Source organism: Cinclus cinclus, chromosome 6 (assembly GCF_963662255.1).
Source record: "Cinclus cinclus chromosome 6, bCinCin1.1, whole genome shotgun sequence".
NCBI classification, from domain to species: Eukaryota; Metazoa; Chordata; class Aves; order Passeriformes; family Cinclidae; genus Cinclus; species Cinclus cinclus.
The window spans coordinates 52,807,520-52,951,698 of record NC_085051.1 but is presented as its reverse complement, the minus strand read 5'-3'; the positions used below and the strand labels follow the sequence as shown (position 1 = coordinate 52,951,698).

The 144,179-nt window shown below is 42.8% G+C and overlaps 3 protein-coding genes across 16 annotated transcripts; 1 reads left to right on the top strand and 2 right to left on the bottom strand.

Moving 5' to 3' along the window:
• Nucleotides 1–3,439: 3,439 nt before the first annotated feature.
• On the bottom strand, nt 3,440–26,287 carry TRMT61A (tRNA methyltransferase 61A). The gene is made up of 4 exons (XM_062494748.1): nt 26,218–26,287; nt 23,227–23,591; nt 13,113–13,379; nt 3,440–4,804 (listed from the first exon to the last, which is right to left on the bottom strand). The coding sequence occupies exons 2-4, from the start codon at nt 23,555–23,557 to the stop codon at nt 4,476–4,478; spliced, it is 927 nt and encodes a 308-aa protein (XP_062350732.1). The 5' UTR covers nt 23,558–23,591; nt 26,218–26,287; the 3' UTR covers nt 3,440–4,475.
• A 4,498-nt stretch (nt 26,288–30,785) lies between these two features.
• On the top strand, nt 30,786–38,588 carry CKB (creatine kinase B). The gene is made up of 8 exons (XM_062494741.1): nt 30,786–30,835; nt 31,644–31,856; nt 32,973–33,127; nt 34,046–34,178; nt 35,085–35,256; nt 36,631–36,754; nt 37,451–37,640; nt 38,224–38,588. The coding sequence occupies exons 2-8, from the start codon at nt 31,664–31,666 to the stop codon at nt 38,400–38,402; spliced, it is 1,146 nt and encodes a 381-aa protein (XP_062350725.1). The 5' UTR covers nt 30,786–30,835; nt 31,644–31,663; the 3' UTR covers nt 38,403–38,588.
• A 19,953-nt stretch (nt 38,589–58,541) lies between these two features.
• MARK3 (microtubule affinity regulating kinase 3) lies at nt 58,542–120,428 on the bottom strand. 14 transcript variants are annotated; one of them, XM_062495664.1, is made up of 20 exons: nt 120,080–120,428; nt 111,964–112,002; nt 107,455–107,646; nt 101,616–101,669; nt 94,845–94,893; nt 94,072–94,137; nt 91,556–91,626; nt 86,349–86,405; nt 85,207–85,443; nt 84,993–85,112; nt 84,186–84,285; nt 83,817–83,929; nt 82,913–83,066; nt 81,229–81,446; nt 75,874–75,977; nt 71,168–71,332; nt 70,174–70,431; nt 67,785–67,811; nt 63,086–63,130; nt 58,542–60,999 (listed from the first exon to the last, which is right to left on the bottom strand). In XM_062495664.1, the coding sequence occupies exons 1-20, from the start codon at nt 120,128–120,130 to the stop codon at nt 60,654–60,656; spliced, it is 2,466 nt and encodes an 821-aa protein (XP_062351648.1). In that variant the 5' UTR covers nt 120,131–120,428; the 3' UTR covers nt 58,542–60,653. The 14 variants fall into 14 exon arrangements, with proteins under 14 accessions (XP_062351648.1, XP_062351650.1, XP_062351657.1 ...); XM_062495666.1 differs by lacking the exon at nt 67,785–67,811 and having other exon boundaries at nt 120,080–120,427; XM_062495673.1 differs by lacking the exon at nt 71,168–71,332 and having other exon boundaries at nt 70,174–70,347; nt 120,080–120,425.
• Nucleotides 120,429–144,179: the final 23,751 nt, after the last annotated feature.

Sequence of the window (144,179 nt, the reverse complement as noted above, 5' to 3'; positions counted from 1 at the left end):
CTACAGCTCTCCCAAAGCAACGTGGTAAGTGAGGAAAATCCCACTGCAGACTTCCCCTTCCTGCACAGTGCCTAATACAAAGGGAGGTTGCTAAAGCAACAGTTTCTCTGAGCTGGCTAGACCTAGTCATGCACATAGGCTTCATGGTGAATCAGGATCAGCTTTCAGAAAGAGATGGAAAAGGCTCCTTCTTCTCCTTACGTAGCTTTGACTACTCAGCTTGCACCTCTGGGAGCAGGAGCTCTGATCCCACCATCCTGGTCTCTGACATATCCTCCAGCTATCTGGAACCCTGGGGAGAGCTCCACAGCTCCACTGGAACCACTCATGCAAATTGCCCTCTTAACAACTATAAAGGAATACGATATTTAGCATCAACCCACTCAGCCCCCAGCAAAAAAGATAACTTCAGGCTGAGGTCTTCAGCAGCTCTAATATGTTGCTGCTTTCTGCAAGGTGTATGGTCAGGAACACTCAGCTGTACCTGCAGGTCCTGATGAGGTGGCAAAATATAGTCCTTGTCCTGAACTTCAGTAAAGAGGAGAGGAAAATGCTCTGCCCGAAGCCTGGCTGTGCCATCTCAGTGGGCTCAGGGCAGCAGGAAGAGCTGGTGCATGCTGTTGGTATGGATGTGAGCTGTGGGTCTGAGGGCAGGAGCAGGGAGATGATGGGAAGGGACCACTCACAGCAAGGGCAAGTCCAGTTGTGGGCAGTCGACCTTAGCAGCCACAGGGAAACATGAGGTGTTTCCCAGCTGGCTCCCAGCTGGCTTTTGTGGCTGTTCCTATCAGCATATCAGCCAGTTTACCTCAGAGTTGAAAGCTGCTGCCCTGCAGCAGAGGACAACAGCCTGCAAAAGGACACAGATCTCCTGGGTGAGATATGCAGGTAAAGGGTTGGATATCAATGAGGAGAATTATTTTTATTTCTCTATTTAATTCAAGGTTTCTCTGTTCCCTGTGTTGATGCTGATGAAGATTCATTCCAGCTCAGAAGCTGTCATGTAGGGAGAAAGGAAATAACACAGTCTGGCTCCTTTCTTTTGGTATCTAAACAACAGGAGCACTAGAGAGGCCAAGCAGCATGTAAATGCTTTCCCTCATGGTGACACAGACAGCACTTTCTGGTCATACAGCAACCCCCTTCCTCCCTCTGACTGGTCACAGCTGTACGTACCTTTGGTGTAACATCATGGTTATGCAATGCTGACTCTCCCACTCTGCTCTTATCGTGCCCCTCTCCTATTTGTGCAAGCAGAAGCCAAGATGGAGCCCAGCAATGGCCTCCAAGAGCTCAGCCATTTCTCAACCCTCCTTTTCCGAGTCTGCATTGCTCCCACTGCCACAGAGGTGAGCTGGGTCCACCAAACACCCCTAAAGTGCAGCCCAGGAGGGCACAGTTCTCCAGCCTCTGATCAGAATGAACCTGGGAAGGCATGAACACACAGGCTGCCCAGTGCAATCCTGCACTCAAGTGATGCAGACCCTGGGATGAGCACTCATTCCCAAACACATCACTGCATCTCTGGACCCCCCCTCCATTCTAGGTCACCATGACTTCCGCAATCATCCTGCTCACCAGGACTAATGGAGCACAGATGTACTCTCAAGGGATTGAGTGTGAACCAGAACCCTCATCTCTGGAATGCTTCCCAGGAAGAACCATCTCCTCACCATCACGTATCCTAAAGTACCTAAGGAGAAGGCAGAGCAGGAAATAAAGCAGAAGAATGAGTTCCTAGAATTTTTCCCACTTTATCCCTTTGAGGTTCTCAAGCAGATCATCTTCAGAGAAGAGTGTTGTGCTAACAGATAGGCAGGAAACAACCACAGTGAGATAGAGATCTGTGATGCTTTAATTAAAGCACAGGTAAACTGTGAACAGCAGCAGAGGTCTGAGTGTTTCTTAGTCACTCATCTTAGTCACTGCTGTGTGCCTTGTAGGCTGCCAGGTGTCACACACAGCCTGCTCTCCATGCCAGCCTGCAGGGCACGGGCACAGCGGGACCCAGCTGTTGTGCAGAGCTGTGTCCTAGTGCTCATCCATGACTGAGGGATCCTGGTGTGTGGCAGCAGTGAAAAGGTGCACCTGAACATGTGACTGAACTGCACCAGGGCAGGAAGAAGTGTTTTGTTCCATACTGGAGAATAAATGTATTTAAAAGAGAAATGAGTCTCTAAAAGTATGGCCCAGGCAAATCTCCCCAGTGTGGAGGGAAAGACACATCATTCTGATCTACCACTTTTGGCAGGGAGTGCAGCCAGAATGAAGAACACAGGTGACCATAAGCAGCATTAAACAGTGGGGGGTCTGTCCACGCTGGACAGTGTGGGATCCTCCCTGTGACCCTATCAACAAAGCAACAGCAGGAAGTGGTGCAGTGCTGCTGGCCATGGCTGCCATCAGCAACAAAAACACAGAAGCCTTTTTAATACTGGAAATACAGAAATGAAATCCTTCTCTTCTTATGCAATGCTTGCCCTTCCTCAGCACAGATCAAATCAATACGGGACCAAGAAAAGTCAATGGTTTATTTCAAGGGGTTTTGAATTGGGCTTTTGAATTGGGCTTTGTAGGCAAAAAGTCATCAGCCTTGTTTCAAACTCCAAGAAGACACACTGGTATTTCCATTCCACATCTATTTGTAGCACAGAAATGTGACTTCGTTCCTTTTTAGTCCTGTTTAAATGTTACATTACTTTAAAATAAGGTCCTGTCTGGAAAACAACAATCAAATTTGGGGCTGGAATTTTCCGTGGAGTAGCTTGGGGATCCCCCTTGTTAGTGAAGGAAGATTACCTTGAAGAAAGTTAAGAACCTTGTGGCTGTTATAATTACCCATTGTTTCTTCATCAGTAGTTGTGCTGTGCTGCTTGGTGGTGATCCCAGCACACACAAACACATGCACACACAATCTAAAACAGCCACCAAACCCCATACACAGCATCAGCAGCTTACTGCACAGCCTGGAGAACATGAACAGCAGCAGAAAGAGAACTTTCCCATAATTTCTGGGGAAATGCTGCAGTTGTAGGCCAACTTACATAACTGATTTAGCTGAACAGAATTGCTTTCTGCCTTTAATCTGCTCAACAGTTTATCTGTGCAGTCGTGATCAGTTGAGCTCTCCTTAAACCGTTATGGATTAGCATTCTGCTCTAACACATTAAAAGCTCAGCTTTGTTTATTTTTGTCAAGAATGGGGGAGGGATAGCAGGTTAAATGTTCAGGCAGCAGTTTATGAATGGCTGTTCCTCTTGCACAGCAATTGATATGGTCAGGTACCAAATGCAAGGCACAGCTAAATGGTTTGAGTGGAAGCACTAGTGGCTGGAATAGGAATATTTGTGAACTTACTATTAAAATAAAAGAAAAAAAGAAGAAACGTAGTAAATTTGCATGATTATTTTAATCTATAAATACAAAATGTAATCCAGCATTCAAACAGTTCATCACACCCACAAGCTCTGTATGGAAGACCAAAGAATAAATGATCTGAAAACTTAATTAATGAGGCCAGTTGAGGATTTTACTAAGTTTGCATTTTTGATGTAATTTGGAGACAGAAATCCTGCCAAAAGCAATCTTTCTGTCATTCAGCTGCAGGAAAACAATACACCATAATGGAAATAAACCACCAAACAACTGGAACCTCATCCACACCACTTACAAAGAGGTGCTCAGATAATATTAGCCAGCTGTTCAGTTAATTTTCACAGTGGATTCAACAACTATGCAAGTTGTTGTTCCATTAGAAGATGACTGTATGGATCCGGGTTCAAATTTCTACTACAAACTGATGAGCACAATATACCAATTTAAATTAAATCCAACAACCACCACACTTCTTTGACCTCTGTGTAGCCAAAATGATTTGCAGATGCCAGCCTGGAATGGAGTAAGAGGCTGTATTCCTGAGCACTGCCAATAATCCTCTGGAACACTACTCCAAGGAAACACTGATTCTGTGAACAGTTGTGCTGGCAACCCTATAATCTTGGAACTTTCTTATCTAAAATGGTGGAAGTAGGCACTTACACATTCTTCAGAGCAACACAGATACCAGAGAAATTTAAAAAATAGTGTCCAGTGGTGCTAGGAAAACGTAAAAACGTAAACCTGGGAAAGTAATTCAGAGAAAAAGAAGGAAAAAAAATCCAACTTCTTTGTAATTTGTCTGTTGTTTGTTTTGCTTTCTTATGAGAGATCTTAATTCTGCACATTCCAATGAATGGCCATTCACTATTAATTTATCTTCTTTCTGACAGCAAGTGGAACACCATTCCAGAGTTTCAACATTCCCTTGATACTGCTCTGCTTAATGCTTGTGTGCTATTTAAACAAAGCATATTCCAACCAAATCTGACCTTATATGGAACTCCCTGACAAGTAAAACTTTGGATGCCATACAAAAAAGAGCCATGAAAACAGAATGCACACAAACTCCACTCCAGACTGTACAGACTGGGCATGTACTACACCAGGCTCTTGGTGGCAAAGGTCAGGTACCCAGTGTGCCCAACCACCTCCCTCAGTGGCACGCCACTCTTGAACTGCACAGTCCCTTGCTGCAGATTAGCACATGGGCTACCTTGGTCTGATGGGTTGCTGCAGTCAAAACCAGTGCTAGAATTATCCTCAGCTGCTTTTCCAAGGTCAGGGATTTGCAAGCTAATTGTCCTTACATTGTACACTCGGAGCAGAATTTCCAAGGTGTTAATCTCTGTAAAACCATATTCTTCCATTGCTAGGCAGGTTCTTTGAACTTGTTCAATGCAGGGGGAGAAAGAGCAGATGCGGCCACCTGCAAAATAAGGCAGATAGTGGTAAAGAGGGCAAAAGCCAAAATGAAGCACTTTTCATCTTTTTTCAAATTCTCCCAGATGTCCACAGAATTACTATTATACAGACAAAGTGAAAACATTCTTCAAGAAAATCTTCACAAGGCAACTTGGCTGGTTTAAAGCGTCACCACAAAATCAAACACGGACAACTCTGCAGGATGCTTCAGACCCTTTAAAAATGACAACAGCAACTTCATTCATCTTCCACATCCAATGTTGCCCTCGAGATTTGTTCACAGCAAAACTGTTGAAGTTGATCCCTTTAGAGCAGTGACTCTTGGAATCACTCTCCACTGTTCTGGACTGAGGCACCAAACTGCAGCTGGCATGTACACAAAGCCAGAAGTCATTCTCCACACACTGCACAGCGCTGGAGCCCCAGCGCGCGTGCACACGCCCCTGACAAAAGAGGCTGTGTTTAGTTGAGGACGATGGTATGCATGGACAGAATAAAGGGATCTCTCCAGGCCATAGATGGAGTGCTGTTAAGGCTTTTACCCTTTTAGCCAAGCTGACTAGCATGTCTCCTGAGTGTTGAAGTTTACGATATCACATCGTGCAGGCTTACAGTAAATGTAAAGCTCTAGGACAGGACTTTTAAGCAAAAAACTAACACTTGCCTCCTTGTCTGTGCAGTTCTGATTTTTGATTCTTAATACAGAGTATTAATAGGCCCCCTACACCTTTCTAAGTGCTACAATGTCACCTTAACAGCTGAGAATAGAACGATTCAGATTTACTCTGAAAAGCCACAGCCAAATCAGATCAAAGAATTATAAGGACACTGTCTGCCATAAAGCCAGGGCATGTGCTTTCACCCAGGACACAGTGTCCCTCAAGGCAACTGCCCTTCCTGAAAAGCTTTTGTGCAGGAGGAAGGAACACTGGGCAATGCAGCTTCAGCTATTGTTTCATTTACTACAATTTGATGAAAATGCCTGCTGACCTGATTTGCATTCCTTCCCAGTCCTCTCCTGTGCTCCAGACAAACCTTCCAATAGCAGTCATCTAAGCAGTTAAAGAACCCGTGCAAGCCAGAGCAAAGCATCCTGCTAAAAATAGAGGCAATGCTGGGACTACATGAAGCCTGCTTTATCTCAAACTCCCCTTTCTTTTTTTCCTTTTTCGTTTCTAAAGTCAGATCTCTAAAAAAAGAAAGCGTCAGGTCTGAAAGCGTCACTGTAGCTCTCTAGTTACTGTGCAGCAATGATGTGGTACCTCAGGGTACTGCCTGAGGAAGAACACTTTCAACAGCCATTAATCCACCATACGCTAAGTAAGATTTAATTTTAGTCCTCAAATAAAATCTCTGCACCACGGGGTTCTTATCATGAATCTTCAGAACAAAGTACCCTATACAAGCAATTCCCTGGAGTGACAATTAAAACTAATAATCACCTGCAAAATTAATGCTGGTATGTGTCTTTATAAACCAAGTCTGTTGATGCTGATTCAATTGCATGCCCAGTCCATTAACTCCCATGAAATTAGATTTGTATGTTCATCAGGATGGCCAGCACTACCAAAATGTTCCTGAATCTGACAGCTGATCTTTTCTGGCCAAAGAACTTACACACTTCTACCATGCTTGCAGATGTAAAACAGAAAAGCTCAGGAAAAAAAATCTGTTACATAATTAGAAAGCTACTATGATGCACGCGTGTTACAAAGAAAGAATTTATATTCTTATTGTGTAGGGAACTGAACAAATGTCTGATTTTACTAAATGTCAGTTCACAACAACTCTTTGTCTGCAAAGCAAGAATCTGCCGAGAGACCAGAGACTACTACTTCATTCAGGCTTTTTGGTTTTGAGGTTTTATATTGCAATAAAAAAAGCAAAATATATTTACATTTACAGTAAGTCTGTTCTTATTTATTCTGACTCTAAGGGTTTAAAGATGTGTTTAGGCTTTTGAATTCACATGCTCTGGATTTAGAGTCAAAAACTAAAAGCCTGCACACAGCTGTTGCCATACAAGCATCAAAGCCACCTACGGTTCTTGTCAAGCCTTCAATTAAAGGCAGAGCACCCTTCCTCTTGCCTGGGGCTGGTCAGCTGAGCACAGCATGTCAACACCAAACTTGGTGAAGATTTATCAAGCTGCCTCCTCACAACTGCTGGGGGAAGTAGGGTTACAGAAAACAGGCTTTCAAGCTGTTTGGTAAGGAAGAAAGCTCTTGCTTGCAGTAGCAAATTTCCAGAAGGCAAGCACAAAAAAGAATGTTGCCTTACTTCCTGCAGTGCTGGAAGTTTCTCAGGTGTGAAAGATGAGAACTGCTGGTATTCCATCTAACTGAGACCATCCAATGGGTTTTAATAGCTCTGTCAATTTTGTTTTGCCCTTTCATGCCTATTGTTCTCGTTATTTTTATACATCCCTCCCAAATAAATATACCTACAAGGGGCTTAGAAGCAAACCCATCAAGCATCTGTCCTTACAGATACTAACAAGTGGGAGAGGGGTCCCCTCTGCTTTTTCCTGTACCATCAGGCAGGCCAGATCTGACTTGCAGTTACAGGCTGCAATTACTTGATCAAGCAGATATTAGGAGCAAAGTTTGGAAAGCTACAATTAGCAGAAGGCTGGAAGGCAAAAATGAAATTGCAGTTCCAGACTGCGAGAGACTGTCTGAAATAGAAACATTTGGGACGTTTCAATTCCTATGGTGTGTTTAGACCAGCAAAAAAAAGTAGAAAACTAGCACTCAGATGGACAGGCCCCAGGAGCAGTCATCTTTAACAGAGCAGATGCTTCTGAATTCTGCACACTGTGGGCTGTCCTCTGTACAGACTGGACTACCAGCCAGGCAACACCCCTTCTGTCACAATCACCAAAAAGATATAAATCTAGATTTCAGCATTCAGAGTTCTCAGACTCTTTGAGAGCCCTCTTGTCCTTCAGACACCAAGAGGCTGTTAGGGTTTAGAGGACTTGAATATGCATTGCTTTGTCTTGCCATGCCAAAGATTCCTTAGTGAATGAAGAAAAGACATGAGCTCCCTCCCTCTCCTCTCCTCCTGGGGCACACTGCTCTGTCTGTGGATCAAAGGGGTGGACTAGACTAGAGAGCAGTGAAAACATCTGAATGGAAACTTTTTTGTACAAATTGGGTTTGTGTTCTTTCAGAGCTCTCCTTTTAGGAAAGCTATCATTCCTAAAATTTGGTTAATGAGATCTGTGTGTCATCATAAATTGATATAATAATTATGAGAGATTAATCCTGTTCACATTGGGAAGCTGTGTGAGCTTTTTGATCTGAAGAGCTGTCTAAAAATGTGTTTATTCATGTATAATGCATCTGACAAATGCTACAGTTGAGGAGAAGAGAATAATGAGATGGTATGAAAGACTTAAGTTTTTTTTCTACCTTCAGTTTTACAGGCAATGAGTTAGTTTGGAGCACTAATGGAGAGCTTAGATGTCCTGAATCCATAGCCTGGAAAAAGCCCACACAGTCCTGGCACTCATTGTGTGCAGCAACAGGATCCAGAGGACATGAAAATGGAAGTAGAATTCAGACTGGAATGATTAGAAAAGAGAACTTAAGGGAAGGGGGAAATAGAAGATTTTCATCCACATAGCACTGTACATTTCAAGAGACTGTATCTAATTGGTAAGAGACACATCGGTGCATCTCTACAAGAGGCCAGTGCCTCGAAAGTTGCCAGAATGCTCCTGTGCAACACCAACAAACTATTTTGTTTCTGGTTTGTCTGAGCAAGGACTCAAATCTCTACCAGATCTGTTTAGCTAATAAGTGCATTAGGTTTCAAGTGTGGAAAGTCTCAGTGCTACCAATTGACAAGAACTCCAGTGCATGCTTATGACAGAGAAAACATGTCCAAGAAATGTGCTCTTATTTTTGTAGCTTATTGTATGTGTCACAAGTCCTCTGACAGGTTCTTTCATCATCCCTGTATTATTCAGATGATGCACATGCAGTGTAGTACCATTAAGTTTCAGGAAAAAGAGCCAGTAATTTTGTGACATAAAGAATACACCACAGCATTTTTACCTCTGGCAGAAGAACACACCTTGGGTTTTGGGACTTAAATGCATTGTCATACTTGGAAGATTATGTTATAAAGGAAGGAAAAAAACCCGACAGGCATTATCATTGTGCAGGGGTGAGGCAGGAGAGTCACTGAGCAGCATCACTGTGGCATTTACTCTGTGCTAGTAGGACACTAAAAATATAGTATCTGCAAAAGGGGACAGAATGTCCTTTAAGTGCGTGTGCTCGTGGGCGATTTGATGTAGCTTCCCTGACAAGTGAAATTAGAGGATTTGGCTGTTGGAAGAAATTAAAGGATGTTTCTTGATTCAGAAAAGAGAATTTTCTCCAAATCACTTGCCAGCTCATTAATAGGAGCTTGATGTGATTTTCTGCAAATGTGACCTTAACCTCTGCACTTGTAGGTGCATGATTCAAAAGGAATTTATTCCTGCTCATTATTGTGAGCTGGTAAAAGCATGTAACAATGAAATTTAAAAATCAGTTGGCTCCATACTGGGGAAGAAAATCGAACAAATTTCTTTAAGGACCCTTTAATCTCAAACTACTTCCTTCAAAGTAAAAGACAATAGCTTTGGCTGGCCTTCCACAGTGAGGATTTTGATGCAGGAATCTTTCTGCTTGACTCTCTGCACGTGAAAGAATCACTTGTACTTCAGGGCAGGCCCACTGTGTGCCCCTGACCTACCAAGCCCTAAGAGACCCAAGCTGGGGATGAATTAGTAATCCAAGTACTTCACATGGTGAGGGACAGAAGCTGTTCCTCAAAGCCACACCTGGTGGTTTAAAACTGGGACTGTGAATAACCTCTGGAGCTCAAGGAAAATAGCCAGTGGGGCTTCCTACATGAACATGGAAGTGCAGAGGCCCAAAGAGGGAGATGTTCAAAGTGAATTTTACCTGTAGCTTCGGGGGGAGAATTGACAGCACCATATTACCTGATTCAGGTGTTATTTCAAGGACCACAATTTGACAAACTCGTAATTTAGGGGCTTTATGATGCTCAAGAGTGAATGGAAAATCTGAATTTAAGAGTAAATTCTTTAAAGAAAGAAAGGAAATAAAAGAGAGGTGGTTTTAATAATTTTGTGACTCAGACTGTTAAACACCAAAAGGAGTAACTTAAAATGCAAAAGGCTAATCCCACCTAATATATAGCTGTAATTTTCCATCCCCCTACCTGAAAATTTAAAATCTGTATGAAAATTATTGTACCAGTGGGTTTCTCCCTCATCTTCCACAGCCTTGGAAGAAATAGACAGTATTTATGAGAGCAGAGTAGGTGGGTGAAGAATTATATTCAAAGCACTACAGTATTTAGCTGTGAAATGACTGTGAGTCAAAAGTTTCAGGGCATTCAAGAACTGCAGAATATTTGTTGCTTCACAATTTTCTCATTTTCTTAGTTTTTAAAAATGTAGCCTGAAGGGGATAATGTCAACATTGCAAAAACCACCAAGGTCAGATATTGGGAATGCAGCTGTGACTACAGAAAAACATTAATCAGCAGAAGTTGCAGAAGAAAAACAGAGCAGGTCTGGAAATGAAAGGAAGTTCTGCAGTGCAGCAGTGCCTCAGAGATGCCACAAGCAGCATTTCTGCTGGAAGTGTGACTGGTGACATCAGCACAAAAGGATGCAGCTGAGATGCAAACCTGAACGGCAGAGAGCATCATCAGAGAACAAGAACCTTCTAGTCTCAAACGTACTGTGCCATTTTATTCTTTCAGCTCTTCAGAGGTTGGCAGTACTTTAAATGGGAGGCCAAGCTGCTCTAAGTAGTGCATTTACAGCATACTGCAAGGCATAACGAGTGATAACTGTACTCTTTGAAGAGGATCATTAACACTCAGCCTACCAGGAAAACACTCATCTAATAAGGCTTTGTTAAGGTTGACAACTTTCCCATATTGTCTCAGCTGAACTCCCTATGCTGAGTATTGAGATTTTAAGGAGGAGAGTAGGTAATGCTATATACTGAATTTGCTTAGTTCTAATTTAATTCAAAATACCTTCAGACTTTAGGGACTAAATTGCCACTATCTAGCAGTACAGCTGTGATACTTGCACGGCACATCACGACAAAACCCACTGTGTGAATGGTTCAAATGTGGCCCTGTCCAGATTTGAGAGAGAGGGCGTGGACAGAAAAGAGTGGAACTCATTTCCTGCAGTGATGCTTTATCACAACACGAACCCTGGAATGGGGTTGAATAACAGCAGAATGTGCACAAGCTGTACTGCAGAAGAGGTTTAACTCCTTGAAAATAAAACAAAGGAGCACTATTAAATTATCTGCCTGTGGTAGGGAAAGGGAAGCAGTTTCAGATAACCTTCTGCAGTATTTTAGATTTAACAGCAGTAAAAAAACTACAACAAAACTATCCACGTGACTCAGAATAAAACAGAAAAGTGAGTAAGTTTTTACATATTACTACTACAATAAATTGTATTTTATATGAAAACCAGTTTTTGTTTATATGCAAAATAGCAAAATTTTAAAAATGCCCCCAGTCAGTGGGGTATCAAGTGGCCCAAAAGAGGAGCCTTAGACCAGCACCAGATTTCAGACATGGGAGGCTGGTCGCAGCAAAAACTGCAGCAAGGATCAGCAACTTTGCCTTCTGAATGGTTCATAAAGTGAATGATATCACTTCACAAAGACAGAAATGTGGGATTTTGAAGTCTTATTTATATTGCCTAAGCAGATGTAACCTTGTAGCACAGCACAGAAAAGCACAGCCAGATGGTATGGCCGGTTTGGGACTATAATACATTTTCTAGGATTTCAAATGCTGGAGTGAGACAAGGATTCAAAACTTGGATCTGTTCAAGCAGCCCTGCTTAGTATTCTAAGCATGCACCACTTAAATAATTCAAATTGGACTGCGCAATGCAGCGCCTTCTAAGCTGGGAAGTCAGCTGAGTGTTGTGCTCACTAGATTAGATAATTTGAGTATGGGAAGGGCATCGTACAGTGCAGTGATTTTTTTCCCTTCCAGGACACACTGGAAAGCTGCTACAAAATGAGCTGTAATCACTGAAGGTACAGAGTGCTAACCAGGCTCACTCTATTTATTCACTTTTTAAAGAAAGTGTGTTACGTGGGTATCACAAAGCTTTCTAGAAAATTTTCAGTAGTAGCTGAGGTAGCCCAACAGCAGAGCTGGTCCTGACTCAGCAAGGCAGTGCACATTCCGTGACCTATAAGAACAAGCTTAAATCCTGTGATTTCAAGAAGACTTAGCAATTCACTTGAAGTCCAGCCTGTGATTATATATTTTAAAAAAGAACTGGGCCTTGGCACATAATCAAGCTTTTTAACTCATGTCCCAGCATAGACACTGCTCAACACTCCATGCTCTCTTTATTATAGAAGTCACTTTTGTAGATGGAAGCAATTTAGCAAAAGTTAGTTCAGATCCACACTATTATGACATTAATTAGAGGAAAACTTATTCCAGGATAAAAGAACTATTTATTCACCGAAGTTGATTTTTCAATAGGAAAAAGAGGTATAATAAAGTGATGAAATCTGTGCAAAACCTCAGCATCAGTTCTCACTTGCTGTCACAATCCCAGAGTAACTGGCATAAGCTAGAACATCCTTTATGTTCCATTCCCACTGCATCCAATGGCAAGCTTCTCACTAGCTCCAACCCCAAAGATTTAGGACATAAACTGGCAAGCATATTTAAGCGTAACCACATTTTTTTAACATTACCATTGGGGTGCTCTGTTAAATAGGTTCAAATCTGCAATGACTGATGTGAACCGAGGCTGAACATCTTTTATATAAACACCTTTCCACTGAATTGCCAAAAAAATTTCTTTCAGCATTTATTGTTACTTCTGCTTCCATATACCAAGGCTGAACATCTTTTATACAAACACCTTTCCACTGAATTGCCAAAGAAATTTGCTTTCAGCATTTATTGTTACTTCTGCTTCCCATACACCTCAGATCTAGCAAAATGCCCTTGAGAATGGTTCAAAGGAGCTTCTATAAACTGCCCATGCTAATTGTAGCAGCTCTCGCAGGCCTGCAGGAAAAAATTTCTCTTCTCCTTTCAAATTTTGCACAGCAAATTGAAGATACCCTTTGAAGGTTTTATAGCCTTAGATATGCCTGGAGACTGACATTTGAGAACAGTGATCACACAAGGTAAGGCAGCACATCTAATGTATGGCTCACAGGCAGAGATATGTGCATAGCCCTTCCTGAAGAGAAAGAGAAAAATGTAGTTACCTTCAGCTTTTAATGCTGACTTTGCATGCCCTATGGCTTCCCATGGAGATGGAATATCTAGGAACACAGCATCTGCAATGTTTGAGACCCCAAAGCCATTTTTGCAGACATCCTGGTTGGTCACAGTGACCAGGTGCTCCACCCCGTGCTCCCGAAACTCCTCTCGCGCCTTCTCGGCCCTTTGTTGGTGGAACTCCACTGTGTACAGGTGCCCGGTGGGAGCCACTGTCCGGATGAGAGCATGGGAGAGGGACCCACTGCCTGTACCTAGAAAAGACAAACAACTCATGAAATTGAGTTTGTCAGTGCCAAACATCAGAAATGAAGTCTTCTGCATTAGTCTTCCTGCTTGGAACACTTGTTCAAAACTCAAACGAACACAAACCACTGATTCAGCTCCTGCAAGGGAACAGTCCCTCCTTCACAAGGAGGGAGGGACTAGGTGACCTAGGAAACAGTCTTCTGGGTCCTCAAAGCATTCATTAAAAAATCCTGGCAAACACAGGATCTGCCCTATCTCCCTGGAGTAGGAAACTAATGCCAAATGTCAGCTATAGCTCTAACAACTGCCACTAGAGAACATGAGGAAGTAAATTTAACAGGAAAATCCAGGGAAATTAAGTGGAGAGTTTTTGTTCAAAGTGTCAGAGTCTTCTAGGGTGAAAAGAGATTAAGGCAAATTTTAATGGATTTTCAAAACCTTATACTTCACTAAACAAAGAAAATATGTTGGCATGAGTATGTGCTTGAAAATCCTATTAATATCCATGCAAATAAATGGCTGTCAGGATACAGTTTGCTTTGCACAGATCTCTTAAGACACATCCTCAACTCCCACTGGAATTACCCAAAACTAAGGCCTCTTGGCTCCTTGCAGCCACACTGATTGAACACCTGTTTTTCACAGGTCACTTAACACACATAAACACCTACACAAGCTTAACTAGTCTAACAAAATCTATCACAAAATTGTAGGTAACTACAATTACCACAAACAAACAAGGACTGACAAGACAAAGATATTTTTTCTTGTTTTAGTTTGATAATTTGGGAAACGTACTTTAAATGATCCATTGGCATATTAAATAGATGAATGACTAATAACAAAGATTTTCCACTTAAGAAAATACCCAATTCCCATTGCAAAATAGTCACTCAAGCGGCATTGAATGGAATAACCCCCCAAATTTAAACCCCACAGCAACCCCAAATTATCAGTGGTTATTGATTCATGATTCTGTGCTTAGAACACATTTCTCCTGTAGAAATAAAATGTATTTCTAGCTATTTTCAGTGACTGTTCAGCCTCAGGCAAGTTCTTCCAGCTAATATAAATCTTGAAAAAAAAAAAAAACTTATAAAGGACTGAATCTGAAGTACAGCAGCTCAGAAAGCAGAAAGGAAATTAATTAGGGGGCACTGGAGCTGGTACAGTGGCTTAATTGGCGCAGTACCTTCCATAATCATACAGGAAGTCTGAGTTCACTGGCAGATCCCAGGTTCCTGCCCTCTAGTCACATAAGGGGAGGAACACTGCTGTGGCACTGTATTTAATCTGACAGCTCTGAAAGGGGAGACTTTCAGACTGTAAACAGAGCTCAGGGCCCATGTTTGCCACCGGATCAAGCGGCTGCACGGCGGAATCGGCACTGCTCCTCTGCTTCCCTCTGAGAGGGCTCTGACCCCAGCAGGCAGACTGGCACCCCCCCACAGCTTCAGCAGGGCACATTAGAGAGGGAGAGAGGACCTACAGATTTTAGCACTGGCTTCACAGAGGTCCAAGAGAAGAGAAGAACTTTTGCACACATGCATTTAATAAACTGAAAATACAGGCATTCGAGGTAGTATTAAAATAAAACAAAGAAAAAGCAAAACACACCTATATGTGCATACATCATAAATGACCCTGTCACAGCACTTGAAGGATCTAAATGTCAAAATGAACTTTTCCCTGGTCAAAGGACTAATGGTAACACAGCAGCCGTGTGGTTGTGAAAACTCAATGATATATGTGCCATCAAAAAGAAATACTATTCCACTGATATCTTTTTAATGACAAAAACAGGCAACTATTGTTCACAGGATGCTAAAGACTGTAACTCTGCCTTTACATTTAGTGCCAAAAGGGAGGATTACACAACTGAGAACTATTGTAAAATGAGGGAATTAAATTATTTTACCTCTCAAATGTGTAGTGCTGCACACTTTCTGCATTTTCCTCTGCTAATCTAAAGGAGCGAACAGGCCTGGGCTGTAAGCAGAAGAGATAGGCAGCTCACACATGTATCCAGTTTCCTTGTTCATATTCCATTACATTTTTAATCACTTTCCTTTTAAATCTGCTCTTAAAAACACCACATTACCATTTGTCTCCTCCACAGGAAAACCATTAAGATTTTTTGGCTTCTTTTCCAAAACTCTTTTTTTATTCACAAACACTCCAAGCCAAACCCTGAACTAAAACCAAGATGCTGGAAGTCACCACTTTGAGGTGTATTACAGACAGAGCTTTTGTTAAACAAGATTGCCAGGAATTATTTATTGTTGACTGGCTACCACAAACATGAGAACAATGCATATGTATCACATTTTAACATATCAAATTCTATCACATTATTAATGGGAGTATTTCTGAAGATGCTGCCTGCCTTCTCCATCACAACACTTTTAAAACTGCAGGAAACACAGAACAAGATGGTTAAGAATCACCCACTATTGTAAAATCTCTTCTTGAAAATATATTCTGAACCCAGACATGTGACATGATGATGACCCTTAATCTCATGTGTCCAATAGATCAGCACATTTGATGTGATCCATTAATATGAGAGTCTGGCATGAGTCCATACCTGTCACAAGCCCTAAAGCCCAGTCAGCACTGGGTACACAAAGCAGGGGTTCAACCCTACGTTTCTGTGATGTTGTAGAAGGGGAAATTAATGTTTATATTCACCTTCTTCCCTGCAAATCTGCAACATTCAACACTTCTGTCCTTCTCAACTTTCTAGATTTCTCTTTGTTCTTCTTTCAAATCACTACTGATAAAAAGCAAAATATGACTCAAAGAGTCTTAGGCACCAGTTTGGATTAAGTTCTAGTCAGGTACAGGTTTCCTTGGGAAATGAAAGGTATCCTTAGCATGATACAGAATCAGTCAGGACAGCGGCAAAACTGGAGGAGTACTACTGCAGACACACTAGAATGCTACCAAACCAGAAATTGCATACCTGAATTACCTATATACAAATGAACCAAAAAATAGATACTCAAAAATTGCTATTTTGTATCAGAATAGGCAAGATCAGAACTGGAAGAACTTCAGTGGATTTTCTTTCTCACAAAGGAGCAATGAAATGCCTGTTTTCTGGATATGACCTAGAAAGCAGAAGCTAAGACAACCAGAACAACTAATTTATAATTTTTACACCATGCTCCCTTTCTGACAGCCTGCACAATGAACAACCTTAGAAACTGTTTTCTCTCTGCCATAGGATAATGCCCACTTAACTACCATGTTTTAATCATGAATGGACTCTACAGAACAGAGGTAAAACAATTCAAGCTGTACTGAAGACAACCTTAACAGCACAGCTGCTGCTTTAGAGCTCACTTAGGTGAGCACTTATGTCATTGCTAATTTTCACTTGGAAAATGTGATGCTCTTTTACACTGACTGTTCTGTGATCTCAAACATCTTAGTCAAAAAGCAGACATCTGCATTGCAGGCATTTAATGAGACACGGCAGGGGCCCCAATATGCCACACTCAAAGCTCAACATCTGAGGAGGCAGCACTGTGCAGGGGATCAGCACAGTGTAAACCAGGGACGGGCTCCACTTCAGCCCAAAGGCAGGAATTAAGTTCCTGTGTTACACCCACGATTTAGGTAGCTAACAGCCCTGCACACTGAGGCCGTATCCTTTCCTTCTTCTTGGGCTCAAGCACATGACATTCTCCTTCTCTGATACATATAGGCTCCAGGGAAGAGTTTTTGACCCTCTCCCAAGCAGAACATTACAGTTTTAGGATTTCAGTCCTAACAAGTGGACAGCTATATGAAACACTCTAGCTCAGCACCTACTGATACTTCCTTCTGATTTGCAGACAAGCAAGTATTGATCAGATGAGCTTCTCGATTGCCCTGACCTCTAACAGATCTGTTCTTCTCACTCTGCTTGAATAAGTATTAGGTTTTCCACAGAGAAGCTTCCACACACCTCAGCCGTCTTGAAACAATGTCTATGTTAAAATAACTTCTCACCTTCTCAAAAGTTGCTGTGGACAATATCTGAGCTGCTCAGAAATGAAGTATGCTATTTCAGCACAGAATACTGCCAAGACTGAGTGTCGCCATGGCATCAAGCACAGTGCTTAACTGATACAGCATACAAAGTGCATTTTACACTGTTTTCTGTTTAGTCTGGTTTCGTTATTGCAAAGTATATTTGTCTTATCTCCTGGAATCCTACCCATGCCATAAATATAAGTGACCTGATTCTGTGTTCCACTACATTTTCTCTTTGCAGGCTGTCGCTTGGCTTGTCTTCTCTAGAAGTTTCTCATCGGGTACCTCTTTTTGAAAAAGGAGATACAAATTGTCATTTAGGATCTATAGATGTTTATAGCAGTGTGTACACAAAAGCATTTTGGAATAAAGCTGAATAAGCTCTTAAGTGCATAAAAAGGTTCCTATTGCTTGGAAACAGGAAAAGAGAAAAGTATGCAAAGTATTATTTCACACTGGGTCTCTAAAACATCTAGTAACATTTTAATAGAACTTAAGCTTCTGATGCAAAATTTGGCTACCTAAGATATTCTGAACCAGTAAATACAACAAAACAATGACAGTGTTGCTCTATTTGTCTCCTAGCTACGCCACTTAGGTCTAGCAAATAGTAAGATAGGTCATGAATCAGCCATGAGAACGGAAGGAGACTCAAAACCAAGAGAAAATGAATCTTGAGACAGAACTAAAAACTCCACAGCTAAAATCTGTCAAGAAACACTGAACAGATGAAGACTGCTCACTGTACATGACAAGTTTGTGTAATGACTTATAACAAATACATGAAAAGATATTAAGCATTTGACGGAAATTTACCCTAATATCTTACTGGGAAGTTAGTCGAGGGCCTAAATCATGGTAGCAGAGGTAAGACACAGGAAGAACAGGGACAAAGAGAAGGAAGAGGAGAGGGAGGGAGAGAATTTCAAGGAGTTGAACTGATGGCTGAAAGAGAAAACTAATGAAAAAGTTCACTTTACAGTCAAGAAATTCCCTTTACAGAAAATTAGCTTATCTGCCTATGTGTCATGGACACCATGCTGAAGCAGGCATTTTCATTTTAGGCAACAGGCTGGTGGTCACTGCTCACTGACTGGAGGAGCTGAGGGAAGGGTAGTAGGGATGTTTTCAAGGCTGGTACTGCCTACAAAAGAATATGAAGAATTCATTTTTCTTTAAAGACTCAAGTGAAGAGATAAATTTTCCTTATAGACTCAAAAGTCTGATTTTTTAGGAAGGAATATTCTACAGAGTGGGCATAATATGGTTAACAAGAGGGTTAGGTTCAGAGCAGCATGAGAAGTGTGCTTGGTGGTCAGGTGAAATTACAAGATCAAAGTGAGTCCAGAAAGTCTGGAAACAAACCCTTTAGGGTATGAACAGCATTCCTCATCAGCTGCACAACAGCCACAAGTCTGAATATATTACAATGATGCCTCATGTGGTCAGAGGTTTGGTTCATAGAATCATCACAGACTCACAGAATGGTTTGGGTTGAAAGACATCTTAAAGATTCTCTAGTTCTAACCCACCTGGTCTGGGGCAGGGACATCTTTCACTAGACCAGGCTGCTCAAGGCCCCATCCAGCATGGGCTTCAACACCTCCAGGGACGGGGCACCCACAGCTTCTCTGGGCAGCCTGTGCCAGGGCCTCAGCACCCTCACAGTAATGGGCATCATCCTAATATCTAATCTAAATCTACTCTCAGTTTAAAGCTATTACCCCCTGCCCTATCACTCCATGACCTTGTAAAATTCCCTCTCCCCAGCTCTCTTGCAACCCATTTAGGTACTGGAAGGTGCTATAAGATCTCCCTGGAGCCTTTTCTTCTGCAGGCTGACAACCCCAGCTCTCTCAGCCTGTCTCCACAGGGAAGGTGCTCCAGCCCCCTGCTCATCTTCATGACCTCCTCTGGACTTCCTCCAGTAGATGCACATCTTTCTTACTGCCCCTCTGTTGGGGGCATCAGCACCAGTTCAGTGCTTTGGTGTGGCAAGAGACTATTGTGGTTTATGACATTTGTACTGATGAGGCCTTTCTAATATTTCAAGAGGTATGATACAAGGATCAGGTTTTCTAATTCTTCTCTCGCTAGCGTGAACAGCTGCTAAGAGGTAGATAAGGGAGACATTATAAAACACAGACATCATTAGTTTGGGCACATTCCAGAATCAAATTAATACTTCCAAAGTTTGGTCTGCACTTTACACTAAAAAAAAAGTTGCAAACAATTTAGATGTACTTACGACACAAAAATAGTGAAGACATGAGCAGTATTTGTCAAAAAGTCTATAAGCACTTCAGAAGAGTCATAAGCATACAGTTGACTTGCTGGGACTCCACAATAAACTCTTAATCATTTATTAACTATCCATTAATCATTAAGTCCTCATTAATTTTTTATGAGTGTACTCTTTAACAAAATCTATACCCAGGCTGTGAGTTTGAAAATTTCATAATTGGTTTTGAGAAGCTCTAGTGTAAGGCTGGGTGGCAGCTCCTGTTACTCCTTCTTTGAGAAACCATGAGAACCCAGAACAAGGCTCTCAGCCTTCAGAAGTCCAGTCCCTCTGCTCAGAAACCCATTGCTGTGTACCAATGAATAGGGTTTAGCAATTTTTAATTTGGGATTTAGCTGAAGGGAAATAAAAAACCCAATTAACATTTTTGCTCATGTGAGTCTGATTTTGTGAATGCTGAAGGATCACTGGGATGGTGGTTAAAGTACTTTTGACTAAATTACATTTTGTCTAAATACTACGCTCCATTGAAGCCAAAATATTTCTGAGATTTATCAGATTAAATGAGGTTTCACATGCTGTAATATTAGGACAGACACTCTTTTACGTCTCACCCTAGAGAGGACAGTAAAAAAGTCCTGATGTGTGGGGACTGGAAAGAAGGGGATTTTGTTTGGAAAAAGTATTTGAAAGGTTTCATACTGGTTCCAGTATAGTATTAAAAATAAATGTAAACCCCTCAAAATCAGTTGTCAAATGGAATTATTATCCTACAGGGAGACTAGCCTGGGAAGTTGACATCAAGATTAGATTTGGAGAGTGCGGGGAGATAAAAGAGAAAGATTTAGCCTTTTCCTTTATCTAGGCATTGCTGCACATGCAATAAACACAAATGGGATTATTAGAGTTACCTGATAAGAATGAAACTTTCATACTATTGGGCCACTCACAGAAGGTATTTAAGCAGCTATTTTGAGTATCACAGCTTTGGAAAGATAGCAGGGACCAATGTTTTAAAAAGACCTTAGCTCTAGTAACAGTACTAACAGTTTTAAAACTCAACATACCTTTATAAATTAGGAATTAGCAGAAGACAGAAATCTACACTGCTGTCATGAAACATCAGGTAGATGCAGAGTCTCCTTATAGCCTCCTCAACAGAGTATGCCTGGGTCATTTTAATTATGCATGTGCTGCTGACAAGCTTGCTCTTTATGTATTTATTAAAGACGATTAAACATAGGAAAAACTGTACTAATATGTTTGTATCTTTTAGGACAAATCATGACTAATCAATTTGAACTATACAATAAAAGTGACATAAAATTATTCCCTAGGATTATTCTACTCCATTTTTATAATCACATAAGATCACATGAATAAGATCATTTATACTCACAGCATTTCAACATGACACAGAGGGTATTTCATCTTACATTTTCAATCATTTCATCTCACAGTTGTGGAGACAAATTCAAAATTCTGCTAGCTTACAATTTCTAAATACAGGACACACTTCTGCAGTTGAGTTAGTAAGACAAGAGGAAAAGAGCCCACCTTTTTTTTACAGAGTCTGCTTTGCCAGTCCATACAGCAACTGTGTATATAAGTTTAAATAATAAAACAGACAGACCTCTGTGTTAAGTAACACTTAAAATACACCTAAACTTGGCACCAGCAGGAAGAAGACTCCAGTTTTACTAAACCAGATTTCCTGTCTCATTTCTACTCATCACCATTGGGCTGGTTCTGTGTAACCCACACAAGGTTAATCTACAGCTAATGATTTTGGATCACCAAGTACCATCAAATTTAGGATGGTGCCAAAGCAGGCTACATCAACACACTGGAGGCCCCAGTTGTCAATACCTGTCAAGTTTTTAATTCAAAGTAAATCTGCAGTAAGGTCTCTTGCTTCAAGGTTAGCCAGATGGATTTGTTGCAGTATTCCTCCTTCTTTCCTTTCTTTGTGAACAGTGAACCTTGTCAGAAATACAAGTGTAACTACAGCAATACAGTGTAACCTTCCTTTGCCTGGAAAACTGAATTTGCAATACATTGGTAGTACAAGCATTAAAATGGACCTGGGGACAGTTTCCCCTTAGCAAAAAGGATTGATTTGTGGTTATGACATTTGACCCACAACATTTTTGGAAATCATCAAGTGTTTCCATTTCTTAGCTGTTTAGATAAGTAAGAGATTAAACATTTTCATCCTCTCTAGGCACCTTTGACATTATTGAAAATATTTTATGGACAGCTCTGTACATTTGACTAGTCCAAGTGAGACAGAACATGGAGCAATTCAAATCTCTCTCCCCGCCCCCAACCCCCAAATAATTTGTTGTTTATTTTTCCCATCCTGTCTAAACATAGCAGAGAGAGGAAGAGCTGATGAATACAGAAACTTCCCATGACAAAACTAAAAACGTCTGATCATCCTACAATCCAAATTACAAACTCACAGGACCCAACTATTTCCACAGTATCAGAGGCTTCTGCACAGATCTTTGCCTGCTTCAAGTACTGCTGTACCAGCTAAATGCACTGCCTGGTTCTAAACGGGTGAAACTGGGTGCAGAGATAAGTGGTGTTTCAGCTGTGTTAGAAAGTGGTCATTATGCCTGAAAAGCTACCCAAAATTATGCATGAGTGGGAACAGGAAATGGTAAACGCAAGAAAGTACAGTGCATCACAGTCCTGTCATGCTGATCCTTTGCCATATCTATGCTTGAGAGGGAAGGGTATCAAACTGCTTCATAAAAATGCTCAAACAGCCAGAAAAAATAAGGACAAACTACCTCAGTTGCTATTTCTCCAAACTACAGAGATTCACGCAAAGCAAGCAAGCCTCATATTGCTTGTAGTAATAGTTATGAAGACATTTATTATAAACCCTATGTAACCAAGAAAATATTTATGTAAATTTCTACTCCTTACTTCCAAATTAAGCAAAATCATGTAAGCTGTAATAAATTAAACCAAGTTTAGAAATAAAACACAGCCCTGTAATGAACACATCATCCACTGCATTTAATCAGTGATTTTGTATGAGGTTGTGGTGCTACAAGTAGATTACACTTGGGAGGAGAAGAATGAAATTTATGTACTTACATGGTACTATATATAAATACTGCCAATTTGTTTCTTTTATTAGTTCAACCTATCACCAGAGTCTCTTTCACCAGGTTATCTCAACTACGCCCTCTGAAACTGCAAATTCAAAGCCTGAATCTTGATTTAAATTATGCATTTGCAAACATTTTTTGAGTACTTAACAACAGTTTTAGAAAAGGGGAATGATAATGTTTACATATTTGTTCTAAGAAGTTGAATTTACCAAACACATGCTCAGAAGTATACCCACATATATGAGGCTTCACACCGAGGTAGCATCAATTTTTGAAGAAACAGCAGCTGATAATATGTGCATATGATATAGAATTCTTCAACATGTGGGCAGGGAAAATTGTATCACAGTGGAAAAAAAAGTGCAACTTTTTGTGAAATACAAAGGAAACCCTGTTTTTTTCATGAAAGTGTTGGTGTTAGTTCCTAATAAAGGATTTCAACATAATAATTATTACCTGATTCACATACTATGGAGCCTGGCTTCAGTTCCAACATCATGGTGATTATAGAGATGTCTGTGGAATACAGAATCTGTGTCCTGTGTGGGAGATTCATGGTCCACAGTTCTGGAGTAGGATGAAGAATGAATACCCATCCTCCTTTACTGCAGGTGACTTTGGAGCCATACTTCTTGCCTATGAGGTCTGTGGAATGCCTGATGACCCCATACTTCGTCTGTGTTACAGTGCCATGCTGGACCTTCACAGGAAACATGGACTCGTGGCCCAGGAACACAATAGCTGTGTCACCATCCTTTATTGTATCTCCATATTCAACAAAACTCATGGTGACAACCGTGTAGTTGGCTGATGATTGTCACCTAGAGAAGAATAAATATGTCAGAAGAGTTTCACAGGACCATGATGGAGCTGAACCTACAGGCATAAACCAAATAATTTTATTTTCTCCAATACATAACAAAAGCACACTGTGCAAATAAGATGCTAGCAAGCGAGCTCCAGAATGTCCAGGGACCTGCCCTCCACTGTACTCTTGATTCAAGTACAATCAATGGAAGGATCCCACGGATTTCAAAATAACAAATATTTTTTCTTGGCTTATAGTACCTTTTAAAGAAAAATCAGGAAATACATTATCATTTACTCAGCCTGCTCCACAATGCTACTGCAGGTTAGTATCAATTTCAGCACCCTGTTCAATTACAGTTCCTGAGCACTCAGAGCATGTTATTAAGTTGTAACTTCTATTCCCATCTTCTTGCTTATTTCTTGGTGATTTACAAGATAAAGACATTCTGCGACTTGCCTGGACCTCAATCACCAGTTATTAGGACCACTAACAAAAGTATACTTGAAAGTTTTCCAAATGAACATTTAGAGATAGGCTAAGGACATTAATTTATGCATAAACTTGACTAACTACGTGGAAAACAAAGAATATTGTGGCCTTTAATTTGCCTTTGGGGGTGCAAAGTAATTTCTGGGAAGCGATCCCTGCTCCAGCTAAATGTAAACAACCATTTGCAAGCTAATGCCAACAGTGGAATCACTTCAGCCCCATGATCTCAGAGCTGTTTTAGAGAATTACAATTGAATTTTGGTGGCTTTGAGAAGACAATCTAGAAATCAGAAGGCAGCTTACAATGAAACCTGACACTGCCTTTCAGATAAAGCAGCTAAGTGTCTAAGCTGCAGGTTGACCAGTTCATGCAAGAGTTGTTTAATGAATTAATAGGGGTCCCAAAGAGATTGAAGCCTGTGACAGAAGGCTTTGAAAGTCAAATTTCTGGTATACCATCCCTGGCAGAATCAAAAACATTTTCAGAATAATCGCTGAATTCCAGCACTTTCGTGTTGAATGTTTAAGAGCCTGGTCCTGCTTTATCATTTTAATTAAAAACCTTCAGTTCTCAAAGTATAGTCTGGTGTCTGTAGTCTGGTTCCTGCTTGGAACTCCATGTAGCTCAATTTGCTGTTAAGCAGCTAGATTTATAATTTTTCCACTGCACTCACTGAGGTTGATAAACAGATGTGCTTGTAGCTAAAACTTCCAAAGCTTAAGATATGCTTATTGCATAAGGTGCTCAGATGCCAAGGCAGAAGAGGCTTGTCTGGACATCTGGTGAAATAGTAGGAAGGGCATCCCATGAATCCAGAAACGTATACATAAAGGGCTTTGTAAGATAGAACAAATGCTTTCTTTTATAGCTTCTACCTTATGATTATGTCTATGTCTTAATCTTTCATAAATGGCACTTACAGTTCTCATTCCAGATACTTTTAATAAAGTGCAGTTTTCAGCTCTCTCAAGTGTCATTTGGAAGAACCTTGAATGGAATCCATTTCTTTCACAGTACTTACTGCAGTTACACCCATGTGAAAAAGAATCCAGTAGCAAGCCTGTAGAAATACTGAGTGAATTCCTCTTCCTTTGATTACACCAACTGGCTCCCAGCTTCCTTGCCTTCCTTTGAGCCACTACCCTTACCACAGCTCATAGTAACAGCAGTGAATCACAGAACCGCCAAGGCTAGAAGGGACCTTTATGATCACCAGGCCCATCCATGTCAGTGTGTGCTGACATCCCAAGTGACGCATCTCTCAGGCTCAGACCTCCCCTACCACATTATATTCATACACATCTGGGGTAAAATTGGCGTCTGTGAGGAATTTTGGAAGTTTCTTTGCCTTGACCCCTTGTCAAGGAGCACAGTGAGCTACAACCACTTGCAGTATTTTCCATTCCCTGGTAGTGCAGAGGCTCCCGCACATTCACATTTTCCCCCGGGCAGCAGGCAGGGCACTGGTGCAGCACCGCTGCCGACACACGGCAACGGCGCTGGCACCGGGAAACTGAGGCGGTGCCCCCTGACACGGCGTCAGGGCTTTTCTCAGGGCTTGCCATGGCTGCAGCGACCTAAACCCAACGCCCCAGGCGATCCCTCGCACCTCACAAATAAATCCACTAACACGATTCTGTGTTCCCTTCAATCACAACCCAGGCACACGTCTCTTCCCTGACCAGCTCCGACAGTGACCTGGCAGGCTGCCCCTTCACCCTCCCGAAGCCTGGCTGCCTGGCACGGGGGCACAGGAACCTCCCGCAGACGAGGCGGGCTCAGCCCCCTCCCCGCCCAGGCACACGCAGGCTGGGGAGTCGCTCCCTGCCCCCGCTCAGAGTGACCCCGCTGCCAGGGCTCCCCACAGCCCCCTTCCGTATCCCGAGGGCGGTAATGCGGCTCCTGGACCCCAGCACCGCATCGGCCCGTCCCAGCGGAGCCGGGAACCTCAGCTGCCGGCAGGTGAGAAGCACGAACTGGGCAGGGAAGGGGTGAGAGGCGGCATTCGCCCGAGGGAGAGCAGCGTTAACCCGGAACGGCCCCGGGCGGCGGCTCCGCGGGAGAGGAACGCCCTCGCCCCAGCGCCCCGCGTCCCCCCGGCTGCCCGGGGACGGCACCGGTTCTCCCCGTACCCCGAGCCGTTTACCTCCCCAGGCCCGGCCCGGCCTGGCCCGGCCCGGCCCGGCTCTCCTCACACGCGGAGCCCGCCCAGCGCCTCCTTCCGCCTCGGTCGCAGGCTGCTGACGCTCCCGCCGCCTCCGCCCCCGCCAGCCCTGCCTGGAGCCGGGGAGTCGCCGGCGCGGTGCCCGGCGCTGTCAGACCTAGTTCCTGCAGAGTTCCTGAGGCGCCCGTTTCTCTTAACCCGTCATGCTCACAGCTCCCTCGAGCCGCCCGGTCCCCTCAGCCCGTCATGCCCGCAGCTCCATGGAAGCATCCGTCCCCCTCAGACACCCGTCCCCTCAGCCCCATGGAGGCACCTGTCCCCCGGAGTCCCCTGCTGACCGCCCCTCCCCGTCCTCTCAGCGCTCCTTGATGGGTCCTGAGGAGTGGGGACGGTCACTGACCACCTTCAGCAGCCCCCCAGGCACCCCGGCGGGGTGCTCCTGCCTCGGGCAGCTGCCCTGTCACTGAAACTTGAGGGGTTCCAGTGGGTCCCAGTGAAAAGCCGCGATGGGGACTGATAGCCCCAGTGGGAACTTGGCGTTCATCACGAGTTGAACCTGTGGGGTGTCTCGAGGGCCATCGCCAGCAGGGCTGAAGCCCCTTCCCCAGGGAATGACTGCCTTTGCCATTGGCAGACCTGGACCTTTCCTCTGGTGCCCAGGCAGGCAGCTTCCAGAAAGTTCCACATGCCCTTCCCCCAAGGCAGTCTCAAGGAAAGGCAGCTTGAGGCCAACCAAGCTCTTCACAGGGGTTTCATAAGGCTGCAGGAGAAACTACACTGTGGGCTCAGAAGCAGCAGAATTGTTATCTAACCCCCTAACAGCATGGTACTAACTCCTACTTCTGTCTCGTGTTTAGGATTGAAATGATGTGGAGAGCCCTGCCTGCCCTAGTGGTACGGGGGCTGTAGTCAGGAGGCAAGGAGAAGCAAAGGAGGAGAATATTGCTTCATCTTTGGCTCACAACAAGCCCAAGCCACCTGGCATGGGAGCGGTATGGGCATAGCAGGGAGCATGTGAATCACCCTGGACATGCAGGTAGTATTCCCAGCTAAATCAGATAACGTTCTGTACTGTGCTGCATTCACCAGTAACCTGTAATACACAATAATGGAGAAAAAGTCATCCTTTCACAATCACAAAACCAGTAACGGAGAGCTGTTTAGATGATGATCAGTGATTCTTTAAATTAATGTGGTTCCATTAAATATAAGGGATTTTTTCCCATTACCTTCAGTGAGAACATATTTTTTATTATGGTGTCAACCTGCCCATAGCATAATTGCAGTAGTCTTTGTTAGTTATGAAACTCTTCTCCATCTAATCTAAACATAATGTATGCAGTTTCAGAGGTTTCTTAAACTGCAAACTCCTACTCAGCTGTTTTTCTGACTGGCAATCATGACTCTACTGTGCCTTTATATTTGCACCCACTTTGTTTAATTTTCTGTCATTTTTAGTGTCATTGGTCATATTTGTCATTGTTTATGTTCTCATGTCCTTTCTTTCCCATGATGGGCTGCTGTTCAGATCACTATGGGCCTGACTGTGTGCATGACTGCGACACTCAACAGCTCCTCATTTTCACAGGCACTCAGCTCACTGGAAACAATCAGTAATTTTCAACAGACTGCCTAAGCAGTGAGAAAAAATACACCAAGGATTACAACTAAGCAAATACATTTCAAGTGATAAATGGGAAGAGAAGTTTCATTTGACAAGTTAAGGAGAGGGAGCTATGGCCAATTTCTTTAATCTACTGGTACATGAGTGTTTTGTTTAATTTTCAAGTGGTGTTTAGTTGTAGATTAGGAATTGGAAACAATTCAATTGTTCACAGCAAACCACTTTCTCTTGCTGTTTCCTAATTTGGAATATTGCTCTGTGTTTCCAAGATGATGTTTATCCCCTAATTCTTCAGGTACTTATTACTTTCACACAAGTAATTTCAGAAGACGAGTTCAGGAGCTAATACCCATCTCCTCTCGCACTTGTACACCACACATTTATAATTAAGCCTCTTAGGAAGTTAGCTGCATGGCCCATTATTAACTTCCCTTAAATCTTCATTGTTAAAGCTCAGTGCAAAGATCTCTGGAGTAATCAGCCCACCTTTCCAACTGGAAGTATAGCATGTAAATCAGTATTCACTAAGATACCATCCCAGCATGGAAAGTGAGTATTGGTGCCTTTATCACAGTCTAACAGGCCATACAGGCTTATCCAAAGCCAATGTTTCCCAGCAGATGAGGCAGATAAAGCCGGTGATCAGAGGCTGTTGACAAAGGGCACAGCATCTGTAATTAAGTCACTAGGGAAGCTGGCACGGAATGCTGTGACAAAGATAGGATCCAATTTACACATAGCTTTCAGCAATCTTAAAATGCTGTCTGAGTAAAACCCAGCCACTTCTGACTTACTGCATGCTAGAAATTTGTCAGATTTGTGGGAAAAGGGGGAAGAGAGTGCATTGTTTATCAAACATGCAAATCGGATATATTTTAGTGATTTTATGTTCCTTTCTTTCCATGTCCCCCAAGTTTTGTGAAGAAGAGGTGTGTGCCTGTGTTGGAAGTGCTGTAATGTGTGGCACACCGAGACTTCTACGTGCTTATCACAACTGGTATTCCCTGTTCTGCAAGACTGGGAGAAAAAGAGCATATCCAATGAAATGGATCCTTGGATTCTGGATCTTAAGATGACCTGGATTTTGGATCTTGAGATAACCTTGACTCCACAAATCTCCTGAACAATTAAATTACAAAATAGTTGATTGCTTCTTTGTTTGTGTGGCAATAGATTATGGAATAAGATAAAAGGAGCCTTCAGAACCTACCCTGATTGGCTTTTTTTTTCTTTTTTGTGGAGAACACCATCACCACAAAAAAATATGCCATAATGTAAGAAAATGGTTTTAGTATATTTCTGTTTTGAATTAAGAATAAAATATTCGTGTTTTACATTTAAAAAAATCCACAATCAGAATTATGTTTGCAGCTGAGGTAATCCATTAATATTATACTTATATTGTATTTTATTGAGGGCTCTCGGTACAATCTTACACTTACAATAATTTAATACTTGTTTAGCCATGCATTATTTGCAATTTACACTATTTTGAAGCATGAGCATTGTGTGAAACTATTAGTGTGTATGGGAAGATTTTGTGAGGTTAAAAGTGCAGAGGAGACCTAGAGAGAGGATTTGTTCTTTGATCCGGAAGCTAAGAGACCTGACTTGCACAGATGCCGAGCCCTTGGCTTCCCCTGGATATCTGTGTACTCAGCATCTCAGTCTACCAGACCTGGAATAACTCGGAAATCTGGATGGCTGCCAAACACAGCATATTTTTATTTGATGCAGTCTAAGCTTTTTATTTTGCAATTATTTCCTCTATACATATATTACTATTTTTCAGTCCTTAGCAGTTCTGTACAGTGCACATGTTTCTTGTTCTTAGGGTGAGGGTACTGGTCATGGTGCTGAAAGGATTGTGGTGGGGAAAGAGTTTCTGGTGATGTCTCCTGACAGACACAGCTCATGTCAAGGAACTGGGACTCAGATCTGCATGGATAAGTACACTCTGTTTGGACAGGAGGATAAACATGGGTTCTGCTGTGAGAAACACATCAGAGGAAGATAAAGATACTATTATATAAAGGTGAAAATAAAATCAAGATATTCACATTGTTAACAAATTACTATTTCTGCAAACAGCAGGATTCTCAGCTGCATCTTAGCTTTGGGACAAACCTGCTCACTCCTACAAAAAGACCAGTGGAAGTCACTATTTTCATGAATTTCAGGTGAGCTTTAGATGGCTCAGATCCCAGAGTTCCTGTGCCTGTCTTAAACAGGAAGTCACCCTCTGTCCAATAAAAGCTGAAGCCTTTTTTTTTTCTTTTTTTTTGGGCGCATGACAAGAGCAGAGGATTCACTTCCATTTACACAATCACCCTACTTCCTTTCAAATGAAACTGTAAAACGAGCCCACGGTTTCGCAGGTGCTGGAGGCGAGGCGCAGGTCCTCCCCCCGCAGAACCAGGCTGCCACATCCGCAGCCGCCTCAGGGGTTTCTGCCAGCTCGGGGGCATTTGCCACTCACAAGGCTCACAGCGCGGCCAGCGCGCACACTACATAACCGCTATTTTGGGACGATGCGTTATCAGAGCCGTGTTCGAACCCGCGACCGAGGGGTTGGAAAAGGTGCGAAGCCTGCGACGGGCCAGGCTGGTGTGCGCTGGCCCCCCCTTGGCCGGCGGTACACGAGCTGCGATCCGGCCCTCACGCCCGCAGTAACGGACAGCGCCGGGGCCGCCTCCGCGCCGCGCGAGCGCCCCGGGGGGTCCCTCCCCCTCAACCGACCTCCCCGACGCCGAGCAAAATGGCGGCAAACGCGGGCCCGGCCGGCGGCGCAACACCCGCCCCGCCCGCCGCGGCGCGGCCCAATGGAATGAATGGGCTATAAATAACTGCCAATGGGGCGCCGGTTTGCGCTCTATATAAAAGACGCGCGGCGGAGCTGTTGGAGCTTCACTCGGACTGGGGCAGAGAGGTGCGCGGAGCGGCGCGGAGATTGTTGCTGCAGCTGCGAAGCCCGCGGTAAGTCCCGGGGCAACCGAGCCGTTCTTCAGCCTTAAAAATTTTTTATTTTTTATCTTATTTTTCTTTTCTTTTTTTTTTTTTTTTTTTCCTTTTTTTCTTTTTGTTCTCCCCCCGGTGTATGGGGTGGAGCCGGTCAGGCTGAGGAGGGGGGCGCGGTGAGCGGCGCAGGTGCTCGCTGGGCTGGTTGGGCTCTAAAACCAGATTAACCCGGTATTTAGCAGGGTAGTTACATACGCTCGCCCCGTCCAGGTCCCCTGAGGGAGCTGTCTGTTGTGTAAGGGCTTGTTGGATGCTGCCCTCCCCGATCGCGGAGCAGCCGGGGGTCCGCGGACGAGGAGGGAGCCGTCGCTCCTCGGGATCCCCTCGCCCTTCAGCGGCGAGAGGAGGCGCGGCCGCGCAGCGAAGGTGCAGCGGTGCCGCCCCGCTCACCTGCCGGCCGGCCCGGGGTCGCTCGCGGCGGCCCGGCCGCTCCCCCTGCCCCGGAGCCGCGCGCGGGGGCTGCCCGCTGCTGCAGCGGCCGCTCCGCGCGACCTTGGGCGCGTCCCCTCAGCCCGGGCGGTGCCCCGGGAGGCGGGAGAACCTCTGCCCCTGCCGCCGGGATGGTGGGGACGGGGTAAGGCTGGTGGAGGCGAAGAAGTTTTTTTTTCTTCACTCCTTGGCGCTTGTGGAAAGCGGTGTAGCAAAGGTGTGAGAGGCGCGGGTGGAACGTGAGCCAAGGTGACCTTTTGGATGCCTGGCGTTCCCCCGGGCGGTCCGGAGGCTGCCAAACCCCCCCAGTGATAGGCTTCCCATCTTTCTCCCCTAGTGACTGCGGTAGGGTCAGCCATGCCCTTCTCAAACAGCCACAACCTCCTGAAGATGAAGTACAAGCCCGAGGAGGAGTACCCTGACCTGAAAGCTCACAACAATCACATGGCTAAGGTGCTGACCCCGGACCTGTACAAGAAATTGAGGGATAAACAGACTCCCAGTGGATTTACCCTGGATGATTGCATCCAGACTGGGGTTGACAACCCAGGTAATGGGGTCATTAGGTCTGCATAATGATCTGTTCTCCCTCCTGACTGGAAGTGCTTCTTGACAATGGTACCCAAACTTCTCAAGCTGCTGAGGGACAAATCTTCTAAGGCGTTGAGTGACTGTACTAAAAGCATGGCTCTGTTAGGAGGCCATGTTTCCATCAAGATATGTTCTGTATTGTGATCTGACATATCAATTCCCAGACACTTCAATTATGTAACTGCTCTGCTAAATACTTTCAATCTGAAGAGGAAAAAAAAATAGTCAAACCAAATGCATTCTAATTATAACTCATCTGGGGAGGGGGGGACAAAAAGTCGATTTACCTGGCTGTTCTGGTCTATTCGTATTCCATACTGGTTACGCGATGTTCTCTAGCACTTCTATGAAAAAGGGGGAGCAGATGTGTTTACATGTTAACATTACAGTATTTATTTTTACTCTAGCAATATCAAAATGGCCCAACTAAATAATCAGAGACTGCCTCCTGATGAGGAGTACCCGGACCTGAGCACCCACAACAACCACATGGCCAAAGTTCTAACCCTGGATTTATACAAGAAACTGAGAGACAGAGTCACACCCAGTGGCTTCACCCTGGATGATGTCATTCAGACTGGGGTTGATAATCCTGGTAAAATGCATTGAGAATATTCCGTGTGAACCAGCCGAAGTAACTGGTGCTTTTGAATATGGTGACTTAAAACTAATCTTGTGGAGGTGGTATTTATGAACAGACTACAGAAATGTAGCTGTGTAGCAGAAGGAGCAAAAAGCAAAGCATGCTTGCTTGCAGCAAAGCATGATTGTTTAGACATAAAGTTCTATGCAGTGATCTAAATTAGCTAGTGAAATAGATGTGCTGTGCGAATTTGTCCTAAACCAAGCTTGACAAATGAGCATGGTTTAATGACAACAGCTATGGGTTTCCATAGCACTGCATTTGACTAACTGGATGAAGTGTAAAATGTAGGGTCTCTCCAAATGTTTCTATGTAAGAATGAATTTCGAAGTGACTAGACTTGCCACTAAAGAACTTGCCTGGTTAGTGCTGCACTGGAGTACAGCCAAATGTTGCCCAAACTTAGGTCTTTTGACTTTATTACCACTCCAGGCCATCCCTTCATAATGACAGTAGGATGTGTGGCTGGTGATGAAGAATCCTATGAAGTGTTCAAGGAGCTCTTTGATCCAGTCATTGAAGACAGGCATGGTGGCTACAAACCAAGTGATCAGCACAAGACCGACCTGAATGCTGATAACCTGCAGGTATAAAAAGTTTTGATCAATTGCAGATCATTGGTCTGAGGACTGTAAAGTTGATGGCAGCTGCCTGAACTGGTTGCGCAGGCTCTGTCCCCTGGCTTCCACTGAGCATGGACACTTGGGCTTTGGGTCTGGTGCAGTCAGCCTGAAGAGCTTGCTGCTGTGGGATGTCAGTGGCTGGGTACAGCTGGGCAGCTTGTGTGCAGCAGAAACTTTTTTCAGGTGCTGCCGCAGCATGGGTTGTGCCAAACACTTTTAGTGTGCATTTCCATGAGCTGTGGGCTCTTTAACAGTCAAACTAAACAACACTGTCCTGGGTAGGTACTACCATGAAATTTAAACACTTTCTTCTGTCTGATCTTGGATCCTAATTACTAGCTGATGGTGTCATGCTATTGAATAAATATTTTTACAGCTAGGAGTAAGGGTTCTTAAATAATTTTATGGATTTTAAGTGCTACTGTAAACTAGACTCTGGGAGTTCCTAAGTCCATGTTGATTGGCAAACCATAAATCGTATTGAAAATAAGATACTTGTGAGAATAGTAATGAATAATTCTCATTTGCAAGAGTAAACACCTACCTAAAGAAGGTTTTGCCTCGTGTTGGTATCTCTAGATTGCAAATCTGTAAGGGGTAACAGAAGGCCAGACCACGGTCTGAAATGGGCATGAAACTGATGTTCTGGTAATAACCATGTCTTCTAGGACTGCTTAGTAGCTGTAGCCTTGGCAAGAGTTATGTTGCACAGATGCTTGATATAATGCTGAAGAAACTAGCCCTGAAGTGAGGTACTGGCTTACAGGCCAGGTAGTCAATACCTCAGGTGTAAAGTGCTTTCTTAAATGTGTGGGGGCTACATGTGTTTAGGGGAGGGATCTTGGTAGCAGAGTTGTACTTGCTGGTTTCCTAATTTTGTAGGGAGGTGATGACCTGGATCCCAATTACGTGTTAAGTTCCCGTGTCAGAACTGGCAGAAGCATCCGTGGATTCTGCCTTCCCCCACACTGCAGTCGAGGGGAGAGGCGGGCTATCGAGAAGCTCTCTGTTGAAGGTAAAGTGAGAACTGGGTACATCAGGGACACAGATCTGTCCTTTGCATAAGAGGAGTTCTTTGCAGTTTGAAAATGGAGGCACTTGGCAAAAGCCACCTCCCTGGAGACTTGGTCTGAACATGGAGCTTTCCTGGGAAAAGGCTCATTGCATTAGCGCTGCCTCAGCATTGCAGCTTGTAGCTGAGAGCAAGAGCACATGGCAGAGGGAAGTTGGACTGCATTAAGTTCACCTCTGCTGATCTCAAAAGCTTCTGTCTGTGTGTGTGGGGAGAGGTTGGTTCATCAGGGCTCCAACTTGAAATGTAACAAGTATGTAGCAACTAGAGGGCTTGAGTCATGGGGTGCAGTGTTCTGTGGCTGCTTTTAATTGACTTTCATTAATGTTCAGCTTGCTTAAGAGATTTTGTCTTCTTCCAAATCTGCAGCTGACTAGAATAAGCCATGGTTTTGAGTGAAATTATTCAGCTGGTTTTTTGGGGGGTTTTTGGTGTTTTTTGTTTTTTTTTTACCCTGTTTTCTCTTAGTGCTCAAGGTGTAGTTCTGGAGACTGAGAGTGTACTTGTTTCAAAACCTCTCAAGGGCAGGGTAACAGTCCTTGACTAGAATAATACTGCTTGTTATATTCATTACCTTGGTTCTCCTTGGAAGAAAAGCAGTCTCTGTTTGTACAGTTTAGCAGCACTAATGATTTTGTACTGCATGTAAGGGAACAAAGGCTACTTGTATAAGCCTGGAAGGTGCAGACAAATCATCTGATACTACCACGAGGATATTGCCACTGCAGATGAAAGCAAGGGAGGAACCAGATCCAGTAGATCAAACATTGTCATACTTGGTGTGGGGTCTCCAAAGTGCTGGAAAAGTCTAGCACCTTTAGTCTCATTCTAAAAGAGCCTCTCTTTCAGCTCTGGGTAGTCTGGATGGTGATCTCAAGGGGAAGTACTATGCTCTGAGGAACATGACTGATGCAGAGCAGCAGCAGCTGATTGATGACCACTTCTTGTTTGACAAGCCAGTTTCTCCTCTTCTGTTGGCATCTGGAATGGCAAGAGACTGGCCTGATGCCAGGGGTATCTGGTGAGTATGTCTGTGAGGAAGCAGTTATAAAAGTCAAAGAAGTCTTACAGTTTTGGTGGTGACTTGTACTGTTAGGCAAAAGAAGTTGCTCCTCACCTTGTATTACTGTATATGATGAGGAACTCCTATGGGAGAAGTTGCTGTTAACCAGCAAAATTTGAACACGTGTTCTTGCACTGATAAGGACAAGGCAACTTGGCTAGCCCAGAACCAGAGCCTGCATGGGTCAGTGAGCCACCATGCAAAAAACTGAATCAACTTATGGAAGTGGATCACTTGTAAAGGAGCAGATGTGCCACTACAGTTGGCTCTTCCCACACGAGTTGAGAGTGTACAAACCATAGCATTGTCTTAGCTCAGAGTCAATCCTGGATGCATAATTACTCCTTTGTGGTCTCTTCCCTTCTGCTTGCAGAAACTCACTGGTGCTGGACTAGTATGGCTTTATCTAGTGCTAGTGATGAGGTCTCCCCCCTGTCCCCAGAGACTTGGTGACAGTTGACTGATGCAGAGGTGTGGATTCTGCTTGTTTTAAATGTAGGTCACCTACATAAAACTGCATCTCAGGAGCTTCTGCAGCATAATTAACTTGCTCCCTTGTAAGCCAAGGGCTAGGTTTTTATCAACAGGAATGGTCCAATCTTATTACTGCAGCTGTTTCAGTACAACCCAGAGGAAGCACGCTTTGTTTCTGTAGGTCACCTTTAAGATTGCATCATCTACCTGCAGATTGCCAGCACCAGATAGCGCTGTCATCTGAGCATGACTAATCTACAGATTTGAAGTGTCATGTCTTAGTGTTGTTTGCATAAATAACTTTCCTCAGGTACTAGCTAATTTTTTGATCCTAATCAAGTTCAGAAATTACCATCATGATAAACACTGATGATAGTGCTTGCTGTCAGCTGCAGGCTGGGACAGGAGGAGCCCACTGTTCAGAGGATTTTATATAGCATCTCTGAAGAGCCTTGATCTAAAATTAATACCAAAAGTAAGGTACAAAGCGTGGTTTGATAGAATGTGACAAAAGTCTACATTTCTGCAAATTGCTGAGCAGAAGTACCTTAATTTGTAATCTGGAGCTACAAGTGACCCAGGGGGATGAGGGGGTTTTAGGTTTTGATAGTACAAGACTATAAGGTAATGCCATGTTACTAGTCACTCTGTAAAGGCCAATTCAAATTACCTCTTGAAAAGAGCAGGGTAACAACTACCTGCTTAACTCAGGTCCTGTGTGGGCAAAACAAGAAAGATCAATCTTTTTTAAGCAGCTAAGTGAGCCTCCTGACCTAAAATCTGCAGTGGTGAGCAATTTTGGGCTGCCTTCAAAATGTGAGGTGAGAAAGACAGCCAACTGATTGCTTTGTCTCCTAGGCACAATGATAACAAGACTTTCCTTGTTTGGATCAATGAGGAGGATCATCTTAGAGTTATTTCCATGCAGAAAGGTGGCAACATGAAGGAAGTATTTAACCGCTTCTGTGCTGGATTAACAAAGGTAAATCACTATTGTTTGGGCTGTAGGTTCAAATGGCACATGGTTCTCTGGTTAGATCTGAGAACACAGTTTTCAAGCCCTGTCTGGAGTCCTCCATGGCAATGTTTTCGTAGCCTGGATCTCTGGGAACATCCTGATGAGATCTAGAGCTGTGAGGGCTACAGAACAGGTGTTCTGGCAAAAAGTCTTGTGGCTGTGCGATCTAGAATGTTTGCTTGATGTGGTAGGCACCCTTATCCAAATGTCTCAGTTGTATTTTGAAGAAATTCTACATAGTTCCGTAAAGCTTTGAGACACCTTTGTGGGGAGGAGAAATTGCTTGAATGTGCATGAGCAAAGCTGGACTCAAGTTTTTAGGCTGGATGCTGTTCTCTACTTCTAGTCTTGATATGAGCTTGAGCTTTACCAGCCCCTAATCCTAAGAGATGTGCCAGCTTGTCATGTACTAAATGCAGCTTCCTAACAGACTGTGTGGCTTTTGAACAGCCTGTCTCACTGCTAGGAGGAAGATGAAGGCCTTAAAACCCTTCCTTGTTGGTGACCGTTTTTCCATAGAGGGGGCTTATGTGGCTGAAATAGCTGTTCTGAGTGTTGTGGCTGTTGCTGAGTGACTGAAGCTGCCAGTGAGCACTGATGGACGCCTTACAATCTTAAGGCAGAGAACAATCTCGAAACATTCGTTCTTTCTATTTATAGATAGAAAGTCTCTTCAAGGCCAAAAACTATGAGTTCATGTGGAATCCACACTTGGGCTACATCCTGACCTGCCCATCCAACCTTGGAACTGGGCTCCGTGCTGGTGTGCACATCAAGATCCCACACCTTGGGAAACATGAGAAATTTGGAGAGATCCTCAAGAAACTTCGGCTGCAGAAGCGAGGCACAGGTGAGAGTTGATAACACTGATGAGCTGAGTCAATCTGCCCTAAGACACCAGCAAAAGCCTGGTTATGGCCAGAGCCATCTCTTGGTTTGTGATGTCAGTGCCTGTTCCACCATCCAGAAGGTGCCCTTGTAAAGCATGTGGAGAGAAAAAAGTTTTCAAATTGTATATTGGAGGTGTTGAGGATGCCAGTGCTCTACTTGGTGTATACTGTGTCTGTCTAGTTAATGTTGTGTGTGTCATTCTGAACACCAGGTAAGGTGGACCTGGTGGCAGCTGTTCTGTTACAAGCAAGGGTGGGAATCCTGGCTTAACCTCTGGCTAGGAGATGGCTCCAGTGGATACTTGTGACCTCAAGTTGGATTGCTCATGGGTCAGAAGAATGAAGAGCTGGCCTTAGTTGTGTATTCTGTGGTTCATATTGGCAGTCACACATGGCTTTATCCTCCTGCGTGTAGGAGGAGGCACAAGTGGCAGCTTGTGGAGAATGGCCCTGCTGTGTCCCTACCTCAGGCTAGTGAGGGAAGAAAGGCAGACTTGCCTGCTCTAGCTGAGGTCAGTGTTGTAACTGAATCTCTTGCTGCAGGTGGTGTGGACACAGCTGCTGTTGGAGGAGTGTTTGATGTCTCCAATGCTGATCGTCTTGGCTTCTCTGAGGTGGAGCTGGTGCAGATGGTGGTGGATGGAGTGAAGCTTCTCATTGAAATGGAGAAACGCCTTGAAAATGGCCAGTCCATTGATGACCTCATGCCAGCTCAGAAATAAAGCACTTTACTCTCATGCTTCCTAACTTATTGGATGAAAAATAAAATGTCACTCCAATTCAAACCCTTGGGGTCAGAGCCCACTTAGTTACACTGTAGAGAAGTCTTCCATCCATCTGTGTTAGAGTTTTATTTTTTTGATGGTTGAGATGTTGCTGAAAATGAAATAAACTGTTGTTTGGCCTGAGCTGTCTTAGATATGTTAACTGAATGTCTTTGAGACTTAAGTGACTTGGTTTTCATAGTTATGCTAGATGGTCTGGTTTTGTGTGCAAGCCTATATTCCTAGGTGTGCTGCTACAGACCAGCTGAGTTGAAATGTTGTTGAAGCAGTTTGCAAAGTTGAACCTTTTAACTTGATTGTAGTTGCTGTAAATTTGAGAACTAGTGTTAACATGAGTCACTGCAAACATGCCCTACCTCCAAGGCTTTGACTTGTGCATCTGCTCCTGCCAATTGTACACTGTCATTATCCTGAGTACTGCAAGCCAGGCTGGCTCCTGTAAGGGAGGGGAGACAGGGCTGGGTATAGAGGACTGCTGCTTTTTTCAGCTGGGCCCTCGGGGGCTGCAGGGCAAGGTTTAAGGTCAGACTACACCCCCTCCCAGGGTATTACTGGCATCCCTGAGCTGCTTTGTGGGGAGAAAGTTGTCTTCAGTCTAGCTAGTGTAAACACCAGTTGCTCTTTTGGGGGTAAGGGGTGAGGTGAAACCTAGATAGCTCAGCCCTCTGCTTCTTTCTTAAGTGATTTCAGCTCAGCCAAGGCAGAAAGGGGGTTTGGAAGCTGCCACTGACAGGAAAATACAAGCTAATTAGCTTTAGTCGGCTGACACTTGTTTGCCCCTGTGCCAGTTGCCCCATGAACCTGAAACTGAGTAGTATAGTCAATTAAAGCATGCAAACTAATTTTTTTCCAAACTGGGTCTGGCTTGCAAGCTCAGGTACTTCTCTGGGTCTGAGCTCCAGACTGGCTGTACATGTGTGCTTGCTGTGTGGAAGCATCACATTATTAACATATAGGAGCAGCATTTTCCACAAGTAATGCTACCTTGGAGTGTCAGACCCTTAGAACCGTCTTTGCAGCTCATGCAGATGCACCTGCTCAACAGCTCTACCCCACTGCAAAAACACAGCTTTGATGGAGGGAGCGTGACAAGAGGTTGATGTGGAGCTCCTTGGTGTGCAGCTTTGTATAGGTTTGTGTAGATAACTGAATCTTTCTTTTGTAAAGGCTGCAGTATTTCTAAGGCTGTGATTGCAGGCTGTCACTTGGCTGAAGAGATGATTCCAGCTGAGGTAAGCTGATTTAATTTTGGTGAGAAAAGGCTGAGTGAACATTTCAGATGAGATTTTTTTCTTTTAATACAGCTTTCTATGTGTTTCAAAGTTAATTGGGTGGGGGAGAGGAGATCATCTCTAAGAGTTCTGTTCTGTACTGGGTGTTCCTGTATTTGAGTTAATCAGCGCAGAACTTTAATGTACGAATCTTGTGAGAGCAAGGAAGAGAAAGTGGTGCAAGAGACAACCGGTTGGTTCTGCATATTTAGATTCCCCCATGCTGTGCTTCATGTCACTGTTCACAGACGCTTGGCAAATAGCTGGTTTTGCTTCTTGTAATCAGAGAGTGTTCATTTAGTGGTGCCTCTCCTCAACACAGCGTTGTTACTGCGCTCACAGCAATGACCTAATGGAAGGAGTTGCCTGAAAACTTGTCTATTTTTTTCTAGCTATATCAGCTGGACTAATAAAAACATTTCTCTCTCTATGCATCTTGTTTCTCCTATGTCCTTAACCCATCCGAGCTGTTATGTCTCTCTGCTTTCAGCCCCTCAGTCCCTGCAGTCTGACACAGCTCCTGTAGCTGGCTAAACAATTGTGTTCAAAGCAGCAAGCCAGTCTTTAACGCCTGCATCCAACTAGAAAATACTTCTTTTAATTGGTTTTCTTTCCCACCCACTACCTTTGCTGTGTTCCCTCGTGTTGCTGCCATGCGACCGTGCTTTTGTTTCAGCTTGTACAAAGCAATTGCAAATATTTCAGAGAAAGAATGTGTCCTGGCAAAAGCTGGGCACTGAGACCAACCCCAGGTGGGATCTGCTAAAAACCTCTCATCAAGAGAGGAATTAAAGCTCCTCCCTTCTCACCTTAAAAGCTTTGGTTTGATCTTTGGCATTACTCACCCTTGTGCTCTGGGAGCCCATGGATTGTATGGGGCAGCAGGGCACAGCTTACTTGTGTTCTGGGCACCTAACATGGTGCCAGGTGCTGGCAGGCTGCCATGGGAGTGGGGTGCTTGGCCTTAAACCCAGGGGAGGAGATGAAGGTTATTGGTCAGGGCTGTGCTTTATCCATGGAATTAATCATGTGTGTCCTGTAGCTTTTTGGAAAGGAGCCGTGTGCCTCCTGCTCTCATCACACCCCATGGTGATGGCAGTGCCCTCACCAGGCCTGGAGTGGAGACTGCTCTGTTGGGCCCAGCAGTGTTGGGGGTGTAGGCTGGGGGAGGAGAGGGGCCAGGAGCCCTTTGGCCATCTCTGTGTTTTCCTGTGACATTTCGGCTGAGCTTTTCTCCCCCATAGACTGGGGAGCAGGGATGGCTGCTGCAAGGCACCCACTTGTATTGTCCTGTTTCACTGCCCCTGCTCCTACAGGCTGGCATGCTGTGCCTTGGGTCCTGCAAGACATGCACCATTTTTATAATGTTTTAAAGAGATTTCTGTTTGTCATTACATTTTCCTCCTAACTGTTACTGCTTCCCTCAGGGAGCAGCTGCCCAGCCCTGACTGGTGTGGTGCCAAGCCTTGCCTCTGGACACGCGTGGTGCAGGGAGCATGCTGCCTGCTGGCATCCCAGGGTCCTTGCTCAAGAAATGAAGCAGCTTGGGAAACCATTTGCCTCTCATGTTACACTCATTGGCAGAGGAAATGCTCCTTATCCCACTTCTGTGCTATCTACTGGAAAATGATTAATGGTGTCTCACCCTCCTGTGGACTCAGCACCACAGCACCAGTCCTGGGCTCTGGGCCCTGGCATGGGAGGCTCCCAGCCGTCAGTGAAGTAATCAAGCTCCCCATATGCTCCTTCATGCCTCTGGCCAGGTGAGGGGACAGGGTGGCTGCTTCCTCAGCAGCTCCAGCAGCTCCTGGGTGGCTTCTGCTTCCTAGACAAGGTGGCCAAACCATGTGCCTCCTCTCTCACAAAAACAATGGATAGAGCAAGGTGGTTTTACCTGCTGGATGCCTGGTGCGTGCTCTGCCTGGGGCACAGGAGGCTCCAGCCCGAGTCCTGGTCTCCACAGAGGGTTCTTGCTCAGGTCCAACCACAGCCTGGGGCAGGGTAGTGCTTTCTTCCAGCTTTCCATTTTGCCCAGCATCCATTGCTAGGCCAAGAAGGAAAAAGAAGGTGTTATTGCCTAATGTCTCCAGCACTCACCTGGGAGGGTTTAGGCTCCAGCCTGTCCGTGGATGAGCATTACCATATTTTTACGCAACATGGAATAACTTGAGCAGACGGCTTTGAGTGATCTTTGTTCTTTTCTCCACCCACCCACCCACACACAAAAAATGTGGTAGTGTGGTAGGCAAGGCACTCTTCTGAGGATGGAGATGGCATCATAGGCTTTTCATCTCCTGTTTGCTTTGCTTTTCCCCTGGGGAAGCAGCAGGCCAGCAGGCTCCTTTGGCTGCTCCACATTCCTCTGGCTAGTCTGCCTTTCCTCCTCCTAAAAAAACATAGTTACAAAACTGGAAATAGCCTGGATGACATTTTCTCCAGCTCTCCCCCGGTGGGGCAGGGCACTTCCCCACCATCATGGGGCTTTGTTGGGCTTTATCTGTCTGCAGTGGAGGAGGAGCCCAGCCCAGGTATGGAGATCACTCCACAGCCCATGATGAGAAGCTAATCACAACTGGGCCTCTTGCTTTGCTTGACCCTCTTCTCCTGGTCATAACATGTTAGATTTTTTTTTCTTACATAGAAATCACACAAGCCCCTGACCAGCTGTCGTTCAAGGCCCATAGGGCCACTTTCACTGGACTCCCAGTCCTCCAGTACCTCACTGGCCATGAGCCACTAGCCGGAGGTCAGGGGTGCCCGAGGTGTTAGTACTGAACCACTGGGCTCCCCCACCTTTTGAAACACCATCTGGGCTTTTTTTTTTTTTTTGTCCAAATGCTGCACAGAGCCAGGCTGAGTGTGCCAGGTGAGAAGTAGTACTTGCTACACCCACAGTGTGAGTCTAGTGATCAAATTGGCAGCACGAACTCAGCCTGGGATTGACAATTAACAGGGAAATTCTGCAGTATCAGACAGAGTAAAAATAGATGCATCCAAACCTACCAAAGATTTTTGTTTTTCTCCTTCTGACTGTGAGTAAGACTCTGAGAAATCATTTATATATATATGCATATATATATATATATGAATTAACTTTTAAAAGGGCAGAATGCCTCATGCTCAACACCCAGGAAGAAGGGTAGAAAAATGTTAACATTGAAGTTTTTAATGAATGTGAAAAGCTCAGCTAAAAATATACAAGAATGGGCAACCCTGAGCTTTCTTGTATGCAAGTTCAGAATAAAACCAGAACAGAAATGTAATTTACCAAATACATGCAAGCTTCAGATCTTTGCAAAGACCACAGCTTTTCCCTGTGTTTTGTGCAGGTGGGTGTGATGTTTGGCTGACAGCTGCAGTGTGGTTGCTTTTTCCACATCCATTATTGATGACCGGAGAGTGAAACTGAGAACAACCTGGAAGACCTTGGAAGTGTCAGTTTATATATTTGCAGTGACTTATTGTAATGTTGTTTGATGGTAGCACTCAAGCACAGCGAAGTTTTCCTGGATTACATGGGAAAGAGTGAGACTGGAAAATCACTGAATTAACTCACCTGAAACCCCATGCCTGGTCCAGCAGAGCAGTGAGCACGTGCACCAAGGACAGGTTTGCTGGTGTGTGAAAAGTGTCTGTTTGCAGTTCAAATGCTGCTGCACATCCAAACTGCAGCAAAGCTGGAGGGTTCAGCTCTGGTGCCAGCTCTGGCCATGGCAGCTGATGGAGGTTGGGTGCTGTCTTTGGCACAGAGGTGACTTCTCCTGCTGTCGTGTCCCAGCTGGCCAGGGACAGGCTGGAGGCAATGAGATGTAAACGAGGTGGCTTTGGGGCACAGCTGGCGAAGCCATTTCAGGCAGGGAACCAGGTGTTTCGCTGAGGTCTTGTGGTTGGCCCACAGAAACTGGCCAGTCTCCCTGCAGGCTGTGGTGAAATCCCCTGAATCATCACTAATCCCTGCTGGAGCTGACAGCATTCCCAGGCTGCCGGGTGCCTGCAATTCCTGGGAAGCCAGCACAGCCATCCCATGGCTCTGGTGCTGATCCAGAGGCTGTGATGGAGCCAGTGACTGGACAGGAGAAGTCTCCAATGGAAATGGACACAGGAGGGCCATGGAACCACTCTGCTCCGTGAGCCAGTGGGCTGTGTTCAGCAGAGGACATTGAGATAGCATTGTCTTGGATTGTTGCTGTAACAGCCTCCAAGCTGGAACTTGTCTGGGAAGAAAGAGATGGCTCCAGAAATACTTGTGGGAATATGCATGAGAAGAGGATTGTGATGGATGGCCCCAGAGTTTCAGCTCCTCTCCATGGGAGACTCGTGGCTTTTTTTTTTTTTTTAATAAAATAAGCCATTATTTTAAGGGAAAATGTCATTGAGCATCTTGAGGATGCTCTTTCCTTCGTGGTTGGAATGGGTACCTACCTCCTTCCCTCTGACTCTGGCATGTCCCCCCTTTGCCCCTGTCAGTGCCTCTTCCCATCTTCCATCTGGTGAGTGGCACAGGGTGCTCTCTGCTCCTACCAAAGGATGGCTGGTTGTGCCCCAGCAGTGACCCAGACCTTGCCTGAGGGGCAGGAAAGACCATGAGAAATCAAACAGCTCAGCTGTTTCCTTCTGCTGAGAGCTTTGGGGTTTCTTACAGCTGTCCTGGAGACCCAGGAGAGTTGAGGAGGGAATGCGAGCTCAGGTGTGCATGGCCATGAGTTCACGGGCTGCAGTGTGCCCAACTGTCCCTGTGCTCAGCTTCTGTGCCCACTAGGTGCTTGGGCACCTCCCAGATCTGCCCGTGGCTTTCCAGAGGCCGGTCCCCAGCCCACAGTAGTGCTCACAGCATCCCACAGTGTCCATGCTTCCTACCTCCCAACTCTCTTTGAAGCCCTATCCCAGCAGCAGAAGGAAAGTGCTGGGGATGGGTGCACCTCCCCACAGCCCCAAAGGTCCTGGCCAGTGGTGACTGTACAGATTATTTCTCACTGCAAGCCACCTCCTGAGTGCATTAAGTGGAAGAGAGCCAGGTAGACGATCATCAGCAGGGCTGCTCCAGCCAGCCCTGGGCAGGGCTGTGTGAGAGGCACCTAATGCAGCAGCTGCTGAGAATCACACCTTGCACTTGAGCAGCACCACTTTGTGCAGCAGCCCAGCTGCCCACTGCCCATTTACTGCTGCACTTGCTCCAACTCATTCCTGGGGTGCTGTGAAGTGGGGCAGGGCTCACATGGGCACAAGGCTGACCCAGCAAGCAGGGACTTGTCAGCAGGACAGAGACCTTGCAGTTTAGCGTGGGGGGAGCTCTCTGTCTCAGACTGCAGGCAGCAGCCTGGGTCACTGTGAGCTGAAATGAGGTGCTGAGGACAACCTCAGCATGGGATGGAGGCAATCCATCTCTGCCAGACTTGTCCCTTGCTTTGCTGCAGGGCAGCACCCCTGGCACAGGGGCTGGATCATGAATGTGTCAGTAGGGAAGGGTCCCTGTAGCAATACGGGGCCCTGCCCTGGCTCATGTGGCTCTCTTCCTGACAGTAACCTAAATTTTGGACAGAACCAGGCCCCAGTTCCATTGGGAATCATCAGTCAGGCTGCAGCAGACACCCACGGAGCATCCAGCTTCTCTCTCTGCTGGCAGTCACAGATGCTTGGCACCATTTTGTGCTGGTGGTCACTTGTGTCCTCACACAAGCAGCAGGATTGCATGTTTTGGGATGCAGCCCTCAGCTGCTACCCACTGTCACTAAGAGACCCTGCCCTTCTTCTCTCCTGGGGGTACCAGGGGTGGAGTACCCCTCCCTGCAGCCCCCTCCTGCTCCCTGGAAATGCCTTTGGGTTGACTCAGGTGGCCCTGCTGCTTGGGCATTACACCCCAGAGCATGTGTCTGGGAAGACCCTTGCATGGTATAAAATGAAGCTTTAAAAGCAGACTGAAGCTGTATTTTGTTTTTCCTCATAGAGAATACAGGATTGTTCCTGTAACAGTATTTATCAGAAATTACACCAAGCTGTGGGTCAGCTGAAGAAGCAGATGGCCAGTGTATCTTTTCCAAATACTTTTATATAAATCAGTGTCAAAACCAGCAATGGCATGTTTTTGTGGTAAGTGCATGTTTTCCATCAATCTGGACTTTCTGGTGTACCTTTACAACCTTCTTCTCCTTTAAGATAATTTCTACTGCCATTGACATGGCCACATGGAGATTATTTTCATACAACTTCAAGAGTTTTATGTTCAGGAGTGAAGCCTCCACCAAGAGCAACTTCCTTAGAGAGCCATCGTCTTCTATAGGAGTTGTTTAAGTGCTCACCTGTCTTGCTTTTCAGCTCAGTTTATTCATTTCCAGTTAAAACCAGCCCTGAGCAGAGACCACCAAAACCAGAGATGAGATTACCTAAAAGGGATTTGGAATATATGCATCAAAAAGATACAGAGAAACAATGAAATACATTTAAAAACCCAAGAGCTATTTGAGGCTGAATGGACATGGAAATACTTATTTAAAAGACTCAGAAAACTAGCAAATAAGGTAAAACAGTCTTTAAGATACTAAGAGACACCTACCCGCAAGGGGGGAAATATTTTGTTCTTTGCCAGAACTTGTAGTCCCATGACACTTCCAAACACAAACCACCACCATTAAACTTTATTAATCCTCCCTTCTGATTTCTGTGTGGGTCATTTAGAATTACTTAATACTGAGCTTAGGGGAAAACCTAATAAGCCAACCACTAATCTTTGAACTTGGCATAATTCTTTCCTCAGTATTTCTCAACATGTTCTGTCTTGTCCTGCCACCCCACTGAGAAAGCCCTGGAGTGCTGGCAGAGGTGGCCAGTCCAGGCTCACACTGGCACCCAGGACACGGTGGCTGTGGCCAAGGGGCTGCACTTTCCAAATGAACTGTTGTGGGAGAGATTTTGGCACTTGGAAATGAACCTCTCAGAAAGGGTAACCTGTGGTGAGAGACTATTGCCAAGGCACACTAAGACTGGGATCCTTGGAAAGTAGCACAAGGAAATTAGATATGTATATATTTGTTTTAAGCAATGGCACTATGCTCTGCATGAAGCATGAGGCTTAAGCATGTGTTAGATGCAGATGAAAGCTTGACAGCGTTTTCTCTCCTTTCCAAAGTAGACAAGCCTCCTACCACACCCTTAGGTGAGATGACATGATGCTGACCCAGGTGAAGGAGATCCCAAAGTCTGTCTTGGGAAAGAAAACAAGCCTTATGCCAGACTTCGTGCTAATAGTACTTTGTGCTTCTGTAATGTTGCATTTAGCAAAGCATCACTCAAGCTTTTAACCAGCCCTTGGAGAGTATCTCAGCCCCATCTCACAGCAGGGAGGAAGCTGCTTTGCTGAGGCTGGGGACAGGGTGACAAAAGTGGCTCTTGGACATGATCCTCTGGTGTGGACCTGATCCTCTGCTGTGCTGCTCATCCTCTTCAGAGGTGAAGGTTAACCTGGCTACTCTTCTTCTCCAGATGGAACATAGAGGAAAGAGGAAAAATCCTGGTTTGAGGTACAGAATCCTCCTTTAGCTGAGTGCCTTTTTCATGTGCAAACTCACCCACAGTGCTGGGAAAGGATTTCAACTAAGTATTTTTGTCCCAACTAGCTGGATTTTATTTATGCCCCTTTTAGTATGTTCCTTCCTCAAGATTAAAATAAAAACAACAATAAAAGTAAAAATAAAGTACAAGGTCTCAAGAGAGATCAACCTTTCCTCTCCCTGCTGCTTTTCCTGCAGAAATAGAAAAGTCCTGCAGAATTTCTCTTGGGAATGTAAAATACTGTAAAAAGCACATTATCAAAGGTGAAAAGCCTTGTAGTCCACTCACAGCTGGACACCTTGGTCCCTCCCACAGGTCATCTCCCACCAACATGAGAAGAGCTTCAAAGGGTAACCCATCCTCCAACCCAGCTCAGGACAGATCCCTGTGCCAACCCAGGTGCTGGCAGAAATATCACCCTACTAGAGATGTGGCTGAATCCTTGCCTGCAGCCCCCAGCCTCATTGTTTCAGGCAGTGGGCTTTATCCTCCAAGTTTTGTCCATTTTTGGGGTTGGGACCCTTTGTGCTCCATACCCAAGGGTGCTGGTGGTGGCAGGATGGGGCTTTGCTGCCCCAGGAGGGCTCGGACAGCTTGGGACACAACAGGAGAGCTTCCAGAGAGCAGTGTCTACAGCAAGGGTCCACCCAAAGGAGCCCCAAGAAGGAAAGGGGGTTAAAGCAGGGAAAAGGTGGGGAGAAATCTTGCTGGCTGAGAGCAGGGTCAGAAAGCCAAGGCCAGAGCTGAGCTGCCCTGGCAGGCTGTGTTGCCTGTGTTCTCATGGAAACAGGAATGATGCCCTCCAGCTTGGCTGTTTTCTCGGTTTGTTTTTAAGGCAGCTCCTGATTACGTGGAGGAGCGCTCCAGCATCCCCTTCCCAGGGAGGAGCAGGGCAGGGCCGGGCACAGCAGGGAGAGCTGCCTCTGTGCTGGCCAGCACTGTCTAGTCGGGGCACAGAATGGCAGCACCAGGACTGGGGGGCTCTGGAAGGGCGGGAGTGGCTCCTGGCTCTGCTCTAGGTCAAAGTCACAGCCGGCAGAGCCCGGGAGCAGAGCTGGTGTCTCTCGACTTCCCCTCTACACTGAGCAGGCCAAGCATCCTCTAAATAAAAAGCCTCCCTTGGCCTCTGCGTAGGAAACAGCCACCTTTCGAGCAGCTGGGTCGAGCAAGACACTTCCAAATCAGGGCATCCCATCCCTCCGCGGCCCTGGTGCTGCCGGCATGCGAGCCAGGGCAGAGAGCTCTCTGCTGCCTGTGCTCAAACAGGAGCCTGCCTGTTCCTATTAAAGGACATTGTTTAAAACTATCTCCAGCTGGGCTGATGCTCACGCAAGCTGGAAACTGCAGCCCAGTAGAAATCCTTGGCACTTGTCATCAGGTCTTCTTTGGGATGCTGAACAGGCAGGGTGCTGCTGCTACAGCCAAGGGTGCTGAGTCCCCATCCCAAGCACCCATCCCACTGCCCGTGTGGTGCTTCCTTGGGGCAGGACCTCCTGTCCTGCCCTGGGACAGACCCAAACTGCTGTGGGATTGTGAGACCTGCGGGGAGAGGGATGCTCTGGGAGCCTGGATGTCACTCTGCAGGTGACAAGGCCATGGGTCAGGAGAGGGAGACATGGCACCCTGAGGTCTGGCAGGAAAAGATCCACCACGGGGGTAACAGGTCAGGTGAGCACCCACCAGACACAGTGTACAGTGAGGGGTCACAGCACACAGGTGCACCAGGAACCCCAGAACCTGGCTGGATTTGGTCTAGGCTCAGGGACACTGGGCTTGGCAGGTGAAGGCTGCCATGATCCCAAAGTGCCAGCAAGAAGGGCACAGTCCTTCCCTGACCAGGGTTTCATGGCCTCCAATTGTGCCGCTTTCCAAGCCCAGGATGATCCCACAGCAGCAGGTTGTGGACAGGATTCCACTTGCCTTTGAAGCTCTATTTCCAGACATTCACCTGCAGGCCACACACCTGGGGCCACCGTAAGTCACTGCAATTTGTGACTGACCTGTTTTAAACCACAAATGGTCCCTACTACCACCTCAGAATCCACAAAGCTGAGTGGGGCCAAACTTGACATGACATGTCCTGCAAAGCATTAGTGATTCTGCTGAAGTTTTCACCTCAGTGAGGTGTAGCTTGGCCCAAAGTTTCACAAAAGCCATGGCTGATGCTGTACAGGAGCAGAGAAAGGGGAAAAGAGCTCCCTTGCCTTTTTCTACTTACACACCAAAGCATCAAATTTTGCCTTTAGTTCAGGCACAGCCAGGTCTGGCCACCAGTGCACTGAGCACCTCCATCCCTCCTGTCTCCTCCCCCCAGCTCCCCAAAGGCAGGGAGGGCTGTAGCCTCATCACAGGAGCTGATGACTTTTTCCACAGAAACACATGCCTGCTTCAGCCAACCCATTGTCTTTGTGTTGAGCTCAATCCCACCTATTCTGATTGTCACTGTTGTTATTATTTCCATAACTGTTTTTCCTCCAGACTTCTGGCTCCAGGAACAAATTACTTCAGCCCTGTCCACTCCCAGGGCTGTGAGGCTTCAAAAGATGTCTGAAAGACCTGTCCTTCCTGGTGACAAGTGCTCCTTCCTTTGTATTCTCCAGGGACAATGTCTGCAGCACATCACAGGTAGGGAGGAGCTGCCCAGGACAGCAGGACCATGGCTGTGGCCATGGCAGGAGAGATGAAGCTCTGGCAGCCAGCTCAGGAACAGCTCAGGATGAGGCAGGAGGGGAAGGGGTGATGCTCATGGCTAGCACCAAGCCAGAGGTTGCTTTCCTTCTTTGCCAAAGGAGAAAGCTTCTATTGAATTCAAGCATATGACAGTCTGAGCAGGAGCCTTGCTTGAGATTTTTATGGATTGCTGTAGGCTAAGAGATTCACAGAGCAACTTGCTGCTTCCTTCAGCAGTGGAAGTGAGGCAGTCACAGCTATCCATCCAGGGAGACTTCAGCACGGATCCCCCAGGTCCCTCCCTGGGACATGCACAGGACACCCCGGGTCCAGCTGAAGCTTCAGCCATAACCAGGGCTGCCAGTGAGATGCACAGTCCTTTTCAGCAGCTTCAAACAGACACCAGCTCTGTACAGTGAAGACCTAAGGGACTTTCTGTCTCCCCAGAGACATCACTGGCTGACCCTCAGAGCTGACTGGATATTTAAGGCCTTCAGGAAGGACAGCAGCAGCTTGAACACAGGACAAGTAACCACAGGGCTGTGGTATTGTGCTTCCTCCTAATTCTTTGCTGAGTCTTATGACTGCAAAACAAACCTGAAGGTCCTCCTTGTATACTGTTAATCCCTTCTCCAGGAGAGAAAATTTCAGCATATGAGTGTATCACCTCACTTTGCCAAGAAGAAAAGTTGGGAGCTTCTCAAACTACTCCACTTACATCTATCAACAGAGAGTTTTTGTTGTCCTACACCTCAGCCTAGCTGCACTCACTGTGGTGACCAGAAAGAAATCTAACTTGAGCCTTGGGAAAGTCTGACTCCTGCTCTTCCTGCCTTATGACAGACACTTGTACAAGCTGCACCACTCCCTCTGTGTGAGAGAGCAGGACCTTCCCTTCCTCTTTCACACAGGCACCAGTCTTGGCCATGTGGAAGCGCAGCAGAAAAACATCCAGTCAGGCAAAGAAGAAGTTGGTTTAGCAGCTAGACAAGAAACCAGGGCTCAGAAGTGTCCTGGCCCCAACCCAGCATGTATTCAGACCAGAATGGAGAAATGAAACCAGCTGAGACAGGAAGAGACTTCCTGCTATCATCAGTCAGAGTTTTGTCCTTCATCCTCCAGCTTGCCCCTGTCTGGGGCTGTTACCACCCCTGCCAGCCAGAGCTCTGCAATACAAAGTGAGACAGAAGCAGACCAGGGTGCTCTTCTCTGGAAAATCACACCTAGAGAAGGATGTGCCAGTGGGGCTCTTGTTTCTTGTGGTGGTCCCCAGGACCTGCCAGGTTGGACCCTTGCTGCAGGCAGGGGTGACCACTGTGACCACTCAGTGCCAGTGGGTCCCTGTTATAACCACCGGGAGGAGGAACAAGTGACTGTCCTAAAAACTGACCCACTCCTCCAGCAATGCCTGGGAGAAGTGTGCCAAGGGAAGAACTGCTGCTACTCCCTTTTCAAACCTACAGATCTATTCCACCTGCTTGAAAAGAGAAGCCAAGATTAGATCACCCCAACCTTTCCTCCTCTAGATTTGCCTCCGTGTCTGCTCAGTCTCCAGCATCAGGACATGGCCTATCTAGGGACCCCCATCACCTGCAAAGACAGATTTTTTCCCTGAATCTCAGTACACTCCAAGATTTTCCACACGGCAGCTGGTGAGTGGGATTTCTGGCAGGCCTTTTTGTCTCCGGTGGCATCAAGGCTGAGCAGGGCTGTGTTCTAGCTCCTACTGGGTTTAACACCTCATTTCCTTTGCTGTCTGCCCCAGAAACATGAGGAAAGGAGGCTCTGTGCCCTTCAGGCTCAACAACAAGTTGTATAGCACCACACAAGCACCAGCAGCTATGGGGTTGAAGAACTGGTCTGGGAGCCCAGGTTTGCTGGTGACCACAGGCTCTTTGCACAGACACTGATTTCTAAATGAGCACAAGCAGCTCATTGGATCCTCCCAAGCTGCACAAATAGGGTCTATGAGCTGAAGAAGCTGCTCATAGAGTGACAGAATGATTTGGGTTGGAAGGGACATTAAAGATCATCTAATTCCAACTCCCCTGCCAGGGGCAGGGATGCCTCCCATTATACCAGGCTGCTCAAAGCCTTATCCAACCTGGCCTTGAACTGTTCCAGAGACAGGGCATCCACACCTGGAAGATGGCAACCTTTTCCATGGGCAACTTGTTTTTATGCCTCAGTGTCTTGCTCTTGCACCAGAAGCCGGGCTGGAGGGTGCTCTGCAGCCAGGGTGGGTGTTCAGTCCCCTTTGAGAAGAGACTGAGGCTTAGTTCTCTGCTGGAAGGTCTTGCCAGCCTTGGTTAGTCACCATCAGGACTGGGGGTGCCTCCTTTTCTGCATTACACTTCCACACCTACAGCCTGGCTGTGAGGCATCCAGAAAATCCTCCAGCATAGCCAGTGTAACAGGTGCAATCAGCATAACCACAAATTTCAATGCAGCACTGTGCTGATCCAGAGCTTTACTTCCAGGCTTTTGGTTTTTCCTTTAGCAGCATGTCTATCTTTGGTTCAGTCCCAATTTAGGACTTGTTTTCATTCCCTGTCTTCCCTGAACTCTGCTGCTAGATCAATGAAACTCAGCTTTGGAATGAAATGTGGAATGCTACTGCTCCCAAGACAGAAAACTGGGAAAAGGCATCATCTGAGTGACAAAAAAGGCAAGGATGAAACATTCTTTATTCTCACATGTTGTTGGAGGACAGACGGGGAGGGTAAGGTAGAGGTAACAGTAAGTTAATGAGAAATGCTGGATGCTGGTTAAATAAACAGCATGTGTCTGTCCCTATAAACCTTGGCTCTCGTCCCTCTGCTTTATTTTTATCCTTGATGAATGCTTTTGTCACTGCCTTTACTTCTACTGCTTTGCAAAGGTGGTTCCACATTTCCCCACTGCTTCAGCAGAATTAGCCAGGCACAAGACCATTTTTTTTCCTTACTATTTTGCATCATGCAACACCCATCCTGGCAGACCCAGCTTATAATGTCAGCGATAGACAGAAAACTGGAGAAGCATCTTTGATATTTTAAGCTGCCCAAGTTATTTGGTGCACAGACCAGAGCTCAGCTCCCCTTTGCACCCAGCAGAATTCTCCCCTCTTCCATCAGGATTCACCCCAAGCACAGCTCTGACCTAAAAAGTGACCTTTAAAGATGAGATGCCTGTTGGCCAGCAGCTTTGGTTCCTGCTGTGAACTGTCACAGTTTTTGGGCTGGTTTCCCAGAGAAACAAGCCTCATGTAGCCACACACTGTGTGTGAGAGCTCGGGCTCATGTACACTCAGTCTGTGCCCCCTGGAGCTGTGGCACCTGCAAGCGGGCAAGGTGGATGGATCGGAGAGAAACCTCCCTGCCTGTGTCCTGAGCAGAGCTCAGAGCAGGAACTTGCTCTGAACAGAGCAGCTCCATGCCCCCTCCATGCAGCCCCTGTGGGCTGCAGCTGCTGTTTGTTCCTGTGAGACAATATGGGAAACAGTGCACTGGAGCTCCAGACTCAAGTCCACACGAGCAAGGGGCCCTTGGAAGTGGTGCTCACTGAGCTCCTCTTCTGTCACTGGTAAGTTCCCACCATATCTCCCTTTTCACCTTGCAATAGTCATTCATAAATACCTAAGTGGAGCTAAAGGGCAACGAGGGAGCAAAATCGATGTGATTTCATTACAGCCTTGATTTTAACTGAGCTATGCCATCCTGCAGGTTGGGATTCACTTCAGTGACCAAACATTGAGGAGATCCTGTTGCTTTTGCCATATTCTGCACCATGGACCAGTATGGAGATGCTTCAGGGACCCCAGAGCACTTGTACTCTTTCTCCAGCTAGAAAAGCATTCACAGATCTGGTCTGTAGAGACTCATGGAGCTCTGACACCACAGGAGACCTTAAAAAGGGACTGTCCCTTGAAGCGAGACTTCACTCAGAAGGGTTCAGCCAAGACTTGTCTCTGGAGATAAGGAGTAAGCAACAAGTTTTGGAAGTCAAGGATAAAGAGGTTCATCAAGGGGTCAGTTAGATAAAACCACTAAAATATATTTGACCTAACAAAGTTACCCTGGTGGCTGCTCCCAGATCAGTGATGAGGAACAGAACTTCCCAAGAGCAGAACTCTGCTTTTGCTGCTCCTGCTGCAGTCACACATGGCAGGGTGAGCCTTGTGCACGCCTCTGACCACAACCAACACTCCAGGAATTGCCTTGGGAGGCTCAGAAAAGGGCTCAGCAGCAGCCCATGGTTCTGGGACTGCAGGAAGGAGGGGATGAGACATACTGAAATAAACAGCTTCTCCATTCCCACTTGCCAAGTCCAAACACCCCAGTGTTAAATATTAGTACCAGTCACTATTAATCCCGCAACAGAAAAACTTGGATTATAATACAAGTGAAAGCTGAAGCAAAAGATGTGCTTTGAATAAAGCTCCTGAGCAAATAAGGAAGTTTTACTTCTTGCCTACTTGAAGCACATGTGACATGATTTGTTTGAAGAATAAAATAGACTGCAGGCATGGAAAATGCCAGGCATAAAGCTTTAGAGAGTTACTAATACAGTGGAATATAAACGGCAAGTGATCCCAGATTATTTTAGAAAAGGCTGGCTGCAATTTACAGCCTTGAATAGACTGATTGCTAAAGGATGAACAGCAAAATAACTTCAGTAACTAAATTTCTGAAGAGGAAATGAAAGGTTCTTATTTATAAAATGAGCTGCAAATGAATTTAAACATTCAATATGACTTTTGCCTTTCTCAACAGAAGAGTATGCTGCCTGACATGGTCATTCTCTAGGAAAGGAAACTGAACAAGCTTTAATGTAGTGAAAAAGGGCTTTGTAGCCCTATAGGTTTTCCATGGGAAAGGTAAAAATCGTTGGAACTGCACTTCAGCTCAGAAAGCAATACAAGTTAATGGAAAAAGAAATGCATCATTTAGGGTGCATTTCAAGTTGAAAAATACAGTTTCCATCAATATCTTGTGGTCAGTTTTCCTCCGTAATGCTTTTAAGTCAAAGCTGTCCGAGTGGATAGTAACATCGATAAGCCATGTGAAATCGCAGGGAGGGAGCGATCCATGGAGCTGTTCTCCAAAAAAATTCCAAGAGAACCTCAACCAGAGCTGTTTCTGCGTTTGGGAGACATCCTGTGGCCGCTGCAGACACTGCACCGTCCCTCTGCAGCTCGCCTTGCCGTGCAGAAGGGACCAACATCCATCCATCCATCCATCCATCCATCCATCCATCCATCCATCCATCCATCCATCCATCCATCCATCCATCCATCCATCCATCCCCCAACATTTCAGCAGGTACTCCCCAGCACCAATCCCTGCTCCTCTGGGCACCACAGACACAAGACCATTCAAACATTGTTTCCAAGCTTCTATTAGTGTGGTTTTCCTATCCATGTGGAAACACATGTGAAAACATTTCATGCCTTTTGACTGTGTGAGCTGGGGGAGGAAATTATTCCACACTTAGAAACTTTGCTGTTTGTTGCTGTTTGCAGTGCTCATGCAAGCACCTCCAAGAATACAAGATTTTACCTTGAGACAGGCAAATGATTAAAAGCCATGTGATTGCAGTACCAGTAGAATTTTACTTTCTGATTTTGTATCCCCGTATCTTCTAACAGAATTATTTTCATGGTGAGGTGTTTTGTTATCTGATTTTATTCACCTAATACATTCAATGTGATCAGCAACTACAAGGAAACACAAATTGTACAAATATTTTGGTTTTATGCCCTGATTTTTTTAAAGGATGTTAAATGATAACATAAGAGTAAAAATGGAATGAGAACTGCAACATTTCTATGCCTTGAAATTCCATGCTGTGGTTCCCACAGCAACCATAACCATGGCCACTTCTCATGGATTTTACATCCGAGTCTGAATGCTGTTCCAACTGCTTAACACACATCAGCAAAAACCCAGAAAAAGCATTTATTCCCCTGCAATAAGCATCTTACCTGCTAAGTCACATCCACTACAAGGTGTTAATGGCACTCACAGGTGAAGGTGAACTCCCAACAGCTGACAGCTAATGCCCTGAATGGGGTTTCTGTGCAGAGATACTTGCAGGATTCATATTGTTTTGTTATTGCTGGAACAAGAGCCTGCTGTTTCTACCAAAGGTTAAAGCGTTCTTAGAAAGCTAAAAGAGAAGAGTTAAGGATCTTTCAAATTCTTTTGCTTTGAATACCAAACTGTTTCGACTTCAGAAGCACTGAGTGGTCAAGAGATTGTTCCTCCAGGGTTTTGCTCATTTTATCCAGCCCCTTTGCTTGCAGGCAATACCTGGTAGTGCACTAAAAAGAGACTGGCAGAAACAGGAACATGAAAACCATCAAGTTATCCAAGTAAGTTCACGGGTTTGCCTTTTTCTGCTCTTAAATTTGCCAGAAGTAAGGAGCATACACGGAGACAGCAATTCCTATATCCCCCTCATTTTTGGTTTTCTGTAAGCATTTACTGCTGTGGCAACGCAGGACTCTGATTGGTCTGGGGTACAAAATGTTGAACTTCCAAAAAACTATTAATTTCTCTAGACTGAGCTTTATCCAAAGCTCATGCCCCTTCCTGCTGAATAAGTTTATTCTCTGAAGTGATGGAGTAATTGTCAATGATGAAGACAATGAAATAATTCCCTGCTACTGGAGGGGAAAAGCTCCAGTCAAAAGGTGGAATTTTCAAAACTCCACTTCATCAGGGGTTTAATTGGTGGCACCAGTAACCTGTAATAACAGGAGCCTGTCTTTACTGGAAAGCTCCAGAACTTTTCTATGAAAATTTACAGAAATGAGATTGTATGGACAGTTACAAGCCTACATATCTAAAATTAAATGTTAATCCACAGTGATACCAGCTTTCCAAAACTGTATTTATTCCTAAACATCTGCAGTGTAAATTAGAAATCAAAATTTTACATTAGTATGACCCCCCCCCCCTGCATCCCAGATAGCAGAAATACCATCAACTACTGAAATTCTATAAATATTTAACACTTTAGGTTACAAAGAAAAGATGTGGCTTTTGACAGCACAGCAAGCAACACCAAACCAGCCCCCCCTGAAATAGAGTGCCACTGGCTTGAGGGGCCTCTGCCTACACCAGGGGGCATCTGAGCCCTCTGGGGACAGTGACCAGGGTGACAGAGCAGAGTCCAGCTCAGGGGACTGGGCACACACTGCTGCTCCAGACCAGGGCTGCACAGGGACAACAGCTCTCTGGGCTGGCTGCAGGCCTAACCAAATTGCAATCCACAACATGGTCTGTGACACAGCAGCTGTGGGAAACACTGATTAAAAGCCTCAACACATTATCCCAATGGGCCCATGTATAGCTGAGCTTTTAACTGAATTGGAGAGAGCGCTTCTTTAAATTCCAGATATGCCACAGTCTTTTCATATGACTGGGAGGGACTACTGAACCCTGCACTTCATTTCTGCAACATAAACGTGTGGGTATTAATTCCATATTTTTATAAATAATCTGATTTATCTTGACACAAACTTCTGTAATAAAAAAATAGGATACAGTATCTTGCTATATTTGATAACGAAGCCTCACTGTAATGCAAGAGAAAAAGCTAAACCTTGCCCTAATCTGTACTATAAATCTTTAAACCCACAAAGGTTGGACCAGATGCTATAGCTTGAACAGAAGTAGTGTGCAAAACACTTAGCCCAGCAGGACGAGCTGTTCCTCCAGCCTACTTCTCAACATGGTCAAGGACCTCAGGTCTTGTAAAGAGGTCAAATAAACTGAAGTGTTTCAGAAATCCTAAGTACAGGGAAAATCTGCATAAGAAAAAGTGTATCTGAACTTATTCTTGCTTAGTGTTGTTTTGTTTTATGTATGTATCTTCAAATGTTTTTGTTTAATGAAGTAAAACCCTGCAACCCATACTCTTATTACACTTTTCTCTGCCAGATCCAACAATGAAAGGACACCTTCAGTGCTGGCTGACACAGGTTTCAGTGATGCAAACCTTCAGCCATGAGCCCATTACAATCAACCCCCAACACACCACCTGGAGCACACATCCCAGGACCCCAGTCATGTCATTAAATAAAACCACTTCTCAGTTGCTGTTCACATGTCTCAGAACACCGAGACCTGCTGCTGCCTCCTCACCACACACTGACTTCTGATAATTTTTAAGACTTGCCCCTTCAGGTGAGAAAAACCAGCTGTGGTTCTGCAGAGTCCCATCAGCAGCAGTGCCTGCAAACCTATAGAGATTCCCAAGGAATACTGCAGGTAAAAAACCTGTGTTGGGGAAGTAGTTCATCTTCGGTTCTGAGAGCTGAAGAAAGAATTTTCTCCCAGAGGCTTGAACACCAAGCATGCAGGGTGCTAAATACTCTCACAACTCAGTAGTTTTACAAGGCATTTGGGGAGGAAGCTGTTAAAAATATTTTTCTGATTATAAGTGATTTTTTTAATACCTCAAATAAAGATTTACTCTGAAAGAACCTTTTGAGAACACTTTAAGAAAAAATACCAAAAGTACAAACTTTAAATATCCAAAGTATGATAGTGGTGCATTTTTTAGAAACACTTACATACTTAACAGGTGAAGTAGGAAGAGAGTATTTCAGAAAACATTTAATATGAAACCTTTTGGAACTTCCATCGAATACAGATTTACATAATTTATCAGAACACTTTCAGTTCAGACAACAAAGTGCACTGCCAGGTGAAAAAAATACATTTGGAGGAGTGCTTAAAACGTAGGGAGTAAAAGGATAGGTGACCATTCACCTGAGAAAGTACAATGACTGCCCTGAAATGTCTTATTGCTATTACAAAATGGAGTTTTCATGGAAAAAACCCATACTGAGCAGCACAGGCATGGGCAGAGCACTGAAAGCCAACTGAACTCCAGTAGCACCTGGAGTTCTCAAGCCATGGCATGATACAGAATATACAGAGAATAAAATGCAAATTCAGGAATATTTACTACATTTAACAACTATGATTACCCTTTAAACTAGCATAATCAATATCAATGCTTAGGGGGAAAGAGAGGGGAAGTCTGCTGCCTTCACAGACTACAGATCACAAGAGCTAACTCGCAAAATATTAAGGACTTTGCATTTTCACCTTGGGTCAAATCTGAACTGTGTACTATGAGTAACTATTAGCTCACTGCAAATTTAAAATGCAAATTTAGGCTCCAGTTTAAAGCACATGTTAAGTACATGCGTAAGTGCTTCACTGAAATATAACCACAAAACATTAATACAAAAAGTCAAGTAGATAATGCAGGGTATTATCTACACAAGTCCTCGATGAAATAAACTGAGTATCGGTAGGAAACAACGCATGAAGAAATCTCTTCATTCTAGTTTGCAAAATCAAATCCGTTTCACCGCTGTGATGGTTAAAGAGTGGGGGCTCTCCCAGAGCAGCTTCACGTCCTACCAAAAGCTAGTTGGCCATCAGAGTTCACCGGGCTGGGTTCCACACTGCACGGGGACAGGGGACAGTGGCCTCCCTCGGCAGCACGGCCAGAGACACTGGCACAGAGCCATCCAAAGCAACACAACGGAGCCAAGAGCCACATGCCGGGAGAGAGCTGCAAGGAAAAGCCTCGGCTGCTCCTGCCTATGGCTGTAGCTTAGCAAGCTGGACGTCTGGACACAGGAGATCAGTAGCCAATTTGATTGGCACTTTTGGGTTTCAATGCTGAGGGTGCCCAGAGGGTGAGGGACAACACTGCCCAACGTGCAGCAAGGCCTCGGAACCACATGGATTGGAACGTGGCTTGTAGCAGAGAATGGCCAAGATTTGAGAGTCCCTTTGTGCTTTGTATCAGCCTGACCTAGTCTAACGTGGCAAACAAAACCACTACTCAGCAATTAGCACCCCCTTTCAAACCTCTCATTCCCTGGAGGAACAGAGAAATGTTCTTAGCTGTGATCAATACTCATAAGCCAAAAGGACAAAGATACAGTTTGAGTAGTTTAGCAGAAGCAGAAGAATGGAAGCGTTTACCCAAATATTAATGCACAAATTAACTACATTATTAAAATTTGATTCAGACTTAAATAATAAATAGGTGGGCAAAATATAATGCAAGACTTACTCAGTAAAAGTGAATTTTTAATCATCTCATGAGATCTACTTGGAAAACAGGACTAATCATGTTCACAACCATAAATCCAAACCCTTCACACACTTTTTTTTTTCTTAACACAGCAGTGAACTGTAAACCTGCGTTTACTGGTTATCGCTTCAGTCTTTTTAAATATTAACTCAAGTGTTTCCTCCTTGGCCATTTCAATTTTTAGCACCAAAATTAGCCCAAAAAGAGGTACTGGTACAGCTCAATGTTGTAAATGAATTGTTTACATATAATACTTTATATATTATACACACATACTGTACATTCACACATCCACACAAACAGGAGGCATATTTAAATGAATATATTCTGTGTTTCAATTTGTTGTCAAAGATTTAGGAGCAATGGAAATAAAGCAGAAGGGGTAATATTTTACATAGTAGGCAACTTTAATGCTGTAGTGCACTTATAAAAAAGTCCAACTCTCCCTCCCAGCTCAGCAGCTTTTTTTTAATATCACTATTCAGAAGGATGCAGAAGTTATTGCCTAAATGTTATTCTATACATTTCCATCGGAATTCTCAAAAACACTTTAAATTGCTAACTAATTTACAACTTAACTATTTTTTTCTTGTTACAGCTTTAACTCATTGGCAATTTTGGAAGCAATGTTTTTGAAAGCTATGGATGTTCCCGATATCCGCTTAAAGCGAACTCCGTTCAGGGACAGTCTTGGCAGTTTACACACCTCCATCTCCCACTGGACAAGGTTTTCCGCGTGCCCATCTCCATGGACACAGAAAAGCAAGAAACGCTCTCTTTGTTCATAGTCACAATTATTGGCATCCAGGACCTTTCGTATTTCCCTCATCATGTCATTGGGATCCATGGAGCTGGTGGTTTTCATGCTCCAGGTAAAACGCAGCGACCGAGGCTTGGCTTCCTTGTTCTCGTCCTTCTGATCCACAGCTACATTGCGGCTGAAAAGACAGGAATTTCAGAGTGAGCAGGGCCAGCCACCCTCCCCAGGGGCCACGTCAGTGAAGCCAACACTCACTGCACACCACCCGGATTAGAGCAGCACTGGAGGCTCCGGCTGCGGCCAAGCCCCACTCCCCCGGCTGCTGTACACACACACAGTCAGGGGAATGCTGTAGCTGCTGGGGCTGGAACCGAGGTATGGCACGAGGTGTGACACTACTGGCACTCACTGGATTCAGGAGCATGGGGGCAGTGACCTTCTGGAGGCAGAACTACATGCAGCACCTATGACTTGATTTTAAGGCAGGTTCTGCTCAAAACTGTACTCTCAGGCCACGTGAGCAGCTGAAACCTCAGCTCTGTGCTAGAAGTTTCTGGAACATTGAAATGACAGCTTCCTGTAGCAGGAGGGTGATCAGCTCAGGCCATGGGAGGTGCCCACTTACACAGAATGGGGTGAGCCCATGCACAAAGGTGGGTTCCTCTGCACCTCCTCCTGAGCAGCAGCCCTGGGAGGGCCCGTGGAGCCCCACGGCAGCTGGCTGCAAGCAGAAGGAAGGACAGCAGGACCAGGGTCACCCACCTGCTGCCCAGGGTCAACACGAGCCCCCAGACCTGGGCTGGCTCAGTTACAGTCTGGCCTTCCTGTGCTGGGGAGTGTTTGAGATGATTCCTAGGGACACCCCATGCTGCAGGCTCTGGGGGCTGCCTCAGAGAGGAGATGCTTCCTCCTAAGTTGGTCAGTAACTCATTAAATACCAACCACTGACAGAGGTAAAGTGATGAAATCTTCTTCAGCTACACGCTCTGCACTTAAGAGCCTCTGAGGGGGACGTGCATAAAGAGAGCTGGAAGTGACTATTAGACACTCTTCAACATAGTTTGTACAGAGGGTGAGAGGTACCATTATTGTCAGTTTTAAAAGATGAAACGCAAAATATTAAGGTGTGTTTCCCAAATCTGCAATTTTTTTTTAAGCTTCTCTTTTGGTATGGGTGAGGTTAAACAGGACAAAGGAAAGAAATGTTCCAGAAATTTCTAGTTTGCAATCATTCTTCTACTTAAATTAAAATCAGTAGTCAAGCAGCTAAAGAATAAGGAACTACATCTGGACCTCCAGGGCCAAAATATGGATTTGCTTTGTGAATGTTTGTACACTGTCAGTCATTCACCTCTTCAAATTTAATTAAATACACTGACTGTCATACTTAACTATTTTCTGAAAATAGCTAACCTAACTGAACCCCAACCATGCAGTTTAGGTCTCATGTTGAGCCTCCATATTAAGCCAAGCTGCTCTTTGAAATAGATGGCAATGGTTACACCAATTTTATTTCTACTACCATTAAGCAGGCAATTATGAAAAAGTTAAATAAAAACTGATAGCAAGGCCACAACTAAATAAATATATTTCTCAAATATAACCTATTTCATAATTCTCCTATTAAAAGACTTCTTGTGACTGTGAGAGTCATAAGACTATGCAATGTAATTTACCAGACGTTATAAAATTCATTACACAAATTAAGGAGTATTCTGTTTTAAGGTTTTACTTTAATAAGGCTTTAAAGGGCCAGGGAAAACCCCAACTTATATTCAATGCTCATTTTAATTTTGGAAGCTTTTCCTACTTGAAAACAGTTGGCAAAACCAGCAGTTTGATAATTTCTAATATGTTTTTGATATACTGGTTTTGGAAGAAGAGTATAACATGAAAAATACTTAACTACCTGTGATTTTGGAGATGAGAAATATCTTATCACCTTTCAGCGGTTATTCCACACATTTACAGCCTCACTAGAGACCACTTAGCTACACATCTACACGACAACAGCAAATTACAATGACTAAAACGCAAAAAAAAGAAAAACCACACAAGGGAAAGGGCAACAGGAAAGATGAAAGTTTAGAACCAGGTCAGTCAGTGCTTTAATAGCTGTTTTGCAGACAGAAATGCTTCTTTGTTTAGTTCCAGTGACTTACACGAAACAAAAGCTGCTGCCTGAAGCCACTATGCCACATAATCAAGGGGAGAAAGGTTCAAACTCACCTAAATAACATTTTAAACAAAAGTTTTACCCTCACCTTGAGCCCTCAAATCTCCCGTTCCTCTCATATTCAGTCGGGAGCCTCAATGAAAAGAATGCAGAAGCAAAAGGAAGTGGGAAAGAGAAGACAAATCTTACACTACAATATATAATATCTGAGTAGTTGATAAAAGATACTGCAATCATATCAAAGGTGTCTTAAAATACAAACAACAAAGATGTAAAGAACTTGGTAGGTTAAGCCAAACTCAGAATGCAACATATTGTCAAACCAAATGGAAGTCTATAAACTACAGTTTTTAAACTGACCATAACTAATTTAAGAGTATATGTTTATATATTAAATCTGTAGAACTCACATGTCACTGAATAAATCTGAAGTTCAAAAAGCATAAAATTTGAAACTAAAGTTACAAAGCATATTAAAGTGACTGCATTATTTACTAAGTACCTCCTGAAAGAGAAATAACTCCCAAATATTTTTAGACTAATGTTATTTAAAAGTTTTATCTGGAATAAAGAATATTTGAAAAATATAATCTCCCCATAAAATCCCCGTAACTATTTACAGACAAGTCTGATCACCTTGTATATTTGCATGCTCATCAGATCTGAGGTGTTCAAACAATACCAAAATACCTTAATGCAAAAGAAGATGCATATACATTTTAACAGAACTTTAAGAGGTAAATCCAAGATTTCTCAAGCTGTGGTAACTCCATTCTATTAATTCCCACACTGATGCCTCTTCCCCATCCAAGAACAAGCTTAAGCTTTCTGTCTTCTTGCAGTGCTTAAGGCTACATTGCTGGTCACTACCAACCATTGAAAGCTCAGGGTTCAAGAACAATTAAGGGGAAAATTCTCTCTCTCTACCTTCCCACTGTTGAAGGAGGATGGTTCAACATATCAGCATTAGCTCTGCTCAGAGGGGTGCTGCCTGTACATTGCTTTCATCCAGACTAAGGCAGTACATGGCTTCCCTGAGCAACACAAACACAGCAGTTTGGGTGGCAGGTGTCTAGGGACAGGAATGTAAGACAATAACCTTATTTGCTGATGCAGAGTGCTATTTATATCAGGGTGTGTGGGGTATTACAAGGAGTGATTTCCTCCTTTCCTTCCTTTTGAGAGCTGTGGTGAGGGATCAGCCTTGCAAGGTGACTCTGGCAGTCCCTTGTCACATGGGACCAGGAGCTGTCCTGGCTCTGTGAGGGGCATGGGCCACAGAACCAGCCCAAATTCAATTCAGGTGCCATTGCAAAGCAGCTGGACTTAACAGGGTGCAAAGTTGCTCAGGTGAGAGCTGCTGCTCATGGCAGCATCTGATGAGAACCCTGCTCTCTGAGGTACCACACAGCTCCCAGTAAAACAGGGACAATGTCACTGGCAAATGAACAGCTGCCACAAGCAAAAAAAGATACAGAAAAATTAGAAGATGACAATTGGAAGCACTGGCGCAAAGTGGGCAGTTATTGTAGTTATTTTCATGAGAACTTGTGCTACTAATCTATGGTGGATATAAGAGAAAGTGGAAATAGATTTTTCATGCCTGTATATACAGTCCATTAAGTCATCCTCTGTGAGAGCTCTACAGGATCCAAAAAGGGGTCAGTAGGAACCACCACATGTACCAGCTGAACAGATCCTCCCCTCTCAGATGGTTGTTTTACTGGGCAAAGCAACCAACAAGTTAGAAAACACTCCTCAACTGAAAAATTAAGAGTACCTAAACTTCAAAGAGCCTTCTGTGTTCCTATGAAGTGGAAGATGGCAGCTTTAAGAGCTGCAAACATTCATGGATTTTTGTTGGGTTTTTTGTGTTTTGTTTTGAAATTTGCCAAAGGTTGTAGAAAATGGAAGCATAACCAGTTTCCCCAGCAATGAATAGACTTACTGTTGCTGGAATCTGCCCAGAAAAGTCTGTAAGAAAAAAATCTCTAATGATGTTCTGACACATTTTCAGCTTGAAATTAAGCCGAAGTGTTCATTTTATAAACCACTGTACTCTGAATCTAAGAAAGGTCATTACTTAGAATACACCTGCCACTTTGAAATAATAAACATTCTCATGGAAGCCTCTCAGAAAACCTTCACTTTACTCAGTTTCTCCATGCATCAACGTTCCCTTCGCTGAGCAGGAGGAACTGCATAAAGCGACACACAACCTCAAATGTGAGCCATCATGCCAAGCTTAGGAGAGCTGTGCCAGTCTCTCAAGGTGCTCCTTCCTTCATGACAGACATGGTTAAGGTCCAGCTCTACAGCCCAGCGCTGCTGATCTGGCAACAGGCACTTACTGTACTGCCAGGATTGTTTTGGTTGGGGTTTGTGAGTCAGATGCAGCCCCAAGGCCTCCTCACTTGCTAATACAGTCTTCACTTCTGTGCTAGTTTGTGCTCTAAATTTTCCGCTTTTGCTTGTGTTTTACATAAACTGATTTTACGGACCAAGATGCTTCTTGGTCTTGAGAATGGAACAAATACATAGACAAGTTCTGTTCTCATTTGTCATGCTATGCCTACACATTATCTAGCTTATGGGTTATGAAGGGCTTTCACAAATCTGACTGCTTCCACACCTGTCCCAATTTATGCTGTGTTTCCTGTTCTTTACATCTTTGTTTGCTGTTTTAAATATCCAAGCAAACACAAAGAAAACTGTCTAAAAAGATACTGAAAATCAACAAAAAGTGCAAGATGATAAAGTAAGATCAGTTTATGGAAATGGAGAAATGATGCTGCAATAAAATCCAGAACATTGAATCATTTTTGCTGTCAGAAAAAAAAAAAAGTTAAGATTTCCACAATATGCATCTCAGCAAAGACAGTGCATAGTACAAGATATATATATATAGATATATATATATAAATATATATATACACACATACACTCACACATATATATATATATATTTGATACCTCTGTGTACTGAGTACAATAAGAAAACTCAGAAGTTTAACAAGGAGTGACTGATTATCTACTTTCATTCTCATTCAGCTCCCTAGAAAAGATGTTGTGGCACTATGTCTATGTGCTACTGGGTTACTGTCGTTCTTTCAGAACTACAAAGACAGTGAGCTCAGGTAGGATTCATAGCAAATGCAGCCAGGAGTAACTGCCAAAAGCCCCAGCATTTTCAGTTTTTGTACCTACATACAGATCAGGTATGGAGGGACACTATGCATACTTAAAACAGAAGTTAAAAAGCACACTGGTCCTGTGTAGGTCGTGCAAGATTTCACAAATTTCTTATTCAAAAAGACATATTCATAGAAGCTGGAGCAGGTATTTCCACCGTGGTCTAAGACTCCTGGTCAAGTCAAGTCAAGTCAAGGGTAATTTTTTTTTAAATTAACAACTACCTTAAGTCTCAAATTTAAACAGTAACCTTCTAGTTTAAAACTGTACTCATATTAGCATTTCCCGTGTTTCTTCAGAACAAACATAGATGCATCCAGCTGGGGAGAGTTGCACAAATCACAATCCTTTGTCTTAGAAGTGGGCTGCACCCCACAGCTCATGATGCACGCTGAGTTAAAGCCACTGTCACTGCTCAGTTCCAGCTGTAGGTTGAGTCGGATGGTTTCTTTCCTTCAGGAAATTGTCAGCTGTGACAATGTCAGCCAGTTCCAAACATGGACATGTTTGGAAGAGTTCTGATTATTATCACCATGGCATGGAATTACTCAGCTAATCAGGTAGGGTACCTTTAGCCTCATATTGTACATACTAAATCCACATTTAGGCAGCAATTTACATATCTCAGGACTCCCAAATCTAAGTGTTTCCTTGAAATGGTCTGACTAATTCCAAATTACATCACAAGCACAGCTTTGTATCCTGAAAGTTAAAACAGATGCCTGACTTTTGACCTCATCTCCCTGGTTTTGATTAGCAGTAGGAAACTGGAAGTATCACCCTTTAAGAAATTCCAAGATGTGGTACAACTAAAGAGACTATTATAAAACTCTACTGGAAAATTTATCTTCACATCAAAACTTTATAAGCAATTTTCATGAATGCAAGCGGATTTATGAGAAATGTAGCAGCTTGACTCATTCCCAAATTGCAAAATGTAATTCAATCCTTCGGCTTGAAATGTCAGTTGGACTTCTGAGCTTTTCCTTTTTGTTGATAAATTTGCATAACTGTTGTAATTTTTGTTTATAACTGAAGTGCTCTATTTGCACTTCAGCTGCAATTCACTTCAACAAATGCACCCATTTTAAAGTAAATACACAGCTATTGAGTCTTCATTCAATCTTCCACACAAAACTGTTCAACTGTGCTCAGCTGCAGGCAATACTTCAAACCTTTTTTCTCTTTGATATCATAAAACAGAGAGATAATATAAATTTAACACTACTTACCTTTATTTGCTTGTAACCTTATGTTTTGTTTATACTTTCATCATTGTTATCAAACACCTCATTCTTCAAACATAAGCATGCTAAGTGTATTAGTACAGAGAACAGAATTACTTTGGCACTACCAACTCTATCAAAGAAAGAAGAATTCACAAGGCATGCTTAGCATCTTGTTACACAACACAGATGGTGGCACAGATTCTTAGGTATCATCATGAGTTAATGGATTTATTCTATGCTTTCCTCTGAAGAAAGAAAGTATTTAGTTTTCAGCAGGAAGTTTAGTTTTCAGAAAACCAAGGCTAGAAAAGCCAAATCTTTTGTTAATTGCAGGAGCCACTTTTTTTAAATATAAATAAATCCTACCTTTTGATAAACCTGAATGACATGTTTCTAAAAGAAATTAAGCCAAAATAAAAATTAACAAAAAAATTTTGTACAAAATAAATTGAAAAAGGCATTTAGAGCGAAACATGCAAAAAGATCTCATTTTAAATGCAACAATTAAATTACACTTCAATACATTCACAGATTAGGCAGATGATTTAAGGGCTGAAGAGACAAATTCTTGGAACTGCTACTTTCATTTTTTTCTGGGAAACATGTAACCAGTATTTATTATGAATTAAAATATGTACTGGTGTCAAAACACTTTAAAACTCAAAATTTGCAAGGTCAGGTAAATATATGTTTGGATTTTCTTCATATATTTGCCACAGAAAGCAAAAATCAGTAACTCTCCTGTAATTATATCTTGAGTATCTTCAGAGTTAGGTTTCTTCCTTTCTTCATAACATTAGGTCAGCCACATTGTGACAAAAATTACCTTAAATATTTAGCTATTTTAGTGGCAGAAGCTGTAACAGCTGACTACACCAGAACAAAAGTAGTTCATAACCAAAAGAATTCTGATTCCCCATAGAGAATGCTGCAATAAATTAATGAGTAATGAGGTTAAAAAAAAAAAGTTATTTAACAGGAAGAAACATAACCATGTCCTTCAGTGGCACTGTCCACCTCCTCAGTAGTTTTTACAGCACTGAATATAACAGAGCCCCAGCTGCAAGAAATCCTCCAAGAGCAAACTAATCATCTGTAACTGTACTATTGTGTTACAACTGCATGCTATTTAATCAAGTACAGATGGAATTTAAACTACTGTCAAAAGACTTCTTCAAGAAAACCACACTGCACTGCAAATGTTGAAATTCTGAAGTAATGATACAAGTTTGAATGCTGCCTAAACAACTCAATGAAAAGTTTGCATGTTCACAGTTTGAACGTCCACATTTGGAAAGTCAAATGGAAAATTAAGTAAGCATATTACAAACAAAAGTACAGAAAGAAAGATGTGCCAAAAGGATGTGGCTGATTAAGACTTCACTTGACATAAAGCAGATGGCTTAACACTTAAAAAAATTTCAAATTAAACTTCTCTTTCTCTCAACATAAAAAGAAGGGGAAAAAGCCCAAACCAAATTTCCTACAGCAGTGTTTCCCAGAGAAGTGTTGCCTGGCAGAGAACTGAGCAATTTAAAACATTCATCAAAGGCTAGACTGTCGTGTTCTTGTTTTGCAAAGAAGCAACTTCTACATTTTTAAAGAAATTCACTCTCTAAACTGAAATCAGCCATTTGTGAAAAACTGAAGTCTGGCTTAGCATTATTTTGTAGTAATGGGAGACTGAAAGGGGGATACTGAGAGGGAGGCATCTATAGTCATAAAGTAGACAGGAAGGAAATGGCTTGCTGATGACGTGGTGTAAGCTTAAAACAAAAGCTAAGCAGGCCAAGATCAGAATGATCTTGTCCAATAAATTTCACCTGATAAGGAGTGCACAAAAGCTTGATGATTATCTTAAAGCAAAGAAAAACAAACCCTCAATTCTGCAAATGCAAGTTGTGGAGATCAGTGGTCTGAACTATATGGTATGGGAACGGACAGGTTTTAAATACAGAAGGAAAAAACCACAACTTTCAATTTTAAGGTTTGTAGTAACTAATCTAAATCATACATGGATTTGAAACTAGAAGTTCAGTGAGAATAAAAATTGTTAGTGCAGGAGCAAGCCCTGCTGAAGCTTGGCTTTGGCCAGACTACCACACCTTCACTCCTAACACAGATTCTGTGCATGAACTAAAGGCCAAACCAGGAATAAATTTTTCAAGGTTTGACCAGACTCCTGCCTAGACTGAAACCCTAATACTACCATTATTTTAAGACGGCCTGTGACAGCACTACTTCCAACAGAAGCTTTTGTCTTCTGTCCCTACCCTTTCACTTGTGGTATTTCTATTTCTGTGCTGCCAGCGAGGTTATGCTGGAACCACTGATGGACTAAGTGACTGGGAAACACAACCTCAGCTTCTGATGCTACATCAAACACCTAGACTGGGATCCTAGTTTATGCCATCTACTGATGGACTATGCAGCCCCTGAGCAGCTTTACAACTGAGCTGAAATGTTTCATCTCTGCAGCGTTCGTACCCCAGACATGAGGCTGAAGAGCACAGAAGAAACAGCACAGACCAAACTGTCTCACATTTAATCCCATTTGATTCAACTCCCAAAAACAAATGGCTTCTGTAACCAAAACAGAACTACGAAAAAATCAAAAGCAACTGCATTTCAAGTTGCAGAACTTAAGCCACTTATCAGTGAACGAGGGCAAAATCACCTAAGCAATGAGGTATTTCTGCTATAAAAAGGGGAAAAAAAGGACAGAAACGTTGCACTATCATCTTAAGAGGCTTACCTTCTCGTTAGTTTGGAAGTTAGTTTGCTGAAGAGGTTAGTGGAGCCCCTGGTGCGGGTCTGGGAGAGCGGGGTGGCCTCGTGGGACAGGCTGGGCGAGGCGGGCGGGCCGTTGTAGGTGGCGGTGCGGCGCTCGCGCAGCTGCCCGTGGAACGTGCTCCGGCTGGCCGTTCCTCTGGGGAAACGAATACGGTCAGGGGTGGTCGCACTGCTAATGCTGTGGGTTGAAGCAACAGGAGTTCTCTGATCGGGAATAGTGCTAGGGCAGAAAACAGACAAAAAAAAAAAAAAACAACAACGCTAGAACGCCTTCGTACAGGCACTGCGGCTCAGCAGGAAACACAAAACACTACGTTCTACAGTAAAGCATAAGCAGACACTTTTATATAGGCCAAGGTTGGAAATACCAACATTATTACAGCACTGTACGGAACCAAAACTTGTAAGAAGTTAGGATTAAGAGGCTGCCGAAACAGAAACCTACATAGGCAGAAAAGTGCAACAGGAATATCCTGGAAAAGACCAGATAAACCAGGCCTACAGTGTTTCACTGAGAAGACTGATAAAAGAATAGACCAGTAAAGTTTCCTCCCAGGAAAGAGAATAAGTAACTTTAATGTCTCTCCCTCCACATTCTGCACATACATCTTTGAAAGTCTTGCTAATTTGAAAGTATCCTACACAAAATTCTCTACAAGCCAACCGTTCCAAGTAGTGAAGTCCTTCAGAATACACAGTTAAAGTCTCCCACAAACTTTGACAATAGGGTATGTCCAATACTCCTAATAATAGGAAAAAGCTAAGGTTCACTATTGCAGGATTATGTCACAGACAGCCTGACACACCACAAGACAAATGTAAACAAGACTCAAAAAATGAAGAAACACACATCTTGTGGGCAAAATATACTAGAACAATCTAGGACTAAAATTCCACAGCACAAAGTTAAGAAGCAGTGGGTATAAGTTAGTGTCACAACGATTTCTGGTTCTTACATAGGCCTGAAGTTATCTGCGCCATTGTCTATTGGAGGCAACATCATCTTCGTGTGCACAGAGGCTGACATGGACATCGACTTCTGATGTCGCAGCCGAACACTGGAGAAGGATGTGGTACAAACTGAAGCAGGGCTAGCTGCGTAAGCGAACATTTCTGTCAGGCTGCGAGGGGGTTTGGGTTCAGGCAGAGGCAGAAAGAAGAGCATGATGGACCAACAACAAACTACTGCATAGAAAAAAAAAGCAAACTTTTCCTTCTATTAACTGGTTTATCAAAGAACATGAACTCTAACAGCCCTCCTCTTCTATGTAAACAGCAGTAACTACCCTACCCTTAAAAAGCATCCTTACTTACATGGCACTGGACATCTGTAAGTGACCATGCTCTTACCATTAGCATCAGTTTGCAGTGGTACCCTCCTTGATGTACAGAACCTGAATAACTCAGAATTCCATGCCAAAGCTCTACAATAAAGCACTGATGTAACTTGTATTGCTCTTAAGAGTAAACAATGCATTAAAACACCCACCAAATGCACTTTCCAAAAGACTCACGATAACTCCATTACTACAGCGAAATCCTTTGTTTTCAGAACGTATCCATGTTAAAAGAAATCAGTGAAAGTTGGGCAAGCTGTCAAATCTACATCAAATAACTGAGATGTACACACAGGTACAATCAAAACCAAAAATACCATGATCTTTAACAACTCCAGAGAGGGCAAAAGAAAAAGGCTGCTAATAATGACCCCGGCACATGTAGTAGGCACCGAACATGCTTGCTGCTCTCTGAAGAAAGAAGAATGACTGTTGAAGAGCATCTTGTATCACTTAGACCATGAACATTAAATTCTCCAAATTACCATTGAGGCTTTGAAGAAAATAGAGCACTGTCTTAGCAGAATGGCCAGTAAGCTGCCAGCTGTATAATATGTTCAAAGAAGAGCATTAAATTTATTTATTTATTTATTTAGGCCAAAATACTCTTTACAGCCTTCACATTATGCAGTAATGATAAGGATAGGAGAAAAGTGAGAAGCCAAAGATGTTTTGGGCCTTCCAGACTACACCACTGTGTCATTCATCTCAAGTTTGCTTTAAAAGTAAGAACCACTGTAATTCAGAAATTTTGCTCAAGGTTAAGAAATCGATAATTCTCAGTGACAGTTTCATGACACTGCATGTTCACTTCCAAGTTACTTCATGGTTACACACACAAACTCAGGTCCTGTTACCGAATTCTGGTACATCAGACTCTGGAGAGGAGAATGCTAGTGCAGTTACAAGTGTCAGCTCACCCAGTTCTCGGGCTCAGCTCCCAAAGCACTAATGCAAAACACCACACAGCTCTGACATCTGAACTGCTAGCTAAAATGCTTAGCCAGACATACTTGGTTATGGTTTGCTTTTAACTTTTCTGAAAAACTTTATCTGAGTCATGCATGTATCCCAACAATGTTGAATCCATCAGGAGGACAACTACAAGTACTACTTAAAATGAAGCCTTCAACACAGGCCCAGCATTTACATTATCCTGGGTTTTAAGCAATTGCAAGAAAACAAACATTCATCTCAAAACTAATACCCTGAGGTCACATAATTGGTCACTAGACTCTCAAGCTCTTTCAGCTCCTTTCCTCTATATTTAGTGCAAAAGATAAAGAATCTAGTTTTACAACAAAAGACCCAAGTTTTTAGTCACCTGCTTCCAAAGATGTGACATCTAAAGTTATCAATAAGGGACCTTCTCTTCCTCTGCTGCTTTGCTAGAAATCAGCTTCCTTGTATTACTAGCCTGGGAACACAGGAACAGTGGAACTAACAATCACCAATTAGTGCCAAGGCTTATTAAAAATCTGGAGCTGTTGTAAATCATTTGTGTTACAAATGATTTAAAGCAATTGCCTATCATTATGAAGAGTGTTTCATGAGTCCCCAAGTGTGTTAATTAATGCTCAGGCTTTGGAGGAAAGCCAACAGATTCGTCTCCAGCAGATGCCTGTGTCAGCCACACAATGTGTTTAAAGCAGAGATGGGAGACTTAGAACTCTTTGCTTCTACCAGTCCTGACATGAGTCTCCACAACTAGTTTTTCCAACATCAGATCTACTAACTATTGATTCTTTAAATTTTTCATACTTTCAGAAATAGTGCCTTCTCAGAATTCAACGTGCAAGGTAAAAGCACAGCAAGCAGTGTTTTAATGCTTTCTCTACAGAAAACCATAGAGATTTAAAATGTGTGCATCCTGCCTTTTATGGTAAATCTCCCAAGTTTTCAGCAGGTCACAGTCAGTATCTGACTAGCTATGGAAAATCTAAAATCCAATCTGTAACAAACCATTTACAGCAATTACTCCTGCCTGCAACATTTGCCACCAGACATTTCGAAAGCACAAAAGTAATTTTTAACTAAACCTTGGATATGTACAAAGCCCAGGTTCAACTTCAGATCTTGCTTTACAGAAGAAAAAAGAACAATTTTCTAGAGTTACTTTCTGCCAAGCTGAGAGTACAATAACATTAAAGATTAATTCTTAAGAGCCAGTCCCAACAATAGCCATGTTGATTTTTCCTGCATTAAACATGTGACCAGTCAATGCTTTACCCAGTTACAGCAACAAAATACATTCAGATGTAAATTCTGAATTCTGTGCCAAATCACAGTAATTATGAAACTGTGCCAAAATGAACATGCAGTTTAGTATAAGCGTTTCAGACAATGACATCTCCAAATGTAATACAATTAGCAATGCATTCTCATTACCTTTTCTCTCTTTAACCCTCTATTAAAAGTAATAAATGTAGTAATCAAAAAAATGCATGATAAAAGCTATAAAGACATTTTTTACCTGTACAAATATAAATTCTCAGGCATTTCAAATGACCCAAATAAGGCTAGTTTGTAGAAAAAGCAAATGATATTTAAATATCATATTGACAATAAAAAGGTGAACTACAACAGGATAACCAATATAAAACACAACTAATATAACTGTCAAGTGGTATTCAATCTTAACTTTGAGTTTAAGGTCCATATGTGACAAAAGAGAAAAACATCACTTTTCTGAGAAACTCAAAGCTGGGGAAATAAAATTACTTCAAAAGAGAGCTCTTTATGAGTATGAACTTACTTCCAAATTAAGGGAACATGTAAATCACAAGCATTCCTAGCAAACAATATCTAATAGATTTTAAAACATAATAAAGAAATTGTAGACAATATATTAGTTTAAGGATGAACAGAAATTGTATTCAACCAAGTAATCAAGTAATAAAAAAATTATCAAAACTGTTATGGACAGAAAGATTCATTTTTTTAAAGAGTGTTTGGAAAGAAAAAAAGCTTTTAACATATCAAATCAGAGAAAGCTGGTGAGCCTTAACCTAAACAACCTGGTAAGATTAACAAGAAGTAACCAGTGAAGGCTGACACTAAGAGACAGTGCCAAAGAGCTGTGCTTCACAAGACAGGTGACTGCAGGCCCAGCTGGCCACCTACACTTTTGGCAGTCTTCAAACTTATACTTGACTCTTTCCTTAATCACTTTCCATTTGCAGAAAGCCAGGAGGAAGAGACAGGGTCAAAATCATGTTCTTTATCCCTAGGCTCCAGGAATCAAACAGGGAATAGACAGGCTTCCTATTCAACATCATAATTTCTCATCAACTGCCAAAAGGAGGGAAAAAATTTTGTGCAAAAAAAGAGGCAGATCTTCCACCAACTTCAACACAAGTTAGAAACCAGGTATTTTCTTTCCACCCTTTACAAAATATCACAATACTAGGAAGGGGAAAATCGGGAAGAGTAGTAGAGAGATACACATTCATTTAAGTATCAGCTGAGTGCCCTCCTGGCAAGGGTTAACTACTTAAGTGCTACCACCTTTTGACAGCAGTAAAATTCTAACAAGAAGGGCTGGAAATTAAAATACCTCAGCTAGCCAGGAAATTTGGTGGTAATTTGACAGGTCTTCTCAGTCTTCACAGGATGGCAGTAGATGCAACCACACTGCCAACACATACAGCGGTTAGCTCCACTTCCACTACATGCTCTACTCAAGCTTTCATTCAGTAAAACAGAAAGCAATTTGTTATTTCTCTGACTGTTTGCCCTCAGAATATGGAGATACCCTGAGAAGGGAAGCAGCTGAGTTCTGTAAATCCTGGGAAACAATTAGACTGCCACAGTATCAGCAAGAAACACTATCAGTCCAAGACAATGGCTGATCACCATTTCATCTTTGCTCAGAAAAAAAATTACCTTCTCCCTGAGACTTTGCAGCAAAAACGGCACTTCAAATAATCCCACTGAATCAGAGTTGAGAGTGAAATATAAAAAGAGAATGGCTCAAGAGACATGGACTTTGTTGTCTGACACTAAACAAGGCTCTTCTGCAAGCATATGCTGTTTGGCCACAGGAGTTCACAACAGATTTAAGATGAAGGCTGCTACAAATATTTCATTTATTTAACCAGAAATTAGAAACTTCCTTTTACATTTTAAGTATAAAGACCATAAAATTAAATATAGGGAAAAAACCCAAGCCCCAGCATACTTACAGGTGCTCCATTAACCAAAGATCTATACTCACCTTTCATTAAGAATTACATTAGAATATCACTTATTTTTAAATTAGGCATTACAGTTTTTTGGAAAGGTGAGGACAAGGGACATACACCATAGGAAGATATTTCATATACCTGTTCTCCTTGCCATTTTGTATCACTGAATGCCTATCAGCAGTGGTTCTTTCACTACAAACATATGTGTTGCGCCGTGTCATTGCTCCAGGGGTAGTATTATTCTACAATTAAAAAACACAGACTTGTTATTCCCCACAGAAGGCTTTTCTGAGGTTAATCTGCATATAAGTGAAGGCTTTTTACTCAATGCTAGTTCTACGCAGCTCTAAAACTTACAATAATTAAATAACTTCATATACAAACTCCATCTAGTATTTTTTAAAGGAATAATGCAATCAGAAAGAATAATTCTAATAAGTTGTTCTTGTATTTCATACTGATGGCTCAAAATCAATATTCCTTAAAGTTTTAATTACAAATGATCTGGACTACAAATTCTCAGTATATACAGCATTCTTCTACATCTGGACAGCCTGTGTCTTTATAGCCTATTTTTGAAATACTTTACCACTTGTAGCTTGGAGAATTTTCCTTTAAGTTAAAATCATACCCTTAAACATAAAGATAGGAAAAGCAGAAACAAAACTTAACAAACGTGGTAAAATTCAGTGGGAAGGTAAACATGGACTTTTAAATATTAAGATACTATGAAACACTAGACAAGTTAAAAACAGGTAAGAGACAAATTGCAAAGAATTTTAGTAAGACAGGTTTTAAAATACACATTTAAATACAAGCGTAATACATTGAGGACAATAGAACCAGGGGAACTTAAACTACAGACCTTACTTTAGAGGGGAGAAAAGAAATAGAATTACTTTGCCTCTGTCTTTACAGAGAAAGAGGGTGGAGATATGCCCAAGTTGGCGGTCAATTTTCCAGGAACGACTGAGAAGCTATAGGTAATTCACAGATAACAGAATTATAAAAAGTTAGATTCAATTACTGTAGGAAAAGCACGGTGGTCCAGATAAACATGCACCCCCAGGTTGTAGAGGAAGTAAAAGCTGGCAAGCCTTTGTATTTTTTTCTCCCCACCCCAAGAACAAAACACAGGAAACTGCAAATGGCTGGAAAAGTGGAAAAAAACCTTTAAAAGTTTTCTTGAAAGAAAAGGATCACGGGGCAAAGCAGGAAGCAAAAAAGGCTATAAACTTCAAACATCACTGCTGGGGAAAGTCTTGGAGGAGGCCAGCTTAAGGGAATGACTGGTCAGCACCTGGATAAGCACATGTTGAATAAGGAGGGCCACTAAGAATCAGGCAGGGGACTTCATGCTCAACTAACCTTTTGGAGTTCTTTGAAGAATTATGCTATGATGGACAAGGGAAACTCAGAGGATTTTAAAAATAGCATTAAGAAAAGGTTCCACATAAACAATCACAGGAGAGAATAATGGCAAGAAGGATTAAAAAAAAAGAAAGGAAAAACTAGTTTAAGCACGAAAGCAGAGTAGCCAAACCTTTTTTGATTCCAAACCTGAAATAAAACTGTTAAAGTGGAGTATTCTCAATAACTGGCAAAATCTCCTCCAGTGCCTTAAGGCAAAAATCTCTGCTTTCTAGGGAGTCGCAAGCAACACATTCCCTGAGCAATTTAACCACAAAGCCATCTTGTCTAAGAGACTGCTGACCTGTTTGATACACATCTTTTTACACAAATGTACAAATTAAAATGCAACAGTCAAGTGCACAACCTCATAGTGTTAAAAAGTAGAAAGACAAAGGGTATTTTAGAGCAGCAGAACAATTAATTAACTTGTAAGATGCATGCAGCTGTCTGAAGGGTTCTCAAGTATTCTTCACCAGATACTCCTTAGGGATAAGCATGTGCCCAGCATCAGCAGAAGCCTTTCTGGCCCTTTCCTTGTACTTTACTCCTTATACATCCCTTGTCTTCATATACATTTATTTATTTTAAAAAAACCCACCACTGATCCTTCTACTTTTCTCTGACATTTATCACTGTACAAACTCCTCTGTCTTTACTAAGCTTGCCAGCAATGAAAGCTGTGCACTGAAGGTGAACTTTAGTTTATCTGCTATTGGGAGGTCACACTGTGCAGGACACTTCATGGAGGCCTCACAAACCAACGGTACAGAGAAATATTGCTTATTAGTACTTGCAGATAATTTTGTTCTATGTTCTGAACATACTAAGGGTGAATCACCTAAAATATCCAACACTGTTCTTCTGGTGGGAAATAAGCACAATAATCAGTGTCTTCCTTCTTTCCACCTGCTCCCTTTGAACATGAAATGTTGATTTCCCTTGAGAAGACACCACATAACATTACAATGTATTGTCGTGTTGCACATCTGGAAAGACAAGACTGCAATGACTGTGCTGGACCGACTTTTAAGACTCTGCATTTTCAGGTTTGGGAGTGGACAAAATTTGGCATTCATATCTTAAATGAGAGGAGACTGCAAGCACGTGCTCTCCCAGCTCATTCTGAAATGCAAAGATGGAAGCATCAGTATACTTTTTTCCTGTTTGACTCAGATTTCAGAGGTCAGGGGAAGAGATTTAAACACTTCAAGGTTTCAAATTTCAGTTTTGGCAAGAATAATCTTGGTATTGGGGCCCTTACACTTTCTAGTGCATGACCTTTCACAATTCATCAAGGAAGCTCTTCAGCTGTGACTTTTTTTCAGCCAATCTACAGACTTAATCTCTGGACATGACTAAATAGCACAGGTGCACAGCACTGGAAACTGGTGTGAGCAGCACCCCACTCCCTGCTGGAATGACAACCCCTAGGGTCAGGGTTGGCTGCCTCAGTTCATCTTTATGGCATCGTCTGCCTTCTCTGCAGGAGGAGCTGACACAGCAAAGCACATGTTGAGACTTGTGAGCACATGCACAAGTGTCACAGCACAAAGGATGAATTTGTGGTACAGAGTCCTCCTCTTTTCCTAGAGAGAGTCTTGTGTGCACTGCTTAGAAAAGCTATTTCCCATTAAGAGACACCAAGGCAAGGACCAATGAAAAACTTTCAAAAAAAGCTTCTGACTTACAACAGTGAACCAATCTATTTAATCAAGAACACTAGTATGGTATTTGGTCCTGGATAACTTTTCAAATGTACCACCTGTTCTCCTCTTCCAGTTTTCTTAAAGTTATTCTAAGGATTCTGGGGCAGCTTTATTACAACACTGAGGAAAAAAATCCAAAACTCTAATAAACAAAAAATGAATTATTAAAACACAGATATACCAGCTCCTGCTAACTAGCCAATGACTGTAGCAGATTTTAATTATTAATTTGGTATTTGCCCAAATAGCTTGAAGATTTTTGATATGTACTTGTTCAGCTTGCAGAACTATTTGGTTTACAAGAGTTTAAACACTCTGTCAACTTTAGAAGTACAGGTTGGAGCCCCTCACTCCAGTCCCAGACTTAGCTATCTGCTCTACAAGCACAACTCTTATCCTTAAGTGCAGGCTTTTAAGCTTTGTTATTTAATAACAGTAGCACACAACTGACTAAGGGTCTCCAGCAAGGACTGGTTCTACTGCTCTTGCTGTTCTGTCAAAATAATAATTGTGTTTGTAGGGTATTTTTCCATCTCTTCAGTGCTTATTTATCATATTACAGATTTCAGGACTTCAGTGCTCAGTAAAACACAAACTCTCTTCACCTCAAACTTTTTTCAACCTCAGAACAATATGGTAACTCCTATAATTTGCTGCCTTCTAGATGCATGCCAACACTCTTAAGAAACAGAATTCCCTACTCAGCTGCAGAAAATTAGTAGAAAGTTAGTGCTTCCCTTCATTCCCAGCAACCAGAAAGGCAAAGTGTCATCTTTGCAGTCTTTTGTAGAGGGGGAGAAAAAGGAAAGAAAAAAAAAAGAGTTTGAACTGCCTGGTGTGAAGAGCTATAAACAGAGGCAATTTCAAACACTAATTATTGAGTGACAACAGTCTGATTTCCTGTTCACCACTTGGTATCACTACTAGTAAAAGATCAGCTGGACCAGTTGCACACTGAGTCAGGGAAGCATCACATGGTTATGAGCTGAAATTTTATTTCAGTTACAGTAGTAAGAAATTTGAAGTAAGCCTACTGGAATAAATCCCCAATATTTGGGAGAAACACAGAACAGCAGATGAAAGGATGCTGAATGCAAAGTATGTCGTAACTGTGACACAAATCTTTTGAATAAGGCACCATACAATACTAAGTGAAGTCCAGTATAGGACAAAACTGATTTGATTATCCTACCATTTGAGATTCAATAGCTAAGAACTGTCTTTTAAGAAAAAAAAAAAAATCTGAATGGTTTCTGGACTGATCAAGAACAAAGCAAAACTGTGGAGGACCACAAAAATCAAAAAGGGTCCCCAGAATCCAAAGTTGTTGTTCGTATTTATGCATAACAGCTGCTACAGTAGATGTGTTTTTCCAAGGAAACTCTTGGGCTGATAGCCTTGAGCCAAGTCACTGCTAGCCACTGAGCCAACTGACAATACAGGGCCAATAAATTAAAACAAATTTAATTTCACTTCATTTGCTTCAGACTGTCCTGCAGCTCAGGAAGTTATGTCCTCATTTATTCTAAGTAATGGACCAAAGAAATAAGACAGCTTTTTGGGATAAATGTAAAAAAAAAAAAAAAAAGTTCTGTTGCAAGTTGAACAAGTTGAATAAAGGTCTGAGAATTTTTTTCTTCTGAAAAGAAGGGAAGTTTTTCAGTACAAAATCCTGAAGTTTTAGAAATTAGATATCACAAGACTGAAGCATTTGAGGGAGGAACCACAGAGAACAAAAGTTATAAGCCAAAATGAACAAAGGATTTTCTTTCTTTTGGCACACTGCCTATTGCTAAACTGTACATTCACTACTTTTGCTCCTTTGTATGTTTTTCTTGTTGCTGTTGTGGTTTAGAGGCAGGTGGGGGAAGCCCACAAGGACAAAAGCAAGGCACACTGCTTTTGAATACAGGCTGAAATACATCTTTGAAGAGTTTTTAGAACTACATTTCTTTGATAATATTAACAACATGACTTAAAATAGCATGTTTGAGGACAAAGATTAGGTGGCTCCTTATACACGTGACACTATAAAACAGGATAACTAAAATAGAGATTTAATTCTTCTGCAGAGAGGCCACAGAGGAGTGGTTGGTGATATGAGGAGTAACATAACTACATTTTGTTTTACTTTTTTTTTTTAATACCCAAATTATGTCTGTTTTCCAAGAGCTACTCATGCTAATTACAAATACTGACTACTTCAAGACTATTAAGAGGCAACTTGAATAGCTGACATTGCAAGGGGAAAAATACCGACATTTAATCTTGATAAATGAAAAATAAAATCTACACCACTGATAAATTACAGGTTTAACACTTTTTTACACCTCAAAAAAACTAATGGCTTTGATAAATAAACATTTCTACTTACACTAGGGACAGCCGAACTTTTCTTACGTTCGGGAATATCAGCCTTGTTGGGATTGCTGGCATTTCCAAGCATTGGGCTAGCTGGTGCAATTCCTCTTCCTGCAACAGCACTACTGCTGGATTTCCTTGACTGAATTCCTTCCTCTTTGAGGTCACTGTCTGTAGTACTAGTCTGGCTTCTTTTGGGATATGCCACTACTGAGGGGATAGATGGTCCAGCTTAAAAACAAACAAAAGAAACAGGAAAAAGATTTTTCTTCTCAGAAGTTCAGTAACTATTTTTTATCACAATGTAAATGTATTCACACATGAAAATCAACACAGTTAACACTGGCAATCAGAGTTGCAAAAAGATAATTAAATTACTGAAACAGATGTATTTCAGGAAACAGAATATTGTGAAAAACCTTGCAAGGTGAAGTTATTACTTGATTTCCATGAAAGTTTCAAGAATTTCATTAAGGTTTCTCATTTGGCTTGCTAGAAAAATCCTTCAGTCATCTTAAAGACACTTTAAAAGTAACTGACTCATTGAAACCAGAGCATCCCTCATTAGCACAGTGCTGCCATACCCTGTTCAAACCAATTTCCTGACACAGGCAGCTGGTGACACAGCCCTGGGGCACCAGCAGCAGCTGATGGCTGGTGCTCTGTGCTCCTGCAACAGCCACAAGTGACAGTGTTTCACCACCAGCCTCCCCACGTGTGCCAGGAACAGACAACTGCTCCTGACACCTGGGAATGAGAAAGCCAAGCTCCGTCCTGCCTTAACAGCCTCCTGGACACTAGGTGAAGTCGATTGGGTGTGTCAGGTTTGTGTTTTCTGACATCTCACTTACCACTCTGAGGAGGATAAATCAGGTTACACAAACTTCTCAGTTAACGTTTTAATACAAATTAATCAAAAAATGTATGTATATATACAGACATAAAGAATGCATATAAATATATAAACATATAATATGTAGCTAAAACATGTTTTAAGGGTATCAGAAACCCCAGTAACTGGCATCACAGAAGACTCCCCAGGGAAAGCAACCTCTGAATGCAGAGAATGTAGGCCTAAACTGGGATTCCTTTCATGAGTTAAATGTCTGAGCAGGAGGATGTTTAAGACATTTAGAAAATCCTAATCTACTGTATTACACTCATTAAGCAGAAGAGTTGTTAGTTTGTCAGAGTCATTGTTCTTTAGAAATTGAATTCCTACAGGACAACCAAGTGACACTACCCTCAGGAAACAGGAAACCAGAATTATTGGCAAACTGACATTTCTTCAAGTTTTAGACACAAGCTGACCTACTAGTGTCAAAAGAAAACAAAAGCTAAACAGACATACAAGAGCATGGGGGAGGAGTGCTGTGCTTTTCATGAAAAAGGGGGTTGCAACATTCTCTTCAATTTGTGTAACAAGACTTTGCCAGCACAGTCAGGAATGTAAGGGACAACACAAGGCAGAACAAGAGAATTAAATTGGTGTATTCAGTGTTCCTCTAAAAGCTCTTTTGAAGGCTTTATAACAAAACAAATTTAAAAAATCAGTTATTCACTAAAATATTTAGCCACCATGCTGTCAACTATGCTGTTGTCATACTCCTTACACTTGAGGGATGAAGACAAATCCAGAAACCGAGCAGAACTGGAAGTCACTGTACTCTGCAACACTGAAAATGAGAAATGCTCACCGTGATCACTGTACCGCCGCTGTTTCTGGCTAGAAGATATGCTTCTCTGAACTTTGTGATGAGGAGATTGTCCAGTGCTATTATTAAGATCACTACTTGGCCTAACTTTGGCAAGTGAAAGATTGCTGCTGGAGCTTGAATCACTTGCATCCAACTACAATACAAACGAGAGTATTAAAACAAGGAGTTCAGACAAAACAAATTAAAACATCCACTGCATTCTGGGAGAAGGAACAGGGAGGTGGAAGATGGCTCTGCTACGTGGGAAATTAGTGATGGCATGGGCAGTTGCTTAGAGGTCCCACCTTCTGTGAAATTGTTTTACAACTGTCTTAGGTAAAACTGAGAGGAATTTGCAGCTCCTCAAAGGATAATCAGTAAACAAAATCAATTTGTCCTTTCAGAATTCTCCCCTCAGAGTTCTCCAAGATTTTAACAGGAAGAGAGGATACACTTTGTAGAGACCACCACACCAACTCCTCCAGCAGAGGAATCAAGAGCAGCTTTCTGATGCTAAGCCCTCTCAGCATCATATGATACGGTAACCCATAATGCAATAACTTTTTTAGGTTGTTCAGTCCTGCTCCTTGGTTCTCTTATAATAGTTACACCTGGCACATTCACACCTGAGCTCCTAGAGTAGCCAGGACAATAACTGCATTCAAAATCATTCATTTGCTGAGCAAACAGGGCAGCTCTGGAGAGCCTAAAGGCAAGGATTTACTGGCTCAAAATCAGGTGAGAACAAATTTGGACTGCTGACGAGCAGAACAACATTACTTTAAGTGAAATGGATTTTTGTGCAGGAATGCAATGCCTACAGTAACTGACTTAATTTTTGCTTCTAACTCTGCTAAGGACATTTTCTGAGTTATTTCTTTACAGTTTTAAGAATGGTACTTACCTCTGATGACTTCCTTCCTAGCAGTAAGTATGTAGCTGTGATTTCATCATACTTCATTTTACTAAGGGATTCTTGAATTTCTTCTTGAGAATACCCCATTCCTACCATAATATCTAAAACCAAGCAGACATTCTGTAAGTAACTGAAACTCTGATGTTCAGGCTGGCTGAGGGTTCAAGAGAAAGGATGGAACATTCAAAAAATTAAAACAGAATTATTAATTTTGAGAACATAAACCCGATCAAGTATCAGTTTTAAAGGATTAGTTACTTTTTCAAAATGTCAAACAAATACAGAGTGGTGGTGGAGAAAAAAAATACCCTCCTACATCATGCAAACAATATCACACTCTGGAAAGTGCTCACTTACCTATTCTCTTCTGGTCCGAGATGTCTAGCTCTGGTTCAACAAAAGGTTTAAGTTCATCCTCCTCATGCCCTGCATTGATCCACCTGTCCTTCATAATTTGCTTTGGAAAAAAAAAAAAAAAGTTTTGCTAGTACAATACACTTACTAGCAAGGAAAACAAGCTGTGGGAAGAACAGCTTCTTTATGCAACAAACACTAAGGTCTTTCCTAGTTTTTATTTTCCAGAACATTTCCAGCAACTATTGCTTTGCTCCAGTGAGGAGAACCAACTATGCACACCAAACCAAACTTCTCCCTAGTCAACTGGATTCCAGCTCACAGCTGAGAGCCAAAAGCCTGCAATGCAGACCAGGAGCAGTGTGACAACTTTGACATGTCTTGGAATTCCAAGCTCTGCCAACAGAAGTTAATGGAAGCCCCGTTTTGGTCTTTGCTCCACCATGATGGCACAAAAGGGCAGGCAAAAGGCACCTACAGCAGCCAGTACCTCCAGTTCACAACTGAAAATGTAGAAAACAATGTGGTGGATCATCCATTAATGCAGGAATCCACAAGCTAACCACCAAGAAAAGTTATATGACATAGAAAGTGTTGTGACACATTGATTTTGGAAGTAACTGGCAGGCAGGCGTGTTACAACCCCAGTAAACAATATTTTTGAAGAGTCATTTGCTTTCATCAACAATCCCACCTCCAAACCCCACTCCAAACATGCATAGGAACAGTATGGAAATAGTAAGCTACAGCTCAAAAACCCAGTTTGCAAAATATTTTCAGCTTTCTGATGCACTTCATTTGTGCAATTACCTCTAGAGTGCCTCTTTTTGTTGGGTTTAGCACCAGGAAACGTTTGAGGAGGTTTTCACAGTCTGTGGACATGTAGAAAGGAATCCTGTATTTTCCCCTTAGCACTCTTTCTCTAAGTTCCTTGGTAAGAGAACAAGAACAGACAGTAAGTTGTAAGCAACAAGTCACTTAAAATATTAGATAAACATGGCCAACATAGCCTACAAAAAGCTACCTTTAAGTTCTGTCCATCGAAGGGAAGAGATCCACTCACAAGAGTATAAAGAATAACACCTAAACTCCAAACATCTACTTCAGGTCCATCATATTTCTTCCCTTGAAAGAGCTCTGGAGCAGCATATGGTGGGCTGCCACAAAATGTATCCAGTTTATTTCCAACTGTAAACTCATTGCTAAAACCAAAGTCAGCTATTTTAATGTTCATATCTGCATCTAGCAATAGATTTTCAGCCTGGAAAAGAAAGAATGGTTTGTAACATGAATAAAATACTTGATTTAGAATGCTATTGGTTGTTTTTCTCATTCTTGAAAGACAAGAAGCTGAAATACCCAGTACATTCCCTTCCTTGCAAGGTCTTTAGGTGTGCTTTAGTCAATCATTAGCAGATCCTGTTTTAAAAATCTCTGTACAAAGGCTTCACACTATGGGAGCTGTTTCACTACCTGAAAACTTGTTAGCATCTGTTTTTATCCACAGAAATGTATATTACATTTTGATCTATTCAGATGAAAATAAGATATAGTCTCACTATCCATACTTGATAGCATGTGGTATTCTTGCAGTAGCTTGGTAATAAACATAACCTTTAAAGTGTTTTCAAGTGTTCTTTTTTTTTTTTAGTGGTGGTATTGTTTTTTGCATTTTTTAAGTTACAAAGCTATGACAAGTTGAACAAATTACATAGCAATACTACTAATATAAAAGGCAGTGTTTAAAGAAGAGATATGCTGTTTCATGCCAAGCTACAAAGAAGCCATACTTCACTTTCATTATCACTACTGGTAATTCGTTCTGTTCAACATCAACTCTTATCATATCTCTATCAAACTACCACTTTAAAAAAAAAAAAAAAAAGATTTCTCAGCTAACACTGACTTGCATTAGATCTGATTGTGACTGCTGGGGGAGAGGTTATCTTTCAGCAGCCAGTAAATGTTTGCATTTAAAAGCCTTATAAATCCTCTTCCTTTTATTTAAAATGGCTCTAAGCTGCAAACATTTCTCAAAACTTGCTCTAACATATAAATAAATAAATCAGAAAGGTCAGTGTAAACTGTATTTTTTAAAGGATAAAGGCCCCACCCACAGGTACAGAAGCTGACACACATACATTGCACACACTTTTTCCTACTCACCTTGAGATCTCTATGAACAATATGCTTTTGATGGCAATACTGCACTGCAGATACTATCTGGATAGAAAACAAGCCAAATTATGTAAGTAACATCTCAAAGAAGCAGGAGCTTTAATCAAAGATTTCAACATTTATTACTGAAGTTAACATGAAGTTATCCAGTCAGACCTGCATAAGCAACTCCTACAGTGACCAGTACATTTGGGAGAAAGCTACTGAATAACTTTGATGTTACTTGATCTATTTGCTTTCTCCTATACTTGAACGAGGATTTTGTTTTTCCTGTGGGGCTAATTATAGACCAGTAGAAGCAATGACTTTCAAAAAGGTTACTGAAGTATTTCCATTCCAATACTGTATACAGCTATAAAAGCTTTCCCCCTAGACTGAGGTTTTCTAGGCCCTCTCCAAAGGTGATTTTTCATGCCATGCCAGAGGGAAAAACGGTAAGAAATGGACTTTGGGTACTTGAGAAACAGCCCGTTTGTCAAAATTTATGCAATGACAAGCAACTATGCATCTGACAGAGATCTGCTGTCTAAGTGCATATAGCTTAGTGTATTTTGTATACCATAGTAAGCTCAATGGAAAAAACGTCTTATGTCTCTCAAGCATAATGGAATAATTTCTTCCATCATAATTTCCATGTATCTATCATAAAGCTGTTCCTGTTTTATATAACAAATTTAAAAGTATAAAATAAATATAAAATAGCATATAAGCTATTTAAACAGTGCAGTGCCACAGTACATTGCTTCTTAAAGTCATAAGATGCATTGCTGCAGAACTTCACATGTACAGAAAAGCAGGATAAAGTATTATTCTTACATGACCACAAATGCAGTTAAATGCATTTTGTCATGCATGCATGGTCAGAATTGAGATGTTATGTTGTAAGTCAGATGTTATGACTTATAAGGGGAACTGCATGTAAAACAGTAACTACATTTAAATAAATATATTTTCAGTCTTCATTCAAGAGTCCCCCAGCAGAAATATGAGGTACCATTATTGTTACAAGAAAATAACTCATGAACAGATCACCAGTTTAGTGTAAGGGTCCTCCAGTACCGGTAAGGAGCAAGGGTTCTTGCCCTCAGCATTTAGAGCACATGAAAGATATTGGAAAGATCTTGCTAGTACAAATAACTTATGCACCAGTAAGCTTTGTATTTGAAACTTAAGCACCAAAGTGATCTTTGTGCCCTGTATTCACTTAAATCACTCACATGCAAAATGTGACCTTAGAAAGCAAGCAGACAGTGGAAAGTTGAAGTACTATTTCCATTCCCTACACCTTCATTCTGGTTTTGCCTTTTTCTTTATGCACTGGTTCCCTCTTTCAGACTTCAAGTTCAGCTCTTTACAGTTACTGAATCTGCCAAAAGTGCTCCCATGCCACCACTTGTCCCATCGTTTTGGTTTCCCTTCCTTTTCTCTCTGCTGCCATCACCTCAGTGCCAGTCACAAGCTCACTCTGCAGGGGCTTCCAATGCTGACAACCTGACAAACACCTCAGGCTTTATTCAGGATTGCAGAGAGACAGCACTATTACCACTCACTCCTGAACTGCTTTATTGTGACTGCCTAAGAGCAGAAGGCTGAGCAGATGATCAATCAGTAGTTTCCTTTGGAGATGCTTTTGAACTGCTCTGCATTACAACAAGACGGCACAGAGACTGCAGAAGTGAGTCCAATCCACATGAAGTGAAATAATGTAATATGTAGGACATTAATAATTGAAGAACAGCAGTCATAACTGAATGAAAAATAGCACAAAGCATGGCTGCACCAGACTGAAACCCTTGTCTTCCACCTTCCATCACTGTTTCCACTGACAGCTCCCTCACTTCCTAACCTTCTTGTGTGAGGAATTTTCTGACACTTGGCAGGTGAAGAAAAGAGGGGAAAAGGCACCTGAGCTTTTTGCTAGAATTAACAATTGGAGCATGGAAAAACTTGTCTAAAGAGTGATAAATCTGTATAAATACAGGTTTTGAAGAAGTTCTCTCTAGGCAGAAGAACCATTCTCTAAAAGGATTAAATGACAAAAGGATAAATGACCTCTGAAGAGCTCTTCCACACTGCTAAGAGCATTCTGTTGCTTCACTGGAATACACCAATAAGATGTATTTTGTTGATTTTATAATTTTCTAAGATCTGTCCTAACATCTGCCAGCATTAAGAATTCAAAACTGCTTCAGCAGGGAAACAGTGAGGAGACTGAAGAAGGCCAGATCTTATTGCTTGCAAAAAAGAGAGGGAATTAATACACACAAACTTAAGGAGACTTGCTGCTCTGCACCAGACTTTTCTGTGGAAAAATGATGAAACTTAACCACAACTGCCTGGAAGTCTGGGGAAGAAAAATAAGGTAACATTAAGAATGCAAAACACTCTCAACTTGAATTTCTTACACATGGCAACACAAAAGGAGTTTGAAATGAAGAACTGTATATACACAGTTGTATGCTTAGACTTTGTACCTTCTCCTGTGCTCCTTATCAAGTACAACTGGAATAATATGATTACTGTGTTTTACATTCTATCTTCCTGCAAAAAACCTTACATATGGTTAACAAGATGGACTAAAAAATAGTTCCTTTTTATCTTTAGCAAGCAAAGAAGGGAGAATTACCAAATTCTGCTCTTTGCCTGCTAGAGAGGAAGTGTCTCCTCAGACAAAACAAGTGTTTGATCCAGAAATCACATCTACTGAAAGAAGAAACATGATCTGAAAACAAGATATAATACAACCTATTGTAAGAACTAATCTCAATACCATGGCACAACTGTTTCTTCAGTTTAGAAAGAACTCCTGTCTGCTAAAACAGTTAACAAATTTTAAAAAAAACAAGACCATTATGTCATAAGTCTCTATCTAACAGAGAACAGCTGCACTGCATCAGATAAAAGGTCTACAGAGTGCATTCTTGCTCCAACAATGACCAAAAGTGATACAAAGCTATGGGACTACAGTAAGGTGAAATGAATAGTTTTATGACCTGTGAACCCAGCAAGATACAGTTTCCTTGTTTCCTTTGACACTGTCCTTCAGCCTAAGCTTTAACATCTCATAAAATGCCAAGCTCTGATCAAAGTTACCTGACTTTGAGCTAGAATGAATGCTTTTCTCTCTAGCAAAGCCCAATCAGCTTGTGCTACAGTTTCTTTCCTCTGCTTATTTCTCCCAGGAACTGAGGCTTTTGAAGCTTTCAAGAATCTCCCTTCTTTGAGATCAAGGCCCTCTAAAACTGGTTGAGCTCAAAAGTCAGGAAATCAGCTGTTGGGGGAAGACAGCACAGCTGTCTGCACCAGACTTGCAAGAGAAAACTGAAAAGCATATCCCTGTGCATACAAGTGTTGCCATCTATATATCTTTATAAACAGCATTTATTCTACTGAAATACAAAAAAAACCCCCAACAAACCAATTAAAACCATCATAAGGCTTAGAGAACATAAACCAAATTCTTGATGGGCCAAATACCCAGCTCAGCAGCTAACTCCCTTTAAAATTCTTTTCCTCCACATTTCTTTTTGAAAATGAAGCTACATATTATCCTGTGCTACCCATATTATGCCCTAAAATGAAGTACTATGTGTACCTGTAAAACAGGTTTGACCTGTTTCCATAAGTTTTCACTTAAAGGGGAGTAAAACTGTTAGGAAAAGAAATTGTATTGATTGAAGAAACATGCAATTCTAATGTAATTACTGCAGGATCCCTTTCCACATGGTTCCTGATGAAAGAAATTGAGGACTGAGAGCAAAAAGTCTATCAGTATAAGTTTCCAATATTCCCAACTGAGAGAGAACAGTCAATCCTCTCAAGTTACTCTGAAACTCTTCAAGTGACATTACAAAGGCAACAGCCAGGGATTTAGAAGAGATGGCTGAAGTGGGAATGACTGTTTCACATCCCAACACAGCACTGAAGCATAAACCAGAAACCTTCAATCACAAAGGAAAGCTCTCTACCTACCAGAATATGAAAGTGAAGACAGCAGCTTTAAAAAGACTTTGTTGAAGAGCAAACGCTTTCCTTACTGTCAAGCTGTATAACTCCAGTAATCACAAGTGACTTCTGGGGAGATGAAGTCTACAGCTGCTCTTGGGTTGTTTTGTTTGTTTGGTGGTGGTAGCTTTGAAAGTGTGGGGCTTTTTTCCCCCAAAAGATTAAGAAGGGTAAATATAAGATTTAATAAGATGAGAGAAAACAAAGCAAAATCATTAATTTAGTTTCTGGGAGTCTCATAAATCAAGACCTTAAATCAAATTTCTTTTCTGTATGGCTATGCTTAAGAAGTGAAACCATCAAAGTTTCCTCTTCCAACAGGGAAACTGACTGACACATTACTGCCATGGTCCAGCAGTTTAAAACCACTCTTGTCCCTACTAATTATTTTCAAGTATCATTAAGCTGGAACATAATTCTGACATTTATAATTTTTTACAACATTACCAAGGCTATCCAAGTGACCAAAGTGAACAGGCATTGAGAAATTTCAGCACAAGAGCAGAAAACAAGTGTATAAGACTGGTCAGATCTCTAGATGCAATAAGAGCATTTGGATTTAAATTAGCTATGCAAAAATATCTGTTTATGTTGAGTACTGCTCCACTGTAGAATGGAAATGCTTTTTGCAAATCAATGAAATTCCAACATCTTGGCAGGGCTAGCTTACTCATCAAAGAAAGCTAAACTAAAAAGTCTAGAAATTACTTTCCTGTGACTTTTTAGAACAGCTATTAAAGAGCATTTACTCGTGTAAGTAGAAGCAGAAGCATTTTCTCTGTAAGCAGGAGAATGTGAATGGATCACTACTATATGCACCTTCTGCATTTTGAAACTGGCCTGTTTGTAGCCTGTAACATTTGAACAACTTCCAAAGTGTTACAGACCTGCTGAGCTAAGGACATATGAAATCAGCCCAGAGGAAATGCATTTGGAATGGAATACACTTCCAAACCAAGCAGTCTCTGTGCTCTGGCACTCCTGGACACCCTGGCACTGAGCACTAAAGAAACCAGCCCCACTGAACAGACTACTGACTCCTTCAAAGTACTGGTATGACCTAAGTTTTTTCTTGCTCAGAGCTACAAGCCCACAACATTCTGAATACTGCAAGGGACAGCTGTTTTACTCATTTCAGCATTAAAAACAGGGGTGAGGGGAAAGCTGACATATAGGAATGTTATACATACCTGTCTAAATTTAGCTCTAGCCTCCTTTTCCTTCATTCTTCCATGTGCAACCAGATAGTCAAACACCTCCCCTACAATTCAATAAGGAGATAAATTAATGCCACTTTCAGAATGTAGAGATTCCTCTCCAGCAGTTGCCCACATCAGCTTCACCAGAATGACTGTACTTCAAGTTTATGATTACAGGACAGTTCAAGAGAACAAGGCACAACTGCTGTGCAATTTACTACACCATCATCTCTCTTACAAGAAAGTAATGAGTGACTGGATATACACAAAGGAAACCATTTCCTTCCAATTACTTAGGATAGAAACTGAGCAGTATATTTCTGTTTTGTAAACAAAGATGACATCTACCCCTTCACAGACTTTCTCACAAGAGTTCCATTGGCTTGAGAAAAAAATCTGCTTAATACATGAGAAAAGTTGATGATATTTGTAAATGCCATCATACCAACACAAATGTTAATTTGTGCATGTGTATAAAAAAATGGTTCTAAACAAACTCAGAAACCTTTGCTTTAACCTAGGCCTGTAAGACGTATCCACAGAGGGTCACAAGAACCAGCACAGCAGGACACTGATACAATCCCTCACACAACGACCATACCTGGAAAATATACTGAACAAGCCCACTGTTGTATGGCTGTGGATGACTAAAGATTACTGAAGATCTACTGTGTTTCAGTTTTTCCCCTCTTTAATCAACGCAGTAATTTTAGAGCACGTCAATACAGACTACAAAGTTTGAGCTTTACGTGCGGGCCACCGGCCCATGAAACACTGACAAGTTTGTAAAAGAACAGGAGATTTTCTTTACCAAAAAACAACAGTACTGTACATAAGAACTACAAACACAGAATAATAACACAGTTTTTATAAGTCCTCACCAGTATGGAAAAACCATAAAATCTTCAGAAGTGGTTCAAATATTTAAATATTCCCTACTGAGCAAGGAAACATGGTTTTGTAGACAACCACCTCACAAGGGATGAGCTGAGTAATATCATATTTATTTTTTTAAAAGATGCAACTCCACCAGATTGCAATAAAAAACTAATTACACTGCAGGAAAAGCAACAACTGAGCCATCTGAGGGAATGTCAGGACTTCCAATAAAGTAGTCTTCCCTCTGCAGTGTATTCTTTAATATTCAACTTGGGTAACTCTCTCAGCTGTATTTCACAGCTGTTTCTTTAAAAACCTCGAAGCAGCAAACCTGAATACTTCTTCATAATTCAGGGGAAAAGATACCAGGGAAAGAATTATCCCAAATTTATATGAAGTGCTGCAGCTGTAGCAATAATGTCTTTCATCCTGCAGCCAGAGTTCACGTGCATCATGATGACCTCTACCTTGATAAAGAGGAAATAGGGAAACGGATGCCTGCCACTGTGATTATCAGCCATTCCTGTCTTCAACATCATGGCACATCAAAAGGTACTGCTCTTGGCCTTTTAGACCAGTACAGTACTTAACTCTCCCTTATCACCACATGAAAGGTGATACCTCACCCTCACTCCTGCAGAGAACCACTGCCTTTCCTACCTCCTAGAAGCCAATCACTAGATGGCAATAAGACTTCACTTTTAAGTCTAGTACTATCAAACAACACAGAGATGTCTCCCCAAACAACTAGAGTAGTCAATATTTTAATGGTACAATACCCACTCTGTTCCTGTTTAAACAAATCTTGGCTGAGCATTTAGGAAGATGCTCGAAGAAAACACAGGCAGGCAGAGAATCTTGCTTTATTTGTAGCAATTGATAAAACTTCTAATAATCTAATGTAAGAGTCTGAATTCAACGCTGATTTTCTCTGAAAAAAAGTCTATCTCCTTCTTAAACCTAAAGAAAAGCTTCAACTGTTTGAGATTCTCAGATGCTGGTGCTCAAGGGTCACACTGACAAGCTGAGTGATATTAAGTTCTAGCCAGCAAGGAATAACTTAAGCCTGAATACCTTAATTCTGGCTCTGGTGAAAATATCTGACACTGCAGGATACACATATTTCCATCCCCTCTACAATCAGGAAGAGCATTTAAGCTCCTCCTAAAATGGCATAAGGCTAAGCCTAACAATTATTGACAGTAGAAGGTCTGTGATTAAGATATGTAAGATGTCATCAACATCTAAAAACAGAAGTTGCAGTGCTCATGCTTTTGAAAGTAACAATTAAAGAAACACAGAAATGTTTCATCTGAACATGATTTTACCAAATATCTTATAAAAAATAGGACACCAGAAGTAGGGAACTGAATACAATAAATTGAGAACATTATTGTTTATTATGGACAGGAACAATCAGTGGCCAAGAAAAGATTCCCAATTAATTTGAGTTGTGAATAAAAAAAAAACAAGTGTTACTAAGTTGTAGTAAGTTTAGAAGCTGGTTTTATAAGTTACATTTATTATTGATGTTGACCAAACAAGTCTCCGTTAATATTAAAGATTTTGCTTAATATTTTACACTACCTTGACATAAATATTTGCTGAAAAAGAAAAGAGGTACTTACCCCCACTTGCATATTCCATTATTAGATAGAGAGTTTTTTCAGTTTCAATGACTTCAAATAGCTTCACTAGAAAATAAAGACATTTAGTCACCAGTTAACTAGCTGCAAAAGCATTATGTTAACCCCCCAAAGAATTCTGTGAAAGAAAAATACCCAAACCGTTTGCCTGCCACTTGATAATATCAGACTATTTACTCTAAAGAAGCTTTCTGTCTAATATTCCTAAGTAGAAAATACTTTAAACACATTTGGTCAACTCATACAGAACGACATATTCTCAAGAAACAATACTTTGCTACTGTTACATGGGAATATAAACAAATTAAGCAGAACATGCAGAGATTTGAGCATCAGTAATAGCCATGTATGTGCACTGAACTGACACATGTGGTGACAAATCAGTTACCAGTCCCATAGGAGTACCACATCATTTAAATGTACAAACTTGAAAAAATTCTTGACCACTTCTCGGTTTTGGTGTATATGCTAATTTTTAATGAGAGCCTGAATTCAGTCAAAAGTCAATACTATACTCAAAAAGAGCAAATTTATCAGTTAGCTATGCAAATATCAGTTCTGTGCAAATGAATCAAAATATTTATTTTACTTTTTTTTTAAATACACAGCTCTGAAATACCATTTACTACTGCTATTTTACAGTAAATTCAGACTTTAGTGCAAAATAATATTTTAAACTCACGCCACAACAATCTTAACAGTGAAAAAATAGTAACTTCTCCAGAGATGGAAATTATGTGAAAGAAACAAGATACCTATATTTGGATGATTTAAGATCTTCATTATTCTTACTTCTCTAAAGAGCTGAAATAAACATAAAATGTGAAATAAGTTAATGAAATCACTAATAAACAGCCGTTCTCCTTGAAGACTGATGACTTTGATAGAGTCATTTAAACACAAAGGACAAACATTATTAGCATTTCAATGATGTTCATGAAATAAGCACTTATTGAAGGAAGAGTTAAATGCTGCTTAACACCCCTTCCAAACAAATCAACCCTCAAAAACCTGAAAACACCCAGGAAAGACTCTAGACAGCTCAGGAAAGAAGTGACCTTAGCCCTATGGTTTGTAGACTTTTGGGCTCAGAAGATCATTGTGAGTCCACGCAGCTTCCTGCCGACCAGTACATCTCGCACATCTTTGACTCCCTTCACAAAAAGTACAGCTCCAAATTTTTGTGAATCCCCACCAGAACAACTTTAGCAGACCACTGCAGTACATTACCAGTATGAACTCAGCATTCTTCAGTGCTTTGCTAAAGCCCAGGAACCTGTGATCTGCTGGGCTACAACATCAGATCACAGGTGAAAAATCAGCTGTTTATAGTGTGCAAAAATCTCGTTATCCAACTACACCAGCAAGAAGCAAGTTCTAAGGAGAGAAGGGAAGAACAACAACCCCTAAGCCCTTCAGAAGCATTGCTGCAAGGCAACTGAGGCACAGCAGCATCTAGTCCTGGGTCTGCCAGCACAGCTCCACTGACTCACTTCCAGACACAGCCTCAAGCCTGCCTGGTGCTCAGTGCAAACCTCTGTGCTTGCCAAAATTAACAGGGCAGATCACAAATGGTGTTTTCCTGACCCCATCATGCTGCTTCCCTTTATGCAAGCACTGGTGTTAACCCTGACTGACATACAAGGTACAAGAATTTTTTAACAGAAAAATCTCACAAAACACACAACTCCCCCACATAAAGCACTTCATCTCTAGCCCACCCCAGCAGAATGGTGGTGAGGGACAACTGCTTTTTTCAAGCTGCAGGATGACATTATATCCCCTGTTCTAAATCCAGAGATAGTATACTGATCATAAGGATATTGTCATGTTTCATGTCCCCACTGCCAATACTCATGTGAAGAGGGCTTTGCTTGAGTATTTATTTCTGAAGATTTCAACTTTGCCTGTCCTTCTGCAAAAGACTATTGTAAGACAGACATAAATTCATAACTGTAAGACTAAAAATGCCACAGGTGGTGTTACTGCAATATAAAAGATTGCTTTGAACAAAGCTGGTAAATATCAGATTCATTAAAAGCAGCTCCAAGATAAAATACTATTACAAAACACTTGAAGCACAAATGCTCTTGTATCCAGATAACCAAAGAATTCTCTTTTTATGGACTACACTACATGACAGTCAAGTGTGTAGCTGTTCTCCCTCTGCAGCTTGCCCATGCCAGCCCAAGACTCCAGAGGGGTGACGTTCTTCAGTATCAATTATCTTCTAACAGCATGCTTCAAAAAGTGGGAGTAATCAAGAGGTTTTAATAGAAACCTAACAGAAATTTCTACAGGAGTATCAGTAACCTAACAGATCATATTGAACTTCATGTAAGGAGACTCAAGCAGAATGGAAGTCCACAGCTCCAAGGGAATGCAGACATAGGAAAAAACCCAAGAGTCTTGTAAACATGGGATAGGGATAACAGCATTGTTAACTACAGTAAGAAAAAAAAGTGCTGCTGGAAGATTTGGCTCAGGTCAGATTTCAGATAAAGTGAAAAATTTGGTAGGTCTGCATATATTAGGAACAACTCAAAAACCTGTAGGCATATTTACTCAAGTAAAAAAAAAGAAGAAAAAAAAGGTGAAACATTAGAAAAACAGAGAGCAACCAAAGAGTCAACAAAACAAAATCCTTACGCCTTTGTGATCTTTAAAAGAAAATGCAAGGGGTGAATTTTAAATAAATCAATAGGAAAAATTCACATTTTGAAAACCAGTTGTTCTAACCATTCTCTGCTTTCTGGTATTTCAGAATCATAGAATTTCTGCAAATGCCAACATTTGGGAAGCAATCCTCACTGCACTGCCCAGGAGAGCTCCCTATCACAGCCACAGCTGGGATTGGCACACTACCTGAACATACAAAAAAACCAAACAGTTTTCCAAATACTTTTAATTATCTTGTTGTCCAAGTCTGTGCCTGACACTTTGCAAGATGACAAGCTGCTTAAATGAAATCAGGATTGATTGATCAAGTAAATTATTGGCCCTGCAAAAGAGTTTCAAAACCACTGCACACACATTTTCTTTATCCTCTAGAGAGGTAAAAATTGCCTTCTTTTTTAAACTATGTTATTTCTGGTGCTTCTTCATATGCAATTAGACAGGGTAGACTACATCATCTCTCTCCTGATCAGCAGGAATTTAAAAGCAGTTGAATTTATAGCTATTTTTTTCTTGCTTTTCATTCATTTCAGCTAAACTAGTGTATAATATATTCTGAATACTCCATTAATACTTTTAATCACAGCTTATATAACTGAATGCCTCTAATTAGTTATTACAATTTTGAAGAGAGTTTGCTTAATTCACTCTCAACTGATATCTGATATCTTCCACCCCCAGTACCCAGACAAAGCCTAGTGGGTCAGATTCTCACCAAAACACTGGTCCACAATGACTACCCTGCTTTACTAACCCAAATGAAGCACATCAAAAAGCAGCTTCTACATTCTGAACCATTTGTTCAAGTGGGTGAACAATGAACAAGCTCTTTTAAAAAAGACACACTATTTCTGCCTCAGAGGAAATTAAAAATAAAAACTTGAGAATAGGATACAACCACCAGCAAATTGTAATTCTAGTTAGATAAATGCATTTCCGATTGTACACCCTTAGTCAGTTTCTCTGTTAGATGTTGCATTTTGACACAGATGGGGTTATCTGCAAATGCCTAACACTGAAATATGTAATATAGTCTATTTCTGATAGAGGAATAAAATGTAAAACATCATACAACTTTCCCAGAGTACACTGGATAAAGGTTTTTTGGGGGGATTTCAATCCCCCAAAATATTACGTGCATCAGCTTCTAAGAAATGATGTAGTAGCTATTGTTACACAATAAAATTCATTGCAAACATCCAATTAATGATAAAACCTCACATCTCTGAGGTTCCCCGCCCACAGGAACACAGAACAAGGTGTAATATCAGAAAATGTAACATGAAGGTTCTCAATGCCAAAATATATTTTCTTTGTTTTACGAACTTGCTTGTCATAATGCAACTATAAAAGCAGACAAACAACTGAAAACAGTTCTCATTAGTTTAATTTCTAATACTGAGATTAAAAACTACTCCCAGCTTGTTCAACAGCTCATTTTCCATCAACAGGAGCTGTACAAATGTTTCCAGGCAAAGACAAACATCCTTAGTCTGCCAAACAAATGGCTTTCAGCTTTGTTGTGGTCTGGTCCTTTGAGTGTAAGCCATGTCAGATACAGGAAAAGAATGCCATTTAATTAATACTGTGAGCCAAAAAAAGTGAATAAAAAAACCCAAATGAAACAGCAATGGAAGCTGGTTCTTTTAGGCTAATTCTGTTTGAACACAGCAAAAAGACAGAGCAGAAGTCCACCTGCAGTAGCTATTACAAGACTGTAACAAATTATTTTAAAAATAATGAAAAAGTTTGCTAAAAAGTGAGTCAGTGCCAGCTGCAGTGCACCAACCTCTCCTGGTCACCTTCTCCCTTAGGAGGAAGCTTTTCACAGGATGTTGTCCCAAGCCAGCTCAAGTCTGACCTGTGTATTAGGCTTCTCCTGGTACCTGCTCACTGAAATATGTCCTGTATCCAATAAAGAGCCTCAAGCAAAAAGCCTTTACACAATACATGTTTGCCTCAAACTAAGCACAACTTGAAAACAGAAAGGGGTATTCATTAAAAGCAGAAAAGCCTGAGCATTTTAAATTCTCTTCCTTTTCTTGCAGTTCTTAAAACACTGATTGACCCATGGTCAGCAAGGACATGAACCATGTTAAAACTGATGTTTAAGAACATTTAAATGCTTTAACAAAAAGTATTGCCCAAGTAAGTGCCAAAACATCTGCACATAGTGAACAAAAATATTTGGCTGAGGAGCCAAGTTCTAAAACAGGAAAATGAGAAGTGATTTAGTGCTATTACACGGGCTTACTAAAAAACCCCTTGCATATAATGGCATTGCTGATTCAAAAGAAAAAAACCAATTTTATTGTTTGTCTAGGAGGAAGCAAACTCTGTAGCATCAGCACTTGTTTGCAGTGAGACTAATATCCACTGGAACTGCGTACACAAGTCCATTTGTGGAGAACAGTGATTATAACTAACACCACCAGCATGGGAAAAAACCTCTAAGAATTCCCTTTTCTTTCAAAGCAGGGAAGTACCAGTTACAATTTCCTTTTCACTAAGCAAGAGCAGCAGAGCAGTAATTAGGTCCTAAAACAACAGTAAAGTGTAGCTGCGTGTGGCTGCCACAGAACTTTCTCAGCAGCAGACGAGAAACCCGACCCTTCCAAGAGCCGTGCTGCTGAGTATCAGTATCGAGCTGTCAGGGCTGCAGAGAGGGCATACCAAGAATTACTGCTCCGGAAAGCAAAGCAAGTCCTTAACAAGGTTAACTTCTTCCTGGCAGCTGAAGTATGGATGTGGAAGATGGAACACAAAGAAATCAGAACTGGCAGCCTTTAATCACCATTTGTTTCCCCACCTAAGGATGACTCGGGCATGCAGCTACACCGCAGCTGAGACACTGTACACCACACCCTCTTCTGGGCACAGCCCTTCCCTCCCCACCATACCTCAAATATTTTATCTCTCTCTCCAGAAGTGCAAGATCAGAAGCACTTCCATCTTAGCTTCCCCTGCTAAGATCCACAGGTCACGTGTGCAGTTGGCTCCAAAGACACCGAGGCTGGGGGGAAAGGGGCAAAGGCTTGCAAAATAAAAAGCCTTGGTCAGGCAGAGCTGGCAAGGAGCATGCTGTGCATCCACTCTGCTTTCTACAGCAAGGAGGCACTTAATTTTAATAAAATTGCTTTCACTTTTTGAATTGAAAACTGACACATCTTGCTTAATTTTTCCTGTGCTCGTATAACAAATGAGCTTAGAGAGGAGACCACATCAGCAATTTCACTCCACAAATTTGATCTCGTATCTACTCTGCTATTTGGTACTATTCTTCCAGCCTCCCAGTTAAAAAGTCCAGTGGTTCACAAGATCATAATACAAATCACACTTCACAATCTAATTTTATAAACTGTAAATAAAAATTAAATTACAACAGAGATGGAGCCATGAGTGGACACTGAGCTGGCGGAAACCCAGTAATGAAAGGCCCATCATTGCACACTTCCAGCCTGTGGCTTTACCAACTGAACACCTGTGACTTGTAAAACGTTTGTATTGTACCCTGATATGAGCTCAAACCGGCATCAGAACCCAATCTCAAGTAACACATTTAAAGGACTATGATTTTACATTTTTAACTGAAAACATGACCTCTTTACTCTCTCTGACCAATCTTCCCATGCCCTGATGTTCCCCTTTTTATCACACAACTTTTGTTTCGCTTTCAAGTGCTTCAATTCAACCATTTTTATTTAGGTATTCCAAAATGCAATCTACCACAGAAATCAACTTTATCTAATCCATCATATTACCTAATTTGCACTTTATTTTCACCATGCAATAACCTCAGGGACTGAGAAAAATTCTGAGAAAAATGGAAGTAGATTATCTACTTTTATCCCATCTACAGAGTCATACAAAGTTGCTACCTGCTCCGATGACGGAGCTTTCTTCTACAGGTTATTTTTTGCCTCCCAACGAAACCGTAAGATGTAAGAACTTGTGTGTTTTTCCAATTTACTTTTGCATCATTAATCTTGATAAAAAAATCTAGTCACATGATCTTTTTAGTATTTGCACAAAATATAAATTTGTATATTCTCCAGTTTACTCTAGTTACTCTGTTTTCATTTTGTTTGCAGGTAAATTCTGTGTATTCTCTTGTTCAAACAGAAATATTTCAAGGGGGTTTTTATCAAAGTACTCAAAAGTAAACAAAAAGCCTTTGACTGCAGCACTTAAAAGGCCAGAGTTAGAAAGGTCCCAAGTAAAAGTAACATTTAAATGTATTTTCTGCATGGACTCCCAAACAGACTGGGTTGCTTAATGCAAGAGCAGGGTTTATCACTCTGTACTAAAAAGATAAGGCGATACAACTGTAACAGCACATTAAACATTCAGAGCTAGAGGAAAGAAACCAGAATAGCCATGGCCCAATTTGTTTCATACAACTGCATCACCTCTCCTGCTGCAAACTACATGAAAGGCACAGATACTGCCTTGCCTTCAGTCCACAGCCAGTATTTTCAAGGCCAGTTCAAGAGGACAGAACACGAGTTTTGAATTTCTAAGTTTAACAAAGCAACCGGCACGAAGGAGACATGGGGGCATGACACCAAACCACAGACGTCCTCTCTACAGAGTCAGCTCTGCTTGGAAGACAAAGGAAGTGGCAAATACCAATGTTTTCTCAGTTTACAGCTCCATACAAGTTCAGCTTGAACAACTGCAGGGTTGTCAAAAATATCTGTTACAAAACCAGTTATTAAATACAGTAGTCAGACGTGTGCAAAGGTATGCAGTGCTTCAGATTCTCCAGCACAGGCATTCAGGGTTAATGGAAAGAGGTGGGGAAGTGAACAAGTTATAATACAGTTGAAAGATTAAATGTAAAAACATACCTTTTGTAGACTAGTTGGGTTCAGCTGTGTTTTGTCAATTATTTTTATGGCAACCTAAAGGAAGAGTTCACGATCAGTATTTTCCATTGGAACAACACCACGCTATTACAACATGCTCAAATCCAGCAATAGAAATGGAAAACATGAAAATTGCACAAAAACGCTTAAGTTCCTTCTGCAAATTATGTCCTTGTACGTAAACTAGGAGTGGAAAAACTCTGGTATTTTGAGGATATTAAGAAGAGAAGCTTGCAGAGTCTTTGACTTGACATTAAGACCACCACACTCATGGCAGTGGAAGCTCCAACAGCAGACAGTGCCCCAGTAGAGAGCGGTGTGCCTACAGATAATATTTACACAGTTTAATTACACAACAGATTACACAGTAGTGACTGGGCATTGGCAGTTTCTAAAAGCAAAAATTTCAGAGCATATTGAAAGCATTTCCACACAAATTTGGCAAGAAGTAAGTTCATCTTTGGAAATTCACTAAATATTTGTGTCAATTTGCTCCCTGATGAGTATTTAAGAAAGTATCACTGGGGAATCAACAAAAACACATTGGCCCTAGTACAACGTTTCAGGTAAGTACATTCCTTTACTTGTTCTCCTCTTTTCAGTAAATGCTGCAGAGAAATATTAAAGAACAAAATAAAAATTTCACATAATAAGCAAAAGAGAAATTCCACACCATACTAACTAGTCAGAACCTGAAGATTTGAAACAATGAATAGACAACAGAAACTTCAGTGCAATGCAATTTGGATACTGGATGAGGCAGAACAAGAAATGAGAATCTTTCTAGAATTATACACCAACTGGTATTTTTCCTTTCTAAATTAGAGACTAAATGTACCAGAAGAAGCTCTACAGAAGGAGATGGTGCCTCTCAAAGAGGCAAGATGCTGCAACTCAGCTGATTTTAATACCTCACTGGTGCAAGGGCTTTCAACCCCACTTCAATTTTCAGCTCAAAGAGTAGATGCTGCTCCTTCACATACCACAACTCCCATTTCCCTGCATCACTTCGTGCTATCTTTGTCACCTCATTAACTTGGGGTTGGAGACATATGGAACAAAGAATATCTTACATCAAAGCCAATTTATATTCCTACATTTGAGTGCAAAAACACAGGGATGGATTGTCACGATGGAGAGGGTAAGAGGGGAACAGTGTTCAACGCTTGGGTGCATCACAAAATTACATAATGGATATGGTGCTTTTCTGAAACTGATATTGAAGACTTATTTTGAGCTCTTCTAGATGCAAGATATGATGAGACATGATTGAGAAGCCATCTAAGAATGCTTTTACTTTGGGGAGTGTCTTCTTCTGAGGCAAGCTACTGAAATTAAGGATCACTATTTCCTGAGGCAGAATTCCATTGCAAAACCTTGAGAAATCACTTCAAATTACAAACAAGAGAGAAAAACATTAAGCAATAGGTATTTTTATATTAGCAGCTGTGTATGAAACTAAGAAAGATTCTTATCTCTACCTTTATGCCTGTTGTTAACTTTGTGACAATAGTTCAAAGTTATTAACTTCCTGCAATTTCTTTTTATTCCATGCTGGATGTAGTGACCACTGCCTTTGTAAACAGCAGATAATGTTATTTGAAAGTGACCTGGTGCTCCAAGACTACCCATAGCTGTTCACTTGGTAAGCACATTCCACTCAGAAAAGGTTGCATTTTGTGTTCTGGGCTGTACCATTCTGGTCAATCTTTAAAAGATGTAAACCTTTTTCAACCCACTAAGTCAAGCCTTAAGGTACCATATTACTGCAAAACCAGCTCCCTTCAGTGTGTACTTGGAGCCAGATGACCAGAAAGGTCTCTGACACTGCCAAATTAAGCCCTGGAGATACAGGAAGGTACAGACCACAGTTTTCCAAGAGAGAGACTCTCAGGCCTGTTCAGTGCACTAATTATAGCCTTAAAGTCAGGACGAATTTAGAGAATTCCTATCCACATGCACACTGAGAGTACAATGTGTTAACATGCACTGTGAGAGCTTGAACCCGTCAACAGAACAGAAAACAACTTCAGGTGCTTTGATAAGGTCTCCAAATCACAGGCAAGGCAGCCTGCCCTCAAGAATAGTTCTCATGAGTCTGAGAAAGTTAAATGGAGAATTTTCTAAGTACAGTTAATAAAACATTATATTGCCTCTCAAAGCAGAAACTTTGCTTTCTTTACATAAAGTGCATTTTGAATGGTTTCATGTACTGTGAGCTTGGGTCAATGCTGGAAAAATGAAAGACCACCTACACTATTACACCACTGCCATGATATTCTGTGTGAAATTTTTAATAGAATTAAAACTGAGTTTGCTTTCACCATTCACAATAACACAACTTAAAACTTTCCTCCTACATGATTTGAATAAGGGAGTTAAAAAAAATCAGAAGTTGGGACACTGACCAAATTGGCCAAACTGCTACTATTCACAATGTTTTCTCCCTCTTAAATTTCACTTTTTCCAAGAGAAGAACAGAAAGAAGATGACAATAGATTCCTTGGAGTCAGACTTGGATTCTGAAAGAATTCAGTCTCACTGGGAAACTTCAGCTTCCTGGCCATTAACTGAACATGTCTCTAGTGAACAGAAGGGTCCATAATAATTTTGGCCACAATAGTAATAGCAGAAAGTAGTTTTATCTTTTAGATTCACTTTAGCAAGTATGGAAAACTTGCCAGAGGAAACACCTTTTGATAAAACTGCAACAGAAAATACAAGGATTGCAGTCAAAGAATTAAGAAAAGCAGATTGACAATGAAGACTTGTGGTTTCAAAAGGGCAGACAACCTACAATAACACTCTCCTAGGCAGAGGATCAAGAAGGATGGTGTGTACAAGCACCAGCTCTAATGCAGTGAAACTAATCTCTGGCCACACACTCCTTGCAAGACAATTCAACCCCCTCAAGTTAGGCTGATGTTCTGATCAGCCCCTGAAGGGCTAAACATTTCTTCCTGTCTGTAATTTGAAGATGGGTTCTCATCATGCATCCTGCAGACACACTAAAATGGAAAGAGTCCTAGAACTTAGTCCAGTTGGAAACATGAAATCTTCATCTCAAGCAACAGGAAAATTCCCAGGGAAGGAGTCCAGATGCAAGGAGATGAGCAACTACCCTGAAAGAATGCTTAAACAAACATATCCTCCTCCCAGGAAGTGACAGAAAAGTGCTGATCTGCTTTAGGATTTGGAAGCTCCTCAGCAGAGAGGTATAAAAAAGGATTGCCATAAAGTGAAACTAACATGGTCACTTGAAAGGACATTCAGAACAGAGACACAAGATAACAAGGAAAAGACAAGTGGGGTTCAAATGCAGCAAGAACACAGCAGAGATGAAAACTCATTTAAGTGTAACTCCCAAAACTAAGCACTCAGTTTAGGTTTTGGTACATAAGATGAAAAAAAAAAAAAAACAACAAAAAAACCAAAAACAGGAACAAAGACAGAACAAGTGTGTAAAGCAGGAAATCACAAATTCAGAAAGCTAAGTGCCATCTGGCTGAGGCCAGGCTGAGAATATGACCCTGGAATTCTTATGAGAAGCAGGTTTTTAAAGGAGAAAGAAAGAAAAAAAAAAGCATTCTTGCAGCCCAGGTTCTTAGCATCTACTAAGAACAGAACAGCAGAGCAGGGTTTACAAATGAGCAGACTTTTTTTTTCCCAATCCATCATAAAATTCCTGAACTCAAAGCTGGCAGGGAAAAACCAAGGAAACAGAAGGTTTAAATGCAACATTTTTTCCTACAGATAACTGTACCCCATAGAAACACAAGATATGACTACCTGGACTACTGAAAAGCCTCATCTAGGAGGCTGCATGGAAATTTTTCAACTAGATAAGATGAAAAGTGCACAGAATTATGTGTTTGTTTTGTTTTGGTTTTTTTTCCTAAAAAAAGATGACTAAAGAGATATTAGGTTGGAAATAAATGAGTAAGAGCCTTTCAAGGACAAGATTTTGGGACCAATCTTGTTTAATATCTGTATCAGTGGCCTTGGCACAGGATGTCAAACCATAATGATTAAGTCTGTTACAGGAGTTAAGAGGCACTATCAAATACAATGGAAAACCAATTTAAACAACCTTGGAGATGAGTTAGCAATGAAACTGAGATGTAACACACAAGGTTGGGGCTATTGCTGATCACAAGCAAAACACATCAATTTAACAGCCATGAGAAAGGCTAGCACAATCTTAAGATTGATCAGATAAATACTTCTGTAAGGGCAAGGGTGAAGTAATGACACTGGGGAAATTGCTGTCCAAAATATTGGAAATAATTCTGGTCACAGACATTTAAAATTATCAACATCGTAGAGTTTATCTAGCAAGAAGAGGAATTTTACTGAACTCCCTCTTAAGAAAAAAAAAATTAAATACCTTGCAGATATTCCTATAAAATTAGCTTAATTGTTCCCTTCTAAGGATTGACACTAATTCCAATGGTCACCACCCAGAAAGTATTTATGTTCTGAACTGACCAAACTACATCAATTCCATGAGAGTGGAAGAAACTCAAACCTTTCCAAATTTAGCCAAAAATGTTACACTGTCCCCTTCCTTTATTGAAATTTCAAACAAAAATAATGAACCAGAGCTCAACACAGTTATCTGCAAGTAAAGGGAAATGTACTTCACTTTTTGCAAAGTGTGGCACATCTACCTCCAAGTTCAATACCAGTAATAATAGCAAAGAAATACTAACCAAGTACTTGCATATCTCATCTTACATACCAGAAAAAGAGGAAGAAACGTAAATGGAAAGGAACTAAAAACTTTCTCTACAAATGAGAACTAACTTTAACATGAGGAGACAATGGGAACTGTCAGCCAAAAAAAAAAAATCCATCTCAACAGCTCTGGCAAAATGATGTCCCTTCTCTTCTTCCCTATGTCCCTGCTACTGAACTCCCTATTAGCTCAGAAAAGAGAAATTCCCTTAAAGCACTGCAGTCAGCAGCACAGCTTCTGTGAAAGTCCTTGCTGGTATCAACAAACATTTACTTCATCAGACAGGTTTGGCAAGAAAAGGTCAGCAAGGTGCTTCTCCCTCTCTCAGTACCTCAGAGTTGCTTTTAATAAAACAGCACCAAGAAACACCTTATTGTAACACACAGAGGGGACTACAGCTACTAAATCAGAACCACCACTAAGTGCAAGTGATTAATTACATTGCAATGGCATGCGGAAACTAAATATGGAGCTGAGTTCAAGAAGAGATGCAAGAGAAAGATTGTCTATGCTACACACATTGAGCAAACTGTCACTGTCACACAGACTATCCCTGAAAAAAACTGAAAGCATCTTCCCAAAGCCACTCAGCACTGCAGACACCCGGGGATGATCCACCCCGGGATTCCTGGGACATACGTTGCTTTGGCAAGAAAATACTGTATTTGGGCTACTTGGAACATAATGAAGACAACATTTAATTCTCATGCCTGACTTTGCCTCCAATACAGTCCCGCAGTATAGAGACGCTAAGAGGCAGTCTCTCCAACAAGCTTATTTAATTACTGTATATTGATCTGCTTTTTGAAAATGGAGGATTTATCCAACAATATTAGTAGCAAATTTTAACATAATTAAGCTGGACAGAAACCTGTCAAAAATACAAGTTTAAGAAACCATTTCCACGAAAAAAACTGTTTTATAATTGTTACTATAAAAATAGTTTTCAATTTCTGGTTTTTTCCAATCAGGGCAATATCTCTAGTAAAATGTGCTCTATCTTCACCGACTTAGATGATGCTATTCCAAGAGAACCTTCACACCTAGAGCAACTCACTGGTGTTTACACCCATACCACTTTACCTCTCTGCCAGTTAGGATGTGCCTTGCCAGTTTCACTTTTGCAAAATTCCCCTTTCCAATGGTTTTAAGGAGTCTGTAATTTCCAATGTGCGGCTGCTCATCGGCACACGAGGCTATGGAGTTCCTGCAGCGAGCTCCAGAGCGCCCAGTTCGAGAGGAAACTTCCTGCCGTCCGTCTCCATGGGACGTGTGCTGCAACAAAAACATACACGGGTAAGGCTGAGGAATAAAGACAAAACACACCAATGATGAGAAGCATACAACATTCAAAAACAACAGCAATGCCTTTGAAGAAACCTTCAAAGGATCCAACTAAAACTTCACGCTCACACTGAACTTTGTTCTGATGGGGGCAATAAAGTGCCCAGTTCACAACACAATATTTATCTCATCACCTGGTAAAGACAGTGGAACATCACCTGCACTGCAGCAACAGCTGAGCACTTTTAAGTAACTTACATGGACTGCCAGATCAGGTACAAAATATGGAGGTGTTTGATATTATTTCCCATTTGCATTACTGTGCATAACTAGCACAGGATAGCCTTTGGAAAGGAAGCACTAATACAGATTTTTACAAGAGCACAAACTGTTAACCCTTATTGGACAGGTCATACTAATAAAATAATAAAAGGGTGTTTTTCTTTTCTGTGATACTAAACTTGTGTTCCCACAGATCCACATGACTGAAAATACCCAGGATGACTTGGGGAACAAGGGAAGAAATCTTATCTAATGTACTGAAACCATGAATATTAATAGCCAGTTACAGAGATCTCAGACACTGTCTGCAATCTTTCAAGTTTCTTTCACTCTCATTTCCCTGAACAGCTACTAACTGCAAAAAGGAAAGGTTATATATTATCTATTACAGTCTTTACTCATTAGACCACATGGTTAAGATTAAAGTATTTCTTCATTTCCTGATTGCCCATTTATGAAAGAGCAGGTGCCCTCTTAAGTTTTTAAATTATGGTTGAGGTCCATACACCAACCACACTAATTAAAGTATTAATTAGAAATGTTTAGGGGCTTCCAAATGTGGAACAAATATCTGGCTCCACCAAAGATGACACATTAAATTCTCAGTCATCCCAGAAACCCCAGATCTTGCTCTTCTACTACTACTCTTCTTGCTGAAACCCACTGGAGACAACAAAGAAACTGGCATACAACATTCAGTCTAAAAAATCACTGTAGTGTGAGGATGAGATCATACCTCAAGAGCTAACAACCATGGTACAGGCACAAATGAACAAATCCACGCTTGTATGACACTTGGCAAGTTTCACTTGCCTGATGTAACCTTGTGACTAAATACTCTGACATCTTAGGTTCCTCGATTTGTTAATTTGAGTGCAACAGCTGTGATCAAATTATTTTTAAAACCACATTAATTTCATTTAAAAAATGCTACTGATAGGAGTCTATGGCAACTCCTGGAAAAATGCTTCAATAGTTACTATTTTAAAAAACACATGAAGTTTTAGTATCAATCTGGCTTCAGTTTCTCCTTACTGCCTGACTATTGCATTGCCATAATATTTACACTTCCCACAGAGGTACTTAATTTCTCTGATCACAATATCCTTTCACTTTAGTAAGTGATGTGTATATTGAGCTCCCTAAACAGGCTGCTGTACAAGTAGTTGAAAACAAGCAAACATGTCCTGTACTTCTTTTGAGAACCCTCCTCTATTTTTCCAACATCTTTTTGTGGGGTTCATGGTAGACATGGACCTACCATACCACAAGTAGGTGCAGCAGGACTTAATACAGAGGTTGCATCTTCTGTTCAACACCCCACTGATTTCACAGGGACACAACTAACCCTCTTTGCAGAAGACCATGTGTACCTGACCACCCAAACCTGATCTACTGCTTCTCATTCCTGGATCCTTACACGCATGATCACATTTGGCCGAAGTGACATGCAGTTTCCTTTCATGCAGAATATCAAGCGGTCCTGATGCATGGCCCATCCTGCCCTATTTCATAGTCTAGCAATTTTATCAGTTTCCAGGAGCAAGAGTACATGCTTTTCCCAAACCACTAATAACTGGCACAAGAACAAGAAGCACACCCGTAACAATATCCAGTAAAAATTCAAGGTTTGATAAGAATTCAGTGTTCTCAATAATATCTTGAGACCTACAACAGCTGGATAAGCGTTTATTAATCAGCAATTCTCAAGAAGAGGAAGGATGAGCAGTCAAGAACTGAAGGAACTACTACGACAGTGAAATCCTATATTAACAATTTCAGTATTTTGCATGTCCTTAATGTCAGCCTGGTGCTGACTGTTCAGGCCATCTTAGCCATCCCTGTCTGTACTGGCACAGCAATACCAATCCTCTGTATTTCCCTTAACTTTGACTTCTAACAAACCTTGCAACACACAAGGCAGAGAACTTCTCTGTCAGCTCCTTTCATACCTTTTAGTGTCAAATTATTCAGACCTGCTAGAAAAAAGCAGCAACTGCTGATGCTAGATGCTAATATCCTCCTGCACTGCTACCCCTGGTGATCAGGGACCAGGATGTTCTGTACAGGGCCATGAGGATATTTCTTGGATATACTAGAGGAAGGTTCATTTCAGTTCAAGTACAGCATCCCAGGAATACAACTGTACTACTTACACTGCACTTCACTGAGTTGATAACTTTCCTCAGAAAAAGAAGTGTATCAAACTATTTGAACTACAGCCCTTCCACACCTGGGCACTTGGCTTCAGCAGGAGCCAGACTGCCTCCCAGCAGGGCTTGTTAGCTTAGGCTCTCCAGCAGACAGATTCAACAACTTGAATTCAACAGCTTTTGAACCACCCAGCTGACTCTGAAAACACAGAAGTTGTGCTGCCTTGTGCTTGAACTAGAATGCTGCTAGTCCTGAGCTAGCCTAAGAAGCAGCTGAGATGTGGGCATCAGGTATGATGTATTCCCAAACCAGAGAACAGGTTAGCCAAAATTGATCTAACTTGTACCCTACTTCACAAAAGCACTATCGGGTAAAGGAAAGATTCTGTTTTACTAACAAACTCTATTTCACATAGTAAACCACCCAGTTAATGTGTCTTGAGAGTTTCACTGATCTCTTGTTCAGAAATTACTTCTTGTGTCCTACAATTTTTTCATGCTTCCCAGCTTTGCATTTAAAGGGTGGAAGTAAAAGCTGTGAACTCATTTGGACTAGGGTTGATAAACTGAACACAATCTCCTTGTATGGAGGTTTGCATTTCCACCCCAAACCAGATTATTTCTTTTCAAGAATATGACCTTTTTCAGCTGTGGGTTTTAAGTATCAAGCTGTGTGTTCCTAAGCAATTCAGTTCTCTCCAACTGATTTGCTCAAAGCCATGTTTCACTCTGAAGAAATCCAGACATTTGCAACCATATCTAATTTGGACTATATTCCACTTTACATAAATAAATCTATCAGCAAGTCCTTCCTCTGTCAGTTACATTATTATACTGAACAAACGGCAAGTTTTCTAAAAGCCACAGAAAACAGATTGTCCATTTCAACTTGGATTTTCTTTTGCATATGGAAATGAAGAGCATAAACTCAAAACTGAGTTTTCTCCTAACCTAGTCATTTTCAAGAAGTCGTGACAGGCAGATGGAAAGCTAAATGGTGTAGGCAAGAAGCAAAATATAGGTGGTCCAATAAAAGCTCAAATCATGCATTGGCTTGTATAGCATCTGGCTGTGCTCAAGTACTTCCCAGGGCAGATTCCTCAGCGAACAGATTAACAGTGCCAATCTCAGGCCAGAGGAATGGCAACAGCATCCTCTGCTCTCCAAATCAAGATGCGGGTCTTTTGTCTTTTCCCTTGAATCTGCAGATTTTGCCTCGTTCACAGCACTGACCCCCCCCCCCCTCCCAAAAAAACTTTGTTCAATTTCAGGCTTCTTTTCCAGGTCCACATTTATATGGTTTCAATAAGATTCAAAGTCAGAATGTGTTTTTTTTAAGTTTCCATACATTGTGGTAGGTGAGCTGTATTTCCTGAAGGTGCTTGCTGTGTAAGAATATCACTTGCTAATGAACTCACCATGGCTGAGTGATTCCCAAAATGTCTGTCTTCATGTAAAGCAAGACCATTACACTGTAGAGGGAAACTGAGGCAAGGAGACTGGGTACTCTGTGCAACTTCAGTTTTGCCAGTCACCACCTCTTTCAAAAGAAAAGTCTCCTGAAATCCACTTCTGACAATAAAGCACTTTATTCCATATCTTGGTATGCATCAGGTTGCATTTAAAAAAAATCTTTTAAATACTTTAAACATTTATTCTTTTTTGCACCATCCATTTTCAAGTTAACAGGACAACCTGTGTCATTAAAAAAAAACCCCAAAACAAAACATTCTCCTCCTCCCCTCAGCCCCACCCTATTATTACTCAGCCCAGAAGAAAATGAAGTAAAACATCTCCTTTTGTGTGAGACCTTACTGCAAGGGAGGGACTGAACTCAAGACCAACTATACTTGGAACACAACACAAAACCCACCTTTTCGCAAAAGCCTTCCCCCAATGATGAGCCGACATCCTTTCATAGCCAGATAATGATTAGCATGAAGAGAAAGAAAAAAGAAAAGGAAAAAAAGTAAAAAGCAAATGAAGTATGAGGGTGTCAACAACTGAAATCTTTTTGGTAGATGTTAGTTTTATCCAGTATGGCTTCAGATATCTTAACATTCAGAGCATTAGAAACACACAGGACAGGGCGTGACTAGTATCAAAGTTCTTGAAGTACTTAAGAAGGTTCCAAAAGTTGAGGAAAAACCTGAAAGAAACAGAATCTGATATCCATTCAAAGAGCTGAAAACCAGTGAGAAATCAGAATGTCCAAGACCTGCAAAAATCCATGTTTAATTACAGAAAATGGGAAACTCTGAACCAGTGGAGGGGGACAAACGGCATCAACTTTTTTTTTTTTTAGCATTTATTTAATTAAATAGTGAGAACTAGCTTATCATCAGAAAAAATGAACTAATAAAATTTAATCTTACTGAATTCTCCAGGAATGTTTATTACCTTAGCTGTTACCTCACCTCTGCATGAAATGCTACAAGGTGATATAGAATTTCTTGGAAAGTTGTCAGACCAGTAACAATCATGACAGACTTATTTCATTCAGAAATTTTAATTGTAATAAGAAAAAAGTGTATTTAAAGCCTATACCTTATAATGCTAATAATGTAAGCATTCTAGGACATGAACATTTGAGACACAAAATTGCTTCATTACCTTAACCTGGGCACACAATATATAAACACATGGTAATTCCTGCCTGAGCACTTCCCACTAGCACTCTCATACAGCAAAACTTAATAGGAAACATACCATAGTGGTCTGTTTGTTTTTAAACTCAATAATATTTTATATCAAGCATGAAAAGACAAAATTTCACTGCAGACCTTCCCAACAATGTGTTGTATTTTATTTCCCATTCCCATTAACATCTTTAAGAGCACACAGACAGCTGAGTACTACTCAGTGTAAGAGCAAAATGGTAGCCCTAAGGATATGCACAGAGGTAGCATCTTACTGAGCACAGATATCCCTGAAACAGCACAGCAGGGCATCCTGCAACTGCTGACGAAGGAATTCTACTGGAAAGTCAAAACAGAGACTTATGCTTCTGGCAGCCACCAAAGGGTGTCACAGCAAATGCTCAATCACAATTGTTTATATACCAGCTACTGCTCTGGGATTCCCTAAACCATCATGTATTATGAAATACTATATTATTTTCCTAGATTATAAAACAGGAATGCATCAGGTGTCCTGTACTTGTCCTGATTTTACTTCCCTCCTACCAGTGACCAAGGCACAAATCAGGACATTGAGCGAGGTGGGTTTTGTCAGACCCAGTCTGCATATGTTGATGCTTGCATAACCAATTATTGGTTCCAACACATATAATTAAAAGGCAGTTTTTAAACTAGCTTGCTCCACAATCAATCTTAAGGGTAAATAGCCACAGCTTCCATCTCTCAAAATTTTAAAGGGTCTCCTACAAAGAAAAATGCTATCCACCTGAAGTGGCACTGAAGCTATCAACCCATGAGGGCAGATTTATTCACTGATGTGGGCTACAGTCCAGACATTATGAATGTTGTGATCAAGTGGAACAACTGAAAGGGTCAGAATTCATCACGGGAGACAAGCAGACCCTCTAGAAATATAATACAGATATTAAGGGAGAGAAAACACTAATTGAGATGCTTCCATTCTCAACAGGGGAAGATTTCACTGGGCAGTTCTCAGCCTGCCATAGTGTTCATTCGTGTAATTGGTATGACATTCATGAAAACAAATGGCTATTTTAATTAGGTCAGATCTGTGAAACCACCGGATTAAAGGGGGAACCTGAAGAGTAAACAGCCTTTAGCACATGGAAGCTATACCTCTGACACACATTCCTAATTCCTCCACACCTCAGTGAGGAAGGCAAAATAAAAGAAAAAAAAACAGGAGTAACACTCAGGACACGGCAGATCCAGCTCAAAGAGAGCACAGCAATGAAATGCCCTACACTGGGCAGCCTGATGGAGGTGGACAGGAGGGACACAGGACACTTTCACCTGGCACAGGGAACACTGCTACCAAAAGCAACACTTGCACACTCCTAATTCTGGCTACTGACCAGCAGTGGGAATTGCTAGTGACAAGTGCAGCACTGCCCTGAAGACCAGAGTGGGGAAGTGCTGACAGCAAAGCACTAAGAGTCCTCAGCAAGGGAAGGATGTTCCCCCTGCAGACATACAGGGCCTGGCTCAAGAGTGCTCCCATGTAAAATCTTTACAGCCTCTGCAATGTGTTTGGCAGTATTTGGTTCATGGTCTATACAGCATATGAAAGAGAGTGAATCTGTAATTCCATGATTAGCACTGAACAACACAACAGTGAAGAAATCCTGCTTATATAATCAAAAAGATAAGTCTGGTGCTGGTTAGAAAAGCTCTTTAAAAGCTCTTTTGTTGCTTCACATTATCAAGATCTGACATTCATCATATTTTTCCAGCCAAAGTTCCTTTACTGCTGATTAAAATGGATATTTATTGACATCAGCCTGGGGAATAATAGCTAAAGAGCCAACCATATTCCATTCTTCATCAACAATACCGCCAACTAAGTTGGTTCCAGAATCATCACTGTCAGTAATTACATGCTAAACAAAAAAGAAAAAAAAACAACCACCTCACAGTTGGTTTTTAAAAACCACATTGAGCTTGCAGATAGAAAACTTTGCTTAGGTTTTAACCCTGAGGGAACAAATTTTATTTGAAAGTCAATTTCTGTTTATACGTATATATATATATACATATTGAGCTCAGCAACTTGCTGCTTTATGGGGCAAGAATTCCTCTCAACCCAAGGGTTTCATCCTTATCAGAGGTGTACTCAATATCTTTCAGGTTTATATTTTAAGAGCAGTACACATCTATTTATCATATGTTCTAAAGAATTTTAGTGGCAGATGATCTCCACACTAAGCAGAGCCAACCTTGATATGCTATGAGCCTAAAAAAAAAAGTGACCTCCATTTTTGATCTGGCTGACACCCATGAGGCAGCATTACTTGACTGAGGAGAAGAGGAAGTCGCAGACACATGCTACTTATATATCATATGAAATGGAGATCAGGAGAGACAAATGCCTCCACTCTTTGAATTCCTTTGACTTGAGTCACCTGAGACATGTTGTCAACAGGAACTGCCCGCTTACATCAACATGAATATATCTTTTGGCTAGAACTAAAATGGAGAATCAAGCAGGTAAGGATACCAGGTGAGAGGGTAATAAAGGCTACGAAGAAGTCTATGAAGTTCAGTGTACTAAATATACATCTCCTCTCATTTATTTTCTTTCAGCAATTCTTGCAGTGGTGTTCTGTTTTTCAGACTGCTACTTCTAAGGCTGCAACCTAAGTTACATTCAGTGGTGCTAATGAATTTAGTCTAACTATGTAACATTTTCTGGAGTAGTTTTCTTAGTTATTGAAATAATGTAAATAAGGAGGAGTAAGTTTATTTCAAGGAACAAAACATCGCAGATTACACTAATGTAAATATGTATCTCTGTAGCTGTGGCATAACTCAAGTTACCCCAGACCTAGGGTGCTGTGCTACAACTGGCTTAATTCAAACCAAAACAAAAACACTAGGAAGCATTTCTAACCTTCCCCACCTGAACTGGACATTGTGCTTGCAGCCACAGAATGGGGCTAACTCCATTTTTCTTAAGGGTTTATGCCAGTCAGATCAGAGCTGACCAGATTTGTCACACAGCCCCACGATAATTAGCGCTGGCACAAACCACGGGTGGGAAGAGGCACCCGAGGCTGATGCCCCCAGCAGCCTCCCATCAGTGTGAGCTGACTGAAACCAACTGATTAAACACCACAGCATAGGCTGCTCAGCACAGCTAAGAATTAAATGTCTCACTGAAAAAATGTGAAAATACTAGCAGCTGGTCATGCAGCCTCACCAGGTATTTTCTGAGTAAACAGTACCAAGCCTATCAGGCATCAGCATTTTTTTTTCTGCTCTGGGGAACTTTGGTACAAAAAAAACACATCCCAGGTGAATTCCTAAAATATTTTTTATTTCTAGTTATTTTGCCACCTTCACCCAATTTAATTCAAACCAGAACATTTATTAAAACTGGTGAAAAATAAGGAAGAGTGTAGACGGTCCTGTAGAAGAAAATCTCAGAATTCTTGGCCACAGGAACCCTTCCCTCCTCAGTCCCTTCTTTACAAAAGCCCACAGGATTTTATGTTATGGAAGAAAGCATTCCAATTACAGATCTATCTGTAATAGGAGAAGCCTGATAAATAATATATAGAACAATGCAAGCTTGCATATTGTCTGCAAATGCTCAAATGCACTTCACAGTTAATTGCTAATAAACCAAGACATACTGCACTAACGTTCCCAGTATCTTAAAATACCTTTTTGTACCTAACCCTGCCTTTACTAAATCTTTGTAAATATAAAATAAATTTTTATAAATAAATAAATAAATAAATAAAAGTGGTACTTCCACTGCACAGAATCCTTTTGTGCAAGCACAGTTGCCATCATGCTGGCATTTTTCAAGAGCAAATTTTTCACATTAGGCACAGTCATGGAGATAAGAGTATATTTTAGTCTTGCTTTTTCTCAAATTACTTAAATTTTTAATTCAGATTGGCCTACAGAACCAACATATTCAAAACAGTTACCCTTCTCCCCCAAAAAAAACCACAACTGTGCAATGAACACAGAGTTTTAATTAAACTCTAACCCAAGACATTTCTTTTCTATTTCATGCTGTTAAAAAAAGTAATCTTCCAACCTCCATACCACCTGTATTTCCTTGTTTCTATCTATAGTTTGCTATCATCTTCCCACTCTGAATATTTTTTAAATGAATAGTTGTCCTACTCCTCACAATCTTGCTCCTTCTGCTCCTATTTCTTTGTCACTGGTTGTCCTCCATCCTGCCATATGCACATTCCTCTGTGACTCCTCTCATCTTTTGTTTCCCACCTTCTATCTTCCTTTCCCACTGTGTTTCCACACTCTGTTCTCCTCCACCTTCTCTCCCCTCCATCTCATCACTAGTAAAACAGGTTTACTCATTCTTCTGTCATCTGAAGTCCTTCTGTGTCTATCCTGTCTCCCAGATTTGCATGAAGGAGGTCTCTGCTGTCTCTGTTGCTTTCTTTCTCATGTGCAGGACATATTTTTGAAAAAGAGTAGATCTGATCCTGTCCTGCACTTCTGTCCCCCAAGCAGCTGGCAGCCACTGCTGCACAAGCCATGGCCAGAGAGGAGCTGCTCTGTCTCTGCGGTGAGGAGCCAGCTCATTGCAGGCCTACAGCCAGCTTCCAACTGTCCAAGTGTGAAGTTCCTATGATCACAGATCATCTGGGATGCCTTTCCTCTCAAAACCAGGTGACTCGGAGCCAAATTCTTTCATCTCAAAGGCACTAAAGGCTTGGTAGCTCTGAGTAGCTTTTGGGGAAAGTCACTGTGACAGTATTTCCACTTTAGCATGTCTTGATAAGAAGCCTTAGGGAAAAAAATAAAAATCAAGTACTGGCAATTATACTTTTTTATTCAACAGAACCAACCTGCCAACCACTGAACGTGGTTAACTGCAAGCACAGACAATGATAATTTACATTCACTGTCATTCTGAAGGCTAACTTCATTTTCAAAACTGCAAGTATAGGCACGGATAAGCTATGATCAGCACACTTCAACCAGATTCAACACCAGCCAAGCCTTTGTCAGCAGTGGTAATCTTCCAAGCAGAGAGAAGGCATTAATAGGGTCCACAACCATGGCCCAAAGGTTAGCTGAATATCTTGGCACCTCCTAAGCTTCTTCAAAGAGTCCTCTGAATATTAACTAATTAGACTTCTCTTATGTGAAAGAGAATGAATCAAGGTTTGATTTACCTGCCAACACAACGCACCCAGATTTGGAGTAGAAGAACAGTTAGCCGAAATATCAAAATTATTATATTTGGTAATAAAAAAAGAGACCTGGCATTCACAGTTGTAGGGGTAATTCAGACAGACTAAATATCAGATTTAAATTCAGTTTTTAAGGCATAACAGAATAGAGTTTGGTAAATTTCTAGACAGCTGATGCCCAAAACATCAGAGAGCTTCCTGAGATATATGGTATTGTACTGAGAGGGGGTGCTTGGCTCACTGGATGGGGAAGTACTTGGATTAATCACTGTCAATATCACTACCTACAGGGTATTTCTGTGGACACCAGCACAGAATACAGCAATTGAAAAATATGCCTTATTCTAAACCAAAGGCAATTCATCAGCAACAAGACAATCCACATATGTCAAATTATGAAGATAACTAAGCAGAAGTGTTAGACCAATATTTTGAAGTGAGAACAAGGTGCCTTAAGTGGAAGACATGTAAAAATCTAACTTCAAGTGCTAGAACACACAGCTTGTGAATATTCATGTTTCCTTGAGCACACATTAAGTCTTTCCACTGTTAAGTTATCCATAGTGGAGTATGAATTAATTGGGGAATCTGATCTAAACACTTTCTAAAATGGTTTACTATGTGGCCTCCATACATTCACATGGAGATTGAAAATCCCAATCTGGTTTGGCATAGAACAAAACAATCATCCAAATAAACTCTGCATAGTATTTTGTAGAGTATGTTTCAACTTCAACTCTCCCCATGGCATAGGAAGGGCCGCATAATATTTTAATTATTTTCTTCCACAAGACAGGAAGCTCATTGAGATTTTACAACCAAATATGCTTAGTTGGCTTTTTGCTCAATACAGCCCTTAGCCTGCAGGTTGCACGTAGTGCTAAAACAAATAAAGATCACAGAAGTTAGAAGTGCCTATTATGTCAATAAAATCTAAATCCCTAGTAATGCAGTAATTGTTCCATGCAGCATGTTTTCTAATGCTTTGTCTGGTCTTGTTTTAAACAATGGGGCTACCATCACTTTTCTCGGACTATTTATGGTCTGGAACAATCCAACAGTTTTTCCTGATCTTTAACCAAAGCTTCCACCTTTTATGCCAGTCCAAAACATAAGAAGCCCTTGCAAAAAAAAAAAAAAAAAAAAAAAAAAAAAAAAAAAAAAGCCTCCTCCGTCAAGCTTAGTGTCTATCTTGTAAAGAATATCAGACAGCCTTTACAAAAAGCTGAATACAAAGTTCACTGATCAACTGATTTTAGACTACAGTGAGTAACAACTCCCTTCTGTTTATCATTTGGGGACATGTCAGAGCCTCTGCAGAAAAATTGTTAGACAAGATACACCAGGAGCAAGGAAGTTTTAACTCACGAGAAACACAGTTTCGATCTGCAGAAAGGGAGTCTCCTATCGAGTTTTGTGTGTTGCTATATGCTCTTGTGGTAGGACTACTTTTTTTTTTGTTGTTCTTTCTTCCTTTAGCATACGACCTCTGCGTCTGACTTAATCTTGTAAATAAAGTGTCAATTCCTAAACCTTGGCTTTGTCAAGGTAGGGGGGGAAAAAAAAAGGGGGGGGGGTATTCGGTGTTAAGGGAACAGGGTCCTTTGAGCAAAGGGTAATTCCTATAAAGAAAGCCTTCTAATGTCATCTGAACAGGTGACTAGCCTAACAGCGTCATTACCATCGAGAACCCTGCAAATTAAGCGGGGAAGAGGCCTATTATCTAGGTCACCTAGACCACCCCAGCCAAGCTGAATTATTCCCATCTGTTTACCAGAGGTTTATTCGGGTGCTTCAGCAGTAGGTTGGTGTATTAGAAGAAGGCAGCAGCCCCCCAGCGCTCTCCTCCCCACCGCAGACCACCGTTACCGACATAACCAACCCGATCCTCTCCACCCTGCGACAGTCAAATAGTACAGGGGGAATTAAAGAGGGGACACCGGCTTTGAGAGGGGGAGGGATGCCCGCAAACGCCACGGAGCCAGCGAACCGTGCCGTGGAGGGGTTAAAAAAACAATCAATTCAGAATAAATCGGCAATTTGGGCAGCGTAGAGGCGGCGGGCGGCCGCTGACAGCGCCCCGCGGGGCGATGCCCCCGCGGCGGGGCCGGGCGCGGTGCGGCGGGTCCCCCGCGGCCGCGGTACTCACGTTCTCGGTGTCGCGCTCGTTCACCGTGGGCAATGGAGTCCGAGTGGACATTTTCCCTCACTCGGGCGGCCGCGGCGGCGGCGCGCACAGACACACACACGGGCCGCGGGCTGCGCGTCTGCTCCGAGATGGTGGTCGCAGGGAGCCACCATGAAGGACGAGGTGCCTGGCGGGGGGCGGCGTCGCGTCGGTGCCCCCCCACTAGATCCTCCTCAGGGAGCGGAGCGGCCTCGCCCCCTCCGAGTCCTTTGGGCTCATCCTACAGCCGGGGTCCGCAGGGGTCAGCAGCGGGGAGGGGGCCGCCTCATCCAGCGGGGAGGGGATGGAGCCGAGGGAAGGGATGGAGCCGGGGAAAGGGAGGCGGCGAGGGAGCGGCTCCGGGGGGGAGGGGGTGAGCGCAGGGCGGGCGGGAGGAGGCGGCAGCGGGGCGCCGCGCAGCCCGGCTTCTCTCCGCTGCCGCCGGGGCACGGCTAGCGCAGGCCCGCCGCACGGGGGGCTGCCCTCTCCTTCCCCCGCCGCGGCCCCGCTTCACCGCGCCGCCGCTCGCATCGCGACCCGCCCCAGGCTCCGAGAAGGCCGGCGCCCCGCGGGCTGCGGACGCTCAGTGAGTGCCCGCCCGCCGCTCCCTCCCTGCCTGTACCCCGCCCGCCCCGCCGCCGCCGCTCCCGGACGAGGCAAGATGGCCGCGCTGCTCCTCCGCGCCAGCCCAGCGCCGACATGAACCGGAAGGTCCCGCCCCTCGCCCGGCGTGTGCGGGGGCCTCGGGGCCGGGACCGGCCCTGCCCTCCGTGCCGGCTCCGCGTCCTCCGGGGACCGGCCCTGCCCTCCCGGGGACCGGCCCTGCCCTCCGTGCCGGCCCGGCGTCCTCCGGGGATCGGAGCAGCCCCGGGGCAGCACAGCTTGGAGCGGGGCTCGCCTTTGTGAGACCCCACCTGGAGCACTGCACACAGCTCTGGTGTCCCCAATACAAGGAGGACATGGAACTGTTGGAGCAAGTCCAGAGGGGACCTCGAAGTTGTTGAGGACGGCTGGAGCATTTCCTCTATAAAGATCGAGAAAGCTGGGGCTGCTCAGCCTGGAGAAGAGAAGGTTGTGTGAAGAACTCCAACATTCCAGTATCTGAGAGGGGCTACAGGGAAGCTAGAGAGGAACGCTCCATCAGGAGCTGTAGTGATAGGACAAACAGTAATGGGTTCAGAGTGAAAGAGGGGAAAATTAGACTAGGGTAAATTAGATATTATCAAGAATTTTTTTTTTTTACCGTGAGAGTGGTGAGGCACCAGAACAGGTTACTGAAAGAAACTTCAACACTTCCCATCCCTGGAAGTGTTGAAGCCCAGCCTGGATGGTCTAGTGGAGATGTCCCTGCCCATGGCAAGGGGTTGGCACTGGGTTCTTCCAACCCCTTAACAGCCTCTGATTCTGTGATTCTATAAAGAGGCCCTCAGGGAGCTGCAGCCTCCCCGGCACGGGAGGAGATGTGGTGTGAGGTGGGGTGGGAAGCTCAGGTTTTGGGGAGCCCCGTGGGGCAGAGGGGATGGTGAAACAGCAGATCTCCCTGCAGAGCCAGCCCTTACTGGGGAAAGCGACAGACCCCACTGCCCCCCCACAGCTAGGGGAAGGACACAGGCGTGGGTAGTTCAGGAATGGTCATCCGTGTTCAGAGTTCTGTCCTTGGGCCATCTGCCAAAGCATGTCCTTCCTTTTCTTGGGCTTTCCCAGCCCAGAGGATGGTGTGAGTTACAGAAGGGAGCTCACACCTGGCAGGGGTCTGAGGCTGGTGTTGGCAGATCTCACCTGGTGCCATCAGACCGTGTTACAGCACTGTGTTTTCATATCAGCTTGTTGCCTGGCTCATTTGTTGAAGGAGGGTGGAAGCCTGGGCTATCAAAACATTCTTTGTATATCCAGTAGTTACTCTGCATAATCCTTTTCAAGTCTATAAAGAAGATCTTGGTATAGCCATGAGTAGATCTAATTATGAATGAAAAACAAGAGAAATAACTTCTGTATATTCAGTATGTAGGTGGTTTAAAACCAAACTTATTTATGTTTGGTTTTTATTTTTTTTAACAGAAAAAATTATGAACCTCTGTAGAAAAAAAAATGCTGGGTCTGGTGGGATTTGTTAGAAACTTGGCATATCTGCAGATCTGGCAGCCTAGCAGTAACATTTTGTCTTTCTAAAGTGGAAAGAATAAACTAGACTTCTAAACTTTATGGCTGTCATAAATATTTGCCAGCTCAGCCCTGAAATCCATCCTGTGAGGTAGGTGATATTTCCCTTGCTTTTAGAGACATGAGCCAGGAAAGATGGCCTTTGAATGCCACCCAATAAAGTTGTATCTCTGTTACTTTGTCATCAGGACTACAAAATGCTCCACAACATCTGACCTGCAGATTTTCCTTCCTAACTCTCTCATTAAGCTGATATCTTGCTCTGTGTTACTGACAGGAATTTTGGATTTCAGGACTCACCCCTTATGCAAATGTTTGTATTTCTGTGTGTACATGCACATCCATGTGTGTATTTGCTTGGACAATGCATACTCATAATGGAGCCACTTTCCTTGGGAAGCAGGCAGGACCCTTTGTGCAGAGCAGGGAGTGGGATTTGTTTATATCCAATTCGTAAAGGTCAGTCACAAAGTCTAAAGCAAAGCCAGGAAAAGTATCCAGATCTCCTGATTCTGTTTTTGCCACAGGGCTGCTGCTTCATCTTTTTCTTTTTGATTGCCAGTAGAATATGTTCTTTACTATGTGTTTGTACAAAAATGTAATTGAGTTATGACAGGGTCAGAAAAATGGCAAAAATTGGGCAGAGGTTTCTTTGGGTTGTTACCCAGCTTAGTGCTCTCACCCTGCCCTCGTGGGCACTCCAGCCAGCATGGGAAGGGTGAGCTGCCCACACTGGAGCGATTGGCAGGGTGTGAGAAGTACACATAATGCTGTTTGCACCTAGGAGTGTGCCTGTCCTGATCTGTGGAAGTTCTGTGCACAGGCATGGAGAGGCATTAAACTTAGCATTGTGTTTTACATACTTGCATTTCTGCTCCATGAAGCAGTAGTCACTCTGATAAAATCTGAGCTGTACAGTGGTGGATAGTCAGATGAAATTCCTGGGCCTGTTGATTACAGTAGGAGTTCCACTATTGCCCATGTTAAAACCCACGTTTAATACTTGCAGTACAAATTTAAAAGGGTTAGGGAAAGGACACAGGGAGCAAGGGAGCTGTGGGGGATGACTGTATCATTCAGGGTCATGTTCTTATTGGCAAAATATTTTGAAGTAAGAACTTCTGAAGAAGTGCTTGAGACCACAAAAATAACAGTAGCTGATTTTGCTATTTTATTGCCATTAAATGACAACATTGATTAGGGCTGGTTTTACTATGTAGCAAAACCTGCATCGTGAATGACAAACTGCATAGCAGGTGCTTTCTTCTACATTTCATTGTTGCTATATTCTGCTTCTCCCATTTAAACAGATGAGTTAATTTCAAAATGTATTCATATTCTTCTTAGAAATTGGGCCATAGAAGAAAAGCTGATTGTATGGGTTTCATCTTTCTTTGTTGTCCATAAATATTCTGTGTATTATCAGGTACAACTTAAGCCACATTTACAAATCAGAAGATGATTTCTTTTCCTATACAAAGGTTTTGAAAACTCAGCAGTCTGATAATCCTATCATGCTTTCTGGTTCTTGTGCTATCACTAGTGATAGTGACAGTGATTTTGTAAGGGGGACTTAGAGGATTATGTTTGTATGTTACCAGAATAGGCTGCAATTTGTGTTTTGACCTGTACTGGCTACAATGCTAGCCATTATAAAAAGTTGGTTTTGGCAGTAGAGGTGGAGAATATTACTCAAAAACGTACAGGAAGCAGATTCTGCTAGTTGAGGTGCCTCTTTTATGTCACTCATTTGGCTGCCACCTCACAGAAAAAACAATAAGATACAGAACGACATCGCTATGGTGAAGAAGTTAGAATTTTTTTCTTCTGGACATTAGAAGCCACACTAAGAACCACTTAACACTGCACTGCAGAGTAGTGCACAGAGTGGACTCCAACAGCATATAAAGTCAGAGCAAAAAGTCTTGGAATTCATTACAATTGCTGGGCAAAACATAAGGATTAAGTTTAATGTATTCATATGCACATGTTGTGAGCCTTAATTCTGGAAAAAGGATTACAAATGCAGAACTGACTGAGGAATTTGTATTCCACTCACCGCTCTTTAAATGCTGGGGACTGAAAGACATCCGTTGGTAGAGACAAGTAGAGAATCAGCTAATGTAATTGTTATAGGTGCTTTGTTGTGTTCTGCAGCTATGACCGTGCTTACCAGCTGGGAATGTGCCCAGGTATTAAATCATTTTAGTTTATACAAAAATTCCAGTTTAGATTGTCGTTAATCCTGATGAAACTTTTTTTGTTTTTTTCCTTAAGCCTTTGAAATACACATTTTAAAATATGTTACATCCACTGGGATATAGCTAATATTATTCATTCTGATTCCAATGCCTTTTGTTATTTTTCTTTCAGAAATTCTAAGGTAATGCCATGCAGTGAAAAATTTCCAGGACTGTTTTATCATTAGTGTTGTCTTTAGAACTGAAGTAATTCCTTGTGTTTGAAATCAGTATTTGTATTTGTTTTTAAAATCTTAACTTGCAGACAATACATAATCTTAACAGTGTTTTATGGTAGGAAGAAGTGTGTGATTTTTAAAATGTCACTGACGAAGCCATTGATAGAAAAGGACTGATTACTGTCTGCAACCTGAATCAATAGTCCATGCTCTGGTATGATGAGGCCCAAGTGCAACCTGCTGCAAGGCCAGAGCAAAATGTGGTGCTGACAGCAGAGAAAACATTGGAAAGGGAAAAGATCTTGCTTCTCATCTTCATGTCAAGCAAAGACTGAGATCTGAGAGGTGGGAGAAGATTTTGTGTGTGTTAACTTCTCCCTCTGGTCCATACAAGTGTTGTGTGGCTGTGGCACTGGAACTGCTCCGCATTCCTCAGGTGAGGAGAGGTTCGTGTGCTGGGCTGTGGTCATGGACAAACAGGAGCAAACGGTGGTTTATGAATTGCATGCTTCATCTAATTCCCTTCCTGTAGGGCCATGCTGTGCTTTGCCTGCAGAGCCATATAGTGTGGTGCATGACACGTGAACCTTCATGATGGGATTGCTATCAAGTGCCTGAACTGCACTGATTCCACCACCACTTGACGCAAATGCCTGTATGGATCATAGCTCCAGGACAGAATCACAGTGCTGTGGAGAGCCGGGGGAAAGCATTGCTCTCATGGCTTGGCACAAGGTCACTCATTTAGAGAAGCAGAGGATTGAAAATTGAAAATACCTCCTTAACTACCCATGACCCTGATGCTATGTGGGTTTCAAAGGCAGTGCAAAGGACAACTAGCCAGTTGGTGCTGATGCTAGCTCTGAATTTCACTCTGTTTGAAGCTAAAATAGGTGTTTTATAGCAAGCCTCTTCCATTCCTAACACATGACCCCACCAAAGCAACATCCTAGATGCTTTGCCATCTAAGTCAGGCATGTTAGTATGCCTCCTGTGCTGTTTCCTGTGTGGTTGATACTGAATCAATGACTCTGTTCACAATAATGGGAAAAGAATAGATGACTCCTGAACATGTCATGTTTTCAAATGCTGATTAAGAATTGGTGTGCTCAAGCAATAGTGGGAAGTAATTGTTTTGTAGCAGTAAGATAAATTCCAGGGCTTTTGGGTACAGGTTATCCTGAAAAATGGTATAGCTGACACTTGTTAAATCCACCTTGTTCATGCAAGACTGTGTGTCAAGGTCCAGACATGGACTGAGCCTCAGTATTTTCTGAAGGCGCTTTAGGTGAAGACGCAGGTTGTTGCTCATACAGACTCCAAGCCCTGAAGTCCCTCTGTGTATTTCCCTGAAGTAACTTGTGTATTTGGATTGTATCTTTTATTTAAATATTACCAGAGGCAAGGAATCAGTGAGCAATTTGGGAAGACTGTCTATGTGATTGTTCCTCCTTGCTTTTAGAAATCTTTTTTTCTGTTCTGGATAAGCTTGCTAATGCCATCTTCAGCTATGGGAACTTTCCTCTTTTTGTGTCATAGACGATCAGACTTTTACTCCAAAGCAGGACCCAGCTCAGCCCACATCCATCTCTTTAAGAGACTAAAGAGATTGAAGTCTTGGGATCTGTTACCAAAAGGCATGCAATCTATTCAAATTTGTAAGCAATAGCATGCATGTTTCCTCTGATTCATTTCTACCTTATCCATTGGTTTGTGCCGTGGATACCAGATGTGAACACAGTTTTTCATCTGTAATAATATGAAACCCAAATTCAGACATGATGTAGGTTATTTAGCTGATGCCACAGCCAAAGAATCCATTCAGCCCTCTCAGATACTGTAACTCTGAACTCTGGAAACTCACATTCAGCTGTGTTTCATGCCCTTCTCAGTATCTCTGACCCTTCCCTTCATGCGGTATCTCCTATATTAAAACTACACTTCATTATTCTTATTCCTACAGATGTGATTTTTACCTTTGGTTGCACTCAAATGTATATTGTTCATTTGAACACAATTTTTTAAACCGCTATGCTTGTACTGGTGACACATCCTTTAATTTTTACCTTTTTTCTCTGTCTTGGTACCATCCACAAACCTTATCAGCAATCCTTTTGTTTCTTTACAGTTCTTGATAAAATATCAGTTGGTGAAGATGAAGAACCAATTGTGCAAGGTTATGGGATCATATTGCATTTTTCTGATGCTAAAAAATTGTCAGTAAATAATTGTCATCTTGAAAATTCACACAATGCACAGGCCATCCAGGGTGGGAAAGAAAAAAATAAACTACTCTGAGAAAACACAGCTGATTAATGGGGTCTGCTGGCAAACGGAAGGGGTGCAAGTACTGAGGACTGAATAAATTGTTGGGGTGGGACACTGAGCTAAAGGTCCCAGGGTGGCACCCAGGGAACAGTGCCTGCTGCTCACAATACCCCAAGCACCCTTCCAGGTGCCTCTGGTAGTGTCTCAGGGATGATTAGTTAGACAACCAATTTATATGTGTCATGTTGGCTTTGGATTGTTCCGGTTTCTTAATCACCATGTCTTGCTGCAACTAGTTGAAGGCCTTAAAGAAGTCCAAGTGTTTTACATCAGCTTTGTTACATTTGTCACTCAACCTTGCAATCTCCTTGGTGAAAGATAACAAGTCAGTTTGAAAGGGTCTCTTTCCATAAACTTCTGTTGATTGGCACTAATGATATTTTCCTCCTTTGATTCTTTGTTAAACTAGATCCATATGAGTCACTCCATTATACTGCCGGGACTCGTGTCAGGAGACAGTCCTATAATTACTTAGATACTTCTCTCTACCTTTTCCAAAACCTTTCACAACATCTGCTTTCTTTTGGAGTTTCCCCACTGCCCAAAAAGTTACTGGATATCACAGGCATCTGTATTGCTGTACTTATGTGTTGAAGGCATCCTTGATAATTACCCAGACAAAGTCAGCAATATTATATGTGCTACTGAAACATGGGGGGGGGGGGGGGGTTGAACAATGAATTAACTCTATAATCATGAACAACCTTTGCAAGAGAAAAGAAAAATATTGTATTTGCATGTTTATCCTGAGTTTCTATGTACAACCTAGTGTTATGGCTACATAGGGTAGAAGGTCAATACCTTCAATCTGAATTGGAAAAATATCACATTAATGCTGTTTCCCCAATCCTGATTATAATTCACATCACAGAAGAGCATAAAAAAACTTTTGGAGGGAGAGGGGATTTTTACCAACTAAGCATGGGACAGTTATCAAGATGCATAGAAGAGCAAAATTAATTAGAAGGAATGCTTTAATATGATGAAAATGAAAAGCAGGAATTAAGACTATCATCATTTCAAACACACAAAAAATAAACTCAAGTCCTTTACTCATCTGCATCTGTATTTATCTGAACATGCATCTGAAGTTGCTCTAGAGGGCCAGGTTCCCCCTGGCTGCCCCTGCAGCCAGCCTGGCTGGTGCTTCCCAGTGGGAAAGATGTACTCCCAGCTCAGGCTTTGGAGGAACAGGACGTCTTTGTCCCAGAATAGTCAGGGCACCAGCTCTGCTTCTTCCTGGCCAAGAGTGCCTGTCACAGCTTAGCCTTTTTTCACTGATGACAATAGACATTCTGGGATTAGGTCTGTGGTCTGTATGAATCACAGAGCTTTGTAGGACTTGCTTCAAGTGCCTGGCACTATATAACCGTAATAAATTAATAGTCCCTGTTGGCAGTGAAGTCCATGCATGCTGCAGGTATTCTGAGCAGAGAAAATCAATCCTGTGCTGTACAGCTGAAGAGTTCTCCATGTGTCATGGAGTTTCCATTTGAATAACTTGCTTCGATTTTCTTTTCATATTACACACCATCACACGATTTATAGGCAAGCATCTACCTACAGCTACTTAACATTAGTCACCTTTTATTGCTCTTATTCTCTTTTGCCCTTCTCTCTTGAAGCCCAGGACTTCTCCTATGACTTGGACCAAAGTCTCCTTACACCATTCATAAAAATACCATCAAGAGCAGCCACAGCTGTATGCTGCTCTGAGCAGTGCAGGAGGAGAGCCCTGGGAACCCTGTTGTGCCTGGGAAGTGCTGCTTTTTGGGGGCTCTGCACCTCTCCCTTGCCCCCAGTGAATGCCCACTTCGCCACCTACCTTCTCCCTGGCCCCTTAGCTAGTCTGTCAACAGAGTAATAATTCTTGCTGGCTGGATTTACCCTTGCAAATATAGGATCCCGTTGAGCTAATAAATACTTCCTTTCATTGCCTAGGTTTGCCAACAGTAACATTCCCTTCCCCATTTATAGGAGATGCTGAATATGGCATTAGTACTATTAACACCTTTAATGTTTCTCCCATTAATATTTTCTGCCAGTAAAAGGATTTTCATATTTTCTGTTGGTTCTTGTTTTACTTTCTTTGGTGGCTACTGAATCCTGAACCACTTGAACTTCAAGGAATCAGACCTTTAAATTTGTTTTAAAACTTCTACGATCATTGTAGATTTTTCAGTTTGACTTTGAAAAGTGAGATAATATTGGAGAGAAATGTGGGTGTATGACTCTGAATGCTTTAGGAACCTTTTATATTTACACTTCCTTTTCAGAAGCAATATGGAATCAAATGCCCATGAAAAAGAGACACCAGTAGTTGTTACTATAAGAATTTTCTATAGAAAAAATGGAAATAAAAGAGGGAAGATTGAAAAAAAAGGAAGATAATAGAATGGAGAGGATTTTGCAGGTTTCTAAAGGTTCTGTAAATGCTTGCTTCCATAAACAGCTTTTGCTGAAAGCACTTCTGTGTATCTACATTAGCAGATGAGATGGTTTTAGCCCCAGTAAGCAGGGACATGGGAGCAGTGCTGGTTCCTGCTGCCTTGCCCCAGGAGGGGAAGTGAAGGATGGCATTGGAGGAGCTGGGTGGGCTATGGGAGGCTTCCCAGTGGGAGAGGAGGAAGGGAACATGTGGACATGAATGAAGAACTGACAGGCTGGAAAGGCACGTGGATCTGAGGGATGGGGAGAGAATTAACAGCTGGAAAAACATGCAGACACTAACCCTGGGAGTAAACCTGTTCTTCTCACAAAGAGGAATGAACTCAGAGGCTACATTAGGTCCCACACTGGGTGTGATCCTGAATGGTTTGAATTTCCTCATCCTACTGGGTTTCAGTGAGTATTGTAGTTGGTTATTGTGGGGCTGAGCCTCTAGGACACCTTTTAAGAGGAGGAAAACCATTTTGCCTTTTTATATGAGGGAGATGACCTGTGAGGGCACTGTTCTCCAGGGAACACTGCTGAAGGGCAGAGGCATCACCTTTAGTCACTTGAGACAAAGCCTGAGCTCACCTGAGGTCAAAGTCTGGCTGCAGTGAGTTAAGCAAGGAAGTTTGGAGGACATTGAGGGGCTTCTTTAGTGGGGCTGCCTGTTAGAGTAAAACATGTTTTTTCCACTGAGCTGCATTTGCCATTCACTGCCATGTAGGCCTCTTCATGGCACTGTGCCATAGATTTCATGGACCTCTGGGCTTCTCTGGGAATACCCAGCACAGATTGGGAAAGGACTCAGGAAATGCACTCTGTCCTCGAGAGACAGTGGTGTGGAGCAGGCACAACCAATGCTCTGTGGCAGTGCTGACAAATGCTATGTAAGCATCCAAACACACACACACGCACACACATTTATATTCCTCTGTGTCTGCATGCATTTAGCAGGAAATCTGCTTCCCTCATAACAGACCCTTCTGGTCTCAGCATGACACACACTCCCCTTGGGTATCCATGGAGGCTGTAATGTCTAACAGATAAATAAATCCTACTTTATTTCATTCTCTATCACCTAGGGAAAAGACTAATACTACTTTCTAAAGTGCTGCATTGTTTTTTGGGTTAATCTATATTGCTTTTAATATTTTATGCATGTGAATATGATGTACTGCACTGAAAACACCCTTATATCTTTTTCTAGTAAGAGCATCTTTCAAAACTAGAAATGATGTCAAATGATGGAGAGGAGCTCTGGGTCTGGAAGGCACAAGGAAATGCATAAAAGATGAAGGCCTATTTATGTTTCTCACACGCACGAAAAACCCTCCAACCAAAAAAACAACCCACCTACATTAAAGAAACACTATTCAAGCTACAAAGAAAACCAGCCAGCATGTAGCCTCTCTGTACTTGCACATTATGATCCAGGCTTTAATTACAGGACTTCATGCTGCCTTCCCAGAGGCCCCTGCACACAGGACCTGCCATGGGAGCAGAGCTGTGTGTGGGAGAGGAATCCCCTTTGCTGGGTTATCTGGGTTACAGCAGGTACCTCTACCAGGAGCAATATAATTGCAATATTAGCAGAACAGAACAGGCTGATTTCTTCTATGCTCAGCAGTTAAACTGCTTTAGGTTTCACACAGAGCTGCTTCAGGTATCACTCCAAGCAGGATTGTGGCTCTGGCGCTGTTCTTCCAGTAGGAACAATTAATTTTGTGCATGGAGATGAGCCTGGGTGGGGAGCCTCGAGGAAACAGTGAAATGGGAAACCTGCAGAGGCAGCTTTGCTCGATTTCTGCTGCCCCTGGAGCAGCCAGCTGTGTGACCTCAGCTCTCAGAAGGTCACTTGCACTCATGCTCACATCTGTGGGGCTGCTCCTGGGTTTCACGTGGGAGTCTCCAGCCGGCCCACCTGGGGCTGACTCTGGCACAGCCAGAGTACAGAGGCCACTGGGAAGTGTGATGGGATCTAACTGTGTGTTTGTCCCAGTGAAAGGCTGCCATCCACAAAGCATCAACTTATGTGAAATATGGGCCCAGAAAGCTTTAGCTGATGTTGTGAGAGAAACACAGGTGGGAATATGTGGTGCTTCCCAGACATTGCAGGGGACACATCATAATGGGGTGAAGGGACTCCTCTTTCCTGCTGTCCCATGTCCTCTGAGGTCCACTCCTTCCTTTCTCCTAGCTCCTTATCCCAACTTGCTCCTCCTCAGCCAGACCACCCCATCTCAGATTTTCTCCCTCTGTTCCCAGGATGCCCAAATCTCTTCTCCTTACCTCTTCATCTCAGAGTTTTCCCAAAAGGTCAGGGACAAAATATGTAATCTCCCAGCCTTACCCTTGCCAAATTACCTTGACCAAGATCTCCTGGTGTGGCAGCCAGCTGGCACATCTTAGGCCAGCCCTGATGGTTAAAGCCTGATAAAATGTGTCTGAAACAGGCTTTACAGAAAGAACCCTGTGCCATGGTGACAGCAGGCAGTGCTGCCAGTCAGCAGAGACATCCTGTGCCTAAGCAGACTGCGAGGCTGGCAAAGGCAGGGCGTGCTCCTGCAGGCTTGATTCCTGGTGGCCATGTGGTTGTAGCCAGATCATTCTGCCCTATTAAACGGGGAAAAGAATTGGCTTGCTTCTCATGAATGTCCTTCAGCTCCACCAGCACTGGGCTTTGTGGTGTGCAATTATGCAGGTAGGAACAGACATTCCTGCTGAAGTCAGTGGCTTCTACTTTCCATCAGGCAAGGTGCTGGCTTTGAAATTCCTAGCAGTTGCCCTCTTTCCTGAGGAAGCTGAGTCCATGCTTGGCTTTGCGGGCTTGTAAGCATTTCATAACTTAATAATAGGTCGCATTAATTCATTTTTTTGCTCTGCCTTTACTCTTTAGAAAGATGGAAGTTATTTTTTAAAAATAAAGCATTGCATATGCTGTATGTGGGAAGTGGTGATTTCTGGCTGTGGACTGAGGGGGCAAAACTGTATAATTTATAACTGTATAATAAATAATGAGTCTGATGCCTGTGTTACTGTGATTTTCTGCAAGTCTAAAAGTGGAGTCCTGAAGCCAAGACTCAACCCTAATATCACTCCATTGCAGAGCTACAAAACAGTGGAGAACAGATCCTTAGTTAAACAAGGAGGGTTTCTTTGTTTTTCAGTTCAGCTTATGAGCCAGGCTGTAAATCTATTACATGGTTCAAACCTATCATTTTTGCACCAGAATATAGGCTGGGGTAGGTGTGGAGTCCTGGACAGGAATCAAGAACTGGCAAGACGTTAGGAAAATACCTGCTCATCTGAACTGCCTCAGGGCAGGTACCCTCACTTGTCCCAGCTGATGAGCTGGCCCTGAAGTCACAAGGCAGCACCATACCTGCAGCATGCTGTTCTTTGCCTCTGATTTCTTTGACAGACATGAGTGCAAGGCAGGATGAAGTCCAAACTTTCTCAGCACTGTGAGTTCAGAGAGGTTGCTGCTGGCTTGACAGTTCTCAGCCTTCCTCGAACATACCCACATTACCATAAGTCTGCTGCCTTGAGGGGCTGAGATGTTTGAGCTGGATTCACAGCACATGCATTCAAACACAGAATATGGAGAGGGTGAAAATCCAAACCAAACAACCGCCACACAAAATGCTGAGGTAGAGCTGTCCAGATGATGCTTGTGTCCAGCAGCTGCAGACTCCGAACAGGAGGGAAGGTGAGGCCCTCTGCTCTGGGCTGCTGGGGATGTTGTCCCAGCAGATGGCAAAACCTGGAAGACTGGACCTGTCTGCAAGGACCCCGGGGCAGACTGCTCCTCAGTACACAGGCATGGCCCCTCTCCTTCACAGCCTCTCACACTGAGACATAGACTCATGAGATTTGCTGTGCCCACACATCCACTGCAAGTTCCAGGAGCTACTCAAAGGCCCGATCCTCCTTTTGTGCCAGAGGGACAGTCAATATCTCCACTCCTGGTTGCAAAGCCTATCCTGATGTTTCTATGTTTAAACAAGAGAAAACTCAGGCTCCTTCACTGCAGGAAGAATACTCCCTGGACAACAGAAGAAGATATCCCTGTTCTTGTTCTCTATAGGGACGTGGGAATGTCCCTATTCCTACTAATGAACCTGTTCATTACAAATACTGGCAGACCTTTCACTACAGCGAAAACCATAGGTTTGGATGCCAACCAGAAATTTTCTAGTCTCATGAATTTCACACTTTTCATCCCCCTGACCATCCCTCCAGTTGCAGGACCAATGCTGTGGCAGGACTCCTTTGTCTCCATGTGTGGGAGGGATGGAATGCTCCTTCAGTGGGTTCACCTTTCCCTGGGAAGGAAGACCTCTAGGGCCATGGCTCCCCATCCCTGCAGCAGCTCCCCATCCCTGGGGCTGGCCACTACATGCTTTCCCAGTGAGGTTACACAATGGCTGTGGGGAGCGGTGTGTTAGGACAAGGTGTGTGAGTCACCAAAGGTACTGGAGTCTTACATAATCCCAGCATACAATTTTGGAGTACACTTCATCTGAAGGGGTTGTCAGGAGCCCTGAATCAAGTGACAGCCTGGGAGGAGCAGGGCAGAAGAAAGCTAATACTTGTGTTCATTTTCCTCCACTCCTTGTATTTGATCCTCCTGGCAAGACCTTCTCCAGATCCATGAGGCCTTGGTCATTCAGAGGGCGGTCCTGGTGTGTCCCACAGTGTGATGACATGTTCCCCAGGATGGGCCTCACTGTAGTGTTTTGGACAACCAAACCACAGATGAACCTCAGGTCTCTATAAACAGAATTAATTTACTTTGAAACCCTCTGTCTTCTGATTCTGACTTAGCCTTCTTCTCTATCAGCTGAGCCTGCATAACCCCATTTTTACCTCTCTGTCCTTCTCTGAGCTGGTATCATGAGTCTTTCCTTGGATTTCTGCCATCCCATCAGTACAAGCTCTGGGTCTACTGGAGTACAGCAATAGCAGGGCTGACATGACACATCTGAATCCCCTTGTACAGGACCCATGTCAGGATCTCAGCAGGGTCTACTGGGCAGAAGGACTTCACTTGGTTCTCAATCTGTCCTGCACATTGGAAAAGAGGAACACAACCCAGCTTCCAGCCTGGAAATGTGGTGCACTGAGAGGTGTTGTTTGGGAGAATGTAGATGAGGATCAGAAGAGTTTCCAAGTGATGGAGTAAATTTCTGATTGCTCTAATTGCGAACTGAATACATCTTCCAATTCCCACATCAAGTCTCACGGTGCAGCCAATATTTAATGTTTCAGGTTCAATTAAAGTTTCAGACAGCTCTTCTGGCTCCAGTATAGACTCTTTAGGCAAATCCAGAACCAGAGGAGTGTGACAGGTTATGACATTAGCTTCTTGTGTAGGGGAGAAAGTGGCAAATAAAGGAATATCTTGTTATGATTTAGATAATTTCTGCATAAACAAACCTTTAAGAAAGCCTTGGCTCCCTCCCAGCATGGAAGGGGAATACCACCTGCAGCTGCTCTATTATGGGCTCCCCTGATGGCTGAGGTTTTCTGCAGAGCAGCAGAGCACTGCTGCTGTGGAGGCACCCAGCAGGGCCAGGGGCTGACTCACGGGCAGCCAGGAATGATGATACATGGGTTGGGGAAAAACGGGCACAGCTTGGAGCTGGGCTTTGCAGAGCAGTGTCCCCTGTGGACACCAACATGGGCTGGCATCTTTGCAGGGAAGCAGGGACTGGCCGCTGGCACACCTCCCTCTTACCTTGCTGGGGTTTTCTCTCCGTGGAAAAATGTTTCAGGGTTGAGCTTGGAGGCTGCATGTATCATGTAATGAATGGAATACATTCCCAGCAGTTGCCTCTTCCAGACATGTCCTAGCTCATTCTGGGGCACCCTGTGCAGCACCTTTCCCCCACAATGCTCAAAGGCAGTGAGGAGACAGAGCTGCCTCTCACAGGTGAAAAGCCCCAGAAGGACACAAAGGTCTCCCACACACTTGAATGCCATGAACTCAAGTTCCATACCTGCATATTTCCATATTTCACAAACACAGGCCAACCCTGCAGACATTATTCATTCTGGTGAGCCCATAGGGGTCATGTGAAAGAGCCAGCAGCTTCCACAGCTGGAGGGAAATGATGCACTTGACAGCACACCCCATGGCTGCAGAATGAAATGTGAGTGTGCACACCAGCACTGAGCACCCCTGCATCTCTGGCTAGCCTGGGCTTGGGAAGAAGCAGTGCTGAGAATGACAACCTCCTCACTGTGATGGGGCTGCCTGGGCAGGAGCTTGGACTGCCTGGGGTTCAGATGGCAAAGTACCACCACACCATACGGGGGTAGTTGCTGTGGCCCTTGCCCTACACCACTGCTGGGCCAAGCAAACCCATTCAGGGAGTTGGCTCTTTGGGGCTTTGCAAATTTTGACAGCCCAAGGCGTGCCCCAAAACAGGACAGCCAGGTGCTCCTGCTCCAGAGTCAGGGCTCCCCTTCCCTGTGAAGCAGCTAATCTTAACTGGATACATGAGTGTCAACAGGTGCCATGGAGGGAAGAGGGACGAGGGGATATTGGTGCAGCTGGAGGAAGTATTTATAGCTGCTTTTTAAAAAACCCCTGTATAGATCACATCTCTGTTAATGTATGTAACACAATCGGAAACCTGAGCTTTTCATGATCCCATGGCTGCAGGATTTCCTGTGGAAACCTCTATGGGCCACAAAAACAAGCTAAAAATAAATGCATTAAAAAGAGAAACATACTGAAACATGTGCATGCCCGTGCCTCCTCTCTGGCCAATGATTTGGATAGTGGCAAGCAGAGTAGGGAAGGGGATAGTCCCTGGAAAACCCTCTGCAGTAACTCCGCTGGTGGGACAGACCCCAAAGGGCTCCAGGCATGCAAAGGTGAGAGCATGCACTATTGGCAGGGGTTTCAAGAGTCCCAAACGGAAGTAAAAGTTATGGAAAAGTTATCCATTGGAAGAGAGCAGAAACAGGTCGGGATTCCTCCAGCTGGGAAACAAACCTGGAGAGCCTGTTTCTCTCCTGTGCAGGCTGGTCCTCAGAATCTTGCAGCAGCCACACACCAGAACCAACACTCACACAACCCCAGGCTCTGGAGAAACAGACCTGTGCATTTGGCACTCCCATGTGTTTTACGAAAAGATGCAGAAGTAATACTTTCTTGTGCACTGAGAGATGGAAAAGGCCACCAGTTCATCTTTCACTGCTATTCAGCTCCTGTCAGGCTGGCCAGCAAAAGGCAAGAAGAGGGTTTTGGCACTATTATGATGCTCATGGGCCAACTCCCCCCCAGGAAGCCCCATCACTGCTCTGCAGTATTCCCCAAGCCCCCATTGGCACAATAGCTCATCACTGCCACAGCCAGGCCCTGGGCACCAACTCCATTTGGAATCATGGCTGAGATAGGATGCAGTTGAGCTCAGGAGGAAGACAGACAGGACCTGGAGAAGGTGACAGCATCACCAAGTAGCTCAGCTTCTCATCCTCCCTTGGGCTCCCCGGGGTACCAGGACACCAGCCTCCCTCCGATGGGCAAAGCCATCACCTTGCTGCTGCTGTCTGAATCACACATTCCTTACACCTGCATTCACTGTATAGGACCAGACATTAAGGCATCGTTAAGAGCTTGTCGGAGCTACAAAGGTGTTGGGGAAGGGGTTAGTGAGATTCCCTGCAGCTGAGCTGATCCCGAGCTTCATACCCTCTAATTGCCCCAGGCTGTTGGGATTCAATCGTTACTTCCAGCAAATGCCCTGCAGGCAGCAGCCATGGAAGGTGGCTCTTGCTGCAAATCTATTCAGCCTCTGCCTGCCTTCCAGCACTGTTGTGCTGCACAGCATCTGCCTACCGTGCACACTCCCAGATGGACTTCTGTCAGGATCATGTGCTCCTGGCTGCGTCCAGCCTGTGCTTTTTGTGGTATCCCTCCGCACAGAGGCGCTCCATTCCCCGTCCTGTCACAGAGCTGCCTCCTGCAGCCCACACAGAGGCAAAAACATCCCCTACAGAGGGGAGATAGTCTGGTACTTCCCTGGCCATATATCAAGCCCTGTCTCTTGCTAGGGGGGCAGGTAATGTGATTAGTAGGAAGGCACCTTAGTTGAACTGCTTTGGCATGTGTTCCCTTCCCCCAGTACTCTGCTATTAGCTGCCAGAGATGAAAAGCTGCAATGTGCAGAGAGACAGCTGGAGATGTCAAAGATGTCACCTGCAAGCTGCTCTTTGTGGGGATGGGAATGGGTGAGAGCAACGAGCTGGAGGAACCAGAACAGCCTCATGCCACAGAGGAGTGTGGTCAGGGTTGGGGCTGCTCAGCCTTCTCCCACCTGTGCCCAGTCTGCATCCCCAGCACTGCAGGGGGATGAGCCTCTGGCACTGTGGGAGTGTGCAGGAGCAGTGGGGGGGAAAGGAGCCGCTGCAGCACAGGTGTTGGGGGGCTCTAAATGGATTTCCTGCCATCACCAGTAAAACTCCCTTCTCAATGGAGTGTCTTGTGCAGAACCAGCTACAGGTGTAAGGGGTGACCTGGTTTTAGTTTTTTGGGTGATTTTTAATCAGCACCCAGGGAAAGGAGGCAACCCAGTGAGAAAGAAATAGTTTTAACCATTCTGTGCTGGGGGAAAAGAAGGTCTACAGGGATAAAGGCTGTTTACCTCTGGTGTGTACCTCTGTGTTTGGAAGTCAGACCCTGCCTGCTTGGTTATTTCTGGATATGTAAACTAGAGAAGAGTAGAATAAGGCCCTTCATGTCTAGGCCAGCATCATCTCTCATCTTACATGCTTTAACCTCTCTGGCTCTGATACATCCCCTGTCACAGCATGCGCAGCCATTCAAAGCACTTCTGCAAAGCTGCTTTTCCTGGCTTCTTGCTTTGACAGGTTTTCTTTGTGTCATTCCCCTGGCTCTTCTTTCCTCCTTGCATCCAGGAAAAAGTGATCTGCCTTTTACAGGAAGGCCCTTTATAACATTTTCACTTCAAACCTGAAGGGCCAACCAGAGACAGTGTGCCCCTTTGTGTCCCAGCAAAAAATCTTCTTCCTGCAGAGTTATTTCTTCCTCACAAAAAAGGTTATTCCAAATACCCCATCTTCTTTTCAGGCCTTCTTAAGCAACCTTCCATTAAACTTTAAACATTAAGCAAATCTAGATACTTGCAAAGTCCCCCTTGCTGCTGCAGCTGTGACCCTCCAGTGGGTCTGAGCCACCCCTCAGCCCCATACGTGGCATGGTCTGTTTTGGGTTTCCCCTCCTCCAGCTGTTCTGTGAGCTGTGAGTAACCTCAAGGAGCTCTTCGAATCCACTTTGAAACCAAATCAGCCCTGCCTCTGCCATCACCCTTGTTGAATGTCCTGCTTTCTCAGCAACAAAATTGAGGTGAATCAACCCCAGAACACCCTCCCACCCTGGACTGATATGCTCAGAATAACACTCAAAAAAGAACAGGTCTATTAATACAGAAAGGAAGGTGAAAGGATGTTTTTTTCAGTAATGGATTTGGGGTTGTTTGAATAAGAAAGACTTATTTGGAGTCAGTGTATGGCATCATGGCTGCTGTGGAGGCAGACACATCAGTCAGACTTCTCCTGTCTCAGCTGGATGGACTAGACAGAATCCAGCCCTCACAGGACTCCGAGGCTAGGGTTATTTTTCTGTAGAATTAACCACAAAGGCCCACAACTTCTCTCTGTCCCCCAATAAAACCAAACTCCTGTGAAGCTGGAAACCTTGATTAACACTCTGCTAGGAGTGACAAGTCCCTGAGGTCTTACTGTATGTCCAGAAGACACTGCTCCAGGGTAAACTTATGCTTCATTTAGCTCTGCAAAAGAGAGAAAGAACTGAACTGTCTTCAAGGAAGCCTATGGATTCACAGGAAAAACTAGGGAAAAAAAGGTAGCTTCTTTGGAAGTAATTTTCTCTTAAGAAGTTCTGTCTGCATTTTTTATTAATGATACAACACCCTGGATGTGTCAAAAAAATATGAGAATACATTTGCTGGTGGGGAGCTCCAGCCTTGCAGTCAGGCAGTGCAGCTGGATTGTCATTTGCTTCTTGGAATTTAATTTCCTAATCAACACATCCATGAAATGACTGTATTTTCAAAGCTTGGTTTCCAGAGCTGCTGTGATCAAAGACAGAGGAGGTGGGGGGAAAGCAGGGAGGGGGAACCTGCCATCCCCATCAGCAGCCTAGCACAGAGAAATTACCTGCCTGAGAAAGCCTAAACAAAGGATGGTTTAAGGCTCCAACCTCGTTTTAACATTTCAGAGCCAAACAAGAAAATAAGGATGCAGAGACCCAACTCTCAGCATATTCCTGCTTTGGTGTAAAAGAAAATTTACTTAGAAATGTGAGGACCACCTTGAGATTTTCAGGATCTGGCTGTCCCCCTTCCAGGTCAGGAGTGTGATGGAGAGCCCTGGAGCAGAGGGGAGAGGCTTGCAGGGACCCTCCTGAGCTCCCCTGTGCTGCTAAGGGTGATACTAGTCCCTGCCTTCAGACTATCCCTACAAACAGCATCCATCACCCAGGTCCTGGATGATACCTCACCTGCCTTTTTGCCTTTGGTGTCCAACTGGTCCCATGGAGAGGCTTGTGGCTGCCCAGCCTTTCTGTGAGCATCTGATCTTACAACTGTCAAAAAAGAGGATCTCAAACACATTAAAATTCCCCCAGTCTGACCCAGGCAATCAGGCTTTTGCTTCTCTGACACCTGCAAGGCCATAAATTAATTTGTCTGGCAGTCACCTTAAAGCCCTCCCACAAGGGAGCTATACTTGTCTCTGAAGAATTTAGGAAGACTGGGAAAAATAATTCTGTAAAAACACACAGACCCCTCTGGTGTCTTCATTTGTCAGGAAGAGTGGATGTACACTCACTGATGATTTGCAGATGATTTTGGGGTAGTGGCTTTGTATGTCATTTCACCCTGCCTGGCAGTAGTACATGGACAAAGCCAGATGCCAATGGCAAGATTTTGGACAGCTCAGCCTCTGCCAACCCCATCCCAGCTCCCTGTCCCACCTCCCTCACTGCCCAAGCAAAGCCAAGATGTTCAACCCTGCTTCCCAGGACCAGCTTGAGGCAGGATCATTTGGGGACCTCTCTCTTCCTGCACTGATGATACTCTTGGCTGTTGTGCTTTTCATTTCAGTTTTGCTGTGAGCAACATGATCACAGAGAAAGAACATCCCAGGAAAATGAAGACAAATATATGGATTCTCAGATGTACCCCATTGGACCGCTGAGCAGGAGCTGGATGCTGTTGCCATCAGTTTTATTTTCTCTGTGGCTCCCTGCAGCTCTGGGTATGTCCATGCTAACACAGCCCTTCAGAGGTGTTTAATTACAGCATCCTGGGTACCAGAAATGCAGATGGAGGGGAGGCTGTGGAGTTGCATGGTGCTGCATGGTGAGTCACTGCTAGATGACAGAGGGGACCATCTTCTTCCTGAATACCCGAGATCATCAGCAGGGCAGGGCAGGGCAGGCATCCATGCAGGCAAAGCAGCAACTGGCTGTGTGTGCAGGATCTCCTCACATGACATTTGGGTGAGTGCAGCTGGCAAAATGGCTCATTACAAGACGTGTTACTGGGAATGAGTCAGGTAACACACAGATGTGGAGATGAGGTAGTTTGTTCCTGCAGGTAAAGGTGCTGCTGAGGGTAAGCAGGCTGAGTGTGGCCTGAATATTTCCTGCAGTGATGTCAAAGGCATCTCTTTGCCCTCAAAGCATGTGCACTGACACTACACAGACCAGGGTTTTAGTAGCATCTTGATGACACAGGCTGGAGAATATAAAAAAGCAAGTTCTCTCTGAGTGTGACATGGATGTACCCATAGGCCATGTGTGATGGAGAGGTAGCTGCAGCTCTCTCTCAAATGTTTTCTTGACAGTACTTCCAATAAAACATAATTTTCACTACCCTCATGTCCTTCCCCATCACACAGCTCCCACTGTTTCCTTCCAGAGGAACATCTCCATCACTGCAATGGCTGAACCACCCTAGGGCAGAGGGTGACAAGGCTGCGACAGTGCCACCCCCCTGCCCCGAGGCTCCTCACATCTCTTGGGATCCTGCAGCAGGTGTCACACCAGCGGAGGCAGGTGTGAGGCCAGGAACTCCCTTTCCATCCAACACAGAGATTTTTGCACTTACTCCCCAGAAACGTGCATCAGGCAACATGAGCTCAGTTGGGAGGGAGAAGACCAACCCTGCTAAATCTGTATCCAGACACTACTCAGGAGGATGAAAATTGGAAGGAGGAGGATTTTTTGGGGGGTGGTTTTCCTTTTTTATTCTTTGTGCTTTTCTTTGCTTTCTTATATATTTTTAAAGTACCGTCCCAGGTTTTTAGTTTGCTTTGTTGTTGTTGTTTTGTTTTTCTTGGTTTATATTTTTATTCTCTTTTCTCCCTTTCCTTCCCCCCGTGTCCGCCTCCTCCTCGGGGCCGCTTCGGGACGGGGCGCGCGCCCCCTGGCGGCCACAGCGCTCCGGGCGGGGCCGGGCCGGGCCGGGGGTGACACTCGCCTGTGTCCCCCTCATTCCTGGCACCTGCATTCCAGGGACCCCGCATTCCAGGGACCCCGCATTTCCTCACACCAGTGAGTGCACCAGGTGCACCAGTGTCTGGCTCAGCTCCCCCAGCCTGATCCCGCAGTCCCCGCCACGATCTCGGCCACGATTCCCGGTCCCTGCGCCCCACGCAGTCCTGCCCCGGCGAGAGTGGCGGATGCCTGGGGTTACAGGTGGCACCCGGGCTTTGTGGCGGGTCAGAATCTGTCCCTGTGCCCTCCCATCCTGCCTGCCCGCCTGGGCTGTGTCCGTCCACGTGTTACGGTGGTGGGGGGAGCAAGGTCAGTTCCGGCCGGGATCCCTCCTGCAGCCTGGGGACATTCCTGGAAAATGGGTCTTTACTGCTGCCACAAAACAGAATTTCGGGAGGAAAAGTACGTCTCAGAAAATTCCCAGCGCTGGTGGAATCTCTGATACCCAGGTGCCTCCTCAGGGCATGGCCCAGGATGTCAGCCCTCTTATGCCAGCTACAGGCATCACCCCTATAAACTCCAAACCCACCACTGCTGACCAGCCCTGGACCAAGGCACAGGCTGACTCTGCTCCGGAGTCACTCAAGTCCCATGGAGCAGGAAAGGCAGGAGACCTTCCTTCCTTGAAGATTATCTGGTCAGGCCCTGAACAGTACCTGGTCTCTTTGACCCAGGCTGGGAATGGGTTCATGGGAAAGAGGAAAAACAGAAGAAGGAGCTTGCCTTCCCCCATCACCCTCTGGCCTTCTGTGTGTAGGGCAGGTTGGGTCATGAGCGCAGCCTCTCCTTCCCCATCCTGCACACATCTGCAGGTTTTCCAGCAGAACAGGTTTTCTAGTATTAGCGATACCACTGCTTCTTTCTGTCTCACAGTCCCACCCTACAGGGCTGAGGTGAAAAAATAAGGAACAAAAGCAGAGACAGTATCATAAAAGACTGTTAAAAAAAAGAAAGAAACAGCAGCAGTTGGTGCCTTGCATTAGTGAAGCTCCACAGCTCCTCAGTGCACATCCCTGAACGCCCCCAGAAAGGCTCTCACAACAGACAGGTACCTGCTCTCCCACTTTTCCTCCCACCAGGAACACTCAGTTCCCCTTCAGTGATTCAGATAAAACCACCCCCTTTCCCAGGAAAAGCCTGTTGGTGTTACTAAACAGGAAGGCCTCACTGCTCACCTCTCAATCCTCACCACCCACATACCACAGCCACCTTGACTTCCTGGCTTTTCTCTCACCGACCTGGACCAAGATGCAGCCAGCCATGCCTGTACTGCTGAGCCTGGCTCCCCTGTGTCTCTATCCCAGCCACATGCTCCTGTCCTCTCCAAGGAACAGGTCCAGAGCATATGTTTCACCCAAGCACACAAACCTGGTTGTGCAAAACTGAGAGCAGCCCCAGGTTCACACAGGCGATGAGGTTCATGGAGGCTGCTTACCCATCTGCACAGCTCTGGGGACTCCAGGAACACCTCTTGCTTCCTACAGCATTTTTTTTTCCCTAGTCAAATGCATTGCTCCCATCTTCTGGTATCAAGATTGACCAGGAACTGGTTAGAAGGACTCATCACCTCTCCATCTCCCTAATTTTTAGTCGGCATGGAGGGCACAGTTGATGAGTTCTATCTATGTGTTACTGCTTTTTATGGTGGGTTTTTTCATCCCTGGACTCACTTCAGCAAGCTGTGCTACTTGCTAAAACTTTGCCTCCTCCACTGACTGTGAGGTGAAGGTGCTGTTCTTCAGTGACCTCTATTGGGTAAGATCCAACCTGCTTTCCTCACAGAGAGGTTTTCCCTTCCCTATTTCTGTACTGCTGCACCTAAGCAGGGGTTTTGCTCTTTGGAGGTGGTGTGTTTCTGACAGCAGCCTGAACAGCTGCAGCTACCACATCATTCATCTTGTCTAAACTGTTTCTTGGTATTTTGAAGAAGTCCACCATTAGTCAAGGTTTTTAAAAATTTTTCCTTTAAATTGCCCCTTCTGCATTCCAGACTTTTTATAGGCATCTTCCAGAGAATAAATCAAAACTAGAATCTAGCCAATCCTGTTCATGGAGAAGGTATGGGGAATGCAAACTCCTTTATTAAATGTCAGCTGATAAATAAGAATCTAAACCAGATTGTTTAAAATCCTATTACTTTCTCCACACAGAAGCATGTTCTTCTCTCATTGGAGCTGTGCTCCTGT

Bases quoted from the DNA above. Each gene is read 5' to 3' on its own strand.
- TRMT61A (XM_062494748.1), bottom strand. From the start codon at position 23,557: ATGAGTTTTGTTGAATATGGAGATACAATAAAGGATGGTGACACAGCT. The intron at 13,380-23,226 runs GTAATAATTATT...TGTCTTTTCTAG, and splicing joins CTCCATAGTATGTGAATCAG to GTACAGGCAGTGGGTCCCTC. The intron at 4,805-13,112 runs GTAACTACATTT...CTTATTTTGCAG, and splicing joins GTCAGCATTAAAAGCTGAAG to GTGGCCGCATCTGCTCTTTC.
- CKB (XM_062494741.1), top strand. From the start codon at position 31,664: ATGCCCTTCTCAAACAGCCACAACCTCCTGAAGATGAAGTACAAGCCC. The intron at 31,857-32,972 runs GTAATGGGGTCA...TTACCACTCCAG, and splicing joins GACTGGGGTTGACAACCCAG to GCCATCCCTTCATAATGACA. The intron at 33,128-34,045 runs GTATAAAAAGTT...CTAATTTTGTAG, and splicing joins TGAATGCTGATAACCTGCAG to GGAGGTGATGACCTGGATCC.
- MARK3 (XM_062495664.1), bottom strand. From the start codon at position 120,130: ATGTCCACTCGGACTCCATTGCCCACGGTGAACGAGCGCGACACCGAG. The intron at 63,131-67,784 runs GTAGGATTTATT...CTTTTCATTGAG, and splicing joins TCATTCAGGTTTATCAAAAG to GCTCCCGACTGAATATGAGA. The intron at 61,000-63,085 runs GTGAGGGTAAAA...CTGTCTTTTCAG, and splicing joins GGGAGATTTGAGGGCTCAAG to CCGCAATGTAGCTGTGGATC.